This window comes from Orcinus orca, chromosome 17 (genome assembly GCF_937001465.1).
Source record: "Orcinus orca chromosome 17, mOrcOrc1.1, whole genome shotgun sequence".
NCBI lineage: Eukaryota > Metazoa > Chordata > Mammalia > Artiodactyla > Delphinidae > Orcinus > Orcinus orca.
The window spans coordinates 27969074-28086946 of record NC_064575.1 but is presented as its reverse complement, the minus strand read 5'-3'; the positions used below and the strand labels follow the sequence as shown (position 1 = coordinate 28086946).

Genomic DNA, 117873 nt, shown 5'->3' with positions numbered 1-117873 from the left:
GAGCCATGGCCGCTGAGCCTGCGCGTCCGGAGCCTGTGCTCCGCAAGGGGAGAGGCCACAACAGTGAGAGGGCTGCGTACTGGGAAAAAAAAAAAAAAAAAAAGGAAAATGAAGCTGTATAAACATCAGAACAGTGTTGTGTTGAAAAGTCCAGATAATTCATGCCAAAATAATAATTCAAAATAATTAACTAAAAGAATTTAGTGCATTGTTCCTTGGTTTGGAATGAACAAGTCAATGTCACTCTATTCCTGCCAACTCTCTGAAATATAATGACAGAGAGAAATTAGGGTGCTGACAGACATTCTGTCATCAGCTTTTCTAAAGTTTATTTATCCTTTTCTGTCCTCTAGGAAAGGACAGTCTATTCTATCAAGAACGATTCCCATATCCCCATCTCAGCACCAAGGAAGGCTTGATACATCCTCACTCAAGTAAGTTCCCTACCTGGATCCCACCATTCTGCCACTGAAAACTTGATGCACTAGCCTTGGACACCTAGCACAACCTCCCACTCCCACCAAACACATACCATTATATCCTTTATTAACCTACGTTACCAACTCCACTCCTTCTTTGTCACTGCCATCAGCATACTAATGTGTTCTAGAATTTTCTCCCTTTAGGAAGAAAGTTTCTCGCAGAACATACATACAGCTCCCATTTGCTACCCACCTGTCCTCTCTGGTGTTCCTTGAGTTTTTCTCTCCTATACTCAACTATATTAGTAAGGTTTCTCCAGAGACACAGGACCACACACTGTGCACGCACTTGTGTGTGTGTGTGTGTGTGTGTGTGTGTGTTATAAAGATATTTATTATAAGGAACTGGCTCACACAATTATGGAAGCTGACAAGTCCCAAAATCTGCAGGATGAGCCAGCAAGCTGGGGACCCTGGAGTGTCAATGGTGCAGATCCAGCCTGAAGGCCAACAGGCTTGAGACCCAGGAAGAGCCAGTGTTTCAGTTCCAGTCCGAGGGCCATAAAAAGCTAATGTCACAGTTCATAGGAAGTCAGGCAGGAGGAATTCTGTCTTACTTGGGAAAGCGTCAGGCTTTTTGTTTTATTCGGGTCTTCAGTTGAAGGATGAGACCCACACACATTAAGAAGGACAATCTGCTTCACTCAGTCTACTGATTTCAATGCCAATTTTATTCAAAAACACCCTTGCAGAAACACCCAGGATAATGTTTGACCAAATATCCTGGCACCCTGTGGCCCAGTCCAGTTGAGACATGAAATTAACCATCACACAAACCTTTAAATTTGGGGGGGTTGGGGCTTTCCACTAGGATCTCTCCTCTCTCTACACGCTCTTCCTAGGTACTTCTATCACTTTATAGGATGTAATCTACATAGTTCAGCTATCTCTTCCAGCATTATCCAAGTTTTACATATTCAACTATTTACATTAAAAAAAACAAGTAGTGGGCTTCCCTGGTGGCGCAGTGGTTGAGAGTCCGCGCAGGGGACATGGGTTCGTGCCCCGGTCCAGGAAGATCCCATATGCCGCAGAGCGGCTGGGCCCATGAGCCATGGCCACTGAGCCTGCACGTCCGGAGCCTGTGCTCCGCAACGGGAGAGGCCACAACGGTGAGAGGCCTGCGTACCGCAAAAAAAAAAAAAAAAGTAGGAATTCCCTGGTGGCGCACTGGTTAAGAATCCGCCTGCCAATGCAGGGGACATGGGTTCGATCCCTGGTTCGGGAAGATCCCACATGCCGCAGAGCAACTAAGTCCATGTGCCACAACTACTGAGCCTGTGCTCTAGAGCCCCGGAGACACAACTACTTAAGCCCGCATGCCTAGAGCCCATGCTCCGCAAAGAAGAGAAGCCACCGCGATGAGAAGCCCACGCGCAGGAACGAAGACCCAACGCGGCCAAAATTTAATTAATTAATTTTTTTTAAGAAGTAAAAAGAAAAGTGAAATTTGTTTAAATGATGTCTCTTATTTAACCTGATACATCCAAAATATTGTTTCAACATGAATTAATAGAAAAAAATGAATGAGTGTGCCAATTATCAATTTATAATTAAATTGATTAACATTGAATTAAATACCATTATGAAATTCAGCATTAATTACTGCTCTGTGATAAAGGAGCTTCAAGAATTTCTTTGCAGCAAGCACAATGTTAATTTTTTTTCAGTTGAGGGACATTGCAGGAGGGGAGACTGGTTTCCTGGTTCTGGCGTGCTACTTTTTTGTTTTTTTCTTGCTCCTCTTGGCTGCTGGCAGGAACACATGTGGGTGGACTTGCAGGGGCACCCTGGTCCAGTCTCACACCCAGAGGGTGCAGTCCCTTGCCAAGCTCACAGCCTCAGCCCCAGCCCAGTGACCGTCTCACTGCACTTCCTGAAGCAGGCACCACATACCCCAGCTCTCATGCCACCCTGCTGGCAAGCAGATGCCTCAGCTCCCTGTGCACACCAGCCCACCAGCCTCAGGCAGCCTGCACCGTGACGGTGTCTGCCATGGTGCTCTTGATCCAGACCTGTGCATTCTAGGCTGTGCATCACCCCGCCAGAGAGTTGGTGCCCCGTGCTCGGAGTCCCTTTGCAATCTGCATGCCAGACTTATCCCACTGTACCCTAGAGGGGCGTTTTCTGCTTGCCTGGCAACCCTGGACCAGCTCCTATCTGGGCCACCCTTTAAACTCCTCTGCCACCTTGTGGGCTGCAACCACACTTCTCCAGAGATATGAATCCTAACCTTGGAAAGGAGGCCAACTACCAAGTTTGTCCTTCCTTCAGAACTCGCCCTTAGCCTAAGGGTATTCCTTAGCATTCTCCTTTACATCTTATTCCCTGTTAGAGTTGATAATTCCTTACAGTAAACTTTTCTTGTACAAGTTATTGTGTGATTTCTGTCTCTTGGTTGGCCTTAACTGACACAATATATCTTTTACGTTCTTTTTTTCTTACTAAGTGTTCTAAATCTGGTTTGTATTTTACTGTTACAGAATATCTCAATTCTGGCCAGCCCCTTACAAGTGACTGATGGCCGTATGTGGTCAATGGCTACTACACTGGGCAGCACAGTTCTAGATCTCCCGAACTGATTCAACTTCTGCAACTTCAGGTGTCCAGAATGGAATTATTTATTCCTCTCCCCATCCCAATCTCCTTCTCAAAAATTTTCCTATCTCATTAAATGGCACCACCACATACTTGGTTGCACAAGTCAGAAGCTTAATTCTCATACTTCCTGCTTGTCTCTTTCTCCCCTCACCTCCTAAACAATCAGTTAATATGACAAAACCAGAAAAGAAAGAAAACTATACTTTAAGCATTAAATCCAAATCCGAAAGATGTATAATTTTATAAAAGTTCTTATGCCATTCCTTCCTAATCAAAATTTCAGTTTCTTAAAAAGTATCAACATTCCATATTAATTAGGATGCAGTGAAATAGGCATGTTCATATTCTGTTGGTAGAAATGTAAAAATATATGATATTTCTGGAAGCAAGTTGGTAACTTAAATCAAGTATTTTAAGTATTTGTAATCTTAGATCTTATTCCTAGTCATGCTTTCCAAGAAAATATTAGGAGATTGCTCAAAGGTTTATGTAGAGGGATGTTCATCACAGTGTATTTATAACAGAAGAAATCAAGAAACAACGGAAATGCTAATGATAAGAAGAGAGTTGAAATAACACCGAACATCAAAAAGATGTAACTTTAGGAAGATATTAAACATATTTTTAAATATACTTAGTATATATGTTTACATTTATAGATTATACACTTTTATCTAGAGAAAAATTCCAATTTTTAATAAACAACAGAGTATATTTGCTTAGAAAAAAAGGTTGCCAAGAAATATATTTTAAAAAATCTAAGTGGTTGGAATTTATTCATTGTTCAAAAATATTTGTCAGGTTCCCTCTATGTGCCAGACACAATGAAGAGTAGCCCCTGCTCGCCACAACTAGAGAAAGCCTGTGCACAGCAACAAAGACCCAATGCAGCCAAAAATAAATAAATTTTTAGAAAAATAAATAAAAAAATAAAAATACAGTGGAGGCGATATTGTGTAACTTCTGAGTCTAGAGCATAAAAGACACTGCAGTTTCTCCCTTGATTTCTTGGATCATTCAGTCTAGGGGTAGCCAGCTTCCACAGCTGAGGATACTCAAATAGCCCTGTGAAGAGATTCTCCTGGAGAGGATTTGGGGTATCCTGACCATAGCCAGCACCAACCTGCAGCCACGTGAGTTGCTTTGCAAGAAAACCCTCCAGCCCCAGGCAAGTCTTCAGATGACTGCAGCCTCGGTCAACATTTAACTGAATCTCATGAAAGACCCTGAGCCAGAACCATCAAGCCAAGCCACTCACAAATTCCATACCCACTGAAATCATGAGAAAATAAATGATGAGTGTTATTTGGAACAAATAAATTTGAGGGTGATTTGTTATGCATTAGAGAACCAATATAGCAGCAAACAAAACCAGATAAAAATGCTCTGCTTTTATGGAGCCTACATTCTGGCAGGAGGAGACAGATAATAAGCAAAGTAAATACATATATGGGATGCTATATGGTGATAATGGGATAGCGGAGAAGGAGGGCAGGGATGTAGGAGGACTTGGAATTTTACAGAGGTAGTCGTGGAAGGCCCCCACTGAAAAAAAGAATGGCATTTGAGAGAAGACCTGAAAGAGGTAAGGGAGGAGCTTTGCAGCTATTTAGGGGGAGAGTGCTCCAGAAGAAGGGTCGAGAAGCAAGCGCACGCCTGGCATGATTACAGAAAAGTAAGAAAGCAGTGCGGGCGGTGGCAAGGGTTGTCAAATAGGGCTTTGCAGGCCGTTGTAAGTACTTTGGCTTTATTCTGAGTGATGTGGGAAACACTGGAGGTTTTGAGCTGAGGAATGACATGAGCTGATTAACATCTTAGCAGGATTCCTCCGGCTGCTGGGTTGAGTAGAGATTAAAGCAGGGGAACAAGTTAGGAAGCTATTACAGTAAATACAAATGAAAGAAAGACTGTGATGAGTTAAAGCAAAATGCAGTAATTGCTGGTTGTTCACATCCTTCTTTATACGTTTCTGAATTTTCCAAATTTCTACAATGACTCTTCATGACTTTTCTAATCCAAAAGGAAAACAATGTTCATGAAATACCTTACAGTCCTCAGTATTTTCTGTTGTATTTATCATAATATAGATGCCCATGTAATTCTTAGTAACATTTCAATACAACGGAGTTGCTGTAAAACATCACAAAAAAAGAGTCAAAAACTGTCTTTAGTCTGTATAGACTCTGAACATAGTATCAACTGAAAAACAACTCAAAATCAATTTTGAGCTTTAGACAACTTGAGTGTTTACATTATCAGCTAAAATTGATAATTACAAAGCACAGCAGCCTTTCATTTTGCTTTAAACACTGCTGAAATTTGGAGTGTCAAATGGTAATTTAATGGCTCACTGCCTCCTTTGCAGTTACCAATTTTCTGAGTCTTAAACATGCACCTGCTAAATATTTCCCAATTCCTATAATTTTTAACCACTACTTGCATTTTAACCTAGCATCACAAAAAATGTGAAAGGACTTCATGTACTCTTTGAATATTTTTATTGCCGTTGTGATATGGATTTGACCTTTCTTCACCTTCAGATATTTCATGTGTAAGCTGTCCTTTATGACTGTAATTAGTTCAGGTTCAGGATTTCTAGGCATTTGGCCAGGAGATTACTCTGGATAAAATCTGCTTAATTAAATTAAAAACATATTTGCCAAGCATCTATCACTTCCAAGGAACAGTACTACAAGAAGATAAAAAGAAGTGTTCTTGCAGGTATTTTTTAGTCATGCTAAAGATGATAGAGCTTTAAAGTCATTTTTAGTGTATTGGCTACAACCTCTTCCTGCTTTTTATACTTCAAGGAATTTTATTTCATTCAGCAAATGTTTAATGCCACACCTCTCATGCACTGGAAATATGGAATCCTGGATGGAAATACAAAGGTGAGTAATGGACCTGGCCCCTGAAAAGTGCATGGACTAGTTGAGAGACTAGTAATATGATATTTGAATTTAAATTATAGAAAATAAATAATAAAAATATAAAGCCTGTGATCTACCTCCTACAGTTTTATAATAACCTGAGGAAGTGAGTCATTTTTCCTACACTGCAAAGAGTTAATCATCTCTTTTCATTTACTGGTTCTTATTTTCCAGATATTTCCAGGAATTTGACCTAGACAGAAAGGTTGAAGGTCCTGTCTGCTCTGCTCTTCTCTACTTTATTATATAGAATATGTTATAGATGTTTATTATTAGTCTGAAAATAAATGCTTCTGGCACTGAAGAGTTAAAGGAAGAAAAGAATCTCCATTTCTATAATCAATCATGAAAATTTTCATGATAATTGGCGCCTCACAAGAAATGCAGATTTCACTGAAGGGTAGCTTTACTATTTATTTGGCCCACAAAGAAACCATAACAGAAAGGCAGAATGTATATCATTTTTACTGACTGTTCTTCACGAACTGGATACTCAAAGGAGACACAGCAGGGACACGAACATCCCAGGTTCTCTATCTCTTCATAACCCCTCATCATCATTTATTTCTTGGACCATTGCCTCCCTGCCTAAAACCATCCTTTCTTCCAAACTATTTTTATGCTGCCAACTGAATCGGTTCCATACACAAAGCCATAAAACTCGTGTGTGTGTGTGTGTGTGTGTGTGTGTGTGTGTGTGTGTGTGTGTGTTGGGTGACACAGAGGGAAAGGGACTCCTTCATTCCCCATAGAATGAAATCCCAAACTTTGTTATTTGCTTGTCTTCCTTTTTCTCTTCCTTCCTCCTTCCTTCCTTCATAATTCAGTTTAAAAGACATTAGGTCTTAATAAAGGAGGGAAGGTGGCAGCAGGGTAGGGAAGGTCACAGCCTGAGTAGGGTGAGAAAGCCATATCTTCAGATGGCAGCAGCCAGAGCAAATTTTGCAAGCCCGTTAGGAGTTAGGAGGGAAACTGCATAGGGTGGAGTTGGGGGGACTGGCAACAGTGATGGAAGATTTGTTACAAGCAGGAAGATGAATCAAATGAGTATATATATTTATAATAACAGGAGTCAGGTTTCTCATTGATGGAGAAAGAAATTACAAATATGGAAAGGTAGAAAACTAAAATAAATCCTATGGTATTCAACTGGAACTGGAATAATTGGAATTGGAAATATTGGCATGAACTCATGGTTTGCACATACAGAAATACATACAGTTGGTGAGGTGTGTGAATGTATATAGGTAGATAGCTAGACAGACAAATGGTATAAACATACATGCATATATTGTCTCGCTCTGCCCATTGAGAAGACGTGGAAGCATCAACATCCAAGATTTTGGTTTCCAAATATTAATCTCCTCTAAAAGGAACCAGGGTTCCATGGAGATTTGACTGATTCTAGGACTAGAAAAGTGTAGGTCCTAGATGAACCTGGAATGCTTTGTTGTGCAAGAAAGTATGGAGGTAGTCAAGGAATGGTGGGGACAAGTAAAAAGGATATACATGAAGGAGCACTCACTGGTCAAATATGGGGCAATGTGAACATCAAAATAAATTATGAAAATAATATCCATTGAATAATATCCACTGAATAAAATAGCATCTCATGAGCCCATACTTAAATAAATAAATAAAGGAGAAAGTTTTTACTTACAATGAAATGTCAACTGATGACTGTAGAAGGAATGATGGAAATAAAAAAATTATAATTTCACAGTCATCATAGTAATAATTAATTCACCCAAGAAACATCAATGTGTACCAAAACCAGCATATAAAATGTTGATTTTGGCTTCAAGGAAAGGGATACTTACATAATGGGAATGGGATACTTACATAATTCCAAATACCTCCTCACAAAATATTTATTGATTAAAATGAGGAAAAGAGTAACTTTATAGTGAAGAAAGCTGGTGGATATCATCTTAAGTGATCAGAAGTTACATCCTCTATAATGGGACAAGTCAAAATCATGTACCACCTTATAGGATGCAATGAGAAGATCACAGTATCACTTCTGTGCTATTTCTCCCCCACCAAAAAAAAAAGTATGCATTCTGAATTTTATGATAAAGAAACAACAACAAAAAAAACCAACTAAGAACATTCTACCTGGGGGAATTCTCTGGCAGTCCAGTGGTTAGGACTCCACACTCTCACTGCAGAGGGCCTGGCTTTGATCCCTGGTTGGGGAACTGGGATCCCATGAGCCACACAGTGCAGCGAAAAAAAAAAAATTCTGTCTAATAACTGGACTATTATTGTCAAAAGTGTCAAGCCAAGAAAACCAAGGCAAGATTGAGGTGCTGTTCCAGATAAGAGTTGACTAAAGAAACATGGTAACTACCTGGCAAGGCTATCATTCAGATTTGATGGGGAGAGAAAGAGTTTTACTCACAAGCAAAAGCTAAAAGAGTTCAGCACCACTGAAATAGCTTTACAAGAAAAGTTAAAGGGACTTCTCTGAGCAGAAAAGAAAAAGCCACAACTAGAAATATGAAAATTATGAGAGGAAAAATCTAATTGATAAAGGCAAATATACAGTAAAGGTAGTAGATCAACCACTTATAAAGATAGTAGGTAGATTAAAAGACAAAAGTAGAAAATCATGTTATATCCCCAATAAGTACTTAAGGGATACACAAAACGAAAGATGTAAAATATTATATGAAAAATGTTAAATGTGGTGGTGGCGGGAATAAAAATGCAGGGTTGTTAAAATGAGTTGGAACTTAACAGATCATCAACTTAAAAATAATCATGTATATACATATGATGATACATATGTATAAATATGTTATATATATAGCCACATATAAACCTCATGATAACCAGAAACCAAAACTCTATGATAGATACACACACACACAAAAGAGAAAGGAACCCAAACAACACTAAAGACAGTCAACAAATCACAAGGAAAGAGAAAATAAAAGAAGGAACAAAAAAAGACTATAAAAACAACCAGTAAACAATTAACAAAATGGCAACAAGTACATGCCTAACAATAATTACTATAAATGGAAATGGACTAAATTCTCCAATCAAAGGACACAGAGTGGCTGAATGGATACAAAAATAAGACCAATATATACGCTGTCTACAAGAGACTCACTTCAGATCTAAAGACACACACAGACTGGAAGTGAGGAGACAGAAAAAATATATTCCATGCAAAAGGAAACAAAAAGAAAGCTGGGGTAGCAATACTTGTAACAGATAAAACAAACCTTAAAACAAAGACTGTAGCAAGAGACAAAGAAGGACATCATATAATGATAAAGGGATCAATCCCAACAAGAAGATTTAACAATTGTAAATACATAAGCACCCAACATAGGAGCACCTAAATACATAAAGCAAATATCAACAAAGATAAAGGGAAAAACTAACGATAGGAAAGAGAAATTAAGAAAAAATTCCATGTACCATTGTATCAAAAAGAATACCTATAGTTCATTGTTAGTGTATAGAAATGCAATAGATTTCTGCATATTAATTTTGAATCCTGCAACTTTACTGAATTCATTGATGAGTTCTAATAGTGCAGTGGCATTTTTAGGATGTTCTATATATAATATGTCATCTGAGAACAGTGACAGTTTTACTTCCTCTGTTTTCCAATCTGGATGCATTTTATTTCCTTTTCTTATCTGATTGTTGTGGCTAGGACTTCCAATATTATGTTGAATAAATGTGGAGAGAGTGGGCATCCTTGTCTTTCTCCTGATCTCAGAGGAAATGCTTTCAGCTTTTCACCATTGAGTATGATGTTAGCTTTAGGCTTGTCACATATGGCCTTTATTATGTTGAGGTAGGGTCTCTCTATACCCACTTTGTTGAGAGTTTTTATCATAAATGGATGTCGAATTTTGTCAAAAGCTTTTTCTTTATCTACTAAAATGATATTTCTATTTTTCAATTTGTTAATGTGGTGTATCACATTGATTTGTGAATATTGACCCATCCTGCATCTTTGGGATAAGTCTCACTTGATCATGGTATATGATCCTTTTATTATATTGTTGAATTCAGTTTGCTAATATTTTGTTGAGGACGTTTGCATCTTTGTTCATCAGTGATAGTGACCTATAATTTTTTTTTTTTGTAGTGTCTTTGTCTGGTTTTGGTATCAGGGTGATGCTGGCCTCATAGAATGAGTTCAGAAACACTCTTTCCTCTGCAATTTTTGGAAATAGTTTAAGGATAGGCATTAACTCTTGTTTAAATGTTTGGTAGTATTCACCTGTGAAGCCATCTGTTCCTAAACTTTTGTTTGTATGGGAGGTTTCTTTTTTTAAAATTACTGATTCAATTTCATTATTGGTAATTTATCTGTTAATAATTTCTATTTCTTCCTGATTCAGTCTTAGGATATTGTACTCTTCTAGGAATTTATTTCTTCTAGGTTGTTCATTTTATTGGCATTTAATTGTTCATAGTAATTCTTTATGATCCTTTTAATTTCTGTGGTGTTGATTGTAACTTCTCCTTTTTCATTTCTGATTTGATTTATTTGGGACCTCTCTTTTTTTCTTTATCAGGCTAGTTTATCAATTCTGATTATCTTTTTAAAGAACAAACTCTTAGTTTTATGGATTTTTTATGTTGTTTTTTTCAGTCTCTATTTCATTATTTTTACTCTTATTGTTTTCTTCTACTAACTTTGAGTTTTTTTGTTTGTTTGTTTCCTGAGGTAGGCTTGTTTTGCTATACACTTCCCTCTTAAAACTGCTTTTGCTGCATCCCATAGATATTGGATCATATGTGTTTTTGTTTTCATTTGTCTCCAGGTATTTTTTGATTTCCTCTTGATTGCTTCAGTGACCCACTGGTTGTTTAGTGCATATTGTTTAGCCTCCATGTGTTTTTGGTTTTTGTATTTTTTTTCTTGTGGTTGATTTCTAGTCTCATAGTGTTGTAGCCAGAAAAGATGCTTGATATCATTCTTAAATTTATTTGTGGCCTAGCATGTGGTCTATCCTGGAGAATATTCCATGTGCACCTGAAAAAAAATGTGTATTCTGCTGCTTTGGGATGGAATATTCTATAGTCTATTAAGTCCATCTGGTCTAATGTATCATTTAGGGTCAGCGTTCCCTTATTGATTTTCTTATTGATATAAGTGGCATGTTAAAATCCCCTACTGCTATTTTGTTACTGTTAGTTTCTTCCTTTTGGAGAGAATGTGGAGAAAGGGAAAACTTTTTGCACGGTTTCTGGGTATGTAAATTGGCGCAGCTACAATAAAAAACAATACGGAGCTTCCTCAAAAAATTTAAAATAGAACTACCATATAATCCAGACATTGCAATTCTGGGTATTTTTCCAAAGAAAACAAAAACAGTAATTCAAAAAGATATATGTACCCCAATGTTCATAGCAGCACTATTTACAATAGCCAAGATATAGAAGTAACCTAAGTATCCATCAATAGATGAATGGATAAAGAAGATGTGGCGCATATTTTCTCATAAAAAAAGAATGAAATTTTGCCATTTGTGACAACATGGATGGATCTAGAGGGTATTATAGTACGTGTAATAAGTCAGACAGAGAAAGACAGACACCATATGATTTCACTTACTTGTAGAATGTAAAAAATAAAACAAATGAACAAACATAACAAAACAGAAACAGAGTTGTAGAGAAAAAACAAGTGGTTGCCAGAGGGGACTGGGAGGGGATGAGTAAAATAGGTGAGGGAGAATTAAGACATACAAATAAATGAGCCATGAGCATGATATGTACAGCATGAAGAATATAGTCAATAATAATGTAGTATCTTTGTATGGTGACAGATGGTAATTAAGACTTATTGTGGTGATCGTTTCTGTAATGTATAGAAATATCAAATCACTAAGTTGTGCACCAAGGAATTAATAGTGTTGTAGGTCAACTATACTTCAGTAAACAAACTTATAGAAAAAGAGACCAGATGTGTGGTTACCAGAGGTAAGGTGGGGGAAGGGGGAATTGGATGAATGTGATGAAAAGGTACACACTTCCAGTTATAAAATAAACAAGTACTAGGGATGTCATGTACAACTCGATTAATATAATTAACACTGCTGTACATTATATATGAGCATTGTTTTTTCGTTTTATGTTTTGTTTTGTTTTGTTTTGTTTTTTTGCGGTACGCGGACCTCTCACTGTTGTGGCCTCTCCCGTTGCAGAGCACAGGCTCCGGACGCGCAGGCTCAGCGGCCATGGCTCACAGGCCCAGCCGCTCCGCGGCATGTGGGATCTTCCCGGACCGGGGCACGAACCCGTGTCCCCTGCATCGGCAGGTGGACTCTCAACCACTGCGCCACCAGGGAAGCCCCTATGAGCATTGTTAAGGGAGTAAACCTGAGTTCTCATCACGGAAAAAAACTCTTTTTCATTTTCTTTTATTTTGTATACATTGAATACATGAGATGATGGATGTTCATTAAACTTATTGTGGTATCATTTCATAATGTATGTAACATCACTTTGCTGTACCTCAAACTTATACAGCACTATAATGTCATATATCTGGATAAACTGGAAGAAAAAAGGTATGATAACTAAATGTAACACTTTATCCTGAATAGGATCCTTTTACTATAAAAGACATTACAGGGATAATTGACAGTTTGAATGGTGACTGTGAAGTAGAAGGAATCAGTGTTCATGTCCTGATTTTTGATGGCTGTATTGTTATGTGGGAGAATATCCTTATTTGTAGGAAATACACACTAACATATGTGGGGTAAAGGGACCTCTTGTCAGTAACTTACTCTCAAATGGTTCAGAAAAAAACAACTTGTATTATTTTTGTGATTTTTCTGTAAGTTTGAAACTCTTCTAAAGTAAAAAAAATAAACCTTTCCTGGTTGTCAAGGTCCTTCATTAGCTCATCTTACCAGCCTCATCTTCAACAGCATCTCCACACCCCCACTCCTCCATCCACATTGGACCTCTCCCACTCCTACAAGCATAGCATGTCCATTTCTGGGTCTCTGGCTTGCTCGTGTCATGCTCTATTCCTATAAGGCTTTATAGCTCCACTTTTGCCTGTTAAAATTCTTGAGTGTAAGAAATATCATAACACACATTCTTGAATGTATGCATAACAGAAATACCATAAAACTTAAAGTTTTAAATCAAATTAAATCTGGCTCCAAATTTTCACTCTTTAATTTGGCATAAAAATTTCATCTCAGTCTCAAGTATATGGGAAGCGGGTAGCTTACCCTGCACACAGAAAAGAAAAACTTTCTCTAGTTTTCAGTTCATCACAATGGCTGCTGTAATGCTTAATATCAAAATCCACATTTCACTTGAAGGCGGAAAGCTCCATCCATTCTGTGACATTTGCTGGTGTAGGGATCTTATGCTACTACTCCCCAGGCCATGGTGGCATGTGCCACAGGGTCTTAAGTCTCAATCACTTGCAGAAAACCCTCACCACCTTCTCCCCAACCATTTCCTCAGTCTCCAGAAGCTCATCTTTTCCCCAAGCATTAGGTTATTTCCTTTTTCCATTCCCTAAGGAAGACTCAAATGGGAATGCCTTTATACCTGAAAACTTCCATTTTCAGCCTAGAAACATAAAACTCATCGATAACCATTAGAGGCAAGGAAACTCAAACTCATTTTGTAAAGGTTTAGCTACCTTAGAATACTGGGAGGAAAAGTGGTTTCATCCTTTTAAGCCTCCTATTGCTTTGAGTATAAAACACGAATACTTCGACCAATTATACCACCATGCTGCTCATCCGCTAAGATGAGCTGGTAAAGTTTTTTAAAGTATTAAGTTGGTAAAGGGCCAGGTAGTAAATATTTTAGGTTTTGTAGGCTATGTGGTCTCTGTCTCAACTAAACTCTGCTGTTGTAGCGTGAAAGCAGCCATAAATAGTATGTAAATGAGTGTGGCTGTGTTCCGATGAAACTGTGCTTACTGACACTGAAATGTGAATTTAATAAAATGTTCATGTGTTGTAACATATTGTCCCTATTTTGATGTTTTTCCTCCATTTTAAAATGTAAAACCATTCGTAGCTCACGGGCTGTACAAAAATAAGCAGCGGGCTGAATCTGGCCTGTAGGCTGTAGTTTGCCGATTTCTTCTCTAAGACAATCAGATGAGAACTTTTAATATGAATGTTTCCAGAATTCTGAATTATTTCCTTCCATAAATAGCTCATTTTTGTGCATTTATCATAGTCCTTACCACTTTCTGTCAAAAATGATCATTTCATACGCATACGTCTATCTCAAATGACTGTCCTCTTTACAAGAAAGTACTTCCTTTGAGGCCTCACAGAGCCTAGGTGTTCAAACTATTTCAGTTGAATGAAACTGAGTAGTGGGGCAAATAAGGTTGATGAATGAAACAAGTCTATCATGGAGCATCATCTACACAATGCTGGCTTTGTTCTGGGAGAGGGCTATGAGTTTTGTTGCAGATGATTTGTAATTATTTTCGTGGGCTCTCATTTTCTTCTCCCTAATTATATTTGTTAACTTGTTGAATTGCTTCCAAGACCGTTCTTTGAGGACTGAAGCTGTATAAAGGACTCCGCATTGCTGAGTCTCAACAGGAAAGCTAAGGGTTCCAAAAAAATGTTTCTTTATTTATGATTTTATTCATCTTTAAGGTTTTTAGAAAAACTGGAAGTATGAGATTGGGATGAATTTTTAAAGATTAGAAATCTTGAAGCTATTTGGTTCATAGAGAATTAGAAAAACGTCTTTTAGAAAATTACGTGCTTCTTTTGTCTTAGTAATACCTTATGCTTTCATGTTTTGTATTTCACTAACTCTGTACAAAATCCTGTGAAGTAGGCTGAACAGGAGTAGAGTTAAGACTCTTCAAGGTACAAGTGGTTAAAAAAAATAACCCAACAGGGGGCTTCCCTGGTGGCACAGTGGTTGAGAGTCCGCCTGCTGATGCAGGGGACGCAGGTTCGTGCCCCGGTCCGGGAAGATCCCACATGCCACAGAGTGGCTAGGCCCGTGAGCCGTGGCCGCTGAGCCTGTACGTCCGGAGGCTGTGCTCCGCAATGGGAGAGGCCACAACAGTGAGAGGCCCGTGTACCGCAAAATAAATAAATAACCCAACAGGGACTTCCCTGGCAGTCCAGTGGTTAGGACTTCGCCTTCCAATGCAGGGGGTGTAGGTTTGATCCCCGGTTGGGGAATTAAGATCCTACAGGCCTCGCAGCCAAAAAACCAAAACATAAAACAGAAGCAATATTGTAATAAATTCAATAAAGACTTTAAAAATGGTCCACACCAAAAAAAAAAAAAAAAAAAAAAAGTAAATAACCCAATAAAAAAAAAAAAGCAATGTTTTCATTCAGATAACTGAGAAGACAGGGATGGATCTTTCTTCCATCTATAGCTGAATCCAAGGACTCCAATGATATCACCAAGGTCCTGTGTTCTGTTGTTCAGCTCTGTGTTCTTTTGCATTGCTCTTGTTCTCTCCCACTGCAGTCAGGCTTCCCTCAAGTTGCTGGAGGAGACGGCAACTAGCAGCCTCAATTTCACATCATCCCAGCACAAGGATACTAAAAGCAAGAAGTGTCTCCACTAGCTCTGGCTGGAAAATCTTTAGACGAGGACTGTAATTATTCATTCAACCAGGATCACTTAATCGGAGAAGAGCGGTTCCCCAGAGAGGAATGCTGAGCAGATAATGAATGTTCTCTGAAGTGGGTATTTACTGAGCGGCCATCTACATATGGGAAAGGGAGGCACAGAGAAATGAAGTAACTTTTCCACAGTCACACTGTTGGTAGGTAACAGAAGTAAACAGAAATCATGCCTTCTCACTCATACCTCATACAGTGCCTCTGCCCTTGCCTGTATAACCATGTTATTTCCATGGTGTAAGTATCTCTATCTCACCATTTCCAAATGAAAGCTAGGCCCGTAAGTTTTCATAAAGACTATAATGTCATTCCATTGCATCTATTTCTTTGTCTTCTGCATATACATCGATAACTTCACATTCAAGGAACCATAATTATATTCACCTTCTAGCTTCAGTATTCCTGGATAACTGGCCTTGTGAAAGAATCTAATGGTTTTCTGTCGCTTTGATGTTACTTTGGTCTTGCCGCCACACATTATGGGCATTTTATAATGCATTTTAAGGTGTTTTTAAAAGTCACTCTTTAGAAAAAATACAGAATTTTAATAGAATTACATTGACAAGTAATTATTCCTCATTCCTTAACGTATTCTCTAATTTTTTGTGATGGACATAAACAATAAAGTGATTTACTGTAAAAGTGGTTCATCTTTCTATAAGCAGGCAAGTGGCTGATTTGGCGGGAAGAGGACCTGACCGACGGCCAGCCCTCGTGGATTCTAGTTTGGCTTTGTCAATTACTAGTTGTGTGGATACCGAAAATGGCTTAGACTCTGAGCCTCAGCATTCTCACTTGCAAAAGGGGAATGGTACTTTGGCCTTATTTTGATACTTAGAGCAGAACTCATGTACCGTTACAAAAATGATACAAAAATGTCAGTACTTCTACATTTGTTTAAAAGCTGGCTTTCCCTAAGACTGTAACAAAATAAGGAGAGAATATGTGAAAACTGTTACCTCAGTGGAAAGATCGTCTTGGAAGAAGTGATTCGATTTTCTAGAAAACTCAACCCAGAACACCTTAACTGGGAAATATACACACACAGACATAAAACTGGAAGGCAAAAATGTTTCTTCTAAGATTTTCTAAAGTTCCCTGATTCTTGTTTTACAACTTATTGATATTTTCTTGTGCCTCTGCCGTGCTGTCAGAAATTCTCATTTTGAAGCAAGGAAACTTCAATGAGAAAAGCATTTCAACTTTTGGCTCACTACAAATTTTCCCTTGGGAGATTATAGTTCTAGATCTGTTCCAGACATTAGGTTCTTTGTTGCTCCAACCAAACCCGGGACACCACCCAGAAGTGCGCAGCGCCACCTCCTGGAAGCGCGGACAGAGCCAGCCAGCAGTAAGCGGCTGAGAGCCGACCACCTGTGTTACGGTCTGTGTGGCTCTGGTGACTCAGACACTTCGGGTGGTTTCTGTACACATACCCCTGCGAGGAACTCCAGACTTAGCCGCGTCTTCGACGCCTCAGCTGAGTAGAGGTTCTTAACCCAGCGAACGGCAAGGCATGTTAACAGTGAGGACCCTGTGTTTAAGGAAGGGTGCTCCACAGCTGAGACGGTTCTGTGGGCAGGGCTACGTTAGGTGGGTGGGAAACCAGCCCGTGAGCGGAACGACGCTCGGTGGGCGGAAGGACGCTCGCTGGGCGGAACGACGCTCGATGGGCGGGGCTTATCTCCGTCTGCAGACCAAGCTCACGGGGCAGGACTCCGCCCTCTGGGCGGAGCTTATCTCGGTGGGCGGAAACTACGACCTGAGAGAGGACCCTTGACTGGCTGCCTCATTCCGGAACTTCCTGGATCCTGCGGGTGCAGATGGCGTTACCTGGAGCTTAAACCCCTGCACGAGGGTACCGGAGGACTGGTGAGAGATTAATTTAAAAAATTTCCGGCGCGCTGGCGTGGAGTTTCCGAGGGTTGAGACAGGATTGGCCGTCCGCGGGCTGCTGCCGTCTGGAGGCTCCGTTCCGTCGTCGCTTGCTGCCTTAGGCAGCCCTACTCGGCCGCAGGCCTGCTGGCTCAGGCCTGAAACCCCCATGCCTGCTGGGCCTTCATCCCACGGCAGGGTACCAGCTTTGGGTTGTTCTGTTGTCACCAGTTTCCACGTGGTTGTTAGAGAAAATCCCTATCCCACTACCCCCCCAGCTAGGCTCTCACCTTCTCCACGAACCTTCCTCAAGTCCCCAACTCTATTGGATGTTTTCCTTTTGTGACTCCACTCGTATGCTGTCAGTTACAGCACCTATCTTTATGTTTCTTGTGTTTGTATATGTTTTATATGTATGTATATAGGTTCTGTACCACACTCGGTACATAGTAATTGATTAATGAATACTAGACGAATGGTTGGATTTTGGTTACTTATTGGAAGGACTTTAGATTATTTAATTTGGGGGTGGTTTATGTGTATTTTCTGCTTCTATAATAATCATGTATTTTCTACTGTGTTTATTTATTTATTTTTTAGAAGGAGTTCTGTTGGGGTTCGGAAGCATTGCTGTCTCTGTTGTTCCTGAGGCTAGACATTGAAGGAGGAGAGATACAATGTGAGCAAAGGGAAGAAGGGAATAATGTGCAAGGTGTCTTCAGAGAGTAATTAGTAGACTAGAGTCGGTATAGAGAAATAGCAGGAGATACCTTTGACAGATTTATGCTAGAGTCAGGTTTCCAGCGATATGTCAGGACAAAGAATATTGCTCCTTGTGGGTTGGAGGAGCCACTGAAGGATTTTAACATTGGGACGGTTCATTTTATACCACTACGCAGGATAGACTTGAATGCATGTGGCTTAAGCCAGGGGTTGACAGTCTTTCCGTAAAGGGCCAAATAGTAAATATTTTAGGCTTTGCGAGCCACAGTTGTCGCAGGAAAGCAGGCACAGACAAAACATACATAATCGAATGGACGTAGCTGCGTTCTAATAAAACGTCATTTACAAAGACAGGTGCCTGACCTGATTTGGTCCATGGGTATAGTTTGTCCCAACCCAGAGTCTAACCAAATAGTCCTAGGGACTAAAGCAGTAACCCAGTCCTGAACTAGGCAGTACTAAATCATGCTTTTGTACTGCATTTTTATTTATATTTGAGAGACCACATCACATAATGAGAGCTCAGGATCTAGTCTGCTTGGCTTTGAATCTTGGCATTCTCTGACTACTAATAGTGCAGCAATGGGCAGATTAGCTTCTCTTTGCATCAGATTTTTTTTTTTTAATCTGTAAAATGAGGATAAAATAGTACCTCCTACAAAGTGTTGTTGTAAGGAGTAAATTAGTTAAAATACATAAAATGTTAGCATAGTGCTGTACATGTAGTAAAAGCTTAATAAATCTTAACTATTAATATTTTTTAAATTGTTCCGCATGTGCATTGTTAAAGACAGGTTTGAGAGATGTTTCTCAAGTAGAATTTATAGGCTTAGTGTGTTTAGCTATAAAACAAAGATAATACCTACAGTTTTTAGGCAAGAGCCATTCACATAGAGGTGATGTGGAAGTCATGAAAGTAATTTAACGTGGGGGTTAGGAGGTGTAAGATTAAGTACTGGTTTTGAGGAGGTGCACACAGGAGTGAAAATGGGGCAAGTAAAAAGGAATGAAAGGAGGGAGAAGGGAGTCAGTCCTAGAGTATGAAAGGAACTGGAATGGAATAGCAGTATGTAAACTAGCAGAAGGATGGATGGTGATGGTTAGAATTGTCAGATGCTGCAGAGAGCTGAAAAAAAAAAAAACAATTGTTGTGTTGAGAATATTAATCTAACTGGCAGAAACTAATGTGGAGCCTCTTATGGGTCAGGTGCTGGAGATGCAGAAAAGAATTAGCTACACACTCTGCACTGAAACAGAAAAATCTAGTAGGACCAAAAGGACATGGAGATAATTTTTATACAAGCAGCAATTTTAAAAATAATCAGGAGGAAGGTGGAACTTCTTAGATTTAATTGGTACCTTTACTTCCAAAAACTGAAATTGATTTACAGTTCATGAACATGGGCAACTTAATTGAGCTCCTTTTCTTTCTTTCCTAGACAATGGCCAAGAACAAACTAAGAGGACAGAAGTCCAGGAATGTATTCCACATAGCCAGCCAAAAAGGCTTTAAGGTTAAAAATAAAGCAAAACCAGTTACCACTAATCTGAAGAAGGTTAGTATCACTTATGCACTCTGACTTTATTGTTTACAAGCAAAGCATAATTGTAAAGCTACTGAAAAACTGAATGCTAATATTTAAAATAGGTTCTTAGTCTTTCCTACAAAAGCATGATGATTTTAAACATTTGTTTTAAAAAAGAAAAAAAGATGAAGAAAAATAATCTCCCTTTCTTGAATTCAAATGTGCAAAAAGAAGAAAGCATTTTAACTGCAAATGTATGAGTCTCCAAGTAACAGTTTTAATAGTTTTCTCAGAGCATAGAAATCATAAAAAAACATGGTATGGAAAAGTTCTCTCTTCAAGAAGCTTTCAACAGAGTCAAGACATGGAATGTCAGTCAACACCCATTCTTTTTCTCCTCAGTAATTCTTATTTCTCTGAAGATATCTAGAACTCAGATAAAAACCTAAAAATAGAAGATAAAATATTTTGTTTCTTAAAATACAAAATTTGAAAAGAAAGGAGTTACTTTATCTTTATTTCAAAATATTTGGGGAATGGGAAATTTCTTCAAGATTAAGTAGACTCCTTAAGAAGATTATTCAAGAAAATGTTTTCAAGCTTAAGTAGTAGGTGGAGTCACCTCTAGAGGACTTAGTAATTATCATAATGGTCCATAGAAATGTAACATTTTATCTTTCAGTCTTCATGAACTAGCTGAGTTAAAATTTTTGGTGGAGCAATTTCATGACTTTGGAAATGCTAAAAAGGAAATAAAGCTGGGTGATATGACTGGGGTTTGGGGGTGAGTTTTAGATAGAACTGTCTTCAGGGTTGACATTGAAGCCAAGACCTGCCTGATAGGAGCCAGTGATGCAAACTGCTGGGAAGTGTTGGAGCAGCATGTTCTAGGCAGAAAGAATAGTGAGTGCAAAGACCCCCAGCTGGGTGAAGGCTTGGTATATTTGAGGAAAATTATTTTGTTTGGATAGGAAGTCCTAGAAGCTTTATGGATGCTAATGGAAAAGATCTGTGGGTAGGCAGCCTGGTTGGAGAAAGTATCGAACACTTTTCTGAGAAAGCAGCCTTAGGGGGAGGTCGTACAATCACCAGGTACTATATAAGTGGTAAATTGAAGTTGGTGGCCATGAACTTAAAGTGAAGCCAGTCAGCCAGCTATGATTTTTTAGAGCTTCAGTTTTGGGCTCCAAAAGGCTGATACTTGAGTTTAACTAGGTTGCCAGGCAAGTCTGATTGAGGGAGAGAAGAGAAGTAGAGTTAGGGTGTGAAGGAGTGACTGATTAGTGGTCACGGAATCTGTGCAGGCTAAAGGAAAAAGTGGGGATATGAAAATGTGAACAATAGTGAACTTGGTGGGAAAAGATTTCAGTGAGATTTAAGAATTATTAATAAAATAAGTGAATAGAAGGATAGGAGGTGGTGCAGTAACAGGTAATGATGCAGCCTAAGGTAATGCATGGGAGTGATGGCAAGGTAGGTCGTGGAAAAGACCCCTGGAGATGAGGACCTGAAGAGATTAAGAAGCCATAGGATAGGTTTTTGTTGTAGCCACTAAAAAGCGATGCCAGGCGTGAGAGGGGTCAGTGAGCCATGGTTTGAGATCTTTCACGAAGGAGCAAGTAATCATGGTGTTGATAGGTGACAGTAATGAGGAGAGGGGTGTCAGAATGTCCTGATGCATAAGATGCAAAAAAGCCAAAAGTTTTGAAGGAGAAATGGTTGGGGAGCAGCTGTGAAGAACAAGAATACCACCCCCACCTTTCAGATTCAAGTGAGGACGGCTACAGGGGCCGCTGTCCTCAGGAGACTGCCAGGCACTTCTATCAAGGAAGGATTCAGAGACGTACTGTTAGAAGGACACTGGAAGCATGCTATCCAGGTTCCTCATTATACAGATGAGAGACGATAGCACCGTAGCTTAGAAAGATAGTGGTCACATATTTTGGCCTGCTTATTCCAGGAAAGTCAAAGTATGAGGTATATTCACATAATTCTTATTTTTTAAAAAACAGAACCTTTTGTCTAAAATGTCCCAATAAGACTAAGAATTTTAGTGTAAATTGTCTCCATAAATTGGTAGGATTGATAAGAGTTTATAGGTTTGGGGGGTAACAAGATTAAATTAAGGTTGCCTATATTTTTATCCTTAATGGTTGTGAGATCATGGATTAATGCTCTTTTTCTTTTTTTAAAAGATAAACATCATGAATGATGAAAAAGTTAACAGCGTGAATAAAGCTTTTGTAGATATGCAAAAGGTACTTGTACAGTTCGTAAAAGGCCTTTCCCTTGAACCTCTGCAGAAACAGCTGGTGAGTGGAAATCACTTCCTTTTGTTCTGGCTAATAAACTACAAATTTTCAAAGCCTGTATTGATTGTAATTTTTAGTATTTGGCTCTGTAGTATGTATAGCTTATTCAGACTTTAAAACATTGAGTCTAAAATATGGGAATTTATTGTTCTATTTCCAAAAGTACAACTAGAAGAAATTATATTGAATAATAGATATGTCAGTAGATTATGTCATTTTTGTTTGCTATTGTTATCTAAATTTTTAAATGTAATTTTCTCTCCAGATTCCTCAGCAGTGTCATGAAAACGAACCAGTTAATGTTGATGAAGCTACAAGATTAATGGCTCAGTTGTAATACACTGGTGATGCATCAAATTCTCCAAAAAGACCAATAAATTAAATGTTTTATACAATTTTATTTTTAAAAATCTTGTTAATGTACAGGCATTGGCACATTTTAAAAACAAACTACATAAACAGATCTTTCCTATAACCTAGGAAAGTGGAATGTCAGAAGTCAACAAAATGTGATAAACTTAAAGTGCTAAAACAGAAGGCACTTCACAAAATCTGTTCACTGAAACAGTTAATATATCCTAGTTTACACCCTTCACTTTATAAGTGGCAGTGAATGTCTGGATCAGAGGATACACAGAAATACGGACAGTCTCGTGGCAGTAAAAATGTAAGACAAACAAATGATGAGCCCTTGGCCAACTTTTTTGTTTTTGATGACCTTACGTCTACTTTAACTTTCCTCTCATATAAGGAAAAAAACAGAAGGTTCAGAATGGGAGGAAAAGTTGAAATTCCAGAATGTAATTACTTGAGGGTAGGGAGTTGGTAGATATGAAATCACTTTTTCCCCTGAAGCAATCAGAATCCTTTGTTCTTATGGTTGAAGTTTTGTGAAGTAAAAAAGAAAGTATTAGGGAAGAACATTTCAGAATCAGTGAACTAAAAAGATGTTACATTCATTATTTTAAATACTTAGGTTAAGACGTCTAAAATGTTACACAGTTAGAGGTAGATAACAGTCCCAGGTTTCCATGGAATCTAATAATTTAGTATCTGGACATCAAACAGATCACAAACTCCTTCATTATCATCTAAATTAAAGTTGTAGTCATCTGCCGGGGTCGGAGAAAGCCGTAAAAGTGGAAACACTGCAAGCAAAAAATAAATTCAGTGTTAAAGATGGTTTCTACATACAGGTAATGATGTCTAACATAAAATACTATCAAAAACATCAAGCCAAATTATGTTTCCCCTGTTATACAGCAATTTTTTAAAAATATGTAATAGGAAATGTAATGATCAAATTAATGACTTATATTTTGTGTATATTTTGAAAGATTCTTCTTTAAAGACATTTTATGCATTGATTATAGGTGTTAGCTTGAGAAACAAATTAGTTTTTATTGGTTGAACTTGTCACTAAAATTTATGATTCAGAAACACTGCTCAAAGTATTTTCTCTGATCTGCTAAATAAGCTACCACTTCGAAAACAGAGAAAGGAACTAGACATAAATTAATAAATATGCTGAAATTCTCTGCTTTTACAGAAGTGTTTGATAAATGTCTAAGTGGTTACTGTGCCATTGGCTAATTTAACAGCTGCTACTTCCTAGGTCTCGGCTATACATATTTGTTAGGAACCAGGACTCTGAATCCAAGAACTTTTAGAAAGGTGAGGCCCAGAGAGTAATTGTTAAAGTAACTACCATATTATAGCTAGTTGATTTTTAAGAATTACTTCAGATTAGACGATGATGTGGCTAATCTTAGTAATACTGACTTCACATTGGCAGCTTGAAGTTGGCCATGGTAGGAGTTTTTACAAAACTGTTTTCAGATTTCCTGTTGACTCAGATACACTGTTTTAGTCTTCTTGGCCAAATTCTTCAGGTGTAAAAAGGGCTAGTATGCCAACAATTTAGAACTTTATTCAGTAAAAGTGATGAGTATCCCCTTATGAATTCTTTTTCCTCAAAATGCAGGCAAAAAAATCTGAAGGATGCCTGTAACTTACTGTGAATCATCATAGTACATTAAGCAGTTAAAAAATATAGGTTCTTCATTTCTTTTAAATCATGTGCCACTCATAAATTCTAGAAAAGCATTATTGATGTATAAGGTTATATTTATTAAAATTTTTAACTACTTACCATCAGAAGACATTAACTCATCAATGATATCTCCACTAATAGATCCCGCTGGAAAAAGAAATGTGATAAAGTTTTTTTTACACTTCTCTTTATATATTTTAACAGCAAAAAGGCAGTTACATTTAAACAGCATATATTTAAACACAGTATATATTAAGCACAGTTATTATTTAACATCAGCATCTTGATTAAAAGTACGAAATTAGGGCTTCCCTGGTGGCGCAGTGGTTGAGAGTTCGCCTGCCGGTGCAGGAGACACGGGTTCGTGCCCCCGTCCGGGAAGATCCCACATGCCGCGGAGCGGCTGGGCCCGTGAGCCATGGCCGCTGAGCCTGCACGTCCGGAGCCTGTGCTCCGCAACGGGAGAGGCCACAACAGTGAGAGGCCCGTGTACCACACACACACACAAAAAAGTACGAAATTAAAGTACTAGAACTTTATGGAAACAGAATTTTCATGACAACTAATCTGTACCTGGCATTACTTTTAAACTTCTGAACTCAAGATGTAGCCCCAAAAACTCATCATTGTTTTCCCAAAACTGACTCCTCAGTTTTTAAAGTCAGTGTTACCATAATTCTCCCTATGACTCAACCTTAAAAGTGCAACATCACTTTACAGTCCTCCTGTTAACTTTATCTTCAGATCTCACACATCAAAGGTTACTTATTTTGCCTAAAGAGTATTTCTCAAATCTTCCTTATTTCTCTTTCCAGTCCCATTGTCATCACCCCACTTTAGCCTCAATGTTCTCTCACAGTTGCATAACTGCAAACATCTTATCTTCTGTCTTCATTGCCTCTAATCTCTTCTTCCCAGGGCCAGAAGTCTCTTCTTTCCTAATGACGTTACTTCTGTGTTCACCAATATACAGTTCTAAACGTGCCACTTCCCTGGTCACAAATCTTCATTGGTTTATAGGTCAAAGTCCTAACTCAGTCTGATATTCAAGGCCCTCTCTAATCTGGCCCCAAATTGTTTTCTTTACTATTTCCAAATACAAAATCATGTACGGAAATGAAATGCTCAAAAGTTTCTTTAATGCTTTGTGAAAGCCAATGTACTAATTGTGTCTGAGCTAAACCATAAACCTGCCTACTTTATTCTTCCCAATTAGATTATAAGCTTTTGAAAGATGACACTTTCTGTTGTGCATCCCTGTGGCCTATGGTGTGGAAATACTTATAGGGGAAGGACATGGGCAACAAGAAGCTGAAAAATATTCTGTGTCCAGTAAGATCTTTTTAGGCTCACTCTTACCTATTGTGAACTCAAAGAGTAGACCACATCCCAAAAGGATAAAGGTAAAAATAAACAAAGTGGAATATATACAATATAGTTATTTTAAATTATCTGCAATACTACGTCTAGATTGCATGGCAATCATTCATTCAGCAACCATGGGTCCTTTATTTGCAACCACTAAGGAGTTGGTAAATACCTAGCCATGTAATAACCAAGGGAAAGGACTGGATGCTGAGGAAATTTTATAAATTTAAGAAATGTGGCCCCTATTCCTGATGCCCAGTTTTTAGCTATTTATCATTTCACAGATCAAACAACTTAGGAAGGCAAGATTTCCTAAATAATTGGAGTTGAGACCACTTATCAACTCTATAAAACTAAGCTTTCCAAATAAAAAGTATAACAATAGAGAATACAGAGAAACAGGAGACATAAGTCACTATAGTTGTCCCTAGTATGATTTTTATTAAACATAGAACAAATTTCAATTATATATACTAGAGTTACTAAGAGATAAAAGAACCTTACAAAGTAAATCGCAGATAAAAAGCTGACATGTAAATAGTAAAAGGGGGGTGGGGGAACAAATCTGGTTTAATTCCAAAAATGGAATCCTAAGGAAAACTGCAAATATATATATTTACACAGTCTATGAAACAACTAGTAGTAGTATAATTAAAGACAGGATCTGTTTTTTAAATTTTCCTCATAATACATATACCAGTGCTGGGCACACAGAAGACACAAAATTAATACTTGTTGATCAGGTTTACTATTTTGCCTCCTATACTAGATAATAAAATAACATCACAATTGAGAAATTCAGAAAAGCTCTCCAACTTGTTCAACACAGCATTCATATTTTCCCCTCTACTTTTTAAAACAAAGGCTCTGAACCCACCTGAAGATAAGTCTGTGGCTGGAGTCTGCTGAAGATTCTGGCTTCTTTCGGAGACATGTTGCTCAGGCAAGTTCTGAGTTGCCATGTTGGATTTCTGTGGAGGCACTGGAGTCGAGGGCTGAGAGGAAGGCTGTGTGAGGTCATCAGGTGGGGGAACAGGAAAAACCACGGGCTTAGAGGAGCTGGACTCTTTATTTATAAGCAGCACGTGGATAGGTCCGGAATGACTCTTTAGATTGATCTGGTATTTCTTTTGTCCATTCTGACCCTTTGAAGTTAGTGGGCACAAACAAATGAATAAAGGCCAACATTTCTAGGTAAGCTGAAACATTAAAAATAAGACAGGCAAAGCTATAGGGACTAACTACGAGAAAATTAAGCCGCTAAGTCAAAACATAGAGACCTAGAATGGGATATTGAGTGCTATAAACCACTTGCCCCTAAAAGTAAGCTTTTCTTAAATACTGGGCAACTCCCAGTTGTAGAATTCTGGAAACCATCTATTTGTGTGTAATTATACATGTCAGTGTGCAGCAGCACTCCAAGCATTCTCCACATATATGGAACCCCGTCCCCTGGCATCGGCCGCCATGGATGTGGTCATCTGAATGTGCGGTCTTAAATGGCAGCTATTTCACAGGTCGAAACTTTTTTTCATTCAGCAAAGCACAAAGACAACTGAGTTTTCCTACAGAGATATAAATGTAAAGTCCCTCCATTTCAAAAAGGTAATTTGTATCCCGAGGCTTCAGAAACCAGTAATGTAAACGCCTAAATACAAAGTTCTAGAATAGCTGGGAGAAGAGAGGGAGGTGATAACAGTAATTTTTTCTACCTCTTTTTTGATTGTTATAGTTTTCAAATCAGTTTGTTTCAGGAAATTTGAATCTGAAAACTAAAATCATGAAATTTATATTAGCATAGAGTCAATAAATATCTCTGACTCAATAAGCCAGAAAATGTTTTTTAAAAGACCTAATTTAAAGCAATATATTATTGTTGATATTTAAAGTGAACTTTTTCCTCAGGATTGTTATATTGGTTATAGATATAGTCAAACTGATCTTTTAAGATTATTGACTATATCATTACTCATTCCTTGATGTCTTCTAGCTCAAATAAAATCAAATTTTAAGAAAAGTTAAATGTTAAATGATTCAGTCACTTCCATAATTTTACCAAAGTACTGAAGACATCTAAATTCAGATATCAGTACTTTCAAACAGACACCTTAAAAGCAGTAACTTGAAAGTGTTTGCAATTAGCTCATGTTCAGCTAAAGAAAATATATTTGTCCCTCTTGGAACAGTAGATCCATTTTAACAAAAGTTATCCTACATACATACCATTTCTGGAATAGGTACCTCCAGCTGTGTACCAGAAGGTGCTTGAATGGCCAAAAGTGTATCACCTGGTCAAAAAAATTAAGAAATAACGATTTTTACATTTTAGAAAATACTACTGATCCTGTAATACAGTGGCCAAGAGTGTGGGTTGGCCAGGAGTATGGGCTGTGGAGTCAGAATGCTTGGATTTGAATCCCAAGCTAGGTAACCTTGGGCTTTGGTTCTTAATTCTGTAAAATGGAGGCAATATAACTTACTGCATAGGGTTTTTTTTGAGGATTAAATGAGGCAATATATGTGTTAGACCTTAGAACAGGTTAAATGTGTTAGCTCTATTCTCATAAACAAACTGCTTTCACCCAATCTCATGTCAAGTCTGAGATTCTTGAAACCTTTTAGCCTTAGTTAAATAACACTGTTTAGTTGAAGTATTTATACTACTTAAATGACTGGAGACACTAAAGATTAGGTATGATACAGTGAAATCTTAAGCTTAAGTGAACTTACTTTTGAAGCCAAATTCTACAGCAGTCTCTGCTGAGTTGAAGATTAAAAATACTTCCCCCTTTCTTTGAAAACTTGGGAAATATGATGGCAAAGTAGAGCAATAAGCCCACATATATTACCAACGTAATCTTAGATGAAAGTCAGATTCCACTTGGCAAGGTGTTCGGCAGGTTATTTTTTGTATGTGCATGATACAAGACTGTCCTCTTTTAATAGGTCATGCACAATTAAATATAAATCTGTATGCAAAATTTCATTTTACTTGTATTATATATATTATGGAAATACAGCCCCCACCGCCCATTTTAGTTACTAATATATTGTCATCTTAAGGGGAAAACATGGAGGCTGGGGATGGAATAGGGTGAGGAATAATTTTCCTGATAATAAAATGGATAAACCTCACTCTGTCCTCATGCTTTCTTTGGGTTCCATTTGTGACCAGCACACTTGCTACATATATTTTCATAAACAGTGCCAATGAGAACCGTGTTCTAGTTCAAGTTTAGTCATTGACTCTGTGATTCTGTGACTTTGAGGCTGTTGCTTAATCGCTGACTTAGGTGCCTCTCCCACACATAGTTTATACCTACTGATGTGGGCAATGAAGTGAAAGCAGGGAAAAGCAGTTATTGTCATGGAAACAGAAATGAAAGCAGCCTATCAACACATAGCACTGTAGAGTGAAACCCAAAAATGTCCACAAGTCCTGAAAATAATGACTTAGGGTGAGTGCATGGAGAATTTTGAATCACGTTACACTAAATAGGTTGATTACAGGAAGAATGTAAGAAAAAATTTACTAACAGTACTTACCATTAAAGCAATTACAGATGTCTTCATGAGTTACATAGGAAAATGTACTGTCATAGAGTTAAGGAAACAACATTTATATCAAGGTCTAGACATTTAAATTAAGATAATAAATCTGAAGGCCAAAATAAAATGACCAAATGCATGAAGGGACTGTCACATATGGTCAGATGAAAAACAACACAAGTCTTCAGTCTGAAAAGGCAAAGACAATCACATAAAGGTCCATAAGAGAAGTGTCCATCCTTTGCTCTAAGAAGAAGCCACTTTTGATTTCTCTGTCATTGAGAACTCTTGGGAGAGAGATGGAAAACACATTCCTCATGGAGACAGGAGCTTCAGGGGGAAGGATATTGATGGGAAAAAGGATGCTGTCAGTGGGAGTGAAGAGCAACTATACAAGCCTCTGCATCGAGAATCTTCTTGGGTCATGGTTTGGGGAATTGGGAGTGGCCACAATCTTGGAAAGCAGTGCAGCAAAGTGCATGATCAACTAGTTCAATGCTTTTTGAATCTTGGGGTTCCACAAGGCACAGTTGAAGACCCCCATTATTATCAAACTGTTAAGGAGTTCTGATCATAGAAAGGAAATAACAAATGAGATCATGGACTTGTTCACCAAAGACAAGACAACACAAAAAATAAATTGTATACATTAGTCAAAAGTTCATAAGAGGTGGTACCAGATAAATGTAGTTAAAATGTTCCATATGACTACAGGTAAGTTCACAAATCAAGAGAGTCACAGATATCTAAGAGAACACAATGACTATAAGAAACACATGGAGTAGATCACTAATGATGTTTCCCCCCAGTACAACAGATACTCCAGTCTTGGAACCCCACCCTCCAGTAAATACTGTCTTTGGGTTAATGTTAGGCGGAATGTATCCTGGACTGATTGCAGGCCTGTAGTATTTCATTTTCAAACCAAAATTAATTTTTTAAAACTTTGAGAGCTGCTGAATTTTTACTACTTCAGAACACTGAATGATTTAAGTACAGAACAATGATTTAAGTATGTCTATGCACTTAACAATGACTTCCAAATTCGTAGACCCCCTAAGCACACTTTAGCTAGCATGTTACGTCCTATCAATGGGTAGACTGAATGTAGGTGAATTTGTTTTTCTCAATGCAACACAGTAATGATGCTAACTGATGCACTGTATAACTTAAAAAGGTAAAAATTTTAAAATATTAGTATAAATCAGAAGAATTATAAAATTAAAATGTTATATTCACTTGCAAAACTGAACTCTAAAAACACTAGAATAAAGTAACTGATCTTCAGACTGAAAGAATATGTAGATATTATGTATATGTATAGCGTATTTAAAAGGATATCTATTATTAATGGAGTCGTCCATCACATTTTTGATGCTTTGCTGTAGCCACAACTTCTGCTGATCAAGTTCTCTTTCCTTCAGTTCTAGATCTTCAATTTCGGCTTTAAGATATCTTAATCTATCTATGACTTCTTTAGTATTACAGCCAGCACCTACACCTCTTAAAAACATATGAGAATTAATATCCCCAGTATCAGACCCAGTTAAACATCACTTAATTTTTGTAGTAGTAAAACTCACTGAATATATTCAAGACAAAAATCTTTACACTCTTCTAAAAATCAAACATTAAAATCCTTAGAAAATTTAAGCACCATATACCTCTGAATATGTTTGCTTAGACAATTTATTGCCAAGAACAACCAAAGTACACAAATTCTCAACATGTTCTAGTGTGCTTTTTGTCTTCTAGAAGGTCAGGCTGGTGACTGAGGCACCAGAGGATGTCAAAGTCAAATTGTCACACTGGAAGTCTCACTATATGGACTGAGATGCTGGTAAAACACATTATAACCTTTTAATATATTTTGGTGGGGTTTTTGGCTAAGATAAACCAAAAAATTAAGGCTAAAGGGGACAAATTTGTGGAACAGAAAGTGTTTATCACACTCAAACATACAACAGTTAACAAATGACAACATGCATTTCAACTAACCATTATTTACAAAGTACATAATCCTGTGTATAAGACACAGTTCCTGTTTTCAAGGAGTTTATATTAGGTGGGCAGATAAATACTTAAGCAGAGAGGAATTAATAATACAAAGCAGTATGCAGTGTGTACCAAATAAGTAGCTTGAGGGAGAAAGTAAGATCTGAATTTTAATAGTGTAAATTAAACAGTGGAGTGAGCAAGGGGACATCCCAACATAGAAGTGACACATACAGAAGCCCAAAGAGGTGTGTCCAGGGACACAGGTGGGGCTGGTGTGACTAGGGTAGATGGCTGAAATAGAGGCCTTCAGAGAGGCCTGGTAGAAAGGTCAGATCTTACAGAGCACTGAGAAGAAAAACAAAGGTTTTAGAACAGAGTACTGGTTTGTAACTTACTTCCATTGTATACTATTTTTTGACTTTTTTTCAATTAGGTCAATTCCTTCCAAGACATTGGTGATATCATAAATTCTTCTCTTTTGCCTCACTGCCAAAGTATCTGCAGCCTGTTTAAAAAAAAAAAAAAGGAAAGAACAATGAAATAAATTACATTTCGTATTTTAAGGCCAAAAAGGCTTTGGTTATTAAGGTCACAGCATGAGAGCCCAATCCTAAATCTGACCCAGTCAGCTGCTTGGGTATGCGCAAATCAACCCTCAAACACTGAAAATACCAAAGAAATTATTCCATTTAAAAGCCAGCAGATGTTGGAATGGAAAAAAAAAATGAAGTCGTGACACGAAGCCCACAAAATTTAAAGAACACAATAAGAATACTTCATATCACCTTATGGGCTAATCCTGAAAAGGCACTGCTAATTGTCACTTCCTATCTTATTTCTCCGTTCATAAACAGTCTTGTCTAAAATCAGCCTTAATTACTTTTTAAAACTTTGAAAAATTATATGTCAGCAGCTTTTAAATAATGAAGTCAAGATACTTGGGGGAAAATTCTGAATTATACACACACTGTAATACCTTGAAATACACAATCTGCATTTTTTAAACTCACAGTGAAAAGAGAGGAATGATCATGCCATCCCAACACAAAGCATAAAATCTACAAGAAATCAAAATCTATAGCACAAGGTTTTGGTACTAGCAAACACAAAAGCTTGGTAGTTTCACTCACATTAGGTAAGACCAATGAAAATAATTAATGCTATCATGTCATGAATGAATTGAGGAATGCTGGACAGTTCTTCTAACTAGTTCTCACTCACATGTCTGACATTTGTTCCCCAATAGTACAAACAGAACCTCTAAGACGAGGTTACCTTACAGCTCTTTTTTCAGAGTGGATTAGACAACAGACTATCTTGAATGTGGAGTCACATTTTAAGATTCATGGTAGTAATGAAAAAACACATTTATGTCCTTACTGACAATATTCAGTACATATGTACAAGATTTCGTTTCATATAGTTAGTTACCAACTACCCCAGGGCTTGTTTCCTTCCACAGGGGGCATGTGCAACCAACAGCAACTGCTTGCTTCACAGGCATGTGGAATCTGTAAGTGAAATGTCGGTTCTATCAATCTAGTCGTTGTGTTACCAAAAATACCGGTTACTGTTGTCCAATCACACAGGTCTTCGGGAAGGGGATTCATGCCTCAAACAGTGGACTAGGAGGGTAAGTAGGAAGTGGCAGAGAGAAGGAAGAACCAGAGCGTGAGGCTGTTTGAACCCCCAACTCTGACTAGAGTTTGGCTCCATCTCTTCTAGAAAACGAGCAAATGAAAAAGAGGACTAGGCATTGTTTCATTGATATCCTCTTCCTTGTACTTAGCAATTTCCTCTCTGTTTCACCTACCATCATAGAGTTTCTGTCCTTGAGTGTAAGGCTGTCTTTCTGAAGAGCAATCACCTACCGCAAAGCTAACTGTAAAATCTTAACTTGTGAATTAATGTCTCACTTCCCTCTTGAGAAGTAGCCCACAGCACTCCAAGCCAGCTCTGTGTTATCCGTAACTACAGACTCACACACAAAAGCCGTCACAACCACAGCAACAGCTCACCAAGTAGGGTATTAAAATATGTTTGTATGAACCAGATCACACAGCTATTCTAGGTCACTGGGCAAAGAGCCATGAGATCTCACTTTTAGCTCAAAATTTGTAAAAAAGTATCTCATTTATAATTTATTACTGCTTAACAATTATAAAATTAAACACTTGATTTCCAAATCTAAGCATTATTTCTTAAATATCTTTCTATTTAAATATATATACATGACCAACATTAAAAAGGATCTCCAGGAAGCTTTTATTTTAGCAGCCCATCATCCTTCTGAAGTCAGGTTCTGGAGCTAGGCACACCACGATCCAACCCCAGCCCTGCCACTTCCTGTCTTCAGTTGGCTTCAAACTCATTAAACCTCACTTCCTTTTTGGAAAATGGATAACAACACATGCTGAATTGTGGGGATTAAACTGGATAATCTTAGCACAGTGTCTGCTGCATAATTTAAATATTGGTAAGCAACTGCCTCATCATCAAATATAGGTTGAAACAAGAGATCGTGGGTAAGTTAGAGTTTGCATGTATACGAACCTATCATATTTTATGTAGTGTTTTTAAAAGTTGCGTGTGAATTCTTAAAGTTTTATTAAGTAATCCAAGACCTTTGTACTTAATAAAATCATACAATGAATCACCACCACCTTCATTCATTCATTCAGCACCCACGGGGTGCCAGGCTCGTCTGGGTCTTAAGGATACAGTGGTGACAGAATGAAGTAGCCCACAGCACTCCCTCTTTTGAGGTCAGGGAGTTAATAATGTACAAATAATTATGTTAGGAGGAATGCATGTAGGAAGGTGCTATATTTAACAGGATTTTCAGAAGAGCTCCCTGATAAGGCGACATTTGAATGGAATGAAGTGAACCCTGGGAACACCTGGCAGTAAGTGCAAAGGCTCTGAAGTGGGAGATGCTTAGGTCCTTCAAGAAAAGGCGGGCAGGCCAGTGTGGCCAGAATAGTGATTGAGAGGGAGAATGGGAAGGGGGTATGTACCAAGAGGAGGAAGAAAGGGGAAGGGGAAGAGAGACAGGGAGACAAAGATGATAACCTGGAAGAGGCAGCAAGGGGCCAGATCACTGGGGTCTTGCAGGCCACTGTAAAGACTTCAGCTTTTACCCCCAGTAAAACAGAAAGTCACTGGAAGGCTCTGAGCACATAATGATTTGGCTCCACATTTTCAAAGGTTCTCTCGGGCTGCTCTGGGTGAAAGAAAAGAAGCCAGTGAGAAAGCAATGGCAATAATCCATTCAAGAGATGGCCATGGCTTGGGAGAGGGGGTAGCTGTGGAGATTGTAAGAAGTGGTGAGATTCAGGATCTGTATTTTTTAGAGCTTTTTAAAATTTTTTTACAGCTTTATTGGATTATAATTTATAATTGCTTTACAACATTGTGTTTGTTTCTGCTGTACAACAAAGTGAATCAGCTATATGTATACACATATCCCCCCACTCTTGAGCCTCTCTCCCACCCTCCCCATCCCACCCCTCTAGGTCGTCTCAAAGCACCGAGCTAATCTCTCTGTGCTATACAGCAGCTTCCCACTAGCTATCTGTTTTACACATGATAGGGTACATATGTCAATGCTACTCTCTCAATTCGTCCCAGCCTCCCCTTCCCCGACTGTGTCCACAAGTCGGTTCTCTACGTCAGTGTCTCTATTCCTGCCCTGCCACTAGGTTCATCAGTACCATTTTTCTAGATACCATATATATGCATTAATATATGGTATTTAGGATCTATTTTGAAGGTACAGCAAGCAGGCGATCCTGAGAAAGGAATCAAGAGTAACTCTTTGGTTTTTGACATGAGCAACTGGAGATGAGGAAGGTTGCAGGAGGAATATGTTTGGGACACTGAAAATCAGGAACACGGCTTTGGACATGTTGACTTCCAGGGGGGGAGAAATCAAGAAGGCCACTGGACATTGGGAGTGTGTGGGTTAGGGGAGAAGTCCAAGCTAGAGATACAAATTCAGAAGCTATCAGTAAAGAAGACATTTTAGGACACTGGATGGAACCTACTGGATTCACCTAGGAGGTGAGCATAGAAGGAGAAGATGTCTAAGGGCCAACCCTGGGGTTCGCCAGTATTTAAGATCCGAGAAATGAGGGGCAACCTGCCACTGAAGTAAGAGAAGTAGGAAGAGTGGGGTTTTGGAAGCCAAGGGAAGAGTGTAAGAAAGAGTGACCATGTTAAGTATCGCTGGCAGGGAGACCTGATTCACTGAGACCTGATCCATGGATTAGACTTTGGAAAGATCACGAGTGACCTTGGTCGGCGCCGTTTTGACAGAGTGGCTGAGTAGAAAGCCTTCATGGAGAGATTCCAGGACAGAGTGGAAGGAAAGCTGGAGTGGACAGCTCTTCTGAAGATTTCTGCTGCAAAGAGGAACAGAAATGGGGCAGTAGATATAGGGAATTGTGGGGTTTCCCCAGGAAGTTTTTTTTTTCCCTTCATTTCTCTTTTCTTTTAAAGGTGGAGCAATTTCAACATGCGAGTATGCTGATAGGAATGAGCCAGTAAAGGGGGAAGAGGGATAATTCATGATGCAGGAGAGAGAAGGGGCAACCAATAAAGAAACAGCAGTAAGTAGGCAAGGGGGGATGTGAATCCAACTAGCTGAGGATCAGCCTTACATAATAAGAGGGGATATTAATAACTGAAGCTCATCAGAGTGCCCAAGTGCAGCTGTGGGTACGATAGTAGACAAGGTAAGGGGAGAGGTTAGACACTTCCTTCTGGTTGCTTTTTTTTCCTCATCAGTGGAGGTGGGAGTGGAGGAGTGAAGGGGGAGGGGAGTTTAGTGGTTGAGAGAGGAGAAGTGTGAAATCCTCATCTAGGAAAGCCAGAGAATAAGTCATGTAGAAGGAATGCTGGACCTCACTATGGTCCTGTTCAAGTTAGTGGTCCTGAATTTAAAGTGAGAGCCATCAGAATCACTGTGCATTTTCCTGCGGCCCTGCAGAAAGGCTGGGGTGTTGTCAAGGGACAGGCAGAGAACAAAATGGGTGCATCCTCATCCCATGCTGGCACTGTGGCTGTTGAATGCACATGAGTATGCATCAAATTTACTTTAAAAGTTTACATTTATTATTCTAGGACCTGACCTATATAGCCATAGGGAAGCATCCGTTAGATGCTCACTTTTTCAGGAAAAACAAACATAACCCTCTGAAAGACATAGATCTCCCCTCCAAATATTAAACTCTTTTCTAAAAATATGTCACCAAAAAAAAAATAAATAAATAAATAAAAATATGTCACCAATGGTGAACAAACTGATATCCACAGGTGGAACAAAATTAAAACTTGTGATGCTTTTAAGAGGTGGACAAGTCAAATAAAACCTAAGAGCTGAGAGGGATCACATATACGTGCTAAAAAGGGCTTTAAGAATTTTCTGGCCCCACCCCTTCACTTGAACAAATGAGTCCACTAAGACCAGTGTTAATTCTGGGAGGGAGAGAGATTATGTGGTAGTTTTATTTGGGTTAGGATTAGTTGCGGCTCATTTGCTCAAGGATGTTCTTCCGGTGCAGCCTGATGCTTCATTCAAAAGGGCTGACATAAACACAGTAACTCTGGAAACATCCTGTCTTTCAGGTTCTCCATCTGTAAAGCAGGTACTTTACTCTCTTCCAGGACAACAACTGTTGACACACGTGCACTCAATGTCTTAGCTACTGTGCTACAGAGACCAACGTTACAGTGAGGAGGGCCACATCCAAAAATCAAAACTGTGCAATACAAACACTACAAAGGACTTTCCTGGTGGCCCAGTGGTTAACACTCTGCGCTTCCACTGCAGGGGGCACAGGTTTGATCCCTGGTCGGGGAACTAAGATCCCGCATGCTGCATGGCATTGTAAAAAAAAAAAAAAAAAAAAAAAAACCACTACAAAACATCAGTTAGTTATATACACATGCATACAGACATGCCCAAGTGATGGGATCCTGAATATAAGGTGGAAGGACACCAGGTAATACACCAAGATTGCCTATGAAATATTTTAATGAGAATTTAAAAAAAACTGTGCTCGATGGTATGTTGCTTTATCTCATGGTAAGATTACTAGCTAATTTCAAACACTGTTAAAGATAATTGAGATGTAGAATGTTTGATTTCAACCCACAGTTAAGAAGAACCATTTATAAGCCAGTAATTGGATAATTGTGTAATAGGATCCTTCACAGATGTTATCTAACTTAATGCTCACAACTGCTTTGTAAAGTAGGTATCATTCTCCCTGTTTTATAGGAAACAGACTCAGAAGGCTAATGAATAATCAGGTGGAATCTGGCATTAATTATATATTCATGAAATAAATTTGTGGCAAAACATTTTCAAATGGACTTCTATTATTTTAAAAGACTGGTGGACCGTCATAAGTTCCCAAGCTATACAAATGCACTGAGTAGCAATTCGAGTACCACTAGTCTGCAGGTGGTTCCATCTAGAGTGTATAAAATGGTCTGAAAAGGCAGAAAGATTTTCATTTCCACTTATTTATTTATTCAAAAATAATAACCAGTAACAAAAAAACTGTAAGCATATCTAAGTCTTCGGGACCATGGCTAACACCTGGCAGAATGAGGATGAAAAAATGAAACAGTCCTGTAAAGTAGAGACAAAGTGTTATAGGAGACTGAAAAAAGAGAGATTACTGGAGGTGGGGGCAAAACAGGAAAGAGTTCCTGGAGGAGGCTGCTGTGTGCTTTCAATGCATCTGTAGAGGATGTTACATCAGGAAGGAAATTAAATACCCCAAAAATAAATAACTTACTTTAAGGCTACAAAGGGCTTCCTCCAGAAGCAGCGCTAAGCACACAAGTGTTTTAATGAGTAAACCTCCCCCGAAGAAATCTCTCCTAAAAAATCTGCAGTGCTTTCACTACCTCAAACTAACTACTACTCTATATGATATTTTTAAGTGCATAAGCTTTAAATTTGTTCTAATTCTTAAATTTTTTTAATAAACTCTGCATAAGCTTTTGAAAAGAAACTTCATTTGTACTGCCTTACTCAAGTCACCCAAGATTTCTCAAAAGAAAAAAGAAGACACTTGATAAAATATCTATTTAAGTAGGAAAAGCCTGCTGAAACTCAGCTCTAGAGATTGCTTGCCTAAGTCCCCAAATGCATGCTTTGTAATTCTCATATGTGTTAAGTTTCTAAAACAAGAGCAAAATTAAGCATGCATCTGCTATTCTACCACTGGGATTTGTATCTGCACATTTTCTATCATCCTGATGGTTAGAAGTTAGGAACCAAAGAAGTGACACAGAAGTTAGGAACACGGGCTAGCCTGTAAGATAACAGTTAAGATACTGTTGTTGTGAAGATTAAATGAGTATATTTGAAACACTTACGAGAGTGCCTCGTACATCACGAGTATTACATTCGTGTTAGCCATTATCACTATTATAGATCCAATTTCTCACCTATAGTAAGAAAACATTGTTCTTTGAAAAGTGTATCATGGAACGTAACAGACCACATTTACTTACTTATCTGGTGTAACTCACTAACTGTAACACTTCAGAACACAGTCAAGCACAATGAAGTAGGAAAAAGGGCTTCTGCAGAAGCAAAAATAGACATAAAAAGGTATGTTTTATTACTCAAATAGTTCACGCCATTTGGATCCTATTTACTCCTTCTCTTCTATGATTCCTAACAGTGGGGATATTTAATTTCAACGTCCACGAGAAAACTGGAAGTACCATCTGGGACACTGGCGAGGTACCTAAGCAGCAATCAAGGGATGTGGCAGAAATTATAGAAAGGATAAAAAACTCACTAAGCAGACAAAGCTGAGGTCACTGGACATGGCAGTAATCCAACACACTTAGAAAAGCTTTGAGGTTATCACCTCCAAAGGATACAAAAAATCATATTCATCATGACTATCCCAAGTTACCAAAAGAATAAAATCAAGCACAAGGACATGTGTAATGCATTTTGGAAAATTTTCAAACCAAAATGGTTAAATGTTCTTTTATAAGAAATAATGTTATTAATAGACATAAACCCTTAGGTAATCAGAAAACTCAGCTATGGACAAAATCTCATTATCTAAAGGATAAACAACGGTTTCAGAATACCTGGACTTGTCATTATCAAGAAGAATATACTAGTCAGATGTGGATTTTAAAATAAATCCAAAAATCTCAAAGGGATTACAGTTGAATGTGACCAATGACTGAATTAAACTCAATTTTCAGGTCAACTTCCTTCACAACTGTGACCAGCGGCCTATTCTGAAAACTGATTAAACCCCCCCAAATAACTGGGGCATCTCTGTCTCAAACACACATATACACACAGACACGCATATGTATATACATCAAAATGTCAAAAATTTCCTTCACCAAGAACTTCTAAATGTCAAATCTATAGAAGAAATAAAAATGAAAAGATAAAGATTTGACTATCTCAATAATTAAAACTCAGTAAAAGAAAGTATGAAGACCACGAATTAAAACATGGACAAAAGATAAATTTCACACCAAAAATTTGTTAACATTCTTGAAAAAGTTTTCAAATTTTTAATGAGTTAGCAAAAGAATAATAAAGAAATGCAAATTTAGGGCTTCCCTGGTGGCACAGTGGTTGAGAGTCTGCCTGCGGATGCAGGGGACACAGGTTCGTGTCCCGGTCCGGGAAGATCCCACATGCCGCGGAGCGGCTGGGCCAGTGAGCCATGGCCGCTGAGCCTGCGAGTCTGGAGCCTGTGCTCCGCAACGGGTGAGGCCACAACAGTGAGAGGCCCGCGTACCAAAAAAAAAAAAAAAAAAGAAAAGAAATGCAAATTGAAACAATGAAAATATACGTCTACACAGAGAATTGTACCTGAATATTCATAAAAGCCCAAAATTGGGAGCAGCAGGTGAATGGATAAGCAAAGTGTACTATATCCACAAAACGAAATACCAATCAGGGACAGAAAGGAATGAACTATTGGTACAGGTAACAATGGGCGTGAATCTCCAAAACATCATGCTGAGTGAAAGAAGCTAAACCCAGAGCACATACTGTATGAGTGCATTACCATGAAACTTTAGCAAAGGTCGTTTTAATCCATGGAAAAGAAAACAGAGCACTGCTTGCTTGGCGGGGTGGGGAGGCTGGAGTTTGGCTGGGAGAAGGCAAAAGGGAGCTGTTTTGGGTGATGGAAATGTTACACATCTGGTTGTGGTGGTGGTTACAGGTACAAGCATTTGTCAAAACTCACCGAACTGTACAGTTAAAATGGGAGCATTTAATGGGTGGAAATTATACCTTTACAAAGTGGACTTAAAAAACAGAGATACTATTATTCATCACCTTTCAAATTTGTAGAATATGAAAACATCAGAATACCCAATATTGATTCATTCTATCTATCCATCACTTATCTAACAAACACCTGGAAACAGCACTTACTATGTGCCGGGTACTGTTTAAGTGTTTTAAAAGTAAAAACTCACTTTAGCCATTCCTATAATGATAATCACATGAGACAGATACTATTATTGTCACCGTTTTTGCAAAAGAGGAAAGTGAAGCTCAGTAACTTGTCCAAGGCCACCGAAATGGTATGGTAAAGTCAGGATGTGAACCCGGGCTGTATACTTTTAGCCGTTGCAAAATGCTATTTCTGATGTGGTGAGGTAGCTGGTCATGATTATATGCTGCTAGTGGAGTATAAGTACCATCTTTTTGTAAAGCAATTTGGCAACATCCATCAAAGGTTTTACATTTTTATGATCCTTTGATCTAGTAATTCTTTAGTAAAGATGATCAGAAACAGAAATAATTAAAAAATGTCTGAATGCCAAAAATGTTTCCTGGACCTCTGTTGCTAAACCCAGTGAACGCTACAAAGTCTTGTATCCTCTGCAGCACTTGACTCAGGTTCTCTCCTTCCTAAAGCACTGTTCCCTGGCTTTGCTGTCACCACAACCCATAGGTTTTTCCTCCTCAGTCTCGGGCTGTTTCTTCTCAGGTCTCCTTTTTCTCTGCTGTTCCTGAACTGAGTGTTGGCCCAACTTCCATTCTTACTCCTCTTTCCACTCTAAACCTTCTCCCTTACATACCTCATAAACCAATCATTTCCAGATCAAACTGGTAGCCCTGGTCTTCTTCTTGGGCTCCAGATTCATAATTCCCACAGGCTGCCAAATATCTACTCAAGGATGGCCTATGGGCGTCTCATGCATGCCCAGAACTGAACTTCCCTTTCCTCCAAATTCCTTTCCTCTTTTCGTAATTTCTAAGTGAAAACCACCACCATCCAATCAGCTGACCACGCCATGACCTGGCAGTCATCCATGATTCCTTTTCCTATAGACTCAGCAACCAAGTTCTGTCACTTCTACAATGAAACATCTTATCTCCCCACTTCTTTATATTTCCACTGCTCTACCTCAGTTCAAGCCTGTAATCTTGCCTAAATTACAACCTTGTTCTCTAAATTCAACAGTCATCTAATTTATAGCTTTGCAAATGTACCATTTCTTTCTCTGGCCTCATGGCTCTGGCACTTGCTGTCTTGCTGGGAATGCCTTTTCACCTAATGCAAATCTGATCACATCCATTCTATTTGTTGAAAGCTTACAACAGACTGGCTGGATCAGTACTGGTAACACACAAGACACAGTCCCTCGCCTCACAGAGCACTTGGTCTAGAAGGGAACACAGCCAAATAAATAAATGAAGAAACAATCCCATCTTGTGATAAGGAGTATTAAGGAAAAGAACAGGTAACGGAGAAACAGAATAAACGGGAATCAACTTCAGCTACTTTAGATTAAGAGGAAGAGTCAGGAGATGCATCTGCATCAGTTTCCTATGGCTGCTGTCAAAATTATCACAAATTTAGTGACTTAAAACAACACAAATTTATTATCTTATAGTTCGGTAAATCAGAAGTCCAAAACGAGTCTCACTGAGTTTGGATCAAGGTAAGGCTGTGTTCCTTCTGGATGCCCCAGCTTCTAGAGTCTGCAGCATTCCTTGGCTAGTGGTTCCTTTCCTCGAGCAATGGTCGGGCCAAGTCCTTCCATACTGCCATCTCTCTGGCCCTCTCTCTTCTGCTTCCCTCTTCCACTTTTAAAGACCCTTATAATTATCATAATTCAGAAAAACCTCCCCATCTTAACGTCAGCTGATTAGCAACTTTAACCTTAATTCCCCTTGACTGAACAGATTCATAGGTCCCAGGAATTAGGCCATGGGTATCTTTCGGGAGTCATATTCTACCTACCAAGCATCTAAGACAAGGAAACATTTAAACTGAGACCAGAGGGTTTAGAGAAATGGCCAGTCAAGTAAGGGAGAGAGTGTCTGTGTGTGTGTGTAAATGTGCTCCAGGCAGAAGGAAAGGCCTGTGCAGCAGCCGTAAGGTAGAGAGCAAAGGGTGTGTGAAGCATTAGAACTGGAGCCATGGAAGGGGCGAGTGTGCGAGAAGAAGGGAAGGACTCCCAGAAGAGACAGGGTCCTGTAGGCACTGGATGTTGTTCTAAGTAGAGGAGCAACACGACCTTAAATTCTTAAATTTTACATATATCAATGTCACCTGACTTTTTGAGTCCCTTAGTCCCAGGTCCACTCTCACTGCTCCCTGGAGCCGTCAATGGCTCCCACATCACCGGTCACCAGGGCTCAGCAGGTGCTTCCACACCCCCTTACAGTGTGAAAGTGTCCAACTCCCATTTCCCTCACTTTTCCCCACAACCATAAGCTGTAAGCTACTAAAGGAAGGGGCTAGGGCACACATTGGTTAAGTTATATTTATTGAATGAGATAGAACAAAACCTAGAAACAACTAATACGTTACCAACCTAAAACAATGGTGAATTCTGGATAATATGATAGATCTAAGTTGAGGCCCTCACAATTTATGTTTATAATTTGGGAAAGTAAAAGTTTGACCTCAGCTATGAAAAGGTGTAACAAATTGGGAAAATACTGAAAATTGAAAATAGTGGCTCTCTTGGGGTGGTGGCATACTGGGTAATTTTTATTCTGGACTATATTAATTTTTTCCAAGTTTTCTACTATTTGTATGCTATTTCAACAGATATATTTTAAGTTTAAAAAGGTAAATCAGAAAAACATACCCTCCCTTGTACAAACATATTAAGTTTAAGACATAAAGGGAGACTCATGGACTAATAATTGGGGAAAGTTAGCCTTAAATGGCAAAATCTAAAAGAAATGTATTTATAAGAAATAGTTACCATGTCAATACTTACCATACTCAAGAAATGGCATAACATAATACATACATCCAGACAAATGGATGTGTGATTCACACTGAGAGGCACTATTTAAACACTGACTTTTATGATTCATCCCTAGATTATAATCTCATTCTTAAAAATATCAGTTTATACCATTGAGTGCACTTGATATTAAGGTAGACATTCTCTGGAAATTAGTACTTTCACTCCTGATTTCTTCCTCTTCCCCTTTGCCTGGTATACCTCAATTTAAAATTTTTGAGTCCTTTTCTTTCTTGGTGCTTTTCTTGTACACAATGGATGCCTGAATTTTTTCATCTAAACAACTTTATTAAAAAGAAAAAGGAATCGGATACATTCACATACTGGAGAAACTAGCAGGTTTCAATTATCACTCATTTGATGTTTTCTGTATATTATGCTTTAATGCTTTTACCTTTTCATCCTTTTTTACGGATTTGTTACGTTTTCTGTGTTATTTTTTCCCTTTGTAAGATAGCAATTCAAAGTGTATTTCTAGTCTATTAAGTTACCTTTAAAATTTTAATAACATATTTATAAAAAGAAAATGATGCATAAAATCAGCAAAAGCTCAACTAAAATACTTGGGCACTCTGCTAATGAAATCTCTCAGTTACCTGAGGGTCTCAACTAGACACTCCTTACTCTTATCCTTGTGAGAATCTTCCTAAAATGTCTACAGTCCTGCCTACACATACTCTCCATTCAAGGAAAGAATCTTTCCCAGTGATGGAGGCCCTCGCATCATCTCATTCACTGCTCAGTCCCCTGGAACACAGATGATGAAGATGAGCTACAGCTGCACTGATCTTGCTCTTTTTTTTTTTTTTTTTTTTTTTTTTTTTTTTTTTTTTGCGGTACGCGGGCCTCTCACTGTTGTGGCCTCTCCCGTTGCGGAGCACAGGCTCCGGACGCGCAGGCTCAGCGGCCACGGCTCACGGGCCCAGCTGCTCCGCGGCACGTGGGATCTTCCCGGACCGGGGCACGAACCCGTGTCCCCTGCATCGGCAGGCGGACTCTCAACCACTGCGCCACCAGGGAAGCCCTGACCTTGCTCTTTTTAAAAATTAAATCCAAAATTTAAAAATTTTATAACTTTCCTATTCCCCTGTAAGTAAAACAGAATTTTACTGTAAAAGTGGATTTTACTTTATTCCATTATAGAAATGATAGAAATGACTCTCAAAGCTTACTCATTTCCACTAGAAATTAGGTCCCTTAATTAGTAATGTAAGATTTGAATGCCGTAATATGCTGCCATTCAGACATGAGCAGAGAATATTCCAGAGCAATTAAATGGGGAATTTCTTCCATCCCTAGCCTCCAACATTTCCCCAAGAGTAGCTCTCATCAATCTTAGTGAACTCCTAAAGGGTCAACTCTGTTTGACATTAATTCCTTCTACTACCAGAACAGTTCTTTTTGATGCGTGAATAATATGATTGAAAAAGAAGAGGCAGTAGAGCTCATTCCATGGTTCTCAGATGTCAGTAGGTATCAAAACTACCTGGGGTATGTATTTAAAATGCAGATTCCTAGGCTCATCCCCTGGCCCTACAGAACCTGATTTCCCAGGTCTGACATTAGAATCTTTTTTTTTTTTTTTTTAAAGATCCATAAGATGCTGACATATTTGACCACTGGTCTACACATTGAGAAAGCTGGTGGAATCCCTTTCTTGAAGTGTGAGGGTGGAGAGACTGTACAGCTTAGCACAAAAATAAAATCTGCCTGGGGCTTCTCAGTTCACAACTACTGCCACCACTTACGGTGGCTCATCCCTTCTTCCTTCCACTTTAAGGATAAGATATAAAGGATGTGGAACATGCCCAAGACACACTGCTGATAGGTGGCAGAATCAAGACCAAGAACTCACTAGTACTGTCTTAGCTATATGCCCATTTATCCTGTCCAGAACTGAAAAACGCGATGGCTGGCTTTTTTTTTTTACTTTCTTGTTCTCTAGAAAAGTTATTCTTCACATTATACCAAAACTTCAGAGGTAGGTACACTTTGCTTAGCATAGCATCAATTCTGACATCAGACTATCTGGGCTCTTATCTCCTTTACTGTGGATATTGGCTGTAACCAGATAACGTCATTAAGCCTCAATTTCCTAATCAGCAAAATGGAGATGTAATATCTCCCTTAGAGTTTTGTTACAAGAATTAACTGCGCTAATACAAGTAAAGCATCTGGCATAGTGTCAGTCACTTAGTATTAGCTACTAGTAATCATTTTTATTAGTGTTGTAGAGCTTTAGTCTCTTAAGAATTTTCTTTTCCCATTTGGTCATGCATCTTGTATTTAACAGATGTTTAATAATTAGACCCTGGAATAGATGTATCCAGAGAAGCTTTATATATGCATCTTTAATATATGTTATTTTTTAGAGTAGCTTGAGGTTCACAGCAAAACTGAGTAAAAAATAGAGATTTTCCATAAATCTCCTGCCCCCACACATGCACAGCCTCCCCCACTATCAACATCCCTCATCAGAGTGATACATTCATTACAACTGATGAACCTACACTGACACATCATAACCACCCAAAGTCCATAGCTTACATTAGGGTTCACTGTCCGTGTTGTACATTCTGTGGGTTTTAATAAATGTATAGACATGTATCCACCATTATAGTATTGTACAGAGTAGTTTCACTGCCCTAAAAATCCTGTGTTCCACTTGTTCAACTTACTCCCCTAACCCCTGATCTTTTGCTGTCTCCACTGTTTTGTGTTTTCCAGAATGTTATATAGTAGGAGTTATATAGGATGTAGCCTTTTCAGACTGGCTTCTCTCACTTAGTAATATGCATCTAAGGTTCCTCCTTGTCTTTTCATGGTAATGACTCATATTTTTCAGCACTGAATACTATTCCATTGTCTGGATGTACCATAGTTTATTCATTCATTCACCTACGGAGGGACATCTTGGTTGCTTCCAAGTTTTGGCAATTATGAATCAAGCTGCTATAAATATCCATGTGCAGATTTTTGTCTGAACATAAGTTTTCAACTCCTTTGGGTAAATATCAAGTAGTGTGACAGCTGGATCATACAGTAAAAGTATGTTCAGTTTTTTAAGAAACTTCTGCAACATGTCGCATTCCCACCAATAGTGAACGACAGACAGTTCCTGTTGCTCCACATTCTTGCCAACATTTGGTGTTGTTAGTGTTTTGGAATTTTGCCATTCTATTAGGTATGTAGTGGTACTGCAGTATTGTTTTATCTATTTTTTTTTAATTGCAGTAAAATACACATAATATAAAATTGGCATCATAACCATTTTTTAAGTGTACAATTCAGTAGTTTTAAGTACCTTCACGTTGTTGTGCAACCAATCTCCAGAACTCTTCTAATCTTGCAAAACTGAAACTCTATACACACAGCATTAGTTTGCTAGGGCTGCATAATAAAAATACCACAGACTGGGTGGTTCAAACAACATAAATTTATTTTGTCACAGTTTTGGAAGCCTGAAGTCTAAGATCAAGGTGTTGGCGAGTTTGATTTCTTCTGAAGCCTCTCTCCTTGGCTTGCAGATGGTCTCCCACATTGTGTCCTCACATGGGCTCCCCTCTGTGCACAGGCATCCCTAGTGTCTGTGGGTCCAAATTTCCTCTTCTTACAAGGACACCAGTCAGATTGGCTTAGTGCTTACCCTGGTGGCCTCATTTTAACTTAATCATCTCTTTGAAGGCTCTATCTCCAAATATAATCACACTCTGACTACTGGGGGTTAAGACTCCAACATATGGATTTTGAGGGAACACAATTCAGCCCCAAACGCCAAAGAAGCAACAACTTCCCATTCCCTCCTCCCGCAGCAACCACTCCTCTACCTTCTGTCTCTATGAACTTGACTGCTCCAGTTACTTCATAAAGTGGAATCATACAGCATTTGTCTTTTTGTGACTAGCTTAATGTATTCAAGGTTCATCTATGTATGTATCAGAAATTCCTTCCTTTTAAGGGTGCATAATCTTCCATTATATGTATATACCACATTTTGCTTATCAACTCATTTGTTGATCGACCCTTGGGTTGTGTCCACATTTTAGCTATTGTGAATAATGCTGCTATGAACATAGGTATACAAATAACTGTTCAAGACCCTGTTTTCAATTCTTTGGAGTATATACTCAGAAGTGAAATTGTCCTGAGAATTTTTAAGCATGCACTGAAGTTCTGGCTCTCCTACGCATATCTCTCTCCTTAGGATAATCCTTGCTTTATTCTGTGACATCACAATCTAAGACCTTAGATTATTTATTTCTTCCACAGTGTGTATTAATCAGCAAATCATAAATGGGTATGAGTCAGGGACCTGTGAGATAAGAAACACCATAAATATTTTATCATATTAATCCAGGTATCGTTCAGGCAATTGGTAACTTGAACAATTATAATAAACAAGATAAGGAATCTTGAGCATACTTTAAAAACTTGAAGGTGGCATCAAAATGGCAAATCTAGAAACTCAGTTATAAATTAATAGGAATTTTCAAAATAACACATATAGTCATGACTATCCTAACTTACTTAAATTTTTAGTTCTATAAAAATAGAACCCTAGTTTAATTTGTGAAGTAATATGAATTTGTCATCAATATCCTCATTTTAATGCAGAAGCTCAATACCTTCTCTTCTATCATGAGTAGAGGTATAAAAATAATCATGCATTTTTCTTTACAAGAAAGATTCCATGCCCTACACAGATGAAAAATTTAAGAAATTTTTTTTTTTTAGGAATACTGAAAGTCAGTATAGCACAGAGAATAAGAAAATATGGTCTAGTTTCAAGTCATAGCTGTGACTTTCTACTGTGTGACATTGGGCAAGTTACTTAACCTATCATTTTCTCATCTGTGAAATGGGGATGGTAAGTCCAAATTTCAACTGTTTGGATGATAAAATTAGTTAATATATGTTAAATGCCTGGCACATACTAAGCTCTCAATAAATGTCAGCTACTAACAGCATAAATTGGCAAACCACATAACTGGAAAGGACCATGACATAACTTGTCATCTCACTAGAATAAAGAGAGAGTAACTACCCCACTCCCACTATTGTAACAAATTATTAGAATTTGTTTTGTTAAGCTATGTCCTCAATTAGTTAAATTACTAAGAAATGTATCACTAAGATACAGCACTATGTTCTTATTCTTCAGTAGTATATGTCACAAGTTAGAAAAGAAATAGCATCTAAGTGGTTTGGATATATTATGGATATCTAAGATATTTGGATGTGATGGCTGATATTTTTTATATTCATGATATTCACAAAAATGATGTTTCATTAATTGCTTCTTAAAAAATATCAAGTGTATAATGCAAAAGTACCAATAACTTATGCTGAAATACACCACCCCCAAGTAAGAATATAAGGAAAAAATGTGATTTTATAATTTCAAATTAGAGAAACTTTATAATTGTCAGTGTTAATCCATCTTCAACATGTCAGAAAAAGTCTTTATGATCTTTTACTATGGTGTACAATAAGAAACATCATTGCAAAGATTTCAATATAAGATTTTTACAATATAAGATTTTACACATATATATAAGTAAACATATGTAAATAAATGATATCTATCCATATTTATGTGAAAAAGAATGATACTCAAACTGTTCTCTACAACTAAAATGTCATTAATATAATGAGACCTAATGTCACTGCAGAAACCTTTGAACTTTTAAGAAAGGATGGATGAAACAATGTTGTTATGATATATTAAACTCCATTTCCCACTCATTGACTCTGTGACTTCTGGACAGCAAAATGTGGCCACAGATGAAGCAGGAAGAAGCCAAAGAACTTAGGGGAAAGCAAGGGCAAAGTTCCACCATTCCAAGGCAAGTTGCAGAAGCCTTCACAGTCAGCCCTCAGAGTTCAGTTTCATCTGGAAAATCCCAAACTTTCCTGATTCCTTACTGAAGTCACAGGCTACAACTGAACTTCTAGATTTTGAATAGTAGTTTGCAAGCTATGCTTTGTAACATCCCTGGCTTTCACTGATGACCTCATGACTTCCTGTGAAATTCTTTAAACAGAATCCAATTTAGTTCACAACAATTTAAATACTATATATGCCATAAAGCACTTTCAGGGAGGGAGGTATGGAGGAAAGAGTGGGTGGGGGAAAAAAAACGAGAACAAGAATTTCCAAGGGTGTGGGAAAATTCTAGGAGTAACACTTCAAAAAGAAGAGAGTAGAAACTACTTCCGGAAATGCAAAATATGTGCATCGTGCCTCATTTGTATAAACTAGAACAATTCAGATATTTCAACAATCACATACTGAACACCCAGGGAAAGGAGACGGCATTCAGTGACATACCTCACCTCCTGCACTACACTGAGAGGAGGGCCCCTAGCAGAGGCCATCAAGTTGGCCTTTGTGAGTTCAGGTCAGGGAGAACTAGAAGATGCTCTCCTGCTCAGATGCTGCTTCTGTTACTTTAGGCACAGCCTTGATGACTGCAGTCACACTCTCAAGCTAGGAAAGGTGGTCCTGACCCTCCCCTAGGCGCTGGGACCAATCCTCTGCAGTGATTACTGACTCGTTAGTAATTTTTGTTTTTATTGCTTTACTTCTTACTTAAACTGCGTGTGCTGGCTGAATTTTAATTCAAGTGTGATCACAGCGCTGTTCCTCAGCGCTGTGGAATCCTTCCAAGTCCTGCCTTGAACGGTTAAGTCATTTTGTTTAACGGAACAGCTTTTGATGCATGTTGCTGTTTGAAAATTCCAAACTGTAGTAAAAGACGAAGCACACGGTCTCGTGAAATAGGAGTTTACTGAGCGCTTCCATCTTTTGGGGTGAAAATTATAAAACACCCCCTTTTCGTGTGATGGCAAATCTCGCTTTTAGAAATTTATATCAGATACCAAATTAAGTCACAAGTCAAATATCCCTCTTAATCATCAGGATGATGAAAAGAAGTGCACAAGGAAGAGGTTTTTTAAATTACTATTATTGTTTTAACGGGGAGGGCTGAAGAGTTCACCTTTTTGTGTGTGTGTCATCCAGAAGAGGTGGCAAAATAGGATTTTGTTTGCTTGTTCGTTTTAAACAACCGAAACACGGTCTCAGCAAGAATCGCCCATTAAAACCATCAATTCCCAAGAGCAAAATCAATCCCAAGGGTGCCTCGGGGCAAAGCGCCCTGGTAACCCCTGAGGCTCTGCCACAGGTGGACGCGGAGCAACAAGGACACTCGGTCGCCCTCGGGTCCCTACGCCCAGAGCCTGAAGCCACGCGGGCGCGCCCGAGCTCCTGGGCTCTTTGTCGAGAGCCCGGCGCAGCGCCGGGCCCCATTGGTTAACGCGGTCGGTCCGGGCCATCCTGGTCCCGCGTCCCTCCCCCATCCCGGCGTCCAGGGCCTGGGCGCCGGCCACGTGGCCCCTGCTCGCGGGTTTCCCGGTCTCCGGGATGCGCGTCCACGCCGCGCCGCCCAACCCACGCGACAAGGGGGTGGTCTTCTCCCAGGACCGCGGGCTCGGAAGTCCGCCCCCTCCCCGCCTCCCGCACTCACCGCTTTGAGATCCAGGACGCCGTCCTTGGCCTCCTGAAGCAGCGACACGAACTTGGTGGTGAGCAGTCCCAGGCTCTTCTCGTGCCTGCTGCTGCCGCCCCCGCCGCCCCCGAGAGGCGGCGGCGGCGGGGGCTGCGCCTGGGACTGCTGCGGCTGCGGCCGCTGGCCCTGCCCCTGGCCCTGCGGCGCCGGCTGCCCGGAGCCCGCGGGCTCGGCCGCCGCCATCGCGTCCCCGCGCCGCGGTGGTGCGGCCCCCGCGCTCGGCCACCTGCCGGGTCGGCTCCGCGGCGGCCGCTGCCGTCGCCGCCCGCCGAGGGCGGGACGAAGGGTCGCGGGCTCCTGCAAACAACAGGTGCGCTGCGCCCACCCGCCCGGGGGCCGCTCGGCGCGCCGGGCCTCCGCCCCCTCCCCGAGCCTGGGGACGCGAGAAGGAAGCCCACGATCGAGGGGAGGGGGAGTGGAAGCGAGAAGAAGGGGCGGCTAGGGGTGGGGACCCGAGTTTAAATGGCAGGAAGTGACGCCGCGGCCCGCCGTTGCTTGGAAACGCATTTTTCTGTAGGAAGGAGGGGCGAGCGGAGAGGAGGGCAGCGTCGGTGACTGGGTTTCACACTTGCCTCCCTGCTGTTGGCGAGCCGACCCCGGGAGCGGCGACCTCCCGCAGCAACGCCGGGAGGAAACAAGGGCTTCAGGGCAGGAAAAAACCCTGCCGTGTGGCCATCAATTTATGAGCCGCTGGGTCGGTGGAGCCACACGAGATTAGCCTTCGGTCACTTACCTTGATTGGGCGGTTTCTGCTGTCTGCTCTTTTCGAGCTTTAGGATCCTTTGCAAATATTTCAGTGACTCGGACCAAATGCAGGGTTATATTCCATAGATTATCTTTTTGGATTTGAAATACAGGAAAAACAGAATCATGGAATCATAGGTAGAGATACTGGGGTGTGGAGGGAGAGGTCCTGAATTGCTCAGACTCGCCGCTGGACTCCAGATCTCCTGCATTTAGAACAGTGTTCGTAATACCTTACTGGAACCAAATTATATTGTGTTATTTAGAATATTAGGCACCCGCAGGTTCTTGTGTTTCGTGATACCCCAAACTATTGATGGGAAATGGGATAACACACAGATCTGGGTAAAAGTTTTTTCTCATTTGATTACAAACTCTCGAGAGTCAGAACTAAATTTTAAATGAGTTGGTGTCACACACAACACTTTGGATATAGTAGATGCTCAATAAATATTAGGTGAATGAAAATTCCATATGATGGTAATTAATCAAGAAAGTTTCATGCAAGAAATATTTTAAATTTAAAATAACAATAAACTAGCAAAAAAGGGTCACTGGAATGAAGTGAAATAGCAGCATTAGCTAGTAAAACCGGACACACCATTTATAACAAAATATTTATGCTTCCAATTCATAGGTACAGAACTTCATTAATAACCAGACAACCTTTATTTAATCAAAGAACTCTATAAGCAAAACTTGAAATTAAAAACCTTTAGTAGGGCTTCCCTGGTGGCGCAGTGGTTGAGAGTCCGCCTGCCGATGCAGGGGACACGGGTTCGTGCCCCGGTCCGGGAAAATCCCTCATGCCGCGGGGCGGCTGGGCCCGTGAGCCATGGCCGCTGAGCCTGCGCGTCCGGAGCCTGTGCCCCGCAACGGGAGAGGCCACAACAGTGAGAGGCCCGCGTACCGCAAACTAAAAAAAAAAAAAAATCTTTAGTAAAACATGAAAAATTCAATTAATAAAACCACTCAATTTAAGTTATCTCAAAATGGGTTCTGCTATGTGATTTGGCATTAGCAAAATTATTATTTTACAAATTAAATTAATTTGCAAATTAGTTTTAATTTATTATTAATAAATTAATAGAATTAATAAATACAATAGTGTTTCTTAAGGAGGTTTTAGTTTTAATTTGAAGTGGTAACATTGTGCTATAGATGCAGGGACAGGAATTGATAAAAATAAAGTTGTTATTTTAAAAAACTTTTTTATATGTGTCTTAGCTTGGTCTGCCATAACAAAAATACCATAGACAAGATGACTTAAACAACAGAAATTTATTTTCTCACAGTTCTGGAGTCTGGAAGTTCGGATGCCAGCATGGTCAGGTTCTGGTGAGGCCTCTCTTCCTGGCTTGTAGACAGCTACCTTCTCTCTGTGTCCTCACATAGCAGAGAGAGAGAGAGCAAACAAGTTCTCTGATGTCTTTTCTTATAAGGGCACTAATCCCATCATGAGGGCCCCACTCTGTGACCTCGTCTAAACCTATACCTCTCGAAGGCTCTCTCTCCAAATGTGGTTAAGGCTTTAACATATGAATTTGGGGGAGACACAATTCGTTCCATAGCATGTAGTATTAAATCATAATAACTATTTTGGTAATTTTTTAATTGTTCTTTTTAATTTCAGTTTTTAAAGTTTTTCTACAACGCAGTTATTATTAATGATGCTAATAGGTCATTTGAAATTTATTTTGCAATATTTTTGTGTTTTTCACAATGAATTTTTCATTTGTTTAAACTCAGTAGGATTCAACTAAAACACATTCACAAGTTAGCAGCTATTTCAATTAGCCTTCAAAATCCTATGTCTGTCAGAGAAACTACAAATTACTTACACCAGTGGCTTCCGAACTTTAAGGAGAAAAATCATCTATGGTGTTTGTTAAAAATGTGATTCTTTTTTCCAAATTTCAGAGATTAAATCAGCATTTGATATGAGAATTTGACCTGGGAATCTGCATTTCTTCACAGATAGTTTCAGGTAATTCTCATGCACACAGTCACCCCTTTGAGAAACACTGAATAACACAATGAAAAATAATAAAATATATCATTTTTCCTAAAACTGCTAAAGATCAGAGCCTGATAATGCAAAAGTCTTTTTAATATTTTGAAACTTTTTGGAATTTCTGCTAATGAATTATTTTAAAATGTGATTTTTAAAAATCAGAATATAAATAATCTTTAAGAAACTGATATTGGTCACTGTTTGAAGTATATTACTCTGAATTTGATTTCTGTATCCTTTTGGCTATAAAGGAGACAACTCTAAATGGCTATCAATTGCTACACTAGTTCTTTGTACCAATTCTGACAAAAGCCTAATAATTCTTTCCATCAAAAGTTAGGACTCATAGCATATTCTCAAGAAGTAGGTAAGATTTTTGTGCACTAGAATAATCCAGTTAAACTAAACCGTATTGCATTGACCTATGTAGTACTAAATGCATGACAGTAATCCTTTGTTAAATTCAGACTAATTACACTGGATTAACTGGGCAAATATTATGATCTATTATAATATTGTTTATATGCTCCTGATTATATTTTCATTATTTTTATGCATTTTGGAAGTGCAGCTGCTTAGCCAATTCAGGAGTAGGAGGGAGAACTTCAGTGTTTTGAATTCGACGGAATGACTTATTAGCCCATAGTTCACTGGACTGAGTGTCACATTTGTGGAATTTCACATATGTTATTTTCATAGAAGTCCAGGATCAGTTTAATATATGTGCAGTTGTGTCATAATATAGTAGTTAACTATTCAAGAAAATTCAACCAAATTTTATTTTGTTCACTGATGGTGGCGTACTGATTTTCAAATGCATGAGCCTATCACTTGGAAGTGATAGGTTGGAACTTCCAACTCTCAGGTCTCCTTTGAGCTAAGAAACTTCATCAAAAGGCTGCTTACATCAGCTTTATTACTCCCTTGTTTAATCTGTTCTAAGTTAATGAAGATAAAATTTGGCTTTCTGTTTTTCCTTCCAAATCTTACAACACACAAACATCTATCTTATGCATTTTCAAGATTAAAAAAATTAGGTAAACACATATGTTTCAAGGATTATTAATCGTCACATTATGACAAACAACATTATTTTTTACCTACCTATAACCTGCATGGTATAGTAATAATATGATAGATAACCCAAAGACCTTGACTTCAGAAGTGTGTACCCTGTAAGCAGAAACGGGAAATGAAGATTACATTCAAACACCTATAGAAATATAATTCACACACATTAAAGAGATTTTAAATTTTATTTATTGACTTATACTCTACCTTATTGCCCTATCAAGGCAGCTTACCGAAAGAGGGAAGCTTACATTCAGAAGGCAGCTTACATTCAAAAATATGGCATGATATTAAAAGAAACAAATAGTTGCTTCTAAATCTTCTTGAAGAGTCAGACTGAAAATTCGAATTCTCATCTTCATTAAGTTAAAACTTACGATTTGATGTTGGGGTTTGAACTTCAACCACACATATTCAAATGTAAGAACAAGAGATCCAAGTTTGTTGTAACAAAAATAAACTCAACTAATATACACTAGAAGCTTCTATTTACTAACACCTGAACAGTCCTCTGACTGCTCTTGTGTATAAAAAGGGAAGGTAAATATGGTCAAACATTTACAGAAACTGTATGTCACTTAGACCTTCCTGAAAAATCAAGTTGCTCAGCAACTCTCCCACTGGAAACACTGTTGATAACACTGTTTTTTTGAAATTTCAGTAAGGTAAAAGTGTTTATCACTAAACTACCAAAGCAAGATGACTGCCGTGCAAATAATAAGCCATAGCATAAAGACCTCCTATTCACAATACATTGCCCTAATTAAGACACAAACTTAAAAATCATACGCTCTGATACAAACCCTTTGGTAACTAATACCCTGTGTCAACCTAGAGTTGACAATTTTTGAATTTATCACCGAGAGAGTAATTCTAAGTCAAAAGTGGTTTTATCAAAAGAATTTCTCACCAGTGAATGGTCCCCACATCATTCAATTCCTTGTGTAGTGTCACATCTATTCCCTAGAATGAAAAAATAAAGCACTCTAAAATAAATCCCTCAAGATAATGATTATAGGTACCCTAGAATTATCTAATGTTAATAAATGTACCATCCTATCTTGCTCTACTGTAATTGACTATTTTATTTATAAAAATACCTATTTATTTAATTATATGTGTGCCATTTATAAAAATTAAGGAATTTATTCAGCAAAAATTAAATTCAGACTCTCAGTGGATATCTCCCAACTAAGTCATGTTAGCCATACACATTACAAAATGAAATAATACATGCTTTTAGAATCTCTGAAAAAAAAATGTTTTGTAAACTGGAAAAAAAAACTACCTTTGGTATCTTTCCTCAGTCAGTAGATCATCCAACAATCTATCTGTCTTTTGTAATTGTGTGATATGCATATTACTAGTGTTAACAGAATGACTGTAGCTGATACATGGTAAATCTTTTGTTATTTTAATACTTTCATGATTAATTTAATGTGGATTAGGCAAAAATTAAAAATAAACATGACCAAAACATTAAACTAGTGATTTCATTTATGTTATTTAAGTTGTGGCTAAAAGAGATATTTAATTTTTAAAAGTAAGTCCATTTTTGGAAAACTGATAAGAAACTAATAGTTTGGGTAGTGTGAAACCCCAAAATCATGAAGGTGAAATTAATGATGTTATGCCAATTTTTATATGGTCAGTTTATTCAATGATCATAATCAGTTGAACTTTGGTAAACACTTATCTTTTAACTGACAGGAAGAAAACAATTTAGAAAACTTAAACTACTCTTGTAGTTTTTAGCCAATTATGCATCGCAAAGAATTTCCTCTCCAAGTTCAGAATTGTTATGTGGGTTTTATCAGTAAAGAGAGCAACTAGACAGATTTCATAAGATCAGTAATGTTTACAAAATAGTAGGTGATACCTGCCAGCATTGTTAACACTGAGTAGGAGGGAGAGTCCAGGATTTGAAAGTATAAACTAGTGTTCTCTTCACCACTGTCCAGAAGAAAATATCTTTCAGTCAAGAAGCCCCTCCCCACAAAGGTTTAAGGATAATGGAAAGAAGTGGTATAGACCAATCTTCAAAGTCTCCCACTGTGCCCTTACTCTCAGGGGACCACATCCTAAGAAAACAGACTCTAAAATCAAGACAGGTACATTACCAACAAATATAGCAGTATGTATATGGAAGTGAAAAACTGGGGAACAAAAATAAGATAATCCATTGAAAGTTGCGGCAGCTATGAGAACAGCCTACTGCAAGGTGGGAGGTGGTTGGAAAGCATATAACCATCAAGTGAGTCAAGAGTAATTATCTACTGTGGGCAGTACTGCCAGTCAGTAGTCAAAATCCTAGAAAGATATTGACAATTCTTATGATATTGAACTAGACTCCAAATTCTCAAGATTATAAGAACAACCATTTCCTTAGGTTTAAGTAAAAGGTATTCCAAGAATTTGATAAAATGGAAAATAAAAATCCAACCTCAATTATAAATCACATTCTTACTTAGATCCATGTGTATATAAGCAGACTACAGCTTATATACTTCTTGAAGGAAGTATAAGAAAAAATTCAGTTTACTTACAGATGTAACAACTATACTTCTAAATTCCTTTCCAAAACCTGGTAGGAGTCATGGTGGAAAACTGTACAGCAGCCCCTGGAAATGAGTGTTTTGATTTGGTGAGACTCAGGTTAAGACCCACAGACTGATCACCCTATATAATTTCCTCTAAGTATGTATATCAAACCAAAGAGAGTGGCCACGTGGGAAGGATGCTTACCCTTTCTTTAAAGCCTGAACATATCCTCAGCTAGATCCTGAGGTAAGGGTTGAGGGTGGGGATTGGTTCTAGCTTTTGTTTCATAAGTTCTAATAAATAGACGTTTGTTTCTTTTGCTTTGTAGGTGGCTGTATGCCTGATTCAATAGACCTCTCAAAGAGTGATAATGGGGTAAGAGATTTGGTAGGGAGCTCTAGAAAGGACAAGGTTTGAGCTATCTGATGGGAAGCAATTGGGTCAGACTGTTGACTTAGACCCAAGCTGTGCCACTGATGGTGGGAATAAGAGCATGACTGAGCTGTAATGAAAGAACTCAATCAGAATCTAGGCACCCTAAAACAGCTGTCTTAAATTTATGTACTCCCGAGGAGACACTTGGACAAAAGCAGTGGTTACATTCACTTAACATAATTGAGTCAATTACATTAATAAAATGTGCTTAGCTGGTCATATCTCCTTTGATCACTGTGATTCAAGCCATGTACATTAGGTGTAAGCAGCAATACCATCTCTCCAGAGGAAGTAAAAAATAGATAACTGAGGACCACCTTTGGTATTTCCACTCTATCTCCTTTCAATCCTCCAGTATGGCCAGCTGATAAATCATAAATCAGATGGAATATCAAGATTTCTTGATAAAAGTCTACCAATTGAATTAAGCAATCACAACTTTGGCAATGTTGCTCTCCCACCCCTATAAAATCTGGATTCACCTACTATTTGTCACAGATTTATTTACTGGGACTTTCAATGATGAGATCAACCTAAGGACATTACTATCATCAACCGCATTGATGATATTTAAATGTTAGTAGGATTTAATGAAGCAAGATATCAACTTCTTATTCACTAACATCTCAACAAAAAGGAGAAGGGATAAATTGTTATCCCTCCAAAAAACTTAGGGTCTTGCCATGTAAGTGAACATACTGGAATTCCAATGGATGAGAGAAGGTAGAATATCTTTCCTAATTATACTCCAGAATATTAAACTGAAACCTCTATCCTAACATCCCAACCTTGACGGAGCCAGCAGCCTTGAGACAGCATATCTTGGCCTTGGGAATTTGATGTGCTGTATGTACTAGTTAAGCTGGAAGTCTAGTAAATTTGAGTTGAGGTACTTTTTTTTTTTTTTTTTTTTTTTGCAGTATGTGGGCCTCTCACTGTTGTGGCCTCTCCCATTGCGGAGCACAGGCTCCGGACGCGCAGGCTCAGCGGCTATAGCTCACGGGCCCAGCCGCTCCGCGGCATGTGGGATCTTCCCGGACCGGGGCACGAACCCATGTCCCCTGCATCGGCAGGCGGACTCTCAACCACTGCCCCACCAGGGAAGCCCAAGCTGAGGTACTTTTAAATCAAGATTTTGGATTCAGGAATAAGCTTCAGTTGTAATCAACCCTTCTTAAGTCAGGTCCCATGACCCAGAAAGTCAAATAATTTTTTAAACCTCTAACATCTTTTCAATCATCTTTAGACAAAAGGCACGCACACACACACACACACACACACACACACACACACACACACACACACACACACACACACACACACACACACACACACACACAGAGAGAGCATGTGTCAATACAGAGCCCATTTCTGTATCACACAACGGCCTAAACTGCCTGTTATGAATTGAGGGCTCTTAGCTCTTCCTTCTCACAGATAAGTAAGCCTAGTACTCTAGCAGCTAGTAGAAATGGTATAATCAAGATTAGATAAATGGTAATAACTAGACAAGCTTGATGGAGCATGTGCTACCTTAGTGCACACTAAGGATTCCAAAATCTTCCTGAAGTGTCCCTTCATATTATATCATCTATTTTAACAAATTGGGATCAACCACATGCTGAGCTCATCATCAGGCAAAAAACTTGATGATTTATGAATGGGGCTGACTGATATTTGGCTGAACAATATCTATGGATCACAGTTGATTTGTATCCTCACTTTTACCTATCCACGCAATATTAAGGAACTACTCTTTCCTCCAGGAGGTTGAAGTAGACAAAAGTCTCCTTGATAATTAGCTTGACAGTGACTACTGTGGACAGGGGACTTTTAACGGGAAAGAAGTGCACATGGCCATCTACCACCAACAGTATGGTCAGAGGTGAAATATCAAGTATCTAATCGTTCAGAGAAGAAATCCAGGCTGGTGTGGCCATCAAAGCCATTCTTTAACATTGACATACACATCATAGGGGGTACATATTAGTAGAGACTTACTATAAGTGAGTTTATAAATATTATTTATAATTAATGGCCACCAGAAATTATCAACTTATTACTCGCCATATTGAATGAGTTGAGAACTATTCTTTCCTTCTCTCTTTTCTGAAAGAGTATGGCTATGGACTGATTTTATTTATTTTTAAAATATTTTACAGAATTCACTGGCAAAGCTGTCTGAACCTGAGCTTTTCTTTGTAGGAATTCAGTTTACTTATTATAGGTTTATTCAGATATTCTATTTTTTCTTGAGTCAGTTTTGGTAATTTGTATCTTTTCAAAAATTTGTTCAACTAAGTCATCTAATTTGTCAGCATAAAGTTGTTAATCATATTTCTTATAATCCTTTTTAGCATCTTTAGAGTCTGTAATGCTGACCCTTCTTCATTCTTGATTTTAGAAAATTTTATTCTCTCTTCTTTATTGCCCAGAGTTGTTAAAAGTGCATCATTTTTTGAAAATATTTTCAAAGAACCAACTTTTGGTTTGATTGCTAGTTTCTCTATTGCTTTTTTTTGTTTCTTTTCTATTTGATTGATTTCTGCTCTGAGATTTAATATTTTTATCCTTGGGGTTAAGTGGATCTTCTTTTTCTGGTTTCTTTTCTTTCTTTCTTTTTTTTTTTTTGGCTGCATTGGGTCTTCGTTGCTGCATGCCGGCTTTCTCTAGCTGTGGCGAGCAGGGACTACTCTTCGTTGCAGTGTGTGGGCTACTCATTGTGACGGCTTGTTGCAGAGTACATGCTCTAGGCACAGGGGCTTCGGTAGTTGTGGTGTGCGGGCTCTAGGGCATGCAGGCTTCAGTAGCTGTGGTGCGCGGGCTCAGTACTCGTGGCACACGGGCTTAGTTGCTCCGCAGCATGTGGGAATCTTCCCGGACCAGGGATCAAACCCGTGTTCCCTGCATTGGCAGGTGGATTCTTAAACACTGTGCCACCAGGGAAGTCCCTTTCTGATTTCTTAAAAAGGAAACTTAAATTACTGATTTGAAACATTTCCTTCTTTCTAACATAGGCATTTAAATCTATAAATTTCTCTCTAAACATTGTTTTGCTGCATCCCATAATGTTTTCCATGTTCTATTTTCATTTTCATCCAATTCAAAATATTTTCTACACTTTGTGATTTTTTTTATTGAGATATATTTGATTTACAATATTATATGTTTCAGGTGTACAACATAGTAATTAATTTTTAAAAAGGTATTATATTCCATTTATAGTTATTATAAAATATTGGCTATATTCCCTATGTTGTATAATATATTCTTATAGTTTATTTTATATATAGTAGTTTGTATCTCTAATCCTCTACTCTTATCTTATCTACCCCCCTTTCCTCTCCCCACTGGTTACCACTAGTTTGTTTCTATAACTGTGAGTCTGTTTCTATTATGTTATATTCCCTAAGTTTGTTTTATTTTTAGATTCCATATATGTGATACCATAGCAATATTTGACTTCCTCTGCCTAACTTATTTCACTAAGCCTAATATGCACCAGGTCCATTCATGTTATTAAAAATGTCAAAATTTCATTCTTTTTTATGGCTGAGTAGTATTCCATAGTAAATATATTCCATATTGTCTTTATCCATTCATCTAGTGATGGACACTTAAGTTGCTCCCCTATTTTGGCTATTGTAAATAATGCTGCTATCAACATTGGAGTGTATGTATCTTTTAAATTAGTGTTTTCATTTTCTTTGGATATATACCCAGGAGTGGAATTGCTGGATCATATGGTAGTTTTATTTTTAGTTTTTTTAAAGTATGTATTTATTTTTTATTTATTTATTTTGGCCATGCTAGGTCTTAGTTGTGGCATGTGAGCTCTTAGTTGTGGCATGTGGATTTCTTAGTTGCAGCATGTGGACTCTTAGTTGCAGGATGCATGTGGGATATGGTTCCCCAACCAGGGACCCCTGCATTGAGAGCGCAGAGTATTACCCACTGGCCCACCAGGGAAGTCCCTATTTTTAGTTTTTTGAGAAACCTCCAAACTGATTTCCACAGTGGCCACACCAATTTACAGTCCCATCAACAGTGTACATGGGTTCCCTTTTCTCTACATCCTTGCCAATATTTATTATTTGTGATCTTTTTGATGATAGTTTATTCTGGCAGGTGTGAGGTGATATCTCATTGTAGTTTTGATTTGCATTTCTCTGATGATTATTGATGTTGAACATCTTTTCATGTACCTGTTGGCCATCTGTATGTCTTCTTTGGAAAAATGTCTATTCAAATCCTCTGCCCATTTTCTAATCAATGGTTTGGCTGGTTGTTTGTTTGATATCAAGTTGTATGAGCTGTTTATATATTTTGGATATTAACCCCTTATTGGTCATATCACTTACAAATATTTTCTCCCATTCAGTAGGTTGTCTTTTCATTTTGTCGATGGTTTCCTTTGCTGTGCAAAACCATTTACATTTAGCTAGGTTCTATTCACTAAATTTTGCTTTTGTTTACTTTACCTTAGGAAACAGATCAAAACAAAAATATTGCTATGATATATGTCAAAGAGTGTTCTGCCTATGTTTTCCTCTAGGAATTTTATGGTATCTGGTCTTACATTTTGGTCTTTAATCCATTTTGAGTTCAGTTTTGTATGAGAAAATATTCTAATTTCATTCTTTTACATGTAGCTATGATATATGTCAAAGAGTGTTCTGCCTATGTTTTCCTCTAGGAGTTTTATGGTATCTGGTCTGATATTTAGGTCTTTAATCCATTTTGAGTTCATTTTTGTATGAGAAAATGTTCTAATTTCATTCTTTTACATGTAGCTGTCAAGTTTTCCCAGCACGACTGACTGAAGAGATTGTCTTTTCACCATTGTATGTTCTTGCCTCCTTTATTGTAGATTAATTGACCATAAGTGTGAGAGTTTATTTCTGGGTTCTCTAATCTGTTCCATTGATCTATGTGTCTATTTTCTGGGCTAGTACCATACTGTTTTGATTATTGTAGCTTTGTAGTATAGTCTGAAGTCAGGGAGCATGATTCCTCCAGCTCTGTTCTTATTCCTTAAGATTGTTTTGCCTATTCAGGGGCTTTTGTGTTTTCATACAAAATTTTAGATTATTTGTTCTAGTTCTGTGAAAAATGCTGTTGGTATTTTGATAGGTGTTGCATTGAATCCATAGATTGCCTTGGGCAGTATGGTCATTTTAACAATATTAATTCTTCCAATCCATGAACATGGTTTATCTTTCCATCTGTTTTTGTTGTTTTCAGTTTCCTTCATTAGTGTCTTATAATTTTCTGAGTACAGTTCTTTTTACCTTTTTAGGTAAGTTTATTTGTAGGTATTTTATTCTTTTTGAAGCAATGGTAAATATTGCTTCCTTAATTTCTCCTACTGATTGCTTGCTCTTAGTGTATAGAAATGGAACCAATTTCTGTATATTAATTTTGTGTCCTGCAACTTTAACAAATTCATTGTGGAGCTGTAGTAGTTTTTTGGAGGCATCTTAAGGAATTCTATAGCATAATGTCTGCACAAAGTGACAGTTTTATTTCTTCCTTTCCAATTTGGATTCCCTTTATTTCTTTTTCTTGTCTGACTTCCATGGCTAGGACTTCAATACTATGTTGAATAAAAGTGAAAGTGGTGAAAGTGGGCATCCTTGTCTTGTTCCTGACCTTAGAGGAAATGCTTTCAGTTTTTCACTGTTGAGTATGATGTTAGCTGTGAGCTTATCACATATAGCCTTTATTAATTATACTGAGGTATGTTCCTTCTATGCCTAATTTCTGGAGAGTTTTTGTTATAAAAAATGTTGAATTTTATCAAAAGCTTTTTCTACATCTTTTAAATCATCATATGGTTTTATCTTACAGTTTGTTATTGTGGTTTGTCCCATTGATTGATTTGTGGATATTGATAATCTTTGCATCCCTGGGAAAAATCCCACTTGATCATGGTGTATGATCCTTTCAAAATATTGTTGGATTTACTTTGCTAATATTTTCTTGAGTATTTTTGCATCTATGTTCATCAGGGATATCGGGCTGTAATTTTCTTTTTTGTGATATCTTTGTCTGGTTTTGGTATCAGTGTGACACTGGTCTCATAGAATGAGTTTGGAAGCATTTGTTTCTCTGTAATTTTTTTGAATAGTTTGAGAAGGATAGGTGTTAGCCCTTGTCTAAATGTTTGGTAGAAGTCACCTGTGAAGCCATCTGATCTTGGACTTCTGTTTGTTGGGAGTTTTAAAATTCCTGATTCAATTTCATTACTGGTAATTGGTCTGTTCCTATTTTCTAATTCTTCTTGGTTCAGTCTTGGGAGATTGTACACTTCTAAGAATTTGTCCATTTCCTCTAGTTGTCCATTTTGTTGGCATATTGTTGTTAATAATAGTCTCTTATGATCCTTTGTATTTCTGTGGTGTTGGTTGTAACTTCTCCTTTTTCATTTCTGATTTTATTGATTTGGGCCCTCTCTCTTTTTTTCATGATGGCTAGAAGTTTATCAATTTTGTTTATCTTTTCAAAGAATCAGCTTTAAGTTTCATTGATCTTCTCTATTTTTTTAGTCTCTGTTTCATTTAGTTCTGTTCTAATCTTTATGCATTCTTTCCTTCTACTAACTTTGGATTTTGTTTGTTCTTCTATTTCTAAATCCTTTAAGTGTAAGGTTAGTTTGTTTATTTGAGATTTTTCTTGTTTCCTTGGGTAAGCTTTTATCACTATACACTTGTCTTTTAGATCTGCTCTTACTGCAACCCATAGCTTTTGGATCATTGTGTTTTCATTTTCATCTTTCAGACATTTTTTTGATTTCCTCTTTGATGCCTTCAGTGATCTATTGGTTGTTTGATAGCATATTATTTAGCCTCCACATGTTTGTGTTTTTTGCAGGTTTTTTTTTCTTGTAGTTAATTCCTAGTCTCATAGCATTTTGATTGGAAAATGTGCTTGATATGGTTTCAGTTTTCTTAAATTTACCAAGGCTTGTTTTGTGGTCTAGCATGTGGTCCATCCTGGAGAATGTTCTATGTGCCTTTGAAAAGAATGTGTATTCTGCTGCTTTTAGATGGAATGTTCCATGTATATCTATTAAGTTCTTCTGATCTAATGTGTCCTCTAAGGCCAGTATTTCCTTATTGATTTTCTATCTGGGTGATCTGTCCCTTGATGTAAGCAGAGTTTTAAGTCCCCTACTATTATTGTGTTACTGTCAATTTCTCCCTTTATGTTAGTTAATGTTTGCCTTATGTATTTAGGTTCTCCTGTGTTGGGTGCATATGTATTTACAGTTGTCATATCTTCTTGGATTGATCCCTTCATCATTAAGTAATGTTCTTCTTTGTTTCTTATAACAGTCTGTTTTAAAGTCCATTTTCTCTGATATTTGTATTGCTACTCCAGCTTTCTTTTGATTCCCATTTGCATGGAATAATTTCTTCCATGCCCTCACTTTCAGTCTGTGTGTCTTTAGATCTGAAGTGAGTCTCTGGTAAGCAACATATATATGGGTCTCATTTTGTATTCATTCAACCACTCTATGTCTTTTGATTGGAGCATTTAGTCCATTTACTTTTAAAGTAATTATTGATATGTATGTTCTTATTGCCATTTTGTGAATTGTTGTGGGATTATTTTTGTGGGGTTTTTGTTGTTGTTCCTTTTGTCTTCTTTTGTTCTATTCTCTTATGATTTGGTGTCTATCTTGAGTGTTATACCTGGATTTCTTTCCTTTTTGTGTGTGTGTTATCTATTATAGATTTTTTGTTTTCCTTGTTTCCTTATTCTCTCTTTATCTTTAATTATCTATATTCCTTATAGATTTTTTGTTTTCCTTGTTTCCTTATTCTCTCTTTATCTTTAATTTTTCCATTTTAATTACAATGTGTCTTGGTGTTGTTCCTCTTTGGGTTAATATTGTTTGGGACTCTCCATGCTTCCTGGACTTTGATGTCTATTTCCTTTCCTAGGTTAGGACATTTTTTAGCTATTATGTCTTCAAATATGTTCTCAGTCCCTTTCTCTCTCTCTTCTCCTTCTGGAACCCCAATAATGCAAATGTTAGTAGACTTGATGTTGTCCCAAAGGTCTCTTAAACTGTCTTCATTTCTTCTCATTCTTTTTTTTGTTTGGCGTCAGTGATTTCCATTACCTTGTCTTCCAGCTTGCTGATCCTTTCCTCTGTATAATTTAGTCTACTGTTGATTTCATCTAGTGTATTTTTTATTTCAGTTATTGTAGTCTTGGTCTTTGTTTGGTTGTTATTTGTATTTTCTAACACTTTGTTGTTAAATACTTCTAACTTCTCAATCTGTGCATCCACTCTTCTACTGAGTTCTTTGATCATCTTTACAATTGTTACCCTGAACTCTTTCCCAAGTAGATTGCCTATCTCTATTTCACTTCTTTTTCTGGGGTTTTATCTTGTTCCTTCTTTTGGAACATGTTCCTCTGTCACTTTATTTTGCCTAACTTGCTGTTTTTATTTCTATGTATTTGGTAGTTTGGTTACATTTTCCAGCCTTGCAGCAGTAGCCTTTTGTAGGAGATGTAGCTATGCATCCCAGCAGTGCACTCCACTCTTGTTACAAGAGCTATATGCTCTAGGGGTGCCCCCTATGTGGGCTGCTTGGGTCTTTCTGTGGTGGTGGGCTGACTACTGTGGGAAGTCTGGTAGGCCTGGCTGGTCCCTGGTCCAGTTGGTTGCCAGGCCCTCCTTGTTTGGAGGCTGCTGACCATTGGTTTTTGAGGCTGTGTCATGAGGTAGCTGGTGGTGGAACCCCAGACGGCTAGTACTCGCTCACTGATGGGCTGTCAGCTTCCAGGAGATCTCAGGGTTGGTTCCTGCCCAGTGGTGGGTGAAGCCATGTCCTGGAGCTAGTGATGACCTACCCATAGGCAGAGCGATGTCCTGAGTTCTGCCTGCAGGGCCCAGGGTGTCCCAGAGCTGTTATTGGATGGGAGTGGTTCCTGACACCCCTGGGTGTGGGGTCTGGGGTATTCTGAAGCTTGGGTTGGCCTGCTGGTGGGCAGGCCCAGGGCCCAGCCAGTCCCAGGGCTGGGGCTGGGCTGTTGGTGGGTGGGCTGGGTCCACAGGCTGTGGGGCTGCAGTTGTCCTGGGGCTGGTGTCTGCCCTCTGGTCTGTGAGACTGATCCCAAGGCTAGAGCAGGCTCATGGGTAAGTGAGGCCAGGGATTCTGGGGCTGGTGCCTGCCCACTGGTACGTGGATCTGGATACTAGTGTCTCTGGTTGCAGGACCCTGGGGTCCCAGGTCTAGGCCTGCACACTGGTGTGTGGGGACAAATTCCTTGGCCCTCTGTTGGCAGGGTCATGTCCAGGGGAGGCTGTGGGCTCAGTGAGTCTTAAGGCAGCTTCTATGCTGGTGTGTGTGTGCAGGGGGCTTTGTCCCTGCTTACTGAGTTGTCCCAGTGTTGGTGACTATAGACTGGTGCATGGGGGCAGGGCTGGGTCCTGAGGCTTATGAGCTAAGAGGGAAGATTCCAAGTTGGCGCTTGCCAGCACCAGTGTCCACGTGGTAGAATGAGCTCCCTCAAATGGCTGTCCCAGTGTCTATGTCTCTAGGGTGAGCTCAGTTGCCTCCTGCCTTTCTAGTAAACTCTCTAACATAAGTAGGTTAGGTCTCACCCAGGCTCCTTTCAAACCACTGCTTTTGCACTGGGTCCCAGAGTGTGTGAGATTTTGTGCATGCCCTTTAAGAGTGCAGTCCTTTTATGTTTCTCAACCTTGGAGAAGTGGCCCTCTGTAGGAGATGTCCTATGCATCCCAGCAGTGTACTCCCCTCTTGTCACCCAATGGCTAGGGACCAGCTGGTCCCAGGATAGTGTCTGGCCTGCATTTGTGGACTCTGTCTGCAGCCTGTAGGACTTTAGTTTTCTTGCTTCTGGTGTCTGCCCCCTGGTGGTTGAAGCTGGTCTGGTCTAGAGACTTGTGCAGGCTTCTAAGCAGGAGGGGCTGGTGCCTGCCCCCAAGGGGCTGGAGTTGGTCTTGGTCCTCTGGTGGGCAGGGCCATGTCTAGGGGCGTGTCTAGAGGTGTCTGTGGGCTCAGCAAGTCTTTAGGAGCCTGTCTGCTGATGGGTGGGGCTGTGTCCCCACTCAGTTTGTTTGGCCTGAGGCATTCCAGCACTAGAGCCTACAGGTTGTTGGGTGGGGCCAGGTCTTGGTGCTAATGACCCAAGCAAGATGTCTCCCTCCAGTGAGAGTTCATATAGATGAACGCTCCCCCATATCTCTGCCATCAGTGTCTATGTCCCCATGGTGGGCAAGAGCTGCCCCCCACCTCTCCAGGAGATGCTTCAAGACCGGCAGGTAGGTCTGGCCCAGGCACCTATCAAATTACTGCTTTTGCCCTTGGTCCTGGTATGCATGAGATTTTGTGTGCCCTGTAGGAGTGAAGTCTCTATTTCCCCCAATCCTGTGGAGCTCCTGCAATTAAGCCCCGCTGGCCTTCAAAACTGAATGCTCTGGGAACTCCTCTTCACAGTGCTGGAACCCCAGGCTGGGGCTCAGAACTCTCATTCCTGTGGGAGAACCTCTGTAATATAATTATTCTCCAGTTTGTGGATCACCCACGCAGGGGGGATGAGATTTTATATTATGAGTCTGCCAGTCTCATTGTGGTTCCTTCTTTATGTCTTTAGCTATAGAGGATATGTTCTGGTAGGTTTCAGTCTTTTTAAATGATATTTTCTGGTAGGTTTCAGTCTTTTTAAATGATGGCTGTTCTGCAGATTTTTGTTATTTTTGTGTGCTCCTGAGAGGAGGTGAGCTTAGGGTCCTTTTACTCTGCCATCTTGGCTGCTGTCTCTCTGTACCTTTCTAGTAAGATTTTAAATGAAGAAGTGTGAGTTTTCCAACTTTTTCAAGATTGATAGTCTAGGTCCCTTGAATTTCTGTATGAATTTTAGAGACCATGTTGTCAATTTACGCAAATAAGCTAGCCGAGATTTTGGTAGGGATTGCATTTAATCTGTAGATGAATTTGGGGAGAATTACCACCTTAAGTCTTCCAATCCATGAATATTGTCTTCTTTGTTTCCTTTCAACCATGTTTTGTAGTTTTCAGAGTATGAGATTTGCACTTCTTTTGTTAAATTTATACCTAAGAATTTTATTCTTTTTGATTCTATTGCCTATGGAGTTCTTTTTTATTTTAAACCACTGTATTAAGGTATGATTGACATGCAAAAGCTGTACATAGTCTGTACAATTTGATGAGTGGGAGTAAGTATAAACTCATGAAACTATCACCATCATTAAGGCCATAAACATATTCAACAACTTCCAGTTTCCTCCCACCCTTATTATTATTATCATTTTCTTGTGCTCATTCCTGATTTTAGTAATTTGAGCCCTTTTATCCTGAATTAATTTAGCTCAAGGTTTATTTTGTAGATTTTTCAAAGTCAAAATTTTAGGTGCACTGATTGTGTTGCTTTTCTATTTTCATTAATTTCTGCTCTAATTTTTATTTCCTTCAGTCTGTCTGCTTTGGCTTTAGTTTGCTCCACTTTTCCCAGTATTTATAGGTGGAAGGTTAGGATATTAATTTCAGGTTTTTCTTCTTTTTTAATGGAGTTGCTTGCAGATAAAAATTTCCTTCTGACAACTACTTTAGTTACATTTCATAAATTTTGTTATTCTTTTCATTTCCATTCACCTCAAAGAATTTTTCTAATTTCCCTTGTGATTTCTTCTTTGATCCAGTACTTATTTAGGAGTGTGTTTAATTTCCACATAATTGTAAATTCCCCAAATTTGTTATTCCTTCCTAATTTCAGTTTGCTGTGGTCACAGAGCATACTTTGTGTGATTTCAATACTTCTAAATCCATTGAGGCTTGCTTTCTGACCTTCCATCTAATCTATACTGCAGAACGTTCCATGTGCACTTCAGAAGAATGTAAAGATTCTGCTGTTGTTGAAAGCATCCTGCAGATGTCTGTTAGGCCTAGTTGGTTTACCGTGTCGTTGAAGTCTTCTGTTCTCTTGTTGATCTCATGCCTCATTGTTCTATCCATTATTGAAAGTGAAGTATTGAATTTTCTGTTACTGTTGAATTACCTTTTTTTCCCTTCAAGCCTGTCAGTTTTGCTTCATGAATTTTGGGAATATGCCAGTAGGTACATCCATGTTAATAATTATTATACATTCCTGATAAATTGACATTTTATCATCTTTCCTACTAGTACATTTTTGTTTCAAAGTCTATTTTGTCTGATATTAGTATAGCCACTCCATCTTTCTTATGGTTGCTATTTACATATCTTTTTCTGTTCTTTTACTTTCAACCTATTTGCATATTTGAAAGTGTCTTGTAGGCAACACACAGCTGGATCTTGTTTTCTTGTCTATTTTTGTCTTTTGGATTATTTAATCCAGTCACACAACATAATTATTGATGTAGTTGAATTATACATGAGGAACTTATTTCTGCCATTTTTTGTTTTCTAAATATCTTGTCTTTTTTATTGCATTTAATAATTGCTTTATACTTTATTGCTCTACTTCTGCTTCTTTTGTATTACACAAATATTTTCTAGTATAACATTTTAATTCTATTTTTTAGTTATTTATTTTGAGTTACTTCCTTAATGGCTTCACAAGGGCTTATACCTACCTTATCAGAATATACAACAGATTTATACTAACCCAGTTTCAATGAAATATAGAATCTTCTATATAGCTCTATTCTCTTCCTCTTTTTGTGCTTTCTGTTATACATGTTACATCAATTTTATAATTGCAACTGTTTTTATAGTTGTTTTATATAACTTAAAGTCTAAGAAGAGCAAATATATATAGTTACATTTTCATATTTATTACTGGTGTCACTTGTTCCTATGATTTCAAGTTACTGTCTCCTGTTACTTCCTTGCTTCCGTACAGCTTTGCTTTCACCCACCTTTGTGCTGATATTGAGAAATATTACATTTTGTTTTACTCCCAATAATACAATTATACACATTGTTTTACATATTTGCTTTTTTAATCAGCTAAGGGATGAAAGGAAAAGAAATATGTATTTATATTCTTTTATAATTACCTTTACTGGTGTTTTTTTCTTCTCATGTGTATTCAAATTACTCTCTAGGGTCACCTTCTGAAAGGATCTGAAGCCTTAAGAACTTCCTTCAGCCTTTGTTGTAAGGTGGGTCTGGTAGGAACACATTTTCTGTTACCTGGGAATGACTTTATTTTGGTTTCATGTTTAAAAGATAGTTTTGTGGGATATAAGATTCTTAGCTAATTTTTTTTGAGTACTCTGTCAGCCCACTGCTTCTAGTCTCATTTGTTTTGCATTTATTCTGAGGGATAATATTGTTGGATGTAGAATTCTTTTTTTTTGTTTTTTTTTGCGGTACATGGGCCTCTCACTGTTGTGGCCTCTCCCATTGCAGAGCACAGGCTCCGGACGGGCAGGCTCAGCGGCCATGGCTCACGGGCCCAGCTGCTCCGTGGGGGATCTTCCCGGACCGGGGCACGAACCCGTGTCCCCTGCATCGGCAGGCGGACTCTCAACCACTGCGCCACCAGGGGAGCCCTGGATGTAGAATTCTTGATTTACTGTTCCTTTTCTTCCTGTACCTAAAATATGTCTTTCACTGACTTCTGGTCTCCATTATTTCTGATGAGAAGTCAACTGTTAGTTATATTGTTTCTTTATATGAAATAAATCATATTTTCTCACTGCTTTCAAGATTTTCCCAACAGTTTGACTCTTAAGTGTCTAGGTGTGGTTCTCTTTGTGCTTATCCTGGGTTTTACTGAAGTTCTTGAATCTGTAGGTTAATCTTTTTCATCAAATTTAGTAAGTTTTCAGCTATTATTTTCCCCAATATTTCTTATGTCCTCCCCTCCTCCACAGACTCCCATTACATATATTGACATGCTTGATGTCCCACGGATTTCAGTATAAATCTTGCCTATAACAAAATGGGGCCCTCTCTTTACATTTTTTCTGATTCCATTTAATTTTCAAAACTTAGTTCACTGGCTATTAGTTAAGAATTAGGTATTATATTCTTTCAGAAATAGTAAGGAGAATAGTATTTACATCTTTGTTCTGAATACAGAGGAACATAAGAGATGACAAAAGTGAAATAGTAATAAGTGAACTGATATGAAATGGAAGAAAACCGTTTCCAGTTACAAAATAAGAATTCTCTTCATAAATAGTAACTAAAAAGGAAAAATGAGAGAATGACAGTGGAAGTGTTCCTCTTGAGACAATGTTTATAAAACCTTAAATGTAATCTTTAATGAAAAAGTCATATGCATTATATAAAAAGGGGTCATTATGAGTGATGTGGAGATACTTACATATGCATTCTTAAAAATACCACATCCCTTATACAGATTTAAAATATTTTTTAGCTACATTTATGAGCCTTTCAAAAGAATGGCGCTATGTCAACTAAAGGACAACCAATAAATATAATTCGTTCTTCATCAACACAGTAAGGTTAACAACAATATTAAAATACTTTCCCTCATAGGCAAATGTGTAATTAGCAAACAATGTACAGCACAGAAACAAGAAAAAGTGTTTTAAGTTTAGTTATTTTGGTAGGTTTTTCTAATACACATAATTGTCAACAACTTATTATAAAAAACCCTACATATACAATTAATAAATACTTGATCAAGTCTTTTAAAATATAATCAGAATGAAATGTGTAGAAAAAGACATTTCAAAGTCATAGCAGTTACTACTATCACAATATTTAATCATTTTTACAATAGGTCTGCTGGTTCATTTCAATTCAATCCATTCTCAGAACCATCACATTTCTTGCTGAATTTGATTTAGAGCAAAAGCAAGTTGCTTAATTTTTATTTCCATTGCTTTTTTGTTCTTGCATGTTTCTTCCAGAAGTCCACGCATTTCTTCTTCAACTTGATGAACCTAAATCAACATATAAATTTTATAACATTTACATTTCTTAATGAAAATGTATTTAAAAAAATGCAAAAAAGTGAAAAATTTATTCTTATACATTTTGTATTTTGTGATGTCCATTTAAAGCAGAGGTTAATAAAATGTTAACTTGTTCAAATACTAATAGGGAAAATGTTATACTGTATACAAAGTACTTACATGTGTATTATCCATTTATTTCTTATAGGTTCTTGTGATTAACACATGGTAATTTATTTTAACTCTATTTTATAATTTAGAAAACTTGTTCAAGTTGTGTAGCTTCTCAGGAGCATATTTGGATGATACCCAGTCTTCTGACATAATCTTTCCACTGTCCTGTGCTGATTATGAATGCTGAATCATGAATTTGACTTTAAAAACTGAAACAACCTCCGTTTCCATCTAAAATTGCTGGTGGTGGTTATAAATGACCATATTTTTGAGAGATCATCTTATGATTTTATTGTTAACCTACATTCTCCTAGGATTCAATGTATTTGATACTATTAATTTCTGCTTGAAACTCTCTCTCCTATCATACAACATTCCTGAGAGTATTACCAATATCATCATCCCTTTCTGTTTACTTCCCTCTTCCTAATCTCTAATACAGACTTCCTAATTTTTTTCCCTTTGAAAACATTTTTCCTAATTTAAATGATCACCTCTATGTGATGCCTTACAATTTTTTTTCATGATTACCGCATTTAAGCTTTGGTGAAATTTTTCTATTCTCTAACAAACACCTCCCTTTGATATTACATCATATTGGCAAGATGTCCATAATCAAACACAGTATTTTCCTTTTAGCTAAAGGCCTAATTTTATACTTTATTTAGTAATACCTAATGTACTCTTGTTCAACGATCGGTAGATTTTAAATAAAATATCTGAAACATCTGTTAACTTGAAATGAAATAAAGAACTAAATTTTGAACAAGTTATATTTCCTTATTCATTGTGATTATTTCCAAAGACCTAAATCCCCCTTTCTGGTTACACAGACTCCTGATAGTAATGTCATTTAATTATACAACCTTGATTATAATATATGAAGTATCACTTTCCTTTTCTATTAACTCTTTTCCTTTTCCAGTTGCTGATTTATAAATCTCCAGTCTTAAAGACTTTTATCTGTTTCTTATTATTACTTCAAAATCAGGGAAAAATGGAAATTTGTAACTGTCTGCCATCTAGTGGATCTTAACAGAGGGGTCATATCAGAAGCACCTGTTGAGAAAAATACCTGGGTCTGATCCCAGTCTTAGTGAATGAAAGTCTGAGGGGGAAGCACATGCATATGTATTATTAAAAAGCTCTGCAGGTAATTTTGATGTTTGCCTCTGATTTATTATCATCCTAACCCATTCCTTTGTCAATGATATTAAAATGAGAAATTTGATAGTTTTGAACCCTAACTGATAATAAAACACTCCTTGAGAACTCGTCCTAGGTAGTGATGGATTGTATTTAATACATTCACATTCTCATCTTGCCTATGTGTAACCAAAGGGGCTTCCAGCTGAAATTGGCTAGGGATACAGAAATTTTTATCCAGAGTTCATGGAGCAGGTGCACATCAGAATCAACTTATAATCTTGGTTTCATTAAAATTATATTCTACACCTAATCTAAGTATTACCGACATTTTGGTCTGGCTTCATGATTGTACTGGCAATTTTCTTCACATCTATTTGGTTATTAAATCATGCTTCCTTTTCTCTTTTATCATTGTCAAAGATCCTATTTACTTAGCTATAACAATTTAATACTGATTATCAAAGTGAATTTTACTTACAGTACCTTTAAATTTGCAGAATCGATACATTTCTGCTTTTCACTTGCCAGCTGTATTATTTCAGCTTGATGAGCTTCAACAATTGCATCAACTTGTTTTTTAAATGCATCATCCATACTATGAAGCATTTCTATTGCATCCCTTAAAAACAAAACAAACCCACATATCTACTGGTACATATAAAAATTAGGCTGTTTTTTGTCTTTTTAGATGGAAGCTCTTACATTCATATTTTAATGGAAGCATAACTCCATTAAATAGAAAAGGGCTATCTTGGGTAACTAAAGATATAAGTAGTTCACCATCCAACAGAATCTTAGTAACAGAATAGAGTAAGGTAACATCAATGGAAGTTTGTTACACTATTACCCTCTGAAAGTTAGAGTACATTGGTTCTCATTTATTTTGAGTCTAAGAATATGGTTTATAAGCACCTTCTTAGATGCTACTATCAATCTTTTTTTCCTCCATGTATTAGCAGTGTGATAATAATTTGAGGTATATATACTATAGGAAGGTTCAAGTTTGTAAGCATATATGTCTGACTTCCCTATGTTAATGCTTAATGGGTAAAACCCTATGTTAATAAATTATAAACAGTATTCACAAAATTTTAGTGCTAAAAGTTTCTTATAGGCCAAATACCCATTCCTTTATATTAAGTATGAATAATTTTATTAAAAACGTTAAGTCCATAATGAACAAACTTCCTGGTTTTGGCACAGCCCATTGTAATAGTGGATTGAACATTGGGACTGAAACCAAGCAAGACCCTGTGGGGCTCCTGGGCATGGAAGCCTTTCTGTGTCCCCATTTCTTGTTTGTAGGGAATAGACTCCAGCCTCCATGACCTTCCCTGAGTTCCAAAGGGCAGATTCAAACAGTTGCTAATGAGGGAAGGGAGGGGATGCAGAGACTAGGGAGAAGACCACCTGACACCAGATTAAAGGAACCAGAGAAGCTCATCAGGAGACCACCTGAGGCCAGATTAAAGGAGTGCAGGCACTGCACACACCCTGATCCTTATTAGCCGCTCCGCCCTTGAACCATTGCTATAAAACTCCTCACTTCTCAGGCTGAGACACAGTTTTTTGAGGCACAAGCCTGTTGTGTCCCCCTTTGCCCAGCAAAGCAATAAATCCCTTCTTCTCTATTTCACCCGAACTCTGTCTCTGAGACTTGATTCGGCACCAGTGTACAGAGGATGAGTTTTCAGCATCAGGACCATGAATCAAAAGTCTTTTTTTTTTTATTCCCAGTTGCAACAGTTGGTAGCTATGTGACTAAGGGCTAGTCACAAACTCTGTGTTTAAAGTTTGTCAACTATAAAACACAATAGTCCTGCCTGTTCAGCCAACCTCACAAAATTATTGCTGGGTTCAAAATAAGATATAAGAAAAAAATCAATTTATACATTATAAGAAACTATGCAAATAAAATCTATTCTTATGAACAATAATTTACTTATTTTATTAAAATTCCATTAAATTAAAAATCATATTATCAATCTTAGTCATAAAAGCATTAATGTATAAAATCAGGTCTTTATTGTTTTGCTCTTAAAGACATGATAAACAATGCAATATAAGAGATTCTAAAAACTGTCAGGCTTTATGATTTTTATTAAGTTTAGGAACTGCTAGTTATATGAAATGATTGTTTCTTTTAGGATCAAAAGGACTCCAAACTGCAAAGCTGTGACCAGCAGGAAAGAAAACTGCAATAGGTTCCAAGTCAAGGTCTCTGTATTAGTGCTTGGTTGTAAAGCAAAGTGGAACAGGGTCCATTAGCAAATAAACAAATGACTGTATTATCAATCAAAACTTTCTGGGGAGTAAAATAACACCTTTTCAAAGAATTAAAATATGAGAAATCAAATTTCCAGGTTCTATTAGACTTGATATAATGGGAACCTATCTCTCTCTATATGAGATTTTCGGGCTACCTATATGCCATGTTATCTATGTCATTCTGTATCTTGACATGAGCACTGGTCACTAAACCATGCTACCTAATTTTTAAGGCAGTCAACTTTGTAAATTATTTTAACAAGTCTAGTTATACAGCTTACAAGGTAAAACCCTCATTTCCTCTAGAGTATTTTATAAAATCCATAAAACAATGGCATATATGTATACATTTCCTTCCCCTTCTTTAAAATCAACTCTTATCCTCAGCTGGTGCAGGCCAACTGCTACCTAAATCTGTTTTAGCTTCTTCAGGAGCTCACTGTCCCTGGTAGTCAGTGATTTCCTCCTCTAAACTCCACATACAACAGCCAAAAATATCACTTGCTGCTTTCATTCAAACAGAGTTTGAAAATAATAATTACAGTAATAAAAATGAAATATTTATACAGCAATTACTATGTGTCAGGCACTATTTAAATGCTAAATAACCCATACAAACCATATATATATACATAAATACACATATATATAAAGTTTAAACCTCACATCAAACATTAAAGTAGGGACTATTATAATCATTTTATAGATGGAATGGAAATAAAGTACTTGGCAAATACCTATGTTCAGCATGTTTTTACCCTCCTCACCCCCATCCCCCCGCCGTCCTACACAACCCACCCATCCCAATTCAGTTTTATGTTTAAAGATATCCCACATACTTTAGGACTTAATCCTTACTTTTGCAGTTCAATACTTTTGTCTCTTTCTGCTTTAAGTTTCCTTTCTTTGTTTTCAAAGTTTTCTTTCACTTCTTTTACTTGCATTTCAAGATGACACAGAAGCTCTCCTTTATCATGCCACTTCTGATTAAGTGTACTAATATGAGAAGAAATAATTTAAAAAATAAAATTGGTTATATGAAATTATTAAGCCACATGTAATTTCTCAACAGGAAATTCGTAAAATACCTGTAAGCTTTTCTAATTTCTTCAAGTTCTAATTCCTTTACTTTCAACTGCTGTTTTAGTTTTTCTTTTCTTTCATTGTGTCTTTCTAGTTTCTCAATTATTTCATCCAGTTGTGAAGATTTTTCATCAAGCTGTTCTTGGGTACATTTTTGTATTTCAGTGATCTTTTCGTGTAATATTTTGATTTGTTCCTCTCTTTCCTGTAAACACTTCATTTTTACAGAAAAAAATCATTATTTAAAAAAATAATTATTTTTATTAATCTTGAATGTCTCATTTCCTAATTAATTCAATATGGTTTAAAGTTATAAAAACTATAGATTAAAAAATAAATTGAACAAAGAATGTTTTAGAAAAGATTTACAAAACATTTTAAAAATCACAATCAATAAGGAATAGCACTACTACTATGTTTTAACTGCCACTAAGAAAGATGCACTATTTACACTTTTTATTTCATTAAGTTAGTAACTACCAACCACACAGAGGGAGTAGAAGGAAAAGAAAACTGTGCAATGAAAATTTCAATTAACATGGAATACAGCAAAGACTTATGTTCACTGTTCATGTATGATACAAATTAAAATGCTATTTCTACTATGCTAACAAGCATCTTCTGCATTAGGATGAGCAAATACTTTAAAATAAAGTATGATTTCATCACTATTACAATGTCACATGAAAATAGGCTCTACATCCCCCCAAACTTCCTTTTATTATATCTTCTATACTGTGAGTCATACTTTATCCTCTATTTGCATATTACAAATCAGAGGATAATGAAAGCTCAAGACCGCCTTAGGCACTGTTAAGTGTTTGCAGGTATTAGGCCTTATATGGGTTATTTACTTCAATGAACATGTTTGCTTTAAGGGGGTATGCCTGGACGGCAGGAACAGCCCTGCTATAACACCAACTACTGATATCAGTCTCTGAAAGTGAGAAAAGATGAAATTGGCAGTTTTTGTTTTTACCCTGTTTCCCCTGCCCCACCTTGCCTTTTTTTCCCTTTTGGGAAGAAGATGGAGGCAAACAAACAAATACTGAACAAGGCTAATTTAGGCATGAATTCATCACTATTTTAAAATATGTGGTTCAATTCCTCAGTGTGTTATATATCTAAAAATTCTAAGCAAAGATATCAGGTAGTCTTCTAGTCTTGACCAACATTTGCATAAAAGGCATGAATTGTTTATTTTCTCCTCACAACTCTCGTACTTAAGAGTAAGCAGTCTTGACACATTATATTAGGAATCCACAAAAGCTATAGAAGATTCTTATGAAAAACCCCATTAATAAAAAGAATAACATTGTAGCATCAGAGAATTTTGTGATCCATACTTAAAAGTACCAAAATAATACACAGGAGGAAACCAAATCTCAAAAGATTTGTTTCTAATTTCCATAGTCAGAAGCTAACTACAGGATCTACTTAATTGAAAACATTGAACTCCAAATTTTGCAGATTAGGTCATTATCCCTTCAAGTTATTAGCTATGATGAATTTACTGCTAAAAGAAATTATGCCTAGCTATCTCTGTATGTTCTGTGATTAGATGGAATGTACCATTAATGCTCATATCTTTGAGACTGATACAGTGTTCTTTAAAGTAAATGTACTAAGTTGTGAAAAGAAAAATGATGAGTTGAAAATCTGAAAACTTTTTTTTTTAACCAAAAATCTAAGACTAAAAGTCATCTGTTTTTTGGCTCCACTATTTATTCATTTCTAGTCATTTCCTCCCAAAACTCTGCTCAGAGATTAATAAGCAGTAGTCTTACTGTGGAAGCAGTTATGTCAACCACAAGTATTATATACCAAGTATAGATTTTTAAAACAAGAAAAAATGCTCACTGCTAAAAAATTTAAATAATTTTCAGTGTAGCTTGGCATGTATGACAGATATAATTGAAATTCTGGTTTCATGCAAAACCAGAAAACAAGTATAATTGTTTAGGGTTATACAGTTAAATCATTCACAGCCTAAATCTAGCTATGGATATAGCAACATGGTGATAAATATGTTTCTTTATTTTCTGTACTTGACGAAGTTAAGTTCTCAAGGAGTTTCTTAAAAATGACTAAGGGAAAAAAAAATCAAATCTTAGGTAGTTATAATTACTGTAAAGAATGAGTTCCTAACTTTATTGGTGATAATCTCACAAGTTTCTTAAAAACCCTTTCTCAGCTATTTTTATACCTTAAAGATAATCTCTAGAAGAAAATTTTGGAGTTCAAATTTGATTCACTGTTCAAGCTAACTTTCAGAATATTTCTCTGGAAATTTTCATGTAAGATACTTTGAAACAAGTGATCCTGTTAGTATTCTCTCTTAAGATAGGCCATATTGAAGAAAAGGGTAAAAACGGTTTCCCTTGGGAACAAGCAAGAATCTTTTACATTCTTTCTATTCAGATACTTTAAAATATAGGATAGCAGGTTCTGTCATAATTTCGAAATGTGAATTAGCAATATTGGAAGATACTAAACAATGAAAAGTTTAAATAAAATATTTGTTTTTGTGGTTCCTAACCCTTTATGGACACTACTTCCAATTATTTCAAAGGGCCATAATAACATTTTCCGTAAAATTTTGAGGTAAAAGTAATTTCAAGTTAATAAATAAATGTCATATATAACTTTTAAAAGCAAAGAGGAAAACATAAAAGAAAAAACATGATAATATGTCTTAAATTCCATAACAGCTGGGATGCACTGAGACAAATATTTATTATTATACTATGATCCACAGATTTTTCAAACTTTCCACATGTTCTTTTCCTATAATAAAATGTCAAACTTACTTCTTTTAATTTTCCAATGGTTTCAGTTTGGTCTTCTACGATTTTGCACTTAATTCTTAATGTGTCATTATCACGTTCACTTGCCTTTCGCAGAGATTCATTCTCCTTACACAAACTTTCAATTTGAGCCTCTAGTCTCCCATGATTTTGGGCTAGAGAAGATTCTAAGAAACAAACATCATCAGTAAAAACTTAAAAAGACCTTGGAGAATTTATATTTTATGAACATCTAATTTTACAATGTATAATATAGTAAATAAAAAGAAAAGCTGAATAAAGAAACAAAATATATAATAGTACAATATGAAGAGGAAAGGGGAAAAGAACAAAAAGGCCTTCTAAACAACTGTGGCTATTTGAGAACCTAAAACCACAAATCATGAACAAGTAACTCAGACATGAAATATTTAATGGGTCATGTTATGCTGTCCAAACAAAATCATATTATAGATTTCTATATGGAATGGACAAATGAACAATGTTCCATTTAGGCCAACACCTACTATTCATAATTTGTGAAGTCTCTAAGAATGCCTTAAAATGGTGTATATCTCTTGCCTTATGGTGACTGGAAAGGGAATGAGACTGAAGGTAAGTTTATCTGAACCTAAAGTGGTTTTCATTCATAAACGATTTCACATTTCTCCACATATAACAACATAAATGTTAGCAACATTTTTAGCTAAAAAAAAATGAATGCTGCATATGTACAAATAATTTAAAATCACTAGATAAGAAAGAAATGTATACCTGTTCAGAAACGTAATCAAATTATAGTGGGGAAGAAAACCAACAGCAAAAAAATCAGAGCTATAACTTCATAACAGGTGTAATAAACTACTTCCCAATTCCTAAGTATAATTTCATTCCTGTTTGACTGGCAAATGACTACTTCTCCTTTCATATACAGTGTCACCTTCTTTCTTGGTATGTCTAGGCAGAGTTAAGCCCTTCCTTTTCTAATACCCAGATTTGTTGGATTAGCAGAATGGGCTATTTTTTCCCTTTGAAAATTGAGAATTTTACCCTGTTGTGCCAACTCATGTCCCCATACTTTTCTTTCTGTCCTTAAACCATAAATTAGCGATTCCTTGGCTGCTAGTTCGGAAATAAGCTGCATTTTTTCATGCTTGAGAAGTTCTATTTGAATACTCTTCTGCTTGTCATCTTCACTTAAAATTTCAAGTGTGTTGATTTGATTCTGTATACCACCAAAACACATTGGAAAAAAATGCAAAGTAATTATTATATTTAAGTGTTTCTTTATTTTCTTTTTGCATTTTATAATGAGAAAAAATGCTATTTAAGCAAATACAAAGTAAATGTTCCTAAATTTTACATGAAAAAATGTTTAAATTTTATTAACTAAAGATAAATGTAGGTCATGAAATAAAAAGTCAAATTTTAAGAGCCTACTCCTTTAAATGCTCTGAATTTTATTTAATATCTTAAAAGAGCAACTACACATGTAATACTCAAAATTTCTCACCAAATATTCAATATTTATATCAATAGTCTAAAGGTTACTTATAGAAAGTGAGTCCTTTTGGGCAAAATACCACTAATATTTAAAATTGAGACTATAGAAATAAAGTAATTAAAAAATTATTATAGTTAGGTATATGTAAAAACAACCACTACCACAAAATTAATATATCAACAATTCATGTATTTCCCAAACTTCAACCACCTGTATCACTGTAAAACTGGTACATTTACTTAGTATGCTTCTTAAAATTAATTCACGTATTTTACTTAAATACTATTTTAGTGTAAGCAATACAATCTGTGCAATCATGGTTTATCTCCTAATTATATTACTTTTCACACACGTTAAGAATATATAAGTAGTGTTATCTAGTTCATAATTTTGTACTTCCTCAAATCATCACAATATTCTTGAGAAAATGACATAAAAAATTAAAAAGGAAATATAATGTTACAATGTCTTACCTGTAAATTTGTTGCTGTTTCCTGTTTCAATTTAGAAACTTCTGCCAGTTTTGTTTTTTGTTCCTTCACCATACTGGTTAGATCTTTAATTAAAGAGGAAGATTCATTTTCTTTTCGTTGAGCCCAAACAAGAGCATTCTTGCTCTTTGCTAATTCAGTTGCAACATTTTCAAAACCATCTTTAACCTATATTTCAAAATTGCATTATAAATAGCAGTTCTGCAAATATTTGGAAAATACCTGTTTCTGGAAACAGCTTACTTCTTTCATTTTTAGAATCAGAATAAAACTGACAGATAATTGGCTTTGCAGGCTAGCCAGGCGATACGTGTTTGTGTTGTAAGTCCTCAACCCTGCTATTATAACATAAAAGCAGCCACAGATACTATGTAAACAAGTGGGCATGACTCTGTTCTAATAAAACTTTATTAATAGAGCCTGGAGACTTTAGTTTGCCAATCCCTGCTCTATAGTAATAGAGAATTCAGGTTTCCGAATTCCTATTCGTGCTCTCTTTACTTGACCATTTATAACCTCACTTAGCTTTGGCAATAGCACTGAAGATTAGCTATTATTTATGTGAAAAAATAAGGCTCTAAGAATTTAAGTAATTTGGTTAAGATCATATAGCCAACATGCAAATAGAGCTAGAATTCTAAAACGTAGTCTTATCAAACCATATCTTGTTGATTCTGTTTTCAATAAAAAGCTAGACGCCATTCTTACATCTTTAAATCTTCTGGCTTCAACAGTTAAAGCAATACGGAATTCATTTTCTAAATCCATATACTGTTGGTTTAATGCATCAATTTTGTCTTGGTATTCTTTTATAACTTGTTCATGTTTTCTCTCTTCTTTAGCAACTTCTTTAGCTAAGGCTTCCTGGAACTCAGCTTCACTAAAAAACTCCCTTGTTTCAAGGTCTTTCCTGGGATGAAAAACAAATAAAAATCACAGGATGCTGTTTATCTAGAAAGAAAAACTTTAAAGGTCTTTTAAATAGTTATTAAATGTTCTATATTCCCTATTGTTAAAGATCAGCTCCTCACTTTCACACACAGAAAACTAGGGATAGGATGGTAGATACAGAAAGAATATGAGTTTTGATTGCGTATTCGGTGGTGACAGGGATAAGAGGAGTATGCCAAATCTTAACTTCACTGAGATAGTTCAGAATCATTTTATGGTTTCTAAAATTCTTTGGGTGCATTCACAGAAGTCAGGTTCTGTCTCACTGCATCTTCTACTTTGGTTGAGTCTTTGACATAAAATAAATACAGTCTGACTGGTCCTGGTGGCTGGTTAATTGAAAACAACAGTTATGTGTGAAATTTCACCAATCTTTTAATATAGGGCCAGTTTTTTAATTTCAATGTGAATTCATTCTTCAGAGTTCTCCATTATTTTTCTTGAATAAATCAAACTCATAAAACAAAACCCATTACTTCTGGTTTTGGTTTCTTTAAACTAGAACAAGTTAAAAGATATCTGAAAAGAAAATTAAGTGCCAATTTTTAGATTTTTGTGATTATTTGCCCCCCAATCTTTTATAGTTGTCTTGACCACATATATGATGACAATTTTCCCCAGAGCATCAAAATTTAATTTATATATTAAAATTTGATTTATACAAGGACAAAACCAAAACAGGCCTGAGAACAAACACAATTAACTCATGGCAATCATACAATTCAACTGGTAGTAAGCAGATAACTAGCTGAATGTGCTTAAATTACTGTGGACTTTAAAAAGCAGGTGTTGGCAAACTATAGCCCATAGACCAAATCTGGCCTGCTGTTCTTCTTGTGGGGAAGTAAACTTTTACTGAAACACAACCATGCCCATTCATTTATGTGCTGTGTATGGTTACTTTTGTGGTACAAAGAGATAGCTTTGTGGTATCTATTCAGAGATAGATACCTGAAAAGCCTAAAATATTGATATTTTCTATCTGGACCTTCACAGAGAAAGTTTGTTGAACCCTGCTTCAAAGGGATAAAGAATATTGATAATTTAACAAGTAGTTACTTGGAAGTCAATTAAAACAGCTTTCTCTATATTACAATGATCAATTTTTAGTTGGGCTTAGAGAAATGGAAAATGAGCTTCATTGCTATAAGCCCATACCTCAACCTCAATAAAGTTACTGATTTGTTTTTAAGCTACTAGTTCTAACTCTAAGATTGATTCTAAAGCATACATAAACATGTCATTCTCCATGAGCTAACTGTGCCAGACTTCACCACTGCTCAATCACTGTCTAGTCTTGGCAGGGGCAGGGGGTAAAACCAAATAACTTTTTCCTATTTTTAAATGTCCATATTTTCCTAAAATGTACATATTTCATTTACCTGTGTTCTTGTTCTTTCAATGCAAGAAGTTCATGAAGTTGTTGCACGTGTTCCTTTTCTTGATGAAGAGAAGTTCTAAGTAAGTTTATTTCTCTATCAGCAGCTACGGCTTTGAGTTCCACCTCTTGGATAAGTCGCATCTGAGTAAAATACACACCATTACAGTATTTAGATAATAATCTCCTCTGCTTCTATTTTAATGTCAGTTGCCCAAAGACAAATGCCTTCTAAATAATAGGACCTAGGGACTAAGTTGATTTTCAAAATTTATTAAATGCTATGGTCTCATAAAGTGTAGTCTTAGAAGCATCAAACACATTAGCATTAACTCTTACTTCACCACAGACTTTATTGAAAATTTCCATTCAGAAGGCATGAAAATTAAAAGTCTCCAAGTACCCCAAGGAGACATTTAAAAACTGGCTCTTAAACACAAGGCTAACAACCTGCAGCATTTCCACCAACTCTGCTTTGTGAATGTTGGCAGCCCTAATTGAAGAAATGATTCCATAGGTTAAATTACTGGCACATTTAAACTAATTTTTGCATTCAGCTTAACATCCTTTATGTTTACTATATAATGACATAATTTGTTTCAGGACAGAAGCTATGAATGTGTTAATTCATGGGACTGAGAGTAAAATAGAGAAATACCTGTGCTGCTTGCTGTTGCCTTTTTTGTCTCTCCTTTTTTTCTAATGCTTTTTCCAGGGTTCTTAAGTGTCTAACATGATCCTCTTGTTGATCTCTTGCTTTAATTAATTCAACAGTTAGTTTTTTAATTTCATTTTGAAGCCTGTGAACCATAATTTCGAGTTGTAGTTTGGAATTTCTCTCTTTAAAAATAATTTCCTTTAGCCTAAAGCATAAATCAAACGTTGCTTTAAGTATATTACACATATAGAAAGATAAAAACTGTACTAAACATTAAAAGTTACAGTAGAGAGGAAGATTTGAAGTATGTTCCAAATTCTCCTTAGATAAAAAACGTTGAAAAACAGTACGCCTTTCGCCCATCCCTGAAACTAGCATTGGGCCAAGAGGGAAAACATTTTACATAAATCAATGAAACTTTATCTAAGAAGATGTAGTACATATATACAGTGGAATATTACTCAGCCATAAAAAGGAATGAAATAGTGCCATTTACAGAAACATGGACAGACCCAGAGACTGTCATACAGAGTGAACTTAAGTCAGAAAGAGAAAAACAAATATCGTATAATATTGCTTATATGTGGAATCTAGAAAAATGGTACAGATGAACTTATTGGCAAAGCAGAAATAGTCACAGATGTAGAGAACAAACTTATGGTTACCAAGGGGGGTGGGGTGAGACAAATTGGGAGACTGGAATTTACATATATATACTACTATGTATAAAATAGATAACTAATGAGAACCTACTGTTTAGCACAGGGAACTCTACTCGGTGCTCTGTGGTGACCTAAATGGGCAGGAAACCTAAAGAAGAGTGGATATATGTATATGTATAACTGATTCATTTTGCTGCACAGCAGAAACTAACACAACATTGTAAAGCAACTATACTCCAATAAAAATTAAAAAAAAAACAAAGCTGTAGTAACTAAAACAGTATGGCACTGGCACAAAACCAGACACATTGACCAATGGAACAGAATAGAAAACCTAGAAATAAACCCACACATATATGGTCAACTAATTTTCAACAAAGACCCTAAGAATATATAGTGGAGAAAGGACAGTCTCTTCAATAAATGGTATGGGGAAAACTGGATATCTACATGAAAAAAAATGAAATTGGGTCTTATCTTACACCATACACAAAAATCAACACGAACTGGGTTAAGAACATAGACATAAGACCTGAAACCATAAAACTCCTAGAAGAAAACATAGAAGGAAACTCCATGATATTGATCTCGGAAATGATTTTTCCATGGGGACACCAAAAGCATGAACAAGAAAAGCAAAAATAAACAAGTAGGACTACATCAAAATAAAAAGTTTCTGCACAGCAAAGGAAACAATCAAGAAACTAAAAAGGCAAATGACAAATGGGAAAAAATATTTGCAAACCATATATATGATAATGGGATAATATCTAAAATATGTAAAGGATTCATACAACTCAAAAGCAGAGAAACCACAAATAAACCAATTTTAAAATAGGCAAAACCCCTGAACAGACATTTGTCCAAAAATACGCAAATGGCCAAAAAGTATAAAAAACATGTTCAATGCCACTATTCATCAAGAAAATGCAAATCAAAACCACAGTGAGGTATTACCTCACACCTGTTAGGATGGCTATTATCCAAAAGTCAGAAGATAACAAGTCTTAGTGAGGATATGGAGAAAAGGGAGGCCTTATACACTGTTGGTGAGAATTTAAACTGGTGCAGCCATTATGGAAAATAGCATGGAGGTTCTTCAAAAAATTAAAAAACAGAACTACCATAAAAGTGGGATCCACCAATCCCAATTCTGGGTATATATCCAAAGGAAGTGAAACCAGTATCTCAAAGAGAAACCTGCATTCCCATCTACACTGCAGCATTATTTGCAGTATCGAGATATGGAATCAACCTAAATGTCTATTAATGGATGAATGGATGAAAAGGTTATAAATAAATAAATAAATGCCATATTAGTCAGCCTAATAAAGAAAGAAATCTGGCCATTTGTGACAAAACGGATGAACGTGGAGGAGATTATGCTAAGTGAAAAAACTGGTGATATCACTTATATGTGGGATCTAAAAAAAGTTGAACTCATGGGACTTCCCCGGTGGTCTAGTGGGTAAAACTCCACACTCCCAATGCAGAAGGCCCAGGTTCGATCCCTGGTTGGGGAACTAGATACTGCATGCATGCTGCAACTAAGAGTCCGCATGATGCAACTAAAGATCCCGCGTGCCACAACTAAGACTTGGCACAGCCAAAATAAATAAATAAATATTAAAAAAAAAAGTTGAACTCATAGAAACAGAGAGTAGAATAGTGGCGACCAAGGGTCAGGAGTGGGGGGAATGTTGGCCACAGGGTACAAGCTTTCAGTTATGAGTAAGTTCCAGAGACCTAATGTACAACATGGTGACTAAAGTTAAAAGTAATGCATTATATACTTGAAATTTTCTAAGCAAGTAGATATTAAGTATTCTCAACACACAAAAAAACAACTATATGAGGTGAAGGATATATTAATTGGCTTGACTGTGGTAATGATTTCACAATGTATAACAAAACATCACATTGTACATCTTAAATATATACAATTTTTATTTGTCAGTTATACCTCAACAAAGCTGAAAAATAAAATATTGAGATTGAGAAAAAAATAAATTAATGAAACTTTATCTTATGTGAACTTTACTATTCAACAGCAAAACTACAAAACACATTTTTTCAGGCATTGTGCTAGATATCAGCTTAAAAGCAAGCAAGATGAATAAGATACAGCCTGGTCTTCAAGGAGCTTAATATCTAGCAGAGGGGACACTGATGCATTTATAAAGAAAGCTACAGGAGAGAAACAATACCTGAACAGATACCTGAAGTTAACTCTGACTTCCCTGTATCTTCCCCAGACACTAAGTATTATATCCTAGTACTATACTACCTCTGTGTTACTTAGAGCCTTTTGACTAAAAACTCTTTAACTAGTTTCAGTAAGAAAGGAGAATTTATTGACCCACATAACCAATTCAGGGGCTGGGGTGGCACTATTCCGAGGCACAGCTGAAACCAAGGATATGAATACCATCAGGTCCCTCTCTCTGATTCCCTACAGGCTGGTTTCAGTTTTTCCAATGGCAGGCTTCTTTGTAACATGCCAGGGAGATGGGGAAGGCTATAAACATCTCTGACAGCAGTGACAACCAAACAGAAAAGGTTACCTTTCTCTAGCTCAACTTAGAACTGAGCTCTGGGAAAGGCTTTGGTTAGTCCAATTTGGTTCATATGCCCACTCCATGCAGCGGTCACTGTGGCCATGTGGGCTAAGGCCAGGGGCTCACCTCTTAACCAATATTATAGGCAGAGAGGCAGTTCATGACAGAACAGAAGTCAAGTGTTTGAAAAGGGGACAACGAATAGCAAAGACATAGCCTCATAAAGGAATTTCTGAGCTAGGCAGCCACTCCAATGTGTACCTACTATAATTGCCAAGCCATAATTGAGAAAAATCCCTACACTCATCAGCTTCTATACTACAGTCATTTCTCCAATTCTTGTCCTCTTGCCTTTGAGAGTCGTCTCCAAACTGGTCTTCCTTTGTTCACTCTCTCAACTCTGGTTTGGTATGTTATATGAAAGAATATTGGACTTTATTCTGTGGACCATATGGTGGAAGGGGCAGAGAAGCTACCGATCAGTAAAATTAGAGAAATCCTCTAATCAAGAGATAAGGGCCTAAACTGATGCAACCGTCTGGGGACAGAGAGGAGATAGTTCAACACCGTTTAAGCAGAATGAAGACGGTATCAATACCAACTGGTTATGAAGTTTGAGAATGAGAAAGGAAGCAAAAAAAATCATTCTGAAATTTCTAGCTTTGGTGGCTGACTGGAACACCATTTATTAGAACAAAGAATACAGAATAAGGGAGCAGGAAAAAGTCAACCTAAGGACATGCTGATCTTAAGACACTTACAAGCAATGTAGACAAGAAATTTTTAGTAGATGATTAGATGAACAATTTGTTAATCAAGGAGGCCTATAAAACAGATAAAAGTTTTGGGAGCTTATTGGTTAGGTATTAAAAGCATAGTAAAGAAGATTCACTTTTTGAGATAATATATATTCACAGCATGGTACCTAGATGCTAGACCCTGCCTTAGGTATGAGGAAAACAGAGTCCCTACCAAGTCACATAAGGGAATATGAAGATTGGTGAGGATCTAATCCCCAAAAAACATTTGGGGTATAAAAGAAAAAAGAATCAGAAAAGATTGAAGATGAATTTCCAAGAGAACAACAAATATGTAACACAGGGAACATGGCACAACAGCAAAGAGGTTAAAGAAGGATAAAGATGAGGTGTGTCCAAAGCTTTCCAATTAAAATAGAATTTGGCTAGCAACCCCAGACATAACTTCCTCTAATATTCCACTAGATAATACCTACAAAACAGAATAAAACAAAAATTCATATACATATGACTCTAAACAAGAGAAAACATAGTGCCAAAATCAGGGAGGAATTTCAACAATAAGGCAAATGGAACTAACTTAAAATAATAACAGCTCTTAGAACACTCAGGCTTTGCCTTGTATCTTTCTGGATTAAAAAAAAAAAAGATATACCCTCTCTTTCATTCTATGACTGTGACTCATTGAGTCACACAGTCTCTATAAATCTATCATTAAACTATGTTGGCTACCTATGCACCTACTGCAAACAAAAGTGCTGTTTCTTCTGAGATGGTCAGAGGACAGTTATTTTATCCATTCTGTTCCTTTACCCCTGTCCAGCACTGTCTTGTATAAGGCAAGAAATTGGTGGGTAGTGGTGGTTTGGCTAGTAATAGCACAAAGCATCGTAGCTTGCGTAATTACAGAGGTTTTCATGGAACACATTTGGTATTGTAATTTTCCTTATATTCCATAAGTACAAAGAATCAGAGAATCAGGTAGTGAGGGGTAGAAAATACCACATCAGTACCACACAACTTTACTAGTTAAATGCTTAAAAGAACCTGGGAATTGGGCTGGGAGCCATGTACATCAACTTACTAATGAATGAAGATTGTAGGAAGGGAATGATCTACTATATAAGCAGCTAAGAAATGGAACCAAGAGCAACTTCCTAAGCCCTATTTGTTGGCAGACACCAAGTCTAGAAACCCGGTGCTCATTCAAGGAGAAGAGATAAAAATTGAAAGGAATCCCATGGAAAAAATCTTATAACCTTTTAAGGAAAAGCATAACTTTTGAAATAATTGCCTATAGGAAACAGAAGAAAAAAGTTATTGTTATTTCAGAAAACCGTTTGGTATTCGCACATCTTGGAATAAGACAATCCTGTATTACATAATTTACTACAGAAAAAAAAGATAAAACAGGAAATGGAATAAGATGGAATGAAAACATTAGAATTAAGAAACTTGGGTTATCTGGTACTGAAGCCCATTGTTGAGAAGAATATGCAAGAGACTGATTATGACCCAGAATGCCTAAAGAAAAAATGTGCCAAGCCCCGTCCTTTACGGAAAAAGTCTGCCAATCCCAGCTCTACACTCTTCCTGTTTTTCACTTATAATACTTTTTTTTAATCGATCTGACATCTCCCAGCTTGAGGGCTCAAATTAATATCCTGAATCCTTTGTTAATGTAAAAAACTGACAAAGCCCTAAATCTTTAAATTAGTTCAAACTAAAACCATATGCATAGTTTTTTTTTTTATCATACTACAGCTAGTTTAAACTAAGGCATTCCAGTTCCAAGTTCAGCATTCTTTGTGCTATGAGATAACTTAAGGTTTACAGACTTTCCCCTTACCTATCTGTAGTAAGAAGAGCCAGGCTATGAGTATCTTTTTTTTCATTTGCATGTTTATGCAGTTCATCAATATAATCCATAAGTTTCTTTTCAGTTTGTTCAGCTTTCCATCTCTTCTCTCTCTCTTGATCTAGTTCCTCAACTAGTGCCTGAAAGAAAACAATACTGTTATGTGAAATTGGAAAAGTTACCTAACCTCTCACTGCCTCAATTTTCTCATTTATAATGTGGGAATAAGAGTATCTAATTCAAAGGGCTGTGGTGAGAATTAACCAAAAGAATGGAAGTAAAGCATGCAGAACAGTGTCTGGCACAAAATATCCACTCAATAGATGTTAGCTGCTATTATTATTGTCATAATGATTTTTATTATTTTCTAAATATTAAGGCCTTTATACCTAAGAATAAGGAGACAAAACCAATAGCATGAAAAGTGTGAACTGTTTCAAAAAGTAATCATACTATTGGAAGAATAGTGCACATTACAATCCTAAGTATAACCAGTTGTTCACAGTAAAATAAGGGTAAGTTAATAAAAAATATAAAATAAATCAATGTGTGCTAAAAATTCTTAACAACATGTGAATGATTAAGGAAAATATTGAAGAATTTTAAAATTCTTGAATGCCTCTTAATCTGGAATCCATGGGTCCAAAACTGGGTTTCAGGAGAGCCCATGAATACCCTGAAATTATATACAACATTTTATGAGTTTCTCTAAGGAAGTTTCTCTGCAAAAATCCATAGATTTCCTTAGATATTTAAAGGAGTCTGAGACTCATAAGTTAGGAACCACTGCTTTAGGAAGAATTCAAAAATTCAGACATGTTTTCTCCTCCACAAGCATACAACAAAATGATTTCACTGAAATCTGATCTTAAATAAATGTGTAATTTCCATTCCTTTAAAAATTACAAAAATAGTAACATTACACAAAATCTGGAAATCAGGAAGGGGAAAATAACCCAACCGCAACCCCCAATAAAATTACACAAAATATTTTTTTGCTCATAAAAACATGCATAGTTTTTCTGGGACTAACTTCGAATTTAAAAATAAGATTATTCATATCCAATTTTTCTTAATCTCTTAAATCATACCCGGTAAGTGGCATTTTCTGAGCTACCGTTGTTTACTTTAATTATTTCAGTCTTCTGCTTTTCTGATTCTTCTAATATATTATTGTTCACTAAAGATGATCTTAGGTGTAATTCTTTAAAGAAAGGTGGTTTCATTTTACGATTACAACTGCAAAGAAAAAAACACAAAAAATAACTCAAAGAAATGTATAATACTTATAACTATTTTTCACAACTTAGGTAATGACAATCCAGCATAAAGAGAGCCTTTTCTATAAATTTATATGAAAGTACTGACTAAATTTGAGGCTGCAAGGCTGAAAAGTCAAATCTTTTGACATTAGAATAGTAAAAAAAATATTACCATGAGATAGCTTTAAGAAAGAAGCCAGCAATAGTAACTTCTGTGTGCCTTATCTGAATTCCTAGAACTAAAAGAAGTACCTTATAAAAGCATTGTTGTTTTTACTGTGGCGCTTAACAGTTTGAATAGTTTTGGAATAATATGGGATTTTTGATCTTCGAGGAATTTTTCTATTGCATTCTTTTCTGTTTCCACAGTCACTTTCAGAAGTCACATCTGTGTCTCTTCTTGGTCTGAGATCTTTCTCAGGAACATTATCTATTAAAGAATTAGAAGTCTAGAATAAAAAAAAACAAAGTTTTTTAAAAGTTTAATTCGGTATAAAAGAACATAATTTGACATTTTCTAAAATGTTATAACTTTTTACAAGATTAAAGATTTATAAACTAGGTATGTTTGGAATTAAAGACAAAGGATTCAACTTCTGGTATGCACAAGTAAGCTCCTATGAGGTTGACGCTCTCAAGATAACAATTACAAACTGGGGAAAAATACAAACAAAACAACAACAACACTACTTGGAATCCTGGAAAGTGAACAAAAGTAGTCTTATTCTAGAGGAGAGTAGACACCTGGAAATATGACCAGAATGGATTGTTTCTGCTTTATGGCTTTTATCCTAAGAAAACAGCACAATTGGCACTACGTAGGGAGTCTTAAAACTCAAGTGGGAAACCCACAAACTTTTGGGTCTGAAGAATCTGAGGATAGTATGGAATAGACTGCAAGAAGCCCAGCAAAGGATAAAAAAAAGCAGCAGTTAGTCAAAGCAAGTTAAATGCTTGCTATAACAAAACTATTAACACTCTTTGGAGGCCTATAGCAGCATCTCGATTCTCCACAAAGTAACATTCACACTGTCCAGGACAAAATCCAAAATTACTCACAGTAGGAAGAACCAGGAATATATGACCTATTCTCAAGAGAAATGACAATCAGTGGAGACCTGAGAGGACCTAAATGTTCAAATAAGCAGAGAAGAACTTTACAACAGTGATCATAAGTATGCTCAATGATATAAAAAGTGCTTATCATGAATGAAAAGGAAATTCAGCAGACAAGTAAAAATTATTTTAAAAAATGGAAATTTTACAACTGAAAAATACAATGTCTAAAGTAAAAATTGACTGGCTGGACTAATACAGAATGAGGTGATAAAAGAAAGAATATGTAAACCTGAAAAGAGTTCAGTGGACTTATTCAATATGAAGAATACAGAGAAAAAAAGTTGATAAAACCGACAGAGCATCAGGGGATTGTGGGACACCTCAAAAGGTCTAAATGGAATTTGAAAAAAGAGGAAAGAGAATGGGACAGAGAAATATTTGAAGCAATGATGTCCAAAAATTCCGAAATTGAGTGAAAACATAAATTTACATTGCATAATGATAAAAGAATCAGTTAAATAGGAAGAAAAAGTAGTCATAAATGTGTATGTGCTTAGTAAGAGAGCTTTAAAATATGACAAGCAAATGTTGAGAGAATTAAAGGAAGAAATAGACAAATCCACAATCATAGTTGAAGAATCTAACATCTCACATGCAACTGATAGAACTAGACAATAAAAATCAGTAAAATTAAAACTGCTGCTTATTAAAAGACCCTTAAGGAAGTGAATAGCAACCCACAGATTGGGAGAAAATATATTTGACAAAACATTAGTATTCAAGATATAAAATGAATTCCTATAACTCAGTAATAGACTAATCACTCAATAAAAATGTGGGCAAAATTTCTGAACACTGCACAAAAGATTCAATAAGTACATGAAAAAGTGCTTAACATCACTGATCATTAGTGAAATGCAAATTAAAGTCACAATGAATATCAGTATACACCCACTAGAATGGCTAAAATAAAATCAGTGCTAACACCAAACATTGGTGAGGATATGGAACGACTGGAACAGTCAGTTTACATTGTTGGTGGGAATAAAATGGAACAATCACCTTGGGAAAGCTCTGGCAGTTTCTTATATAACTAAACAAACACCTACCCTATAATCTAGAAATTCTAGTTCTAGCTATTTACTGAAGAGAAATGAAGACCTAAGTTCACAAAAAGACTTGTACTGTAATTTCATAGCAGTTTTATCCACAAACCTGGAAAGAACCCAGTGGTATATCAATAGGGATAATGGAAAAATAAACTGTGGTATACCCATACAATGGAATACCACGCAGCGATAAAAACAAACTACTGATACACATAATAATGGACTGATTTCAAGGTTATTCTGAGTGAAAGAGGCCTTACACAAAAAAGTATATACTGTATGATTCCACTTATAGTAGGTTCTGGAAGGAGTATTAAATAGTCTATAGTCAAAAAAAATGAGAAAAGTGGTGGCGAGGGTGGGGAGTGCAGTAGAGGAACCCCTGTGAGCAGCAGCACAAGGGAACATTTTAGGACAGTGACGCTCACCTTCATAAACGTTTGGGTAACAGGCCTATGTACTGTCAATTCAGGGAATACACACATCTCTATTTTACATCAAAAGTAAAAAAAAAAAAAAAGTGAAAGTAAAAAAAACTGTAAAAAAATACTGAACTATAATGATATGATATGCAGGCTTAAGTATTTAGGGGGAAGTATACTGATACGTGTGATTCACTTTAAAATGTGTCATAAAATAAGATAGTTTGATAAATGAGTAGATGGATAGACATATGATGAAATAAGTAGAGTAAAATGTTGACGGTGGAATCTAGTTGGTGGGTATCCTGCTAATTCACTAAGAAATTCTCTTAAATTTGCTCTAAGTTTTAAAATGTTCATAATAAAATGGTGGGGATAAAATGAAAACTTAAAGACAAAACAGCCTTTCACAGACAGAATTCTCAAAATCAGTGTAACAATTATAAGTCCAGTAATTAAGAAGAATAACCATCATTATATTATAGCATATTTTCAGTAACTTTATGACTTCACTTATAATTTAAGTGTATATATCAACTGAAATTCAAATTGTATGTTTACCCTTTATACCAAGTAAAACAAGAAGTCCTTCTCCTAAACAATTTTATATGCATAGCAACAAATCATCCTTTTTCCTCCAGAGAGCTAGACTCCTATTCGTAGTTATAAAGTAGGAAGAATTATCACTAACTGAATAAGAAGCATGACAATGGAAAGAATACCAGATTGGATATCAGGACATTTGCGTTTGAAGTTCAACTCTGCCTCACTAAAATAAAGGACTCTTAAATAAACTGAGTTTCTTTTCTATATAACAAGAACAACGATATACTAATCTCTATCTACTTGATTGAGTTATTGTGAGAATGAAATGAGGATGGCATAAGAGAAGCTGAAAATTTCACTTCAAATTTAGGTTATTAAGCTTAAATCTAAGTTCTGACATTGAGAAAGAAGAGTCAGCCATTCTAAGATAGAAGATGAAACCTGAAGAGATGAAGAGCCTAGTACCTCAGTAATGTGTTATCAATGATGTCAAAGAATGCATCTGCCAGCATTCTTGTCCCAGTTCTACTACAATCTACCTCTGTGGCCCAAATTGAAATCTCTAGGGATTTTTGGCACACAGAATCCTTATAGTCTTATTCACGCACCCACCTAAGGTAGACCTCATGTTTATCAAGCATTGCTAATGTTATAGCTAAGACAATAGTTCAGGATTATTAACAACCCATCGAACCATAATCATTCCATAAGCATTTTCCACTACCCACCCCCATTTTGAGAAAAAATTTAAATATTAAAATTCAACTACAAATTTCTAGGTCAAACTGACTTTTGACTAATAGCCTTTTGGGCCTATCCCACAGTCTTTCTCCTCCATGTCCAGGTAGGGGATAAAGGAAAAATCCGTTGCATTCTGGGAGGTGTAGTGTTCAAGGAAACAACTGTCAGTATAGGTCAGAGCAAGGATGCTAGAGAGAAGGTTGGAGACTCAAATAGTAGTAAATTCTAGGAATTACGGATCAACCACACAGTTCAAAATTTCTAAAAACCAGAGAACTAGTAGCAGGGGTAAAAAAGGATTAGTATTTCAAGAAAGCAGAGGTTATTTGGTAAGGGTCTGCTGTAAACAGGAATTGAAGCAGGAATTATATAAAATAACTTGCCATTTAGCTATAGGTTATAGAAGTGGCTTTGACCATGAAACAACTGAAGAGAAAGTAGAGGCCAAAAGTAGCTCACATATCCTCTACGTTAATAAGCACTGAATCCAAAGAGTTCTATTTACTTGAAATAAAAGGTGGGTGGGTGGAAATAATAACAAATAATTCCTTTGTTGCAGAACAACAAAAGAATTACATAATGAAGATTTGAAGGAGGACATTAAGGAAAATGAGTGAAAAAAGTATGTTTTTTCTACCACTACTACTACAATAGAATCCTATTTTAAAGAAAAAAAATAAACATACACACCAATGCAATAAATATAGACTGTTTCTGGTGGGTCAGCTTGTATGCAATTTTATTGCACATTTGTTTTACTATTTTTTTCTCCAACAAACACACTGCTTAGAAAAGTAGGAAAAATATTTACTTCACTGAGAAGCTGTAAAATTTGGTCATCTAATTTCTGAAGTTTCATCTCATTCTGAAAATCATTTTCATTATTAACTTTCTCTGGCTCAGAAGGACACACAGATATAAAGGATGTCAAACCAGTATCTGCTGGTGTACTTACAAAGTGATCCAAGGGAGCTACCTCATCGATAGGTGGTGTTACCACTGGCATACCATCAGAGATCTAGGACACAGAAACAAACCAAAATCCTTTAAATTTACATTTATTTATTAATTAAAATTTGAAGATATCTTTTATATTAGGGAAAAAAAACATACTATACCTCATTTTCACTTATATTTAGGGGAGAGTCAGAAGAAACTAAATTATCCGAAAGACCTTCAAAGCACTGTAGGTGTGATGAGTTTATTTCTGCCATATTTACTGGTTCACCAAATATGTTCTTACAATCTAGGATTCTAAGCTGTGGCAAAGTCTGGAGCATAACTGCTCTGTACCCTTGGAAACAAATCATTCAAAATGAAAACTCAAGCATAAAAAGAAAGGTTAATTATTTCTAGAATGAAGTAAATTTATCAGCTACCAGATATATCACCTGAATGATAAAATTAGTCCTGGAATGCAACTAATAAACGTGTAATAAAAAACTACTTAGTTCTTCTCCAGTACATAATCATTAAATACAAAACAAACAAAACACTACCCCCCAATCCCTCCCAAACAACCCTCCTGATGAAAGTCAGAAAGTTAAAAAATCATCATTTCTGGATCTATCTTTTATAAAATTGCTGTAAAGCTATAAATGCATGAAACCAGTAGCAATTTATTCCAGACAGAAAACCAAATATAGCTCTTGTTTATTTGTAATATGATTAGTACAGATGTAAATCAGGATGATGAGAATAACAATCAGAGAAGCAAGAATTTTGCTAGTGAGGCCATAAGCATTAACAAACTTAAACATTCCTACTTTCTCCTCTTAAATTCTATATAACTAGGATTAAAACAGACAATCTATCAAGTATTTAAGAATATGTTTATTTTCCCTAATTACATATGAGAAGTCTGGCAAATTAACATTAATTTGGTGTTTAGGCTAATAGAAACACTTCAATTTTGATAAATTTTAAAACCAAGTAAAATAAAGTGGTTGGAAGAACTACAAAGAAGTCTGGAAAATTCATGTTAGAAATTTTGAGGAAAGAAAAGTAATTTCAGTAATAATTCTGGGGGGAGGGCAACTGTGTTCAGAGAAATACCTCATCTAGGAAAGAAAGTGAAAAACAAAGGTTCAAACTATAGGAACTAGAGGTTCTTGAGACGAGATTATTAGGAAAAAAATCCAACTTGTGGGTCAGTAAATTAAAGTTGTCTTAGGAATAAGGTTTTTTCCCCAAGAAAAGAGTTTCCCCCCAAAATGGAAATCTGCTCTGATTTTTAGGGAGACTCTATCATTATATGGGCTTAGGAAAATAGTTGATCTCAAATCTAATATATTCTTCTGCAAAGTAAAATTATCAAAATAGGTTTCCATTCTGGGAAAAGCCTTCTCATAGCTGCATATTAATGAGAACACAGCCTCTGCAGCCAACTTCTACCCAAACACATCTTTAGAATGTATATTCATATTCTACGTTTGTATCTTATTGTTGGGTTAAGCACTTTGAGATAAATAAGTTCTAGAAATGGCAGTCTGGTCTGCTTTATCTTTGCCAACCTCAATGATTTTGAATTAGATCAAATGGCATTTCAGCAGCATCTTCTATATATCTTGTATCTTAATAAGTCTAAGCTCATATTAAGTTTAAGATTTCTTCTTAAAAAAGTCATTTACTTGTTAATAATTTAACACATTCACATGGTGTAAAATTCAAAAGGTATTCAGTAAAAAGTTTTCCTAACATTTCCTGATTCCTAGATGCCCTTTTCTCATTTCCTGATCCCTACCTACCTAATACTGAAGTTAGCCACTATTATCAGATTTTTGTGTATCCTTCTAGGTATTTTATATATATATATACTCAGCAAACACACACACACACACGTTATCCTTTGCACACAGATGGGAGCGTATTATACACAATGTTTCGCAACTTGCTTTTCTTTCTCTTAACAGTAATATATCTTGGAGATAAGTGCTTATCAGTAGCTAAAGAGATTCTATATTCTTTTTTATGGCTGCTTAGTGTTATACTATAAGAATATATCATAAGCACAATTTAATTTTGAGGCATTCACTTATCAAATATAAAACTGTCTAAAGAGAATTATCTCTTCAGCTTGTGTTCCTCTTTTAACAGCAATTTAATTTGTCTTAATAATTTATTTGCAATTATACTTTTCCAAATACATAATAAAAAGTTGCAAAGCTTAAGACAAATTCAAGGTCATAAATACAAGTTGCAGGAAATAAAGGAGCTCTGAAAATCAACTGTTACAAAAAGTATTAAATTAATTGATCATACCTGGCAAATGACAGACAGGATTATCTTCTCCATTTTTCTCCAAAATGAGATTAGTCAAGAAGCGCAATCCTACCGTACACTGAAGTAGGTGATGGATACTATCTATACAATTGCTATGTAGGTCAATATATCTAAGTTTATGTTTAATTCCATGAAGGGGCATCAAACCTGCAACAGGAAAAAAAATGTTTTTGATGTCACAACAGTAATTTTTCTAACAGCTAACTAAAAATAATTTTTATATAGGTTGTATTTCAAGAGGCAAAGGAGTAGCATTAATAAGACCCTTCTGTAAACAGCTATATCTAATGAACAGGGTATCAGCAAAGTCAATTGTTGTTTTGAAGAAACAAAGGTTTGGCATCTCTTTGAGCCTTAGCCCAGGCGTACCTGGGCTGTTTAAACAAAACAAATGGGCCTCCCCAGGCCCATGTACTTTTATGAGAATAAGAATAAAGCGATGGCTTCAGGCTCTCAATCAACACACTATTTTTAATTAGGAGACATAAGCTAACACTCCAATTTCATTGGTTTGAGCATAAAATAAATATAAATAGCACCCATTTGATTTAGCTCCCTGGTAACATTTCTTGCATGAGATTATCTAGAGCATGGTAATGTTAGAAACTAGGTTTGTAGCAGAGGCTACTGGTTCCTGGCACATCTCCCTGGCCAGCCTGACTTCACTGCAGCTGTGGTGGACAGGGGCCATGTCTCAGAATTTTCTTTAAAATGGAGCTTGCTGAGCAAGAGTTTAGCTCAGAAATGTGAAGGAGTTAACACCTCCAGGAACCCCTCAACAAAAGGAGAATCATCCATGGCTGAATGCCCTAGCCTTCCTTCTTTTGGAAGGACCATTCTGAGATACACTCTACACTGTTCTGATGAAGGTCTTATTTTTCAATTTTGCCTATTTTAGTACTCTCCATGTATAAATTCAACTTTACTCACCTTCCCCCCCCTTCAATTTCTTCAACCTGACTGGAATACTCTTCTCTCCTCAATGACCTTTATCATATCTGGCTAACTTCTACTCATCTTTTTTACAGGGTTGCCTCTTATTTTCTTCATAGTCCTCATCACTAACTTCTGTTCATCTGTCACACCCTCAGAAAAGTCTTTGACCACTCACTACAGGACCAGATTTCCCGTCAAGCATTCTTATGAGTACTCAGCATTTCTTCTTAATTTACTACCACATTTCTAAGTTCCTGTTCCATGTTACTGGTTCTTTCTCTTATATTGCAACTTCATGTCCCTTTTACGTTTTGATTTTAAAGTGCCCCAGGGCGCATTCCTGGTCACCCCCTCCTCTATTCATACACTCTTCAGAATCTCCTATAGTGTCACAGCAACAAACAGCACTGATGTACCAAATCTACACCAACCCTGATGCCCTACCCCCAAATCGCAGGTCATACACATACACACACACATATCTAATAGGGCTCTCGAATTTAAGATAGGATCCTTCATTCTTACCCCTTCATCTCTAAACCTGTTCCTCCTCCAATCTTCCCCATGTCAGGAAATAGTACCATCAACCACCTGTTACTACAAAGATAACTCTTAATTATCTTTGATTCCTTTTCCCTTCATCTCCTCATCTCAATCCATCAGCAAGTTCTATGAACTCCACATGCAAAACATAATGTATTTACTCCTCTACATTGTTTCCATCCTAGTCCAAGTCTCCATCATCTCTCATCCAGACCACAGGAAGAGCTTCTTGCCACCTGACTTTCACCGTCCTACTGAAGTCCATTCTTCACCCACTCAGCAGCCAAAGTGATCCTTTAAACAGATGTATTGAGTCACTTACTTGTTTAAAGCCTTCCAATGGTTTCCTATTGTACTTAGAATAATATACAAACTTTTTACCCTGCTTACGATGCTGTACGTGATCTGACTTTTGCCTGTTTTGTTATCTCTTTTCTTAGCACATTAATCCCTCATTTGCTATGCTCTAGCCACAGTAGCCTTCTTACTGCCTTTATCATGGCAAGCTTGATCATGCCTTAGTGTTTTTGTATGTTCTTAATCGTATGAACTGTCATTATTTACTTACTGAAGTGTTTCTGAACATATAAAATATTATCATTCTAAGAATTATCTATTAGAACTTATAGGTTTGCAGAAAATATATACAGTAGAGTTTGATGTGCTTTAACAAACATATACGGTTATGTAACCCCTACAATGGAGACACAGAACATTTTCATCACCCAAATCACTGTGTCCCTATGTAAATCAATCTTCTCTCCTCATCTTCAACCCCTGGTAACTAATGATCTCATTCTGCCCCTGTATCTTTGGTTTTGTCAGAATATCATATATATGGAATCATACAGCGTAATCTTTTGTGTCTGGCTCCTTTCACTTAGTATAATTATTTTTAGATTTATCTATGTTGCCGCATGTATCAATAGTTCATTCCTTTTTATTGCCAAGTAGTGTTCCATCCTGTGGATGTATCACAATTTGTTTATCCATTTACCAGGTGATAGACAAATGGGTGGTTTCTAGTTTTTGGAGATTATGAATAATCATATAAACATGATTATATTAAAAAGTAATATAATCATATTAACATTCATGTACAGGTCTTTGATTAGACATGTTTTCATTTTTCTTAGGTAAACAACTAGAAGTAGAAATGCATGATTATACGCTAAGTATTTGTTTAACATTATAAGAAACCTTCAAACTGTTTTCCAAAGTAGTTTTACCATTTTGAATTCTACCAGTGATGTATGCAAGCTCTAGTTGCTCCACAATCTCACCAGTGTTTTGTATTTTAAGTTTTTAAAAGTATATCTACTCTAGTAGGTATGAAGTGGATCTCATTATGATTTTAATTTGCATTTCCTTAATTACTAAGGATGCTAAACATTTTTTTAAATCATGGGCTTGTTTGCAACTTGGATATCCTCTTGGGGAAGGGTCTGCTCAAATCTTTTGCTTATTTTTTGGGGTGGTTTGACATGATCTCATTTATTTGTTTTACTTCCCCACTACAATGTAAGCCCTGTGATAAGAACTTTATCTATTTGTTGTTGTTATTTTTTCATCACTATAGAAGTAAATGAATGAACTATATTATCCAAAATTAACATTTTTCAGTTAAGGAAATTGCATCCAAAGAACAATATACTTTGCTCAGCATCACACAGCAGAGACAGAGCTACAGTTAATACTCAATTCTAATACTTCCACATTTTGGGGGAAAAAGGTTTTTAAAAATTAAAATACTGTTGCTACTTTGGTTAAGGGTAGGGACTAGGTCATTGTATTTTATTCTTTTGTGTACTAAATACCTGGCATAGGGTCGTATTTTTCTAGCAGGGGAGAAGAACAAACAAATGAATAAGACTGTTTCAAATACTGATAAGGATTATGAAGATAATTAGAGAAATTCTGCTAGTTCTGACAGATAATTTTAAGAATTATCATAAAACTCCGTTCATTTTATCAGTGTATCACTTTAATCAATTAAAAGATTAACAAGTTTTAACCTTCTTATATATGGTAAAGTCAAAAAGAAAATTAAAAAAAAATCCTGGGACTTCCCTGGTGGTCCAGTGGTAAAGAGTCCACCTTCCAATGCAGGGGACGCGGGTTTGATCCCTGGTCAGGGAACTAAGATCTCACATGCTGCAGGGCAACTAAGCCTGCGTGCCACAACTATTGAGCACCTCAACTAGAGAGCCTGCATGCCACAAACTGCAGAGCCCATGCGCTCTGGAACCCGCGTGCCACAACTATGGAGCCCATGTGCCACAACTATGGAGCCCACGTGCCACAGCTAGAGAAGAAAAACCTGCATACCACAGGTAGAGAGAAGCCCACACACCACAATAAAAGATCCCGCATGCCTCAACTAAGACCTGACACAGCCAAAAAAATAAATTAAATAAATAATAATAAATCTTTGAAAGAAAAACCTTGATTGTTAATTTGCTATAGCCTTTGGAATGCTATATACCTACACTGTCCAATATGGTAGCACTAGCCACATGTGGCTTTTTAAATTTAAATAAAAATTTAATTAAAATTAAATAAAATTACAAATTCAGTTCCTCAGTGTACTAGCCACATTTCAAGTGCTCAAAGGCCATATCTGTGTACTGATTGCCATACCAGATAGCACAGATACAGGATATTTTCATCATTGTAAAAAGTTCTGCTGGAACTATCTCTCTCTACATAATAGTATATTAATTATCTAAGATTAAAACATTATTCTCCCAAAGTAGGTTCTTTCTAACCAAGTTTTTTCTGTTACTGATTACTCTGGTTTTTATTCCTAGTTTTTTATTCAGCTGTAGCTTTAGCACCAACAAAAAACAAATATGACTGAGAAACACCCTCTAGATAAGATTTTTGGTCAAAAATTGGATTATTCAGTTCTTCAACATGCACAGCTCAGTCTAACTCATTATACATGGCAAATACTCAGCATTATAGAAAACATAAGCATATCAACTTACCACTAAGATCATTTATGTGGTTATAAGATAAATTCAGTCTAGTCAGATTAGTTAGTGCTTTAAGTCCTAAAACAAAATAAAGCCATTATAAGATTCAAATAATCAATTAATTAGTTATATAGTATTACAATACTATTTCAGACTGCTCTGAAGCAAATCTACAGTCTGATAACAGTGAAATCAATTCTGTTGGTATTTTACAAAATATATATTTTTTAAACTGATAACTTTTCTAGAAGAAAACTTTTTATGTAGAGTTTTAGGGTCAGTTTTGAAAAGTTTATGATAATACTTATCCCACTCTTTTGGGAAGAAGATGAAAAATGGACTTAAATCAACTCCCTTATGCAAAGTATTAGATGAAAATCACTTACAAACCTTCTATTCTTGTGATCAAATTGCAGGACAAGTTTAAAGTACGTAGTTTTGTCAGTGTGTTTAGCCCTTCAATTTGACTTATTTGATTAGATGACAGATCTAGATGTTGTAAATTCCAAATGTGATCAATGGCTTTGATCTTCGAGATGTTATTGCAATGAAGATTGATGGCACGAAGGGCTGAATCTAAAGATAACTCTGATATGCTACAAAGGAAAATATATATTTTCAAAAACAAGTAAAAAATGGATTTAAAAATCATGACCAAATAAATAAAATTAACCAAACAGCATGTAGATAGTAAGTATGAACTCTATTCATTCTATAATAAAATCCTTCCTACTTGTGGTAGCCTTGAAATGTCTCATAAGGTACACTGCTTCTTACAACTAACCAGTATTTTGGACCATTATCAAGAGAGGCAAGGGATACCGGGCATTTCTAGCTTTTATATGCAAACAAAGTCATCAGCACTGAGTGAAAGCAGTTATTTGTGAAGTCAGTTCCTGGAATCATAACACCCCAAGTTCAAATCTGCACTCTACCACTTTTGCTGTGTTACTTGAGTAAATGAATTAACCTCTCTAGACCTGTTTCCTCTGCCCATTTAATCCTCACAACAATTCCAAGCAGTAGGTATCTAAGGATGCCACGGTTTACAGAAATTAAATAACTTGTCCAAATTCTTGTAGCTATTACCAAATTGAGCCAGTATAAATACAGATCTGGCACTGGAGTTTACAATCTTATTCTCATCACTGTCTGCTATGTCTGTTTAACCCAGAATGTAGTTGATTTCAAAATAAACCATTAGTTATTGCTATTCGTAGTGAAACAGTCCCTGTCCTCCCTTGCTGAAATTTGGAAAGCATCTCCTCTAAATGGAACTCATCTCTTCATTCTGTCAATTACTGCTATTTTTAACTGGAACCTCTTCTGAAGATAGGAGTTCCAGGAATATAAACTACAGTGCACATAATTCAGAGATGCTTGAACTGGGACACACAATGTCATTGGCATCTGTTCTATGTTCTATAGCAGCTATAGTAAAGCTGTAGGAAATCTAGTAGCAGGAAAATGAGAAGTTTACCAGTCAGGGAGTAAAGGGAAAACAAGGAATTCAAGTTTGCTTCCAAATTTGCATTAAGAATCTCAAATTTAAAATTAAAACATGAAAAGTATGAATAAGTCACAAGGTCATTCAACTTATCCTTTAGTCTTCAGTCTGAAGCACATAAGAACACCTGGCAGAAAAGATAAAGCATTTCTAAATTTCAAACTGGCAATCTCTAAATGTGACTGTTTCAAATATTTTCCAATTATCTTGCTTCTGTCATTTACTGAGCTATTATTTAATACCAGACGTTATGCTATTAACACATGCTCTTAATGACAGCCATCTAGTTTCTGAAGCATTTCGGTTTCTGGAAATTAGTATTGTGCATATAATGTAGTATAGCCGAAAAAGCAGACAGTGAAATTAGACAGAAATGGTTTTGAATTCAAACTTAATCCACCAGCTGCACGATGTTGGGAAAGTTATAAAGATCCTCTGAATCTCAGATCTGTCCCTCGTAAAGTTACTACCTTGCAGAATTGTTGTGAGGATTTGTGATAATATATGTAACATGCACACATAAATGGCATTCAGTAAATGGCAGCTATTATTAAATATAAATATTCTTTTGAAAAACACCTTCCTGGGGCTTTCTGGCAAATTTTAGATCAGGATCCAGAACAAGTTGCTTGAAGTATCAGCAAGGTGCACAGAGAGGGCAGGCAACAAAGGAACAGTATGTGGAAAGGCACAGAGAAGCCTACTATGGAACTGCCCGCTTGTAGCTTAGTGTGGCTAATCACAGGGTGTAACCGGAGAAAGGGTAAGAGGTAAGACTGAAAAGGCAGCGAGGGACCAATCAGCAACGCAGAACCAAGAGCCTAGTATCGTGAACAAATTTGGGCTGCATGAAAGAGGAAAGCAGTGAACTAAATATGTTATGTTTAGTATTTTCAAGAAGTATTAACAGTATATGTATCACAGGGCTCTGCAAAGTAATTGGACCAGGAGCTAAGACAATCAAGGCAAAACCAATGAAGAGCAGCAAACTCTTGCTTTACGGCTGCCAGAGATACTACTTTGCCACTTTCTGTCATAGAGAAAGAGCAAAGGATAGGACAGAACCCGCGAAGACCAACAATTACAGGGCAAGCAAAGAAATAGTTGCCAGCAAAGAAAGGAGAACCAGCGAAGAAGGGAGGATGGTCAAACGCCGGCAGGGAACCAGGACGTGGGGCAGTTTCCAGGGTGTTCATTAGTCCCTGGAGGAAAGGAAAGGGGGCTCATTGGATTTGGATCTGGCACTTCAGCAGCGCAGTTGTGGCGGAGAACGGCGGGCGACAGCCAGACGTCTTCGTGTGCGGTCTCGGTAAAGCTGCCCCGCGCCTCCGCTCCACCGAGGCCGCCCGCCGCCCTCGGCCCCTGCCGTGCGGTCTCCGGTAAAGCTGCCCTTTACCTCCGCAGGCCTTTGTCCATGAAGCACAGATCCCCGCAGCGGCTCTCGCCGTCCTCATTCTCGACTTCCGGCTCCACCGGCGCCGCCATGGCACCGGCGACGGCGAGATGGGTCTTAACCGGCGCCCAGCGGCGGGTCTGAAAGGCCGGAACACGCCTCCGGGGTGCGCGGAAGTCCGGCCCTAGGGGGCGGGCCGAGTTCCTCCAACCGACAGCCGGCACTTTCCCGCCCCGACGGTGTCGCAAAGCCAGAAGCCTGAGCTTCCCCAACGAGGCCTTCCCTCCCTTTTACGGTATCTACGGCGCGACTCCTGAGACTTGCCGTAAAGCGAAACATTTTGCCTGGCCTGTGGTGGTTGGGCAAGGAATGCGTCTTTCTTTTGTGGCTCTTCTGTATGATTTTTGCATTGTAGGCGACTGACTTCTGAAGGCGATTTCACAGCAGTTTGTTTTTACAGACCTGTAGTCTTACAGACCTATAAGTTGTTCCCCCAGGTTATTGCGTCTACTGGATGCCTTACTTGTGCCAGGCACCTCCCTATGCAGTGAGGAATAAGATGAAGGCCATTCTCGTTCCTGGAAGCATTCATAGTTCAGTGGAGGAAACAGAATTGCTGTGCATCAGGGCCAGTGCTAGGAATAGCACAGAAGCATTTAAGCCAACTGTATATTCCTGTGGGTAGTGGGAATGTTTTATAAAAGGAAGTCATCCATAGATGACTGAACAGAGTCTTGCTAGCTCACAGTGTGTTCTGGACAGAATGGCATTCCAGGTAGGAAAACAATACCCAAATAAGGTCCAAGAACCCTCCTGGTTACATTGCTTTCTGGGTCAAGGGAATATTTTTAAATGGAGACAAAATATTTATCTCAACCCTGGACCAGTCACTATCCTAAACTAAAATCTTCCGTGGTTCCTCACTAGCGACGGAAGAAATTTTCACATACTGAGGCATGGGGAAGTCATTCTGGCTTTATGCTAACTGGAACAGCCTACCTTACGTCAAACATGCATTGTACATCTGCTTTAACCATTAAAGGAAAGAATGCATTTAAAAATCAAAATGGATTAACTGATTCAGATTCAAAATGGAGCTGAGCGGCCTCGTAGATGTGGTTTCAAACACATTCCTGCATCTTCCAGAACTTGAATTTTCTGAACTGTATCAAACTCAAGGACACCACCAGCTGTTTTCAAAACAATATCTGCTAGCAGCTGCCAGCTGCAACATTATGATCTCAAAGTCTCCCCTTGTAACTATGCAACCATTTCAGACCTCAACCTAACCTTGCTTAACAAACACCCTTACTTCTTACCAGCTCCAAGCCCAATTCTTGACAATTTATATAATTTTGCTGTTTTTTGCTTTCCCCATTTTGTTGCCCAGCAGAACATAATTCAAGTACTTATTGAATCTGGGTCCCCTGGGCTATAGTTCTTAGTTTGGCTGGAATACAACTCTTTCCTATTTTTATTATAGATCATTTATTGATTATTTGTGTCAACATTGGCCGTCAAATAAAGGCCTAACCTTCTAATGTTGAAGATATATCCAGACTTAACTGTCATTAGTCTCCTGTTGTTCAGCTGTACCTAATATATTCTAAAACTTGTAGCCACAATTCACTATTTCCTATAGCTACATGCTTTACCATGTGTCTGCAGCTCCTTTTTTTTTTTTTTTTTTTTTTTTTTTTTGCGGTATAAGGGCCTCTCACTGTTGTGGCCTCTCCTGTTGCGGAGCACAGGCTCCGGACGCGAAGGCTCAGCGGCCATGGCTCATGGGCCCAGCCGCTCCGCGGTATGTGGGATCCCCCCAGACCGGGGCACAAACCCGCGTCCCCTGCATCGGCAGGCAGACTCTCAACCACTGCACCACCAGGGAAGCCCTGCAGCTCCTTTTAACAAGAGGTGGAGGTATAAACTCTTCACTGGATCCTTGATTCTGGGCTTACATGTTAGTTTTTGTTTTGGTCAATAGAATTCATTGGAATTCTAGTGCTAGTCCCAAGACATCTAGTGCTAGGCCTCAGGACGTCTTGCAGGCTTCTGCTCCCTCTCTTGGAAGACTGCCTGAGCTGCCATTTGAGCAAGCTACATGTAGCAGAAACAAGTCACCCCAGCTAAGGACACACAGATGCATGCGTGAGCCTGGAAGCAGCTAGCTGAACCAGTGCAAATTGCCAAATAACAGAAGTAGGAGCTAAATAAAGGGTTTTGTTTTGTTCTGGAAGAGATAGGATTAGATGACAGATAAGTCACTAATACGATAACTGAATATCAATTAAAATAGAGATTTTTTTCAATGAGGATAAGTATTATAGTCTAACCTAAAACAAACAACTGACATAAGAAACAAGTCATTCTGCAATGATATTAAATGTACTGGATATTTCCTCCAAAATTATGTAATTAATTATAAATTAAATTAATTCATCAAGATATTTATTATAGTTAGTAGAGTTTAAAAATTGTAGATTGTATCTGGGTTACCTCAGCACTTAAAGGTTGATTGTTTTTTCAGAATGATAATTTGATGAATTTGTATTTCTATTATTTCCCTGTTAAAATCACAAGTGCTTAGAAACCTGCAGTTTTGCTTCTAATTCTTCATCTGCAAAACAAAAATTATTAAAGTAGTTTCTATAGGAGATCTCAGTTCTAAAATTCAAAAAACCTATCATTAATAGGTTGTAATTGTAAATAATTGTAACTGTAAATAATCTGTAATCAACTCTTTTCAATAACTATATTCTGCAGTTTTATTTTATATTTTTAAATTGTACTTCAATCTGCCTTGGACTTGCTTTACATGATATCTATGATGTATTCATGGGTGCAAAATGGGCAATATATCTGGAATCAATCTTACCAGTGTGACATCAAGTATGAGATAGGCAGTCAGGCTGGGGCTGGTGAGATAGCATTGCAGCATCATTTGGCTTTTTAACCATCTAAAAATATATAAGCTTTTTTCAAAATAAAACCCAAAGCTTTAAAAATTTTATGATGACTTGATACATTCAGATCCCAGTGCAGAACATCAGGCCAATGGCATGGGAGCACAAGATCAGTCCCCTTTGTGATTTGTGGCCTTGAAAAAATTTGCATCACTCATGAATTCTAGTTACTTAGTTGTATGTACCACCCCCTCCAAACACTGGGTAGAGCATGCCAGAATGTCCTGGCCTTTCATGGCACTGCCAGTGGGGCTGGTTTTGTCATAGTTTGCTGGGGCAGCTAAGAACAAAGGAAAAGGGATGAGAGCCTTGCTGTGCACCCAGGCACAGCTCTGCTAGGTTGGGAGAAGGCCAGGGCTTGAGGCTTCTCCACAGAAAAGCAGGGAGAGCAGTGGAACTGCCTTCCATCCTGGCCCCTAGTTAGTACATCAGTTGGACACCAGAGGGAGTATAAGACTATGGGCTCCTGCAGAAAGAGAACTAAAAACTAGAAAAACACTAGGAAAAATATACAAAACAGAGTTGGTTTTTCAAAAAGATAAAATGGAGAAACTGTTAGACTAACAGAAAAAAAGAGGGAAGCCTCATTAAGCTAAAAAAGATGCCCTACATTAGTTGATTAAGAAAGCATAATTATCTTAATGAAGCAAGGGTCATTTAGTAGATTCAATATTCTTTCATAATTTAAATCTTAGCAAGTGAAGGGTAGACGATGGTGCTGTAACTAAACAGCATTTTCTAAACACCTACAGCAAACATCATACTTAATATGAAATATTAGAAGTATTCTCATTAAAGTCATGAACAAATCAAGGATTCCTGCTCTATTTTAAAAGTGAACTAGAACCAATGCTGTAAGAAAGTAAAATATCTTTTAATAATTTAAAAAGAAGAGATTAAACTGTTTTTATTTGCAAAAGATATAATTTTATTCATAGATTCTCTTGAATTTTCTAAATCAACATAGCAACAAAAATTTTAAACTGTGGAATTAGCAGGAAGTATGCAAAATTTTGTGTAAGAAACTGAAGTTTATCAAAAAGTTTAATCAAGAGAAACCTTTAATCATTATTATAAAGATGTCAATTTTCCCCAAATACACTTCAAATAAAATTCCATCACGAGAATCCCCACTGAATCTTTTATAGAACTTGACAAAATTATTCTCAAATGTATATGGTTTCAAAAATTAATTTTGAAAATGAAAAAGATTTTATATTTGAAATGACTAGAAAATTTTAATTCAAAAAGTTTTATGATTATCTCTTCAAGTTTTTTTTTTTGCAGAAAGTTCTTTTATTTTATTTTTTAACATCTTTATTGGAGTATAATTGCTTTACAGTGGTGTGTTAGTTTCTGCTTTATAACAAAGTGAATCAGTTATACATATACACATGTTCCCATATCTCTTCCCTCTTGTGTCTCCCTCCCTCCCACCCTCCCTATCCCACCCCTCTAGGTGGTCACAAAGCACCAAGCTGATCTCCCTGTGCTATGCGGCTGCTTCCCACTAGCTATATATTCTACATCTGGTAGTGTATATATGTCCATGCCACTCTCTCACTTTGTCACAGCCTACCCTTCCCCCTCTCCACATCCTCAAGTCCATTCTCTAGTAGGTCTGTGTCTTTATTCCTGTCTTACCCCTAGGTTCTTCATGACCTTTTTTTTTCTTCAAGTTCTTGATGGTCACCATCGATGAGAAACTTTGCTCACTCAAGTAAAAAGTAAAACAAATTTATAAAATTATTTTTTTCACAGTCTTTTCCTGTCTATCCTCACTGCTTCCTCACCTGCGCTCCATGGACACCTAGAACCTGGGAAAGAAAGGCTGAAATATATAGCCAGATGGTAATAAGATTTGAGCAGCCATTCTTAAGGGATAAACAAAAGGTTTGATCCAAAGACTGATGAAAGTAACAGAGGATCCAAGAGATCTTTTGAGGAAATAATACTGTGCTTCACTTCTAAGAAAGATCATCCCCAGCTCTGTGTGACTGAGAGTGGAGATCAAAGTCAGCACAGCACAAGCAGCCCAAATTCTCAGGGAGACAGCTACATTCAGTGAGGAATATTTCAATACCCCTTTAGGAGACAAAGATTCCTGCCCCTATTGTGGCACTAAACATTAAAATGTTTACACAGAAGAATCCTATTGCCCTCAGGAGTTGCATGCTTTTGCCTTTTTTTTTTTAAATCCTGAAAAATAATTTTAAAATTTCATGTGGATTGAAATTTCATGTGGATTGCTGTAATTAAAAAAAATAATTTTAAAATTTCATATTCCTGAAAGGCTCCCCAAACAGTGACATGGCCTTAATTTAGCCATCTCATCCTTCCACAAGTGTTTTATTATTAAACCTAATTTGGTTTTAAAAATGATTTACTTGTGAATTGTTATTCAATGTTGTGACCTCTTTGAAGGCCAGAGTTAAAATGTTTCACACGTTAATTATTTTTAAAAAATTGTCTATGCCACTGAACAAGTTAGTCACAGCTAATTAAGAAAGGACGATTTCAAAGGTTCTGGGTGGAGAAGTCTCCACGGGAGGTATAACAATGATATTATTTAACTCAAATAATACTTTGTAGATGAGTATCTAGGGAAGAAGTTGTAGTTTAATGGAAAGAATGTAAACTTTGCATTCAGGTGAGCAAAGGTTTGGATCCCACTCTTCCACTTACTTGCAGCATGGTTTTTAGCAAGTTGTGTTATTTTTTTAGAATCCACATTTCCTTATCTATGAAATGAGGATAACAATTTAATATTGTAGTATAGGCTCCATAGTATTGAATGAGATAATATATGTGAAACACCTGTTGGATTACCTCACATATTAGGATTAATTACACCACAATTATAATTAATTAGTGTATCTATATTGGGCCTGAGTATACATGCAAACCAGTCTAGTATTAAATTTATGTAAGGCTACTGCTCTTCCACCAGTTTATAGGTATTAATTTACCCAATGTGTATTTATTCATTAATTCAAACATTTATTCCTCCACTAATTTTGTAGCAGGATCAGCTATAGAGAAATTAACTTGTGATGATGTTTTGTTCATTTCACACATGGTATGTGAAGGAGCCAAAGATGACCTCTGCCTACTGGACTCTAGGTTGTCTGCTTCCTCACAGCAGGCTGAAACCCATTAGCTCTAAAGCCAGCAAGCAAGTTTTTAAACATTCCATTGTTTTAAATATAGTCCAAATAAGCATATTTTAGCCATTTAGAACTTGCCTGCTTTGCATGCCCTGCGAAACTGCACACAACATCTGTTAGCACAAGTAAGGTAAGCTCAGGGCAATAAAGACTCTACATCACTGCTGCCCTTGGAAACTCTCTGATCCAGAGACTGCAGGCTGTGCTGCTGAATGACATCTTCTAGATGCACAAGCCTCTGTCTGATTTTCCTTTCCCCAGGAATTTTCTTGCCTTCCTCCCCTCCAGTGGCCTACCATGGCCTCTGGGAAGTCTCATGCTGTGAGTGACTTCTCTCACTTGCAAACCAGTAAGAGTGCTGCCCAAGTAAGTCGTGTATGTGCTATCACAAGCTGATCTTATCCTTCCCCTTTATCAGGCTCAAAATCTCTAGACCCCCTAAAATGCAACAAATATTTATCTAGTACCCACTATATGAAGGATCAAAACAGTCAAACCTTCTATATTCTAGTCAGGACAAAGAACTTTCTTGTTCTAGTCAGAGGAGAGGTAAGCAAACAAGTAAACACACATGTATAATATGTCAGGTGGTGATGAGTGATGGATGGTGACTGTGTGGAGGCAGAAGAGGTAGTGGTGTTGGTGTCTGTGTGGAAGGAAAGGGTTAATAGTTGGCAGATAAATATTTCCTCAACTACAAGATATTTTTACCAGGTATTTCAGCTCTCCTGTAAAAAAAATGAGGCCATTTATAAAAAAATAACTTCTTATATAATCTTTGAAAGTGGCTTCATTGTAATATATAGTATAAAAGAAAGTGACTTTGCAAATAGTGTGAGCTTACTGGATCATTTTTGTTGAATGCTTACCATGCATTCAGAATCTCTACAAGGTCTGACAGAAGGGATTTTTATCTCAAAGCAAGTCATTAAAGACTGGAGACAGTGACTGCTTCTTCAACTGCAAAGATAGCAATACAAGACTTAAGGGAACATCAAAAATCAAGGAAACATGACAGCACCAAAGGAATACAATGCTCTCCCAGTAACCCAAAGATATGGAGATCTCTGACTTACCAGATATAGAATTCAAAATAGCTGTTCTAAGGAAGCTCAGTGAGCTACAAGAAAACACAGAAAGACAAGTCAGTGAAATCAGGAAATCAATAAAACAGTAAAACAATAAATGAATAAAATAAAAAGTTTAACATGGTAATAGAAATAATAATAAAAACCAAACAGAAATTCTGGAGCTGAAGAATACAGTGAATGAATAGAAACATGCAGTAGAGAGTATCAACAACAAAAAAGATCAATCAGAAGAAAGAATCTGTGCAGTAGAAGGCAGGTTCTTTGAAATTATCCACTTAGAGGAGAACATAGAATGGGGGATGCAAAAGAGTGAAGAAAACCTACGTGAACTATAGGATACCATTAGAGAAATAATCTATGAATTATTAGAGTCCAAGAAAGACAAGAGATGGAGAAGGGGAACAGAAATCTTATTTATAGAAATAATGGCTGAGAACTTCTTAAATCTGGAGAGATATTTAAACATCCAAGTTCACAATGCTAATAGGTACTCGAACATTTCAATCCAAAATACTCTTCTCCAAGACACACTATAATAAAACTGTCTAAAATTAAAGACAAAGAATTTTTAAAGCAACAAGAGAAAAGAAAAATCTCTCATACAAGGGAACTCCCATCAATCTATCAGTAGATTTCTCAGCAGAAACCTTCTGGGCCAGGAAAGAATGGGATAACATATTGAAAGTGCTGAGAGTAAAAAAGTGCAAACCAAAAATACTTTACCTGGCAAAGTTGTCTTCCAGAAATGAAGGCGAGATAAAGACTTTCTCAAATAAAAGCTGAGGGAGTTTATCACCACTAGAACTGCCTTACAAGAAATGCTGAAAGGAATTCTTCAAGCTGAAAAGAAAGGACACTAATTAGTAACATGAAAACATACAACACCCTGGTAAAAAGTATATAGTCAAATTCAGAATAGTCTGATACTTTAATGTGGAGTGCTAACTACTTAACTCTAGTGTAAAGGTTAAAGGACAAAAATATTAAAAATTTCTATAGCTACAATAATTTGTTAATGGCTAGACAATATAAAAATAAGTAAATTGTGACATCAAAACGAAAGGTTGGGGCTTCCCTGGTGGCGCAGTGGTTGAGAGTCTGATTGCCGAGGCAGGGGACACGGTTCGTGCCTCGGTCCGGGAAGATCCCACATGCCGCAGAGGGGCTGGGCCCTGTGAGCCATGGCCGCTGAGCCTGCGCATCCGGAGCCTGTGCTCCGCAACGGGAGAGGCCACAACAGTGAGAGGCCTGCATACCGCAACAAAACAACAACAACAAACAAACAAACAAACCGAAAGGTTGGAGGGGGGGAGTAAAAGGTTGGGGTTTTTTTGTGCAATCAAAGATAAGTTGTTATTGAGATATCAGCCAAGATGCTAGACAGCCAAGAGTAGAAAGAGCCTGAGCTTACATCCTCTCTGGGGCACACCAAAATTACAACTATTACAGGACAACTATTGATGAAAATGACCAGAATCTACCAGAAAAGATGTTCTGCAACTAAAGATATAAAGAACCACAATGAGACAGGTAAGAAGGATGGAGTCATGGTATAGTCAAGACCCATACCCCCAGCTGGGCGACCCATACACAGGAGAATAATTATAATTGCAGACGTTCTCCCAAAAGAGTGAGGATCTGAGCTCCACATTGGGCTTCTCAGCCCAGAGTTCCTGCCCTGGGAAGACAAGCCCCCAGAACGTTTGGCTTTAAAGACCAGTGGGCTTACTTTGGGGAGTCCCAGAGTCCCAGGGGGCTGGGGGAGAAAGACACTCCAGTCTTAAAGGGTGCACACAAAATTGCACATGCCCAGGGACCCAGGGCAGAGGCAGTAATTTGAAAGGCATCTAGGTCAGACCTACTAGGGGATTCTACTGGAGAAGCAGGATGCAACTGCAGCTCACCCTGGGGACATAGACAGTAGTGGCAGCCATTTTTGGAAGTTCTTTCTACCACATGGACACTGGTGCTGGCAAATGTCATGAAATATAAACAACCTACCAGGTACACAGTAATAAAGACAGCAAGTTAGGCAAAATGAGGCAACAGAGGAACATGTCCCAAATGAAGGAACAAGATAAAACCCCAGAAGAAGAACTAAGTGAAGTAGAGATAGGCAACCTATCTGAGAAACAGTTTGGGGACATGATTGTAAAGAGGATCAAAGAACTCGGGAGAAAAATTAATGCACAGAGTGTGAAGTTAGAAGTTTTTAACAAAGAGTTGGAAAGTATAAAGAACAACCAAACAGAGATTAATAATACAATAACTGAAATGAAAAATACATTAGAAGGAATCAACCATAGACTGAATGATACAGAGGAATGGATCAGTGAGCTGGAAGACAGGATAGTGGAAATCACTGAAGATGAACAGAAAAAGAAAAACGAATAAAAAGAAATGAGGACAGTTTAAGAGACATCTGGTACAACATTAGAAATCGTGCAGAAAACTTGAATATACATTTTTCTAAAGAAGACACAGTGAGGGCCAACAGGCACCTGAAAAGATGATCAACATCACTAATCATCAGAGAAATGCAAATCAAAACCAAAATACATGTCACATTTCACCTGCCAGGCTGGCTATCATCAAAAAGAGCACAAATAACAGATGTTGGAGAGGATGTAGAGAAAAGGGAACCCTAGTACACTGTTGGTGGGAATGTAAATTTATGCAGCTATTATGGAAAACAGTATGGAGGCTCCTCAAGAAACTAAAACTAGAACTACTATATGATACAGCTATTCCACTCTTGGGTATATATCTGAAGAAAATGAAAACACTAATTAACAAAGATACATGTATCCCAGTGTCCATAGCAACATTATTTACAATAGACAAGATATGGAAGCAACTTATGTATCCATCACCAGATGAATGGATAAAGAACAAGTGGTATATATATACAATGGAATACTACTCAGCCATAGAAAGAATGAAAATTTGCCATTTGCAACAACATGGATGGACTTGGAGGGTATTATGCTTAGGGAAATAAGTCAGACAGAGAAAGACAAATATTGTATGATATTGCTTACATGTGGAATCTAAAAAATAAAATGAACAAAATATAATAGAAATGACTCAAAATTATAGAAAACAAACTAGTGGTTACCAGTGGGGACAGGGAAAGTGGAAGGGACAAGATGGGGTAGGGGATTAAGAGATACAAACTACTATCTACCAAATAAATAAGCTACAAGGATATATTGTACAGCACAGGGATATAGCTAATATATTATAATAACTACAAATGGAGTATAACTTTTAAAAATTGTGAATCACTATGTTGTACACCTGTGACATATATATTGTAAGTCAACTATATCTCAATTTAAAAAAAGGAAAAAAGAAAGTACTTTGTGTGTGTGTAAATGTAGATAACAGAAAACAAAGTTAAGGCATAATATCATTACTCAGAAAAAAAGTTGTTAGCAGATTAAATTAGACTTTTATATCTATAAGATGTTTTATGTAAGCTGCATGCTAACCACAAAGAAAAACCTACAGTTGATACACAAGAGATAAAGAGAAGGGAATCAAAGTATACTATTATGGAAAATCATAACAAAGATGGCATAAGAGAAAGAAAGGAACAAGGGAACTACGAAACAGCCAGATAATCCTTACCTGTCATAATTAATTTAAATGTAGATGGATTAAATCCTCCAATCAAAAGGCATAGAGGGGCTGAATGGATAAAAAAAAAATCAAGACCCAACTGTTTTCTGCCTAAAAGAGACTCACCATGGCTTTAAGAACACACATAGACTGAAAGTAAAGAGATAGAATAAGATATTCCATGCAAATGGAAACCAAAAGAAAGTAGGAGTAGCTATACTCATATCATACAAAATAGACTTCAACTTAAAACTGTAACAAGAGACAAACAAGGTCAGTATATAACGATGAAGGTGTCAGTTTATCAAGAGGTTATAACAATTATAAATATGT

General features: G+C 37.1%; 3 protein-coding genes and 1 long non-coding RNA gene across 11 annotated transcripts; 2 read left to right on the top strand and 2 right to left on the bottom strand.

Moving 5' to 3' along the window:
* The first annotated feature begins 17368 nt into the window (after positions 1-17368).
* RBIS (ribosomal biogenesis factor) lies at positions 17369-22479 on the top strand. 2 transcript variants are annotated; one of them, XM_033439821.2, is made up of 5 exons: positions 17394-17520; positions 18124-18202; positions 19686-19802; positions 21968-22084; positions 22350-22479. In XM_033439821.2, exons 3-5 carry the CDS (start codon positions 19689-19691, stop codon positions 22419-22421), a joined length of 303 nt encoding a protein of 100 aa, XP_033295712.1. In that variant the 5' UTR covers positions 17394-17520; positions 18124-18202; positions 19686-19688; the 3' UTR covers positions 22422-22479. The 2 variants fall into 2 exon arrangements, with proteins under 2 accessions (XP_004276205.1, XP_033295712.1); XM_004276157.4 differs by lacking the exon at positions 18124-18202 and having other exon boundaries at positions 17369-17520.
* On the bottom strand, positions 22463-51135 carry E2F5 (E2F transcription factor 5). 2 transcript variants are annotated; one of them, XM_033439820.2, is made up of 9 exons: positions 50876-51135; positions 31448-31557; positions 30396-30557; positions 29052-29095; positions 27729-27793; positions 27218-27277; positions 26383-26650; positions 24237-24284; positions 22463-23232 (listed from the first exon to the last, which is right to left on the bottom strand). In XM_033439820.2, the coding sequence occupies exons 1-9, from the start codon at positions 51098-51100 to the stop codon at positions 23123-23125; spliced, it is 1092 nt and encodes a 363-aa protein (XP_033295711.1). In that variant the 5' UTR covers positions 51101-51135; the 3' UTR covers positions 22463-23122. The 2 variants fall into 2 exon arrangements, with proteins under 2 accessions (XP_033295711.1, XP_004276204.1); XM_004276156.3 differs by lacking the exon at positions 27218-27277.
* LOC125961782 (uncharacterized) lies at positions 51110-71418 on the top strand. 2 transcript variants are annotated; one of them, XR_007472786.1, is made up of 4 exons: positions 51110-51227; positions 53582-58838; positions 70813-70869; positions 71120-71418. It is a non-coding gene; the product is annotated as an uncharacterized LOC125961782 (long non-coding RNA). The 2 variants fall into 2 exon arrangements; XR_007472787.1 differs by lacking the exon at positions 53582-58838 and having other exon boundaries at positions 51117-51227.
* Positions 71419-71953: 535 nt separating this feature from the next.
* LRRCC1 (leucine rich repeat and coiled-coil centrosomal protein 1) lies at positions 71954-106977 on the bottom strand. Of its 5 annotated transcripts, none has more exons than XM_033439822.2 (19): positions 106699-106977; positions 104186-104391; positions 103808-103873; positions 99318-99485; positions 97175-97350; positions 97012-97074; positions 92432-92628; positions 92009-92156; positions 90909-91057; positions 85082-85286; positions 84428-84567; positions 82803-83004; positions 82077-82262; positions 81150-81324; positions 80124-80287; positions 77319-77527; positions 77089-77226; positions 74446-74581; positions 72424-72627 (listed from the first exon to the last, which is right to left on the bottom strand). In XM_033439822.2, exons 1-19 carry the CDS (start codon positions 106785-106787, stop codon positions 72505-72507), a joined length of 2940 nt encoding a protein of 979 aa, XP_033295713.1. In that variant the 5' UTR covers positions 106788-106977; the 3' UTR covers positions 72424-72504. The 5 variants fall into 5 exon arrangements, with proteins under 5 accessions (XP_033295715.1, XP_033295713.1, XP_049556707.1 ...); XM_049700750.1 differs by lacking the exon at positions 106699-106977 and adding an exon at positions 100987-101111 and having other exon boundaries at positions 104182-104319; XM_033439826.2 differs by lacking the exon at positions 106699-106977 and adding an exon at positions 100979-101111 and having other exon boundaries at positions 104186-104259.
* Between the last annotated feature and the right edge of the window lie 10896 nt (positions 106978-117873).

Bases quoted from the DNA above. Each gene is read 5' to 3' on its own strand.
- RBIS (XM_004276157.4), top strand. From the start codon at position 19,689: ATGGCCAAGAACAAACTAAGAGGACAGAAGTCCAGGAATGTATTCCAC. The intron at 19,803-21,967 runs GTTAGTATCACT...TTTTTTTAAAAG, and splicing joins TTACCACTAATCTGAAGAAG to ATAAACATCATGAATGATGA. The intron at 22,085-22,349 runs GTGAGTGGAAAT...TTTTCTCTCCAG, and splicing joins AACCTCTGCAGAAACAGCTG to ATTCCTCAGCAGTGTCATGA.
- E2F5 (XM_033439820.2), bottom strand. From the start codon at position 51,100: ATGGCGGCGGCCGAGCCCGCGGGCTCCGGGCAGCCGGCGCCGCAGGGC. The intron at 26,651-27,217 runs GTAGAAAAAATT...CTAACTTCAAAG, and splicing joins CTATAACAATCAAAAAAGAG to GGTCAGAATGGACAAAAGAA. The intron at 23,233-24,236 runs GTAAGTAGTTAA...TTTTGCTTGCAG, and splicing joins TGAGTTAATGTCTTCTGATG to TGTTTCCACTTTTACGGCTT.
- LRRCC1 (XM_033439822.2), bottom strand. From the start codon at position 106,787: ATGGCGGCGCCGGTGGAGCCGGAAGTCGAGAATGAGGACGGCGAGAGC. The intron at 103,874-104,185 runs GTTTGTAAGTGA...ATTTTGTTTTAG, and splicing joins TTTGATCACAAGAATAGAAG to GACTTAAAGCACTAACTAAT. The intron at 72,628-74,445 runs GTACTGTAAGTA...ATGTTGATTTAG, and splicing joins TCGATTCTGCAAATTTAAAG to GTTCATCAAGTTGAAGAAGA.